General features: G+C 44.5%; 3 protein-coding genes across 3 annotated transcripts; all 3 read right to left on the bottom strand.

Moving 5' to 3' along the window:
* Window positions 1-53,576: 53,576 nt before the first annotated feature.
* Window positions 53,577-55,205, bottom strand: LOC131287338 (protein odr-4 homolog). The gene is made up of 2 exons (XM_058316382.1): window positions 54,254-55,205; window positions 53,577-54,185 (listed from the first exon to the last, which is right to left on the bottom strand). The coding sequence occupies exons 1-2, from the start codon at window positions 55,016-55,018 to the stop codon at window positions 53,622-53,624; spliced, it is 1,329 nt and encodes a 442-aa protein (XP_058172365.1). The 5' UTR covers window positions 55,019-55,205; the 3' UTR covers window positions 53,577-53,621.
* A 964-nt stretch (window positions 55,206-56,169) lies between these two features.
* On the bottom strand, window positions 56,170-88,721 carry LOC131292792 (uncharacterized). The gene is made up of 5 exons (XM_058320878.1): window positions 88,632-88,721; window positions 58,509-58,957; window positions 57,431-58,429; window positions 56,892-57,357; window positions 56,170-56,826 (listed from the first exon to the last, which is right to left on the bottom strand). The coding sequence occupies exons 1-5, from the start codon at window positions 88,719-88,721 to the stop codon at window positions 56,170-56,172; spliced, it is 2,661 nt and encodes an 886-aa protein (XP_058176861.1).
* Window positions 88,722-105,459: 16,738 nt separating this feature from the next.
* LOC131294603 (uncharacterized) lies at window positions 105,460-109,092 on the bottom strand. The gene is made up of 4 exons (XM_058322649.1): window positions 108,752-109,092; window positions 108,550-108,676; window positions 108,134-108,484; window positions 105,460-106,179 (listed from the first exon to the last, which is right to left on the bottom strand). The coding sequence occupies exons 1-4, from the start codon at window positions 109,090-109,092 to the stop codon at window positions 105,460-105,462; spliced, it is 1,539 nt and encodes a 512-aa protein (XP_058178632.1).
* Between the last annotated feature and the right edge of the window lie 3,550 nt (window positions 109,093-112,642).

The raw sequence follows: 112,642 nt of genomic DNA, 5'->3' as shown, positions 1-112,642 counted from the left end.
TTCCGGGCGAATGGACGAACGAGGTGTAACGATGAAGAAGCCACCAAGCCAGTGGTAGATTGAATCCGGTGACCGACCAGTCAGTCAGACAAAACGAGCCTCGTCCCGGATGACTTGCGAAAGACCGATACAATACATACTCCAAGCGAAGACGTTGCCACCTGGCCGCAGGTGGTTTTCGATGGACTTGGTCCGGAGTTGGCTTTGTGAACTCTTTTATTTGATAAGATCATTTGTCTGGCGATGATTGCGAAGTCGTCTGACAAAGTGTTCGCCACGATATCCTGTTCCGGCTTGCATACCAGACGAAATTCGACACACTACAGGCGGCTCAGAGGATCCGGGTTCATTCGCCACAGGGTTGTAATTAGTACCGGCTGGGTGTGGTGTAGTCGAAACCCTTTTCCCAGTTTTGGTCCGGTTCAGTACGAGCCGGTTTTTCGTCCATATGTTCTGGGTTTCGCACATTTATTACACTCCCGATGCTTACGTTGCCGTGGGAGCCGCTAACGAATCGAACCCGCCCGGGTCAATGTGCCTCTCCTTTGGCTGACACTCGGGTGGTTTTTGCATCGAAACAGGAATCTTTGAGATCTTAATTCCTTAATTACGTAATATAATACACTTTTTTTGCGTGCTATGGATTTCTGCTTATGTCCGTCCTTATATTGATTGAACTTCTTCCGCGGTGTCTTTCTTTTTAAATCAAACTCTTGTGGTCTCCGACAACGGATTCATTATCCAATGTTTAAAAGCCCCAGCCCCTTTGTTGGTTATCTGGCAAATCTCCGGAAAGGGTGTTTTAACATAGTTTTAAATATTTCGTCGATCCATCTTGACGACTCCTTTTAGCCCAACCAAAGACGGACAGGTGATCAAAATAAGTGAAGAGAGTGGAATAACGAAAAGAACGTCGTTACGCTCGATAAAGCTCGCTTCCGTGTTGTGTTAACAACAAAGTCACTTGTGGGAGTTGCGACTGGGCAGTACCGTCCAGTTGGCCCACTGTTGGTTGGAGTATCATCGCTGATGACCTCGCCCACGGCCTCAGACCGGAGAGTCGGTTTCGCCGGCGTGGTTTTGACCATCGGAGCAAGAAACTGGGCGGTGCCGGCCACGTCAAGGACTTGGTGCGATGGTAATAAATTAAAGATGAACGTTTGCTGCTTGTTTTGTGCGCCTCGTTCATTGGCTTCATCCTGTGTGCGGACAAGTAGCGCAGGTCGAGTCCTCGAAGATTAAATGCCTGCTTCACACACTATCGAAGATACTTTAAAGTACGGAACAGCTGATACGGTCTTGTTTGTCCCCGTCAGTTCCTCAGAATCCACGTCATTGCCGATCGAGAATGGTTTAAGAAAGCATTACTGCTTCCAACTCCTTACCCTCGGAAGCGAGATGATGTTGCGTCATGCGAATGCTTGCCGCGTGTGGGTTTCCGGTGTCATTAGTACCGTTACTTTTCCTGAGGAAAATAATAAGGCGACAATACGCAGAAACTACTGACTTTGGAGAAGTGTAAAATAACGTCTACCTTATTTATTTTCATTTAAACGCAGCCTCAATAACTTATTTACTCTAACAGAACATGCTGAATGTAATAAATAAAAGTCAACATATAATAAAAGGTGAAGTGTTTTCAAATAAAAATAATAAAACGTTAGTTTCTCACAAAACTATAATTTGGAAACATCGATTGGAATGCTAGTAAAAGTTTTATACTCTTTTACACTCACTTAACACTTTGGTTAGGTTAAAAAAACTTTATGCCTTTGAACTCAATTAAATTTGAACTTATCTCGTGAAGCTTCCTGGTACAAAGCAGAGGCTATCAAACTCATCGGAAATGCATAGAATATTTAGCCGTTTAAATTCAGATTCAGTAGAATAGTATTCTTTTTTTAAGTTGCAATACGGCCAGGACGGAGGATAGATAATAACCCGCCTGCTTGAAACATTCCTCGGGCTGGCGGTTTCCATCACCCGAACCAAGTGGCGTTAAGAGGTTTGTTAACAACGAACTGAAGTCCACTATCGGCAAATGACCAATGGTTCGTTCGGTTCCATTTAGTGGTTGTTTTATTTTAATTTATGCTTTTTTCTTCAAAGTTCGACGGGAAAAGGAACGCACACGTATGTACAACGGTTTCATCTTCTTTCTCGATGTGGAATCTTGTTGCGTTGGCATTTTTTTCTCCCTCCAGCGTCAATAATGGACCGCATACGCATACATACAAACATCCCCGCGACCTTGCCAATATGGTGTCATTAAACGGGTGAATCTTCCGCCGTTGTTGACGTATTTATCCGTTCCAACGCAAGCGAAAGGGAAGAGGACCGAACTGAGGCGGATACCAGGAAGATTTCCTACAGCTGGTTTTGCAGAAACGGGCCTCACAAAACCCGTCACTCGACGATGGGGATCCAGGAAAAGGACCTTTTTAAAACATCATATAAAACCATAAAAAAATAGCAACAAAAACCCGGAAATAGATTCCGTTAAAGAGGTAACCGGAAAAATGCGAATTCCGCCTCTCTCACGATCTGCCCTTTCCTACGTCACGGTGCTCAGGTTATGCATTCTTAAAATGATTGCTTAAAAAACCAAAACAGGTGTAACCTTTTCCATCCGCAACCGTGTGAGTCGCCCGGGGCGTTCATAATTAACATCTTGCGGTTTATTTAAATGGCCAATCTTTCGGCATCGTCAATATTTTGGGGACCCTCTTTCAGGTTGTTAAGAATTCTGGATGCTCTTCTTCTTTCTTCTCCATCTTCTTCTTCAGATTGGATCAGTGACTTGAAAGTGTTTTTACTAATCACATGCAAATGTTTTCCTCATTTTTGGAAACCTGTTAAACCGGAGTGTGCTAGTGATAGTGGCGCCACGGAATGCCACTACCGGAGCTGAACGATATTTTTAGAAACTTTAAATATGTGTTTTTGGTTGTTTCTTTTGTTGTTTTTTTTTTCAAAGAAGACATCAATTAGAAAACTTTAAACAAATTACGGTGCGCCTCAACAAACGTTTCGAATCGATGTCGCGTAATAAAGTGTCGAGTGCCGGCGAGTTGGCGTTTTATTCTGGACGATTTGTTTACCACCCGGGCAAGGGGTTTTAATATGGATTTCGTGTTTGTTTTAGTCGTACCTTCTTCAAACGGACGAACCGATTTTTAATCCACCCACCGAGCTTGGAAGCTGCCAGACAAACGTGATGATGATTCCCAAAACGGTTTCGGGATTGGGCGGGACTGGCTGGAAAACACTCACACTCCGACTTCTGCCGAGGAGATTAGAGTTGGTCACTGAACTGCGTGCACTGTGCAACGACGACTGATCGTGCGGGCGTTCCGGTGGACTAGTTTTGTCCATTCTGGTGATTCATCGGTAGTGCCCATTCCGCATGGACACAGTTTTTCGTTCGTTGGGAGAACCCTGGATGCTCCGCACGTTAAGACACTCTTGAAAGATTTCGTCAGCAGTAGCGACCCATCGAGGATTGGATTTTCCTCGGTGTATTAAAATATTTGCCGGCATGAGTCACCGACAGGCGCGATCAATTGAAATGCGCAACCGAAGAGTTCAAGAGACGCGGTCAATGTTTCTCGGATTCGTTTACCGCCAGTTGCTTGATATTCATGCTGCATCCTTTGCTGTGCTGAGGTGTCCAGTAGGTGTTTTGAAATACTCGACCGTTGCTATGCTACCGATCGCTGACTCAATGATGTTATTTATTAAATCCATACATTCGTTTTTGCTCACTGCCACGCTATTTCCAGCTACCAAACCTAGCAGGACTTCCCTTAGACTGCTTGTTTGGAACTGTTGGAATGATTGTCATTAAGAAATATTCTTCCTGATTAGCATAGAGATTATTTCTCCGTTAATATCATGCATTGAAAATATACAGACGCACCATCATAAAACCATCAATGTCCGACCAGCGTCCAAGCGGATTTCCTTGGCTGGTGCATCGTACCGCTGGCATGCCGCGCATCGTACGAGGATCATCGTTAACCTTGATCGCAGCCCTCCCGACGACCGTTGGTTCGGTGTTGGAGGCCACCAGTGTGCGTTCGATTGCGGAATGTTGTTGGTCGATGAACTCGGCGGCCCCACGTGGGCTCCCCGAAAACCGGCAGTCCACAACCCATCCATCTCCACTATCGAAGGTTTAATTTCTTGTTTTATTATGTGAATCATAAGCGGCTTGTTGGACGGGGTGACCGAAAACGAACACTTCCAATTAAAAGCTGCGATCCGATCGAAGATGATGTGCGATTGCAGTGAAGGAGGAGGCAAGGTGACGTGGATTGCATAACGGAAAAAGCTCATTAAAGTCCAGCCTTCCCCTTCGAGGCAGGCGTTTTTTTCTCCTGCCGCCTTACGTTCCTTCGTCTCCGTTGTTCGCGTCAGTGGAAAGTAAAAGTGTTACTTTCGACATGGACCTCTAAAAACGAGAAACACACTTTCAATGTCATTTCTTTCGGCCAACGCCAATGCCTTCGTTTGATGAAGACGGCAAATGTTGCTGCTTCGCTTCGCTGTTGGGGTTCGCAAGCCCGGAATGGATACAATGAACTCGATGAAGATGAATAGTCGGTAGATGAAATGTTTCGCGCAGATTCATAACTATCACCGGGCTAGTTTTGTCTGTGAGGATGAAGGAGAGGTATGTGGAAGTGTTATGCAAGCTGAACACGGTGCTAGTTTCTTTATTTTCATTCGAACGGAATCAACGTGACGCGAAATATTTCAGTGCATATGAATATTTTTCCTTATGCTGGTTCCACTCTTCCACTGCGATCGGGAATATTTTGAGCGCAGATTTAATGTGTTCCCGGGCGGGAAAGGATCGTGGTATCGATAAAAAAATATCCTCTCAACCATGTGTCCCACAATCCACAACCGAAGTGTCCTCCTTTCCCATGGAAATTTCCTCGAAAGTGGGCGTGGAGGTATACTTTTTTATCTTTGTCTTATTGCTGAAATAATGTCCGCAGTGGATGTTTGTGTTCGAAAAAAGGTGTTATGTGAATATTGGCACACGGGGAGACCGTGAAAGTTGATAGCATTTCGAACAAATGACGCTCGCGTAATAGGGGGTGCATTGCAATGCTGTATGTCAAATGGCTTTTGGGACAATAATTAAATTCGATTGGTTTTAATTAATTTTCTCGTATTTCACAGATTGTAGTGTGCGAACCTTTACACAAAAATATTTCACCAAACTAAGAGTGGAAACTTTACACCGGCATACGGTTAGCACAAATTCGTCCAATTTAGCTATTTTTTTATAGTTTAATATTTATATATTTTTTTTCTAATATACCTTTCTATCTTTAATCTACATTTAGATATTTTTTCTATCAATTGAGAATCTTATTTGAACTTCTTACAAAATTTAATTTAAGTTATTCAGATTTTCTCCCAACGAACATAAATACTCTAATCTGTTAAAGCTTCAATAATTTGTAATGGTTAAATTTTGAAATAAATATAACAACTGCCACCCACACGTCAATGGGCAAACAAACCAACTTTCTTCTTGCAGCTGTAGAAGCTACAACTGTAGAAGAATGTAGACATTTTCATTTGTATGATCATGTTTTACATTTTTCTATTATCTTGCATACATTATCATTTTTTATTTTTTGTATTTTTTTTTAAACAAAAACCCGTTTTCGTTTTCTCGGTTTCGATGCCTCCTTGTGGATGCATGTAACCATTGGAAAATGGTTGAGCACAACATCAGTTTAACATTAATGCATAATTTAAATTCTCTGACTATCTTGCATGTCAATCGTAAATTACGGAAGACTGTGCTCACTACGAAAAAGCACACTTAACACCAATTAGCGAATGGTTCATCGGCAAAAAGGGAATGTATCTATTCCCGGGCGCACAACCGCCGCGCACCGGCGACAATGTTTCGATCCGGTTAGATACAAATCTTTCAGCTCGGATTCACTCACCAACAACAAAAACAAAATCCTTCTTGATCTGCTGGGACACCTAGAAGAAGCCTCGAAGAATCACGGATAGTGTAGGCAGTTTTGTATTTGTGCGCGATCCATTGGTTTTACAGTCGATCGGTGAAGCGTAACACCTCCCGCCAGGTCGGTCGGGTGGAGGATCGTTAATTTCCCGCCACAACCTCCAAAGCTGTGTGCTGCAAGCGCGCGAAATCAAACGGTAGTGATCGCGAACACGCGCTCCGGCGTCGAATGTGAAGGTCGGACTCGCGCCTCAAGACTTTGTGCACCGCACTTGAGACATGTGAGTGTGGTGTGGTGGTGGCAAAACGGTGAGTCGCTGTTTGCTCCAAAGTACTCCCATCTTCTTCCCCTGAACTTGACAAAAAAAGGGAAAAATATTTTTTGCAACGAAGGGGGTGGAAGCTTTCCATCCGGGTGAATGCCACGCGTTCGATCGAACCACTTCGATGTGGCTAATCTCACATAACGTTCGAAAAGTGCTTTGAAATCGAATGATCCTGTGTACCTGTTTACCATAAATTAACCTCACTGAATGCAGTGAACATACATTGCAAAGCAAACAGAATTTTTTTCGATTCATGTTTATTTTGTTTTTCATTCTATTTTTTAGCTTTGGCGTGAAGCGAAGCAGAGGCTTACTGAGGAGCTTCTCGGTGCAAATAATGGGATGAAGGAAAGATTTATTGGACGAATACCTAATGGATGTCAATGGTAGGGAATGCGTATATTAAGCGAACCCGGATCAAGCGAAGTACTTTCTTGTACCAGCGAATGCTGAAGGAAGGCAAGCGTGTTGGTATTTGCTCGCTAATGTATGCGACTGAAAACTTCTTAAGGTGGATCGAATGAACATTCTATTTTAATCACACTTATTCACACAATGGCCTATGGTTCTTGGTCAATTGATCGATAAATTTTTATTAGATTAGACGTTTTTTGTTTCTAAGTTCATCCAACCAGTGGTTAAATCGTTTTACTGAATTGCTTTAACGGAAATGAGAAGGTTGTTAAACTACCTTCCTATTCTAACTGTAAATATTTGTATTTGAGTGTGTTCAAACGCAAAAATTATCTCCCCCTTTGGCCAATATCACAAAACAACCGGTAACAGTTGTTGTCGTTCGATTTCAGTGGCAAGCTTCGCAAATAGTTTACCTTAGCAGGGCGCCCCAGTGGTGGTTACGTTTGGTAAACAGTTTCTACTAGGCACAACATTGTCGTTTGAGAGAGTTAGCGATACTTTTTGGTCCTATTTGATTTGCTTTAATATACATTAAGCGATGAGTAAAGATTGTTCTCTCTGAATAATGTAAATAACTATTTGTACTGGGAATAGACTCAAAGTTCGATCTTGCAATGATCTTCCAAAGCCGATCGACAATGTACTGACAAACAGGAAAATCCCCCTAATATTTATCGATCAGCTAACGAAAACAAGTGAGTGACAGTTGAACTTTAAAAACAGCTTCCGCGTTCTCGACGCATGTTTGTACGGGGGATTTTTCTTCGCCCCAGGTCATTAACACGCTCCAGCGATAACGATCAGCTGCGCATGTGTAATGTTTGACTTTCCAGTGGAGTACCCTTGCGCCACTTGGAGTGGATGGTTGTTGACGCTCAGAATTACCCAGAATCCTACAATCGGACCTGTCATCAGCCGCCCGTGTTTGTTTGTAGTGCTGGCTTCGTTGGCTGACTCACATCGAGATGCTCCAAGCCCCAGCTGCCGACATTCCAGAACTCCTTCCTCCAAATGCAAATGTACCGAACGAATGGTTCGGCCTGCTCGGACTCGGACAGGGTTGACAACTTCTAGGCACGAGATGCCAACCTCACTTTGCCGTCAAAAAGATGAACACGATGGAAGTTCTCAATAGCCGCGGCAGGGAAGGCTCGAGGTACGGTTTGCCAATTTATTCGGACCTTGTACTGATTTCTATTCCAATTAAACGTCCCCTCCGATCTACCGCCGGGCGCCCTCGGTAGGTTGATCTCTTTCTTTCGCCGCCCCGCGTACCGATTTATCTTCTCGCGGCCCAAGGGTGGCTTTGTTGTTTTGCGCGAAATATCGCTCGATTCACCTCACTGAAGAACCATTTTGGGGGGATCGCAAAACAAAAAGTGGATGGAAAATGGACGTCTCCCCTTTTGAAGCGGCAAGGGAGAGGTGTTAGTTGCATTGGTGGCGTGCTTGAGAAGGTCATCACGGTGCAATATTTCTGTGTTTTTTTTGTGTTTGAAAAATCTTTTCGGGTCTCACCAACACTGTAAAGTGTTTGTGTGTAATGATAAACTCAATCTTGCGCGATGTTTGGTAGATTCAGTTATGGTGTGATTTGGAGATGGGAAAATTCCGTGTTTTACTACGCTTGGGAATATTTTCAATAATGGTTCAGGGTGTTTGATGGGTGGCATATAAAATCAGCAAACAATATAAGCGTTCTGTGTTTTAGCTGCTGCCTCGGATTCTTCAGTAAAGACCAGGGAAATCCAACTGAGTTTATGAAATATGAAAACCATGCTGCGTGACGGCTTGACGACCTCTGGAACTGGATGGAAACATGCAAAGTGTGGCCGGGTTCAGATGCACTTCAGCAGGTGAAACGATGAAGACAGAGACCCTTCCTCGTGCATCGTATGCTAATGCAAATGCATCCATCACACCGTGCTGGGCCGATCACGGCAAGTGTGTGTGTTTTCAGTCGTGTGATCGTGAAGGTGAGAGTCAATGACGCGTGCATCGAGCCCCACTGCGGACATATGAATACCCGGCATGGAGCAGCTAGAGCCAGTCGTAGATCGAGCGCGCAGGTTCGATTCGGACCGTGACCGCGAAAAACAATGACGGCGACATCGAACACCACCACCGGTCACAATCGTACCGGTGGTGTGTGATGCCTTTTGGATATCCACCGACTACCGGATTAAGTGGGTGGTGGGCTTTATGATGTGGCACGATTTATGTGTCATCCGGTCTGCGACTCGTGCAACCGCCACGTTCTTCGTTCAATTCGTGATAATACTAACCTACTGAACGGAACAAACACGTCGACGATCCCTTCTCTCAGTTCGCATTCGAGCCGACAATGACCGAAACCAGTGACTATGACTTCGCACGTGGTGATCCCTCCCTGAAGGACGACTCTCCGGACTTCGTCACAGATTCACTTGTTCGCTCCACGGCTTCCGATCGGCAGGACCGGTCTGGACCCCGGACCCTTCCAGCGGTCTAACCTTCGCTTCTAATAATAGTTATAATTATTCCATGCTGCCGGCCTCCCCAGTTATTACCAAGGGTTTGGAATTTTTCGCCTCACGTGCGCACAAACGTTAGAATTCCCTTTTTTCTCACTCCCAGACTCCAATCGATCCATCACCTGCCCAGTCAAGGCACCCGGTGGTATCCAAGAGTGGCCTCCGTTTGAAGTGTGGTATTTCGGTGGCGCTCGGAGAGCACGTAGCTAATTGAATTAAACCGAATGTAATGAACGTATCCGCTGGGCGGGGAAAATCGCCCGAATCAATCAGTTCAACTTCAAGCAGTTGGAAGTAGGCCCAGTCCAGTGGTCAAGTGTTATTCGGAGTGCTTTCAGGGTTGCCTATCGCAAAGTGGAACTGCTGTGGGATGCAATGCGCCAGACAAAACCAAAACCGTTTCTTGTTACCGATACTAACCTGCAATGAAACGGAAAAGAATGGAAATCAGGGGAGTGTTTTATAGTTTTCTTGTGCAAATTTACTATATGAACAACAAAAATCACCAAACAGATCGCTTCTCAACTATATAATTATTGAACTCAATGTAGGTATGCTTTGTAAATAGCTATTTGTAATTGCAAACAACGAGATCATTTTATCCGTTTTTCGATTTTGTCGTGGCTTGGAAACTCATGCCTTTTGGCCTTTAATCAAGTGTTTCGGTGAGCTAAAGATATATTCTCGACATCAACACTTGTTAATATTTTTCCATAAACTGTTTAATAGCAGTTTTGCAATAAACTCAACTTTTTTGAGTTAAACTCAGTGATCGATTTTAACTCAGTTGAAAATAAAAGTAGAAAGATGATCTAAAACTAGCCAACCTGAAGCAGCTAAAGTAAAAATACAAATGATAGTTTCTATTTCAGCTCTCCATGTTTGATTTAAAAAAACACGTTGCAAAGGTCTCAAGCGCTGTTAAATTAAACCCCTCTTTAAAGTTTCGACTTGCCAGTATCACATCATAAAATCGCACTTATGCATGTTCAGGTACCAGCACCATCATCGCCCCCGTCCCGGTAGCTCATTGCCAAGCGGGTTAGATAAGAAAATAACCCGCTATGCAGCGAAAACATGATAATTCGTACGGTCAAGAAGAGGCTTCACGGAACGCGATCAGGACGCCGCCGGCGACAGGTGATGGAAGCGGCGTGAGAAGGTGGCCGTACTTTCCGTAACGCACGGTACAAACGATAGTTGTTTACCCCGCAGCGAATGGGCGTCATCACCTCCGTCATGAAGGAGGAGGAGGTGAATCTCGTGCACAGCTGATTGCATAATTATGCCAAGGTCAGAGAGTAAGAGAGGAGCTCCCTTGAAACAGCGTTCAGCCAACCGAACTCCACGACAGATAGAGGAGCCGTTAGGGTTGTCGCGTTATTTATCCGCTGTGCCGTAATGCCATAATAGAAATAGTAGCGCTTGGGGTGAGATCTCGCAGTCATTGCTCCGTTTAAAAGGCATGAGTACCGAACTCGGCCTGTTGCCTGCTGGTCGGGGAATGAAGGCCATGGTGTTTGCCCGATGGTGGTGTCAAATTACGATCCCCCCGCCGCTCTTTCCCTCTCGAGTGTAATTTCAGATAAGCACCTCCTGTAGGTCACTGGCACAACTTGGAGCGTTTGGCGTTGTAGCTTTTGATAAAGGTGAATTAAGCATTCCTATATTTTTCGCAGCATTTGGGAATAGAAAATGAGTAACCAACACGTTGCTTTACACTCAACAGACGTCTAAAGGGAAACCCCTACATTCCGGTTCTGAATAGAAGTCTACCATACCCAACTGGTAGCCTCTCGATGATGATTAACCTCCAGCCGTGACGAATCACCCTCAACGCGATGACTGTCGATTGTCAGAAGGAATAATCTTTAGATCAATCTCGTCGATTGCGTCGGTGTCGCCGGTTGCCGGCAGCAGCCACGCATTCACAAGGGTAAGCTGGCCCCATTGGAATGTACGATCGAGATCTATACGCAGGTGTGCGGGAAGCAAGAAGCTGTCGAACGAGAGGAATACGGTTCGCCGGAACTTTGCCGGAATCATCAAGGGTCAAACGCTGTTCCACGCGAGGGTGTGATAGGTCTTTTCAGAGGCAGAGAATAACCTCAGATCTTCAGAGCGAGGTGGTCTGGATGTGGGGATTGCGTCGAGTCATTTGAATATCAAACTCAAACAGTTGGGAAAATTTCACTTGATGATCTCTTGAGGGAAGAAACTTCTATATATCCTAAAAATTGTTTACAATCTGGTTACGTGACAAGTTGTTATCCACAAAATATCTTTCCTTCAGGAGTAACCACATTGCCTTCGGCGCGCAGATGCAAGACTTTTCGAAATAGTTTCAAATGATCTAACACTGATGCAACGTAGGAGGAGCGTGTACGTGTCCCCGGTCTGCACACTTCCCTCGCCGTGCCAAAGATGTCACCCGCACGATTGTGGCCGATTCCGTGTGGTGTGTGCTGTTCTGTTTTACGATTATCGCTCGTTGTGCCCGCTTGGCTTGGTTGGCTCGTTTGTTTGAGGTTAGCACATTTCTTGCGCAGGTCGTAACGGTGGCTCCTGACGTGACTGACAGACAATGTTGTGCGCAGGATGTGCCGTGTCACACCACGGGAATTAGGTCACCGAGCAAAAGGAGCATCTTTTGGAGGGTTCACCTGTGTCGTGTTTACCCCGGCGTGACTGAAACGAGAAATTCTTTCAGTACAACACCAACCGGGGTCAACCGCAGTGTCAACTTGATGGCTTGAAGGAATTGTTGCCAACCGTCTCCCGGGTTTGTGGGAAACCCGCCGGAAAGCCGTGATTTGCCAGTTTGGAAGCCCGACCGAAGGCAATTAAACATCTTCCAAAGGATTTAAAAGTAAAAAAGTCGTGATCAAAAACAAAATAGGAGCTAAACGCTTTCGAAACGTCCATGTTCTACAGCATTACATCTGGAGTTAATTGTATGTACAAAGACATCGAAATGAGGTAAAACCATTTCTCTTTTGATTTGAAATGAATAATTGTTTGATAAACTTCTCCTGAATAACACTAATGCCTGCGGCAGTAAAATAATCATTTGTTTTCAATTACACCAATCATCATTCTCTCGCGCACTTTGCGCCTCATTTCTTCACCCCTTGAAGGTCATTCCATCCCAGAAGCAATGGCGCCTGGTTCGGTGAGTTTTTGACAAAGCGATACCGAAACCTCCCTGGCCATTAGCATACAATAAGCTACAATCGCTTAACACGTGAACGCCGAACAAGCATCCCACGGGCTTTGACGAACAAAATTCACGTGCCGAGCGGGAGAAGTCTGCAAGAAGGAAAAATTCCGAATTCGACCCCACCCACCCGAACCCTCCCGAGCGCCATACCTTCCTAGCTGAAAGATGGAACTATGTAACGCGCGCGGCCCCCATCACCCACTGACACAGAAACGAACGAAACGAAAGACTTCAACGCTCGCAAAGGCGAGAAGCGTTCGAGGTTTGGGATGCGCCAGTCGCAGTTTTTACTACCATCGACAAAGTTTGAAGCCGTAGACCCGAAGAACTGCTTCGTTTTACGTTGAAGCCCTTAAACACGGGTGACGTACCTACAGGGTGTGTGTGTGCGGTTATTGTGGCGCGTAAAGTGTTGAAAATTGAATTTATGAATTCCCCTGCGAACTTGCGGGGCACGCAGCTCGGTGCAGATAAATCATAATGATGGATGATTGCTTACGATATCGGCTGGCAAATAGCGCCACAATGGAAAAGGAGGTGACTGGGTTGCGTTTCGTTGAGCATTCCAATTCAACTGGAAGGTTTATTTGTAAACACAAATAACGAAAATAGGTGGTTTTAATCACACTTTTAGTTGATTTGAAACACATTGTTCTAACACCGAACCTCCAGCGAAGCCCCGGTTCCTTGTGCCATATGGGCCGTGTCGATGTCGAGAAGTCGTTCCACCCGTCGGTTCTGACCTTATTCTAGCATTTGATTTACGGGCTGTGGTGCGTAATGTTCTGTTCCGTATCAGACTATTTTTCAGAACGCAAGCTGTTCCTTTGGCCAGATAACGATAAAACAGCTGACTTACAACCTTGAGCTAAAATAGACAAAAAATAATTTTTGCGGTGAAGGATTCAAAACTATTCTCGAAGATATCAAGTGCTTTTCATTACCACTTCAAAGGTTTATATGTGTAAGGGACAAACATCTAAAAACAGTCCATTCAGTTGTTATTGTAAAATACAAAAAAAGAACGAACTAATAACTTTTCAATGTCGATAAATGGCAATAGGATTGACAGTTGTTTTTGTTCTACACTGCGTCTATTTTATTTAAACATTTTTATACTCATATGATTGAGCAGTAAGTGACCTAACATTACTTCTAGTTAAAGCTCTTGCAAGGAAGAAGAGTTGACAAAAACAGGCAACTCTTATTACTGTGACTTTCAGTACCAACCCATTCGATTGTGCTCAACAATGTTCAACGACCGAAGAAACACGATTTCAAATGCTGGACTGGACATAGGACAAATGCACCTCACTTGTATACACCTGCATCTTACAGGTGGTATGTTGTAATTTACGTTTTTTCAGTAGTTTTACGCTTGTAATGTTGTCTTTTAACCTATGGTTTTTTATTTGTTTTAGCCATCATCTCAATAGGTTAGAGACTCCTGGCAAGTCGGAACATGCGACTCGACTTGGGCTAACATTCGAAAGGAGAAAATAATGTTCAACCATCCTCCATTGTGTCACACTTGATTGAGCGCTCAACCAGCGTACCAATGTATGTTTTATCGATAGCTCACGGACGGTAAGGCGCACAAATTAGTGGCCTTTTTCCCTCACATTTGGCCCTCGCATGACGGGGGAAAACTTTGTCAAAGATAAACTTCTGTGTCGCGCAATCGGCTCAGCTTGGACGCTTTTTCGCATCGTTACGATTAAATCAGATTTGTCTTGCCGATAACTTTTCACTAAGCCCCCTGGTTCCATTGTGGTTGACTGAAGTTTGGCAATAGTAATTAAAGTTGCACCGCAATTATCTTTTTGTTGTCGTGTGCATTTGGCGTACGGCATTACAGAGTGTGTGACATTAAAGTTACACAAAGCACAAGCCATGGGTTTCTTTACCTCACCGAACCCGGATGGGAAAACCGAACACACATCGACAACAACGTTGACAAACGTGCCATAACACGAATCAGTTAGTATGATGTGAGTTCTTTCAAGAAATTTGAGCGTTCCTTTTCGTGGCGAACATACTCTTCGTGAAACGGATTTTATGTCTGTAACTAATATCAGATTGAAGATAAGGTAACATTCTTATTTTAAATCCGTCCTATTTTAAAACACATTCCTAGACTCTAAACGCCTCAAGGTGTTAGCATCAGCCAGCATTCCGTTACGTGACTTTACGATCAGTTAGAAACACGAAAGCCGTTTGCATCGTTTCAGGTTCTGACAAACAACGAGCTTCTGTTTCGAGATTTCGAGAGAGAAAAAGTGCTGGAAAGAATAGGAGAAAAACAATCCGCGTTAGGATCCGCACAAATTTATTCACTCCCAGACGGTTATTGGGGGCTATTTTTAGTCGAGGCGGATTTTTATGTTTCGCCACCATATACACCCTTCCACGTAGGAGGAGTCCCGTTCGTTACCGGGGGTGGCTTGTGTGACGAATCCATAGGTTGATGGCTTTGCCGAACGGCTGGTGGTTTGTCGGTTTGTTTTTATTTTCCGATGATGACGTCGCTCCTCGCTCTGCCTATTTTCAGAACATTGCGCGTTTTTGCACGAACAGCAGCGTCGTTCGTCCGGCCCGGTACCGGATCTTGTGGTGTCCCTACTTGCTCGATCCGGCTGAGTCAGGCACTTTGAACGCATGCTTCGAATGCCGGAGAGCCTTATCCCCGGGTGTATAGTAGGTGAAGAGGTCACGTGAACTGCACACGCGCATGACACGCGGATTCTGGCCGGATAAATCTTCGGAGTTGTGTGTAGTAACTTTTTTTTTTGTTTATCACACTGATTGATATGCATCAAGATGTATGTGTGTGAAAACATGTAGAAAGCATTATTAATTTACGTGCAGCTACGGTCTACCGTTACAATAGTTGTTTGTTGATGCTAGCGAGTGGCATTTTCTCATCTTAAAGAAGATATTTTAATAAATTGAAGGAATATTTTAAGACAATAAACACTGACCGGGGAAAGTTTTGACTAGGAATAGCACACTAATAAACAGTAGGAATTCAAAATCTTTTTATAACCTCTAATGTTTTTGCATAAACCTTTTATGTTTTGGATATTAACACTTCTTATCTATTTCGATAACCAGCTCTGTGTCGACGTCGAAATAAATCTCGTTCCTATACTCCTTGTTGTGGGGCTTATTTTTTGTATGATTGACAGAAAATCAGGACATATTGCCTTAGTAGTCGGTCCTTAACTCAATAGGGGTCTATGTCTCAAAGTTAGCTTGCGAAGGCCCAGGAAGCTGGATTCAATAGCCGTAAACTGGAGTAAGTCCCCGCCAAAGGAAGAAGAAGAAGAAAAGGTATAATCTAATCACTAATCAGATATTGTCTATGTAAGGCTTCTTGCCAATTGAGGTATTTATTTTTAGCACTTCCCGGTTCTACCAAACATAGTGAAATTCTTTTAAGATTTAAACTTCGACTATGACGTATCTCCGGGGTCCCAATCAATGATTTGCCTTAAAAGGCTAAACGGCCACCAAACACAACTTTAAACATGGCGATTCAAAAAAAGCGAAATAAGCGGATGCCATACTCGTTTTTCACACTGATATTCAATTTACCAAGGCCCGAAACCAAACACAATAATGCTGACTGACAACAAAGTCTTTTAAAGCAAAGCGACGACTACCAAATTGAAACACACTAGGCGTTGAAAGTAATAATACCAAGCGTGAAATTTCAATTGTCGGAAAATGTCACGAACTTATACTGCAAAGAAAAAATAAAAGGTGATTTTTGCAGGGGTCGTTTTATGTTCAAGTTTTCTATTTTTAGTTCACCATGGAACATTCCAAATATAATTTTATAACTCTTTTTTTTAAGGTTCCATTTCATATGTTCAACAAATATTTTTATTATTCCATTAAAGTGCTCAACATTTATATAAAATGTATTATTCACCCAATATGTTGAAGAAATGGTAATGGAAACGAGTTGGCGATGTTGCGACAGGCATTTCCTGTCTCGAAGCTGTTCATACGAAGCTTTGAACTCGATGAACGTAGATCGGCTTCGGGTCTCCAGCGTTTGATTGATTGATTGTGTGTAAATAGATAAGACATGAGAGAGGGCGACTATAACTAGAGCTCGCACATGATCGCATGCAGAAACATAATGCACCGGGAAAGCGAAACTGTCAACCGACTGTGTATGTGTGTGTATGATTAAATGTGCCACGTTGCATAACAGGGTCTCGTAGATAAACCCCAGGTTAGAGCCAACAGTCACTTACGTCTGGTGCAGTTCGAGGGTGAAAAAGTCCTTTCCTTACCCGGCTCTTACAAGGAGGCGGAATGGATTGTCGTTCATTTTCTATCAATCACCGCACATCTAACAGTGGACCGCTTGGCTTCAAACCGCAACAACAGCTAAGATCTAAATCACGTTCAAACCCGATCAAAACCAAGTCAGCTGGTTGTGGTGGCACTGTTGTTGTTCGGGCGATCCAGGAAATTCACCCATGCAAAAGCCAACAACTGGCGGCGAGCGGGTCGCTCACGTCATAAGTGGATTAGAAATCAGAAAAGGCGGAGAAATTTCACTATTATCGCGCCGTCGAGTGGGCGACTCGGCATGACTGGCATTGTTGACCCACTAACCGATCGGGTTGTTTGATGTTGCACTCAGGTTGAACTCGAGCAGAAGCAGAAAAGCTTCTTCTCACGCACGTGTGTTGTATTTCCTCACGACTTCAACTGGGTGCAGCTTGGAAAGGCGCAGGCAGAATAACAAGGCGTGTGGAACTACAACGATTGACTTGCAAACTGGTGATCCTGCAACGGCTTTGAACGGCACCCTCTCCAAAGCAGACCCTACCCTACCAGAGGCTTCTTGGAGGAATTTTCTAAAGGGCAGCTCGGCCTGCCATGCCAAATGGCGTGCGTTCGCGTGTGGTATCGCGCGTGTCCCGTCCATCGCCGAAGAAAGGGGACGAAACGGGGACGAATTTCCCTCACGGCACACCGAAAGTGCGATCGTTATCGGTCGGTGGGGTGCCGCAAGAAAGCGCGGGCCCAGTGGCAGAGTAAGGAAAGATATCGTCACCTCCCTGGGGCCGCGTGGAGGGAGGTTTTGCAATCCGCCTATCTAATGGCCAGGGCGCTGCCAAGGCGCGGACAGGTTAATTAAACCGTTTTAAGGGCAACTGAAACAGCCCGGTGAGAGAATCCATTGGTGGCCACCACCAATTGCGTGGCATGTGTGCCAATGTGGGCAGCGAACTACGGTTGACAAACTGTCCGAGGTAGTCGCTGACATCGGAGCTTGGAAAAGAACGATGCCGACCAGTGGACGACGTTTTTCGTTCGGGTTCGTCGCTTAAGTCTTTTGTTCCCCGACCCGATGAAAACAATTTACTTGCGATGGGTTCGTGTTCTTAATCAGTTTAAGATATTTTTAAATTGTAAGTAGCCTTTGCTTTTGAAGGTCCTTTGCATCATAAATATTACTTAAGTTTGACTTCTCTAATTAAACCCCAATAATGATTTTATTACACGATGGCATCGGCCGACGTTAGATTCAAATCAATTTTAATTGGATTTTATGTATCGTACACTCCGGCTGTCGGGAATGGAACACGAGGAGGATGTCTCGGTTTTGAAATTAATCGATAACGATCGCTGCTGCCGCAACTGGCCTGCCCGCGATCGCGTGATGGGCAATCGTTCATTTATTTTCTGCAAATGAAAACAAACCTTTAGCAACCTGCGCACCGCACTGGCGGTGGTTTGATTTCAATCTTAAATAGCACCCGCCAGTGGGGAGGTGTAAGCGGGCATGGAGCTCACAATGTGTGTCACGCTAACTGCGAGGTTGCAGGATGGGGGGGCAAAAACATCCTCTAGAACATGTCGCTTTTAGCGAGCGGATATGTAAAACTGATTAATGATTGATTTTTTTTTATTGTAGGATATCTTAAAAGACACAAAGAGTTCTAGTTCGGTTAAAGTTCTTAGGGAGTGCTTGCTGTATAGAGCCTACGAGGAGATGGAAGGGAAGCATCTCCGAGATCTCCGTAGAAGCGACCAACATTGAACCATCCGTACGAAGCGGAAGATGCAAATTGCGCTCATGCATCGGTAATGATCGATCATCAACAGCTTCGCACGGAATGAAGGCAAAACCGATGATCGGCCGACCATCAACCAGCGTGTCATCGTCAGCATCGCAATCACTCGCTCGGGTTCTCGGCGAGTATACGTGTTCGTGGCCACGTTCCTTCGACCAGCTGATTTAAATGTTAAGCGACCCCGATGTTTTCTCGTTTTGTTTTTTGCGCTCGGATAGCTCGTCCCCCGGGTGGTAAGCGCAAAATTGGAGCGTTTACTGGAAAAACGTGGATGACCTCCGCGGGGCCCGACTGTAAGAAGGTCGGTTATTTTTGCACCTCCACCACAGCACCACACCGCACTCGACCCAGCGGAGATGGATTTACATTTTTCCATTGCCATAACGGAGGCGAACGCGATCGCGAGAGCGGAGAAAAGTGTGCACAACTGAGTGTGAAATCGGAAACAGGCTGTGCAAAGATGACTGAGGAAATTATTTAACATCGCCCCTGGATGGCAAGAACTTCCGGATTTTTTATATGCAAAACACACACGAGCAACAAAAACCAACAACAAAATCGGCATACTTCCTCCGTAAACACGCCCGACATATGACGCCTTCCTTTCGGTCGTGACTCATTCGTGCCTGATTTTACCTTTTGTCGATGACATATTCCGCAGGAAATGCGAATTCGTCTCGACAATTTCCAAAGGTCAGTTATGCAACACCCGTTAACGGGTGTGTGTGTTACGGCATCAATCAGCGATCGTCTTAGTTCATGTTTGTTGAAGCTTTGTTTAACACCCGACGATTGATGGCCAATCATCCGATTTGAGTTTAACATGAAGTGTTTTGAAAAATTTATAACAACACTAAAACACCCCTTTGAACCTACTCACAGGGTAATAATCCGTTAAAAAAACTACCATGACTAACGTGCAAAATTACGATCTTGTGCATATGATCACTTCTTTCATTGGTTTTATGTAATTATATTGTACAGCATACCTGCAACTCGCCAACCCACTTTATTCCACGCGTAAAAACAGCGTCCCTCTGTTTTGCGCCGAACCTTACAATTTCCCAATTCCAAGGGAGCTCAATGCACAAGCTTTTCCTACTATTTCCAGCTGCTCCAACAACTCCATCTCGTGAGCTGTTTGGCAACACAGCGACATCACATCTCTCACAGCGCAGTTATTGGCAACATTACATCAAAAAGTATCCATTCAACCTTTTTTTTCTCCCCTCTCTGGTGATGATGTTTTGGTTTCTGCCAGCGTCTCGATAAGACTCGAAAGGAACCTGGGTGAACCGGGGTGGAGGCACGCAGAAAAGCGCGTACGTGTGACGATGATGATGCCGCTCCGTGTGTGTTCGCGTATGCAAATTTGCACAATGTTTTCTCCTTCCCTCCTGTTGCTGTTGGGCAGAGTTTGCAAAAGGTAGAAACAACACTAGATAAAACAAAAAAAACATACAAACGGCAAAACCTCCACCAAAAACCGATGCGGCGCCGGCTTTGGGGTCGCTATCAGCTACACGAAGCGCCAAGGCACATATGAAGATAGGTTATTGCTTTGCGAGAGCAACTAAATGGTGGTGGTGGTGGACCGACCAAGTGGTTTGAATAGATTTTCACACACTCTTCTTTTTGTTTTTGGGTTAAAAACGCATCGAGATGCACATCTACTTGCAACGTTGTGTTAGTGAAGTTGCTTGTGATGATGATAGCGTATGATGTTGCCGTTGTGCTAGATTTCATGCTTTCAACTATTGTGTTTGCATCGCGAGGAGACCCATTCACAAACCATGCTTTGAATTCCCATATAAGCCGCGCGCGCTGATAACACCTATTCGCTATCCGTTTGTTAAACAATCTGTCTAATGATAATTGTAAAATAAATCCTCGTTCATTCAACAAATATTTATTTTCCCCACCGTTTTCCACTCAGTTACGTTTGGATGGAAACAGACACTTTTCGCGATTAACCACGCATCATTCGCGGATTCGTCACGAGTAATGGATGGTTATATCGGGCGTGTGTTAACGGAACTGTTTATTCGTCAAACTTCTCTCGGTCAAAGGAAAACATGAAAAGGTCAGCGCCACGAGGGAAGGCGCCGCCACAACACAAGGAAGGCTTTTTCCCTCCGGGGGGGTCGTGACGGAACGGTAATGTGTCCTAATTGAACCCTTCTTACATCACACCGATGTACCCGATATTTACCTGCATAAAGGTGTTAAAGCTCATGTTTGACGGGTCGTTTTTCTTCGGTCTCGTCGTTTACTGGCGGCAAGGCAGGCCAAGAAGGAAGAATAACTCAAACCCGGTCCTCTTGTCGATATTTGAGATCCTTTGGGGGACGCTTTGACGACGAAGAAATTTCCTCCGGCGAAAATCACTCACGCTTTCGAACGATTTCACTTTGAACACACTAGAACGGCACGAATGGGCTTCGAGCGAAAGCTGCTGGGCAAAAGGCAGTTCTTCATATGCGCCCCCTTGTTTTATTTTTTTTTTGTACACACTTTTGCACACCGCTGCGTGATGAAAAATAAAGCTATAAAAATCAACCCGCTTTCCTGATGAAACCGGCAATCAATCGGCGGCGCACTCCGAATGCTTTAAGGCTTTCTTCGCCGAGCCGGCATATGCTGCATACCCCTCTATTGTTCGTCTGGTTTGTGCCTTTGCCTTTGCCGCGCAGAGAGGGTTTTAAAACATTTGCCAATCTTGTTTCTGTCCGCAGCGATCCCGAGAGCACGATCTTCGCACGGGAAACAGTTACTTAACGCACGCACGCACGACAACGACGACTACGACGACGACGATGCCGATACTTTTCGCAAAGGCTCAGTGAAATGGGTTGCACATATGGAATTGATTGACATTTATCGTGCCATACCGTTTCTCCCGTCGTTGCCCGAGACTGTCCGACGACCGGCTCGATCTTTTTCCACCACCGCTCTATCGTTCACCCTTTTTCCGTTTCCCTTTCCGTTTTTCAGTCACAGAACTGCAATGAATCATTCGCGTGGTGATGCGGTTTGATGGCTTGCGCGGACCGGCACGCGTACTCCACCCACCGGAGGAGGAAAGGTTGAAGAAAGTCCCTTTGTTCTCGTCCCTTGACTCACCCACTCGTTCCTAAAGGTGGAGCTGGCGGACACTTACATCACTTTCGCAACTTTATACGCGGGTCCTTGAAAGCGGAGAGCTTGGGAGTTGCGCAACAACCGATTGCGGGCAGAAGGAAGGGAATCGCACTTGCAGATGATAATGATATTGCTCGCTGCCGACGATCAAATGCACCCGGAATGCACTTGGTGCAGCCGAACTGGAAATGAACCGAATGGCGGCGCTTCTTGCGTAGTGCACTTCTCGCCGCGACTCGTTTGGAATGTCTCGCCGTTCGTCCTAGACGAATCTTCCCTTCAGTTCATCGGTTGAAAGTGAACTTCAAAACGGTACTACGTGCACCGGAGTTTTTCGAGCTTGCGCAACCGAAACCGGTGTGTCTGTGTGTTTGTCGATGCCGATGCCGTTTGCTGCCGGGGAAAAACGCGCCCACCACGACCAACTGACGACCGATCGGGTCGAGACGGTGGCCCAAACAAGGCGCAGACTCCCGCGGACACACGGCACAATCGCTGCTCGCTTTGCGTGTTTGGCCGCTGCGACTCACCCCACTGCAGGGTTTCACTGTCACGTTGATGCTGCTGCTTTAGCTGCTGCTGACCTGCCTGGTTCCGTGTCGCACACTCCGCAAAGGCTGTGCTTAAACTGACGGTCCGAGCGATGCTGGCGGCAGAGTTATATGGGAATTACATAAATTTGCACACACACTCTCCGCGGCGCGAGATCGCGGGAGAGTGTCTCGCGGTTTTGAGGCTCGTTTTCTGTGGCCCAAATCCATTCCGCTCACTAGGGCACGTTCTTCGCGCCACGCCAAGTGCTAACCAGTAGTGTGCTGGATGCTGCGAGAATGATGATCACGTTGATCGAGAGAGGCGATCGCGAGCAAAGCGGGAGCAAATCTTGTCTGGAGATCGCGTTTTTTTCTCCGCTCAAGCAGCAGCACATAGTCAGCTGTTCGCCTTATGTTCAGCGTGAGAAGTGGTTCTTCTCATACTTTAATGCAAATCTCATCACGCTGCTCACTTCCATCTCATTTGATGCTTTTTTTCCGCTTGATTTGAATTTATGTGGGAATAATGTGACCGAGAAGGGGGATCCTTTTTGTGGGGATGCGTACTGTTTGATCCTTTATTGGACATATTATGCGCGTTAGTGATTGTAAAATCTATCCTTAACCCTTCTCTTAGAGTCCTCGTTTCTTATTTTGAAATTTTTGATTGAAATATCTAAAGATTTTTTAGGCCCTTAGGATGATCGACGTACGAAAATTAAACTTATGAAACTATTTTTACAAAATTTTAAAACGTGAGAAAATCATTTCTCATGATGGGAAAATAATGTTAAGGAAATGATGACGAATTGGTAAAATTCTATCCTTACTGTATTAGGTAACTGTCTTATGACACCCTTAATTATAATATTGGAAAATTGCACATCTTGCTAGAAAATTATGCATCATCAGTTCAGTTCAGACAGAATGATAACATTATTCGTATGAACAGTACACATTTAACTATTTTGTAAAATTTCAATTATTGAAAAGTTTAAATAGTTTCTTTTTCGAAGAAGTGTTCCGGAAAGTTACCTTAGTTATTCATCACAAATTAGCCAATGTAAATAATATGTCTTATTAATAAATGAGTCATTTGAATGCACATTTATGAAATGATTAGCAATCTGAACAAACAGCATTGTCAAAATACTGTTTTTTATCTATGAATTAAACTTAAGTAGAATGACCATGAAGCGAATATAATAGTAAAAAAACAGAAAAAAATGCTATCCAGGAGATATTATTTTGCCATTATAACTAACATTTCGGATGAGTTGTGTTAGCTGATGGCCGAACGCTAACCATGCCCACCAAACGCTATCCAAGCATACAGACACACACACACACACACACACAAATAATAAAATTTCTAGATTCTTTAATTATAGTTCCGTAAATGCTTTATCTACAGCACCCCGGAATTATTTGCCGTGCCGATAATCAAGATGGACAAATCACGAATCCTGGACCTACACGCAGCGTCACGTGACGGGGCGAATTCTCTTTACATCTTTCCCTCCGTGGGTCCATTCGTTGCCGGAATCAATCCCGTACAACGCTTCGGTGGGTTGTGGCACCGGGCAAAGGTTCACCGACCACCGAGCGCACGCTTCACACCGCCGGATTTGATTCGAATTTTTCGCTAAATTTAGAACCATTCTTGATGATTACTTCTGTTGACCTTTACCGTCCACGTTCGGTCGGTTACAGATTCACATTCCTCCAAAACAGAGTAAGAAAATTGCTCATCTGCCTCTAATGGATTAATGTGAACGTTGTGGGTCTAATCTCGTTGAACAGTAAAAAAGATCGGATGGTTATGTAATCATTATAGATGTTTCATTCGCCTGGATAATAAAATAAAGTCACCCCTGGCTGCAGTAAAAAGTAGCAAATAAAAAGGACTGAAAAAAAATTCCATAGAAAATTACACATCATGTTTCTTTTGCTCTCCGTTTCGGCAAAACGATCTTTAAATTGTTTTCGAACATTTGTGTTACATGCCTAGAGGCATTTGCTTTATTTTCATGATATTTTTTTTTATCGGAAATGTGTTGCAGTTTGCCAAAAATTATAAATCAATTAACACTTTTATTTGTCCTTTTACTTTTAGGTATGTTTTACACCTGTTTCGCGACGATTCCTGTTCGATTTGTGTACTTGGCGTAAAACTCTTAAAAATTTTAAGACAATTCCAACTCCCAAACATTTCCGGCGGTGGATTAGACACCATGTACTGTGCAACATCTCGGCCGGACCTCAGCGGGTAGTCCTTCGTCACGAGACACAGTTTCGTTGAACCTGGCAAGAGGTCGTTTCGCATCCGGGAGTTGTGAAGTGCTCGTTATCGAGTCGTCCACGTAGCGATGAAATCCTCGGAGCCCGGTGTATGACCTACCGGCGTGACTCGTACGTGCGTGTGTGTGTGGCTTCGAAGAACGATGTGAGAGCCCTCCGGCGCGGAATGAGATCATTTATTTAATTTTGATTTCCTCGCGCCAGTTGCTGATTGTTTCAGTGTTTCTTTTGATGGACCTTTGGTCTCGTTAGTTTTGACAACTAGATGAAAACTGAAAAGCCCTTTACAATGGGGGCCGAGACGAGTCTTTCCGCATTCGTCGGATGTTCACGGCGACACGAAAATAGGTTCAAACGCCGTCTGCTCTGAAGAGCGTTCCCGCTCCACCCTGCTTTGAGACGAGAACCCCCTTCTGACGAAGGGCTTACCTATCGTACCTAAGATGCAAAGTTCTTTGTTTGTTTATTTGTTCCGGTTCGAACAGGCTGGTTTCGAACAGCACTCTATTACTAAACCAGAAGCCAAGACGCACCACCGGGCCTCCTAGCGTTGCGCCACCACCGCATCGGGGGGAAGGAAACCACAGCCACCAACCGTTGATTGACACCGACATCAGCGCGGGTCGGTATCGAGAATCGGCTGAAGTGGCAGTCGGTTTCATCTCGATCTATTCTAGCACCTGACAACAATAACCTTGAGGATGCGCTTGAAGTGATGTTGTGCGAGGGCTTCTTTAGGCCTCATTTAAGGTGGCCTGCCTGATGGCGGAGGCGTGTGCGGGTTGGGTGGAATATTGGCCCGGCTGTGGTGTGGTGATGGTGTGGAATACAACACCGAACAAGATCCGTAGAGTTACCTCAAGCATCATTAGCCATTGTTGCTCAAGTGTGCGGTGAGATAACGGATCTTGGGTGTTGATGCTAGGACGCCCCGACAAAAACACCAATTTTTTCGTCACATTCGAAAAAGGGGAGCCATTTTTCTACCCACATAAAAACACCTGTTGACGAGGGGAGAGTTAGGGTTGGTAGGAGATGGTTTGTGTGGAATTCTTTTTTGTCTTGAGAAAGGTTAGGCAAAGTTGCCTGAATATTCATGCTTCCTTCAGGCAGCTTATCATCAAGGAATCAAAATTGTTTAAAATATATTGTACAGTTAGAATTAACGGCTTATTCAATTTAGATTCCTGATTGGAGCTTTGATGGAGGCGAAAAATATTAACTTTAAACTGTTTTATCCTTTGCTGTTTCTTTTGTACGAACGCGAATGCAATATGAGGAATAATACCGTATAGTCACGTGTATAAAAACATCCCGCATGTATAAGCCAATATTTCTTTTTAGAAGAAGCTTTTATGTTATATGCTAATCAATTTAAACTATATTGAAATAATTTCAATTCGTTATTACCGATGTCTTAATAAGCGTGATAAAAGTTATCGTCACTAGCCAAGCAACTACTTTATCTGTCTACTGTCTGCATAAATAATGTCTTAAGTACCAGTATGGTTGATAATTTTAAATCATTTGACAAGTTCTAAGCGACTTTTAGCCCTAAATTAAGTATCCGCGTTTAACCAGCTCCTCAACAACAAGGTCATTTGTTTTAAATGTCATATTTTTACTAATTAATAATTTTTAAACAGTTTGTCCAAGAGCTTTATGTATTTTCATAAATTTTCATAAAATGGTCTTGGCAGTTGAAAAGTATTATACTTTAACGGAATTCTAATCGAATTAAAAAGGAGCAAATTTTGGTAAATGTAATGTAATTAAACAGAATAAAGTTAAGGTAACGTCCTCCAGTGCCGCTCATCTTCTAATAATTGTAACGGTGTGAATGCGTCATGCTCTCATCAACGCTGCGCCATCCATTAACCATCGTTAATCTGCCCCACTGATTGCAGGAAACATGCTACAAAAGCAATAGTTGTCGCATTACTAATTACTACACCCCCGCCGCCGCTGCACACGCGTCAGCGGATCGGTCCGGGCCAACTACCAGCATCCTTCACCGTCGAGTTGATTGAATTCACTCATTTCGGTCCCGTTCGAATGCCCACGATGTGTGGCATCGATTATTAGAAACACGTGCACCACGAGCTGCATGCGCATGCGCCACGCACGTAAAAACCCTTCGGCCCGGTTGATACATTGTGGAAGCATTTCCTGGGCGCTGATTGAAATGCATTCGCGCATGATGCATCTCCACGTGGATCGGGAGTCGACGATGGGTTTTACTGCATGGGACAGTGATGCCACTTCCGGATCAGGGGAAGGGGGTTCAAGCGAAACCAAACCGCAACCCAGGTGTCATAATATTGATAAAAGTCGTTTGCTTATCCGGGCGGACAACGAAACAAAGCTCATCGGAGAAAACTTGTTTGCTTAAAAATAGGAACGCGAAGCCGTTAGCTAAACGCCCCGTCCGTCACCCTTTTGTCAACGGCAGCGAAAAGGCCAACCCCTCCTCACCGAGTTTTTTAATTTAATACTCACACCGCGCTACCGTGTCAAGTTCAAGGGTGGACCCGCTGACATAACCGCGCCGTGCAGTAACTGGAGCATAAAAGTGGTCCACTTTATCGTTCCAACGCGAGATGAACGCATTAGCACCACTATCACTATAGTTTTTGAATACATTTCCCCACACAACGATCACGAACACGACGACGGGGCGGTCACACACGTCCTTACATAACTGCAGCCGGTCGTTTAGGTTTGCAAATAGGTTCGAATTCGTTTTATGCAACAGAAAAACCCACCTTTGCATCGAAGAAGATGAGGATGAGTGATGAGTGTGTTTAAAGGTTTCTCACCAAACTCTTTGAATGTGACATTGGAAATGGCAAGTGGAATAAACATTGCAGTTGATTAGTGCACGTTTTGACATTTGCATCTGAATTTAAGTGTTTTCATTTTCTAATTCAGGAGATTATTTATGAACGATTCATAATCTTCATTTTAACCGTTTTGTTTGACTTACAGTTTTTTTGTCATTGCTACTTCTAAACGAATACATTAAATCGAACACAACGAAACAGCAATTTATCATCATCCATTCCGACATCTCCGTGTCGTTCTGTGTGCTTCCGCGCCAACAAATAGTACCGTTGAACGATTAACTGATATTTATCGGAGGCAAACGGCGGAAAAATGACGGAAAAGAATTTACATCGCACACTGCCCGTAAATATTGGTCCCGCGCAAACAAATCCGAAGAAGTGCTAGTTTCTGTGAAATGCGTTTGTCAAGTATTTTTCTTCCTGTGTTGCTGGTTTTGTCTTTCTCCTTCTATAGCGCTGTAAGCTATTATGTTTTGTCGTCGATTCATCCTGTGTTTTTAGGCGAAAACTATTTGCTTCTTACGTTCAGCGCCGGAATGCGAAGGTCGCAGGTTAACGGCGAGGAGACAAGTGAATAAAAAAACTTTTTAAAAATGTTAAACGGATGAGATTGTTGAAGCTGCGGGTCGAACTGGACTCTTGTTGAACCATTACCGATTTTATTTTGGTTTTTTTAACGCCTCCTTCAGAAGCCACAGCCTCTAATGGTGAACTCAACTGTTGGTGCGTTAAACAAACTGGACCGCACAGACAGATAAAAAAGGGTGTTTCGTGTTGTTCCCGTGTCGAGTTTTTACTCTTCCGTTAAGGTATTAGCGTGAGTGAACTATTACGCAAAGTAAACTTCCTGAACGCGCTCGGTGCGATTACTCGAGATTTTGTGGCCAAAAACGTTTTTTTAAAAGCTTGGGAAAACGTGCGCACGACCACAAACGGGTGGGGAAGGCTCATTAGGCGAGGCTGCTGCTGCGGCTCCGGTTGGTTAGGCACGCCGTTGTTAGGATTGTCGTCGGATTTTATCACATTTAATCGTACAATTTGCATCAACGCTAAATGTTTCCTTGTCTGATTAGTTTCGCTGTTTTTTTCTGATCGACAAACATGAAAGGGAATTGGCGTAAATCATGCTTAAGCGTACTGAGGTGGTTTTAAATCTTCGAGAGTATTAAAGTGGAAGCAGACAAGATTTAGAAGACTCGAAATAAAGGAAGGAGACGTTCTCTCAAGTCGAATCTGAAGCCCGCCAAGCACACTTTGTTCTGCGAACCGTTTATATGAGCTGATCGTAAAATAAAGTACTCAAAAAAGAATTTGAAGGATTCCAAACGGGTTGCGAGGATCGGTTTTCAAAAACGAAACAAGAGTAATTAGGAATCAAAGAGAATCACAGCTTTCATGTATCTTCTTATTGTTCGTTCCCGACGTCTTATTGTGAGCTGATCTCATCACCAGGTAGTCTTTAAAAGCCCTAAATTGTTCTTTGAAATAAATTTTAGTTTGCTCTTATTTGTTTCACACTAGCGGAATGATGGAGAGGTGCATCAAAAAACCAAAACCGCTAGAAGATAGTCAACAAATATACTAAAAAGCAGCTGTTTACAGAAATTATAAATCTTCAACAATAGACAAATTATAGCGTCCTGAAAAGAGGGATCAAAATGACCATTAAAAAGCAAAATAAGGGTGGTCAGCTTGGTTCTCGAAAACCAACTTCTGGTTGATACAAAAAATTGGAAATTATTGTTTTAGAAATAGATTTGTATTATAACAAAGACTTTTTGAAAAATATTGAAAAATATTTAAAATATTTTGAAAAATATTTCAAATATTTAAAAAAATATTCAGCCGTTTTTGAGATACTAAATTCGAAAATTACGTCAACATAACCGTTATTTGGATTTGAGTATTTAGGTACGAAAGTGTCTTAAAAATGTCAACAACGTTTTTGTACCTGAAATGCTCTTTGCTTTACAAAATGAAACTTTTAAATTTACGGTGTGTATCATTAAAGTTTTATATAATGTTATCTTATGTTGGACTTCCATAAAGTACAAATAGGTATCGAACACCAGCTTGGAATGGTTCCGTTTCAAGTCATGTAGCAAAAAAGAGTTTGTAATTTAAAACACCGTTTGTCTTCATATTTCACACTTCATAAACCCTAGGGGGGTCCGCGACAGCCGAGCGGTAGCGCCGGTTAGAAAATCGGCCCATGAGCGCCGGGGCTCACCACCTCGACGGCGTGGGTTCGAATCCCAACCGAGACCGGACCCTCCCCTGTACGAGAGGACTGACTATCCACGTACAACAGGGAAACAAGTCTCGTAAGCCCTTAACGGGCAGGCATGACCAAGAGGTCGTTACGCCAAGAAGAAGAAACCCTCGCCTCAATGGCTTCTGTTTAAAACAGATCCGCTTGTTGTAGTGATACTGGGGAGCCGGGGATCAAAAGATGATGCACTATTGTTTGCTCGTCGCGTTTCATCCACCTCAACATGGATTAGCTTCTTTTTCCAAGACGTCGATTATATCGTTCTCAATTTATCCCTATCTTTTTTTTTTTTTTGACGAATAGCTTTAGAAATGCTACCGGAACTAGCCCCGTCGATGGTTAATTTTACGCCAGGTTAGTGCCTAATTTACTCGCCACCTTATGGGTGCCCATTGTGTCCTGGGTGTTTTGTGTGTGTGTGCCTCCCAGGCAATCACTCCTCTGCCGCACCAACAATGCGTCACAGATTGATGTGATATTTACATAACGTTTGTCGATGCTGCGCACCCAGAGCTGACGCTATGTCTACCCAACCTCTGAAGCCCGTGCTTGCCTGTTGTTGTCACATGCTAGTGTGCGACTGGCGCACCTTCCTCCGCACGCATCTTTTTGGGGGTTTGTATCTTTTTTTCTATATCTTCATAACGCCTAGACCAATCCGCCAAACAGAAGCGTCCTTCGAGGGCAATTGCGTATTGAGGAAGAGCCAGGTGTGAAGATCTGGTAGGTTTGCGTGGCCAAAAAAGAACAAACCATCGTGAATGTTTTTCCGTGAAACTGGCCACTCTACAAACAGTGGCATAGACATCTTCGCTACGGTTGGAACAATGTGAGACTAATCCATTTCTTGCCAGATTTCACGCACAGTAACCTATCGGAAGCGATCGTCATGCCGGATCGACGGATCGATTTCAGCTCGTGCGCGTGTCATTAGTTGCGATCTGCCTACAGCAGCGGGCTTGTCCAACATGCAAGATCCGAGTTGGCGATACTGCCCCCCTAAATTGGTAGAGCCATTAGGATTTAGGACATCGGTCCTCGATACCGTTGGGTGAAATTCGTATCTCACTCGAATCCGGGCTGGTGTTCCGTTTATCCATTCTCAGGTGTCGGAACCTCTCTCCCTCTTTATGGTGGGCGCGATCCAGAGCCTGTTGTTAAGTGGATATCAGATGTCGGTTCCTTGGCTCAAGCAGTTCAAACTTCGCTGGTGGTCAAACTAGGGCTATCTGATCTGTTCCCGACCGGCCCTTGCCACGTTGATGGGAATAAGCTCTTTTTAGGACGCTGTATTAATTGATTTCTGACTCTTTTGACCGAATCGTACAGCGGCGACTCGAGTAATGAAGCGTTTCGCGACCTGACAGCACCCAGTCTGATTTCGGGATGGAGGGAAGGGGGGTAGGTAAGATAATTGATGAACTCCAAGCACTTATTCACGCCCTTCGATCCGAGGTCGTTCCGTTGGAGGTCGCGTTTTTGGCAACTCGCCAGATTAGAAGTTGTCTGCGGTTTCGGCTCGCTCTTTTCCTTCTTATGCCCTTACTTCGGTAAACCTGGCCTTGTGATTAAAAGTTAAATTCAAGCTTAATACCGGTGGGGGTTTAGTCTGCTGAGAAAGTTCAGCGTTGACGTCAGACGAGAAGAGAAGAAAAAGGAAAACACAACCCGCCAACAGCATTCCCAGCCATTGTTGAGTCTGCCAAGAGGGTGGACTATTGTTATGGAGGGCATTACAAAACCACATCAAACGAGCTTCCTCGCCGGGGGACGTCAATCTTTTAAGGAATCATTCTTGTAACTTGTCATGCAGCGTTTTAATCTACTTCAGCGAAGTACGTCCAACGGCATCTGATCGCTCTGACGTCATGCCGTAATATTCCTCCCAAAAACCCATTATGTCTAAAGGAATGCATCGGTTATGTTAAAATTCGGATAAGGTGGATGACCTTCATACTGCTGCTAACGCTCAATAGTTGGAAGAATACTAACCATATTCGTTATTTAGGCTGCAATACATAAATTTGAAATATTTACAATTATGATTTATTTAGGTAAGTTTTTGTTCTTTTGGTTAAAAAATAATAGCGTTCTTTAAGTAATTAGTTTGAGAGCAGTTTCACAACGTTAATTATGTTACTGTTTGAATATCGAATCCCCGAAACTTTTTCGCTTCACTAGTGATGTGCGTGCTGAGTAAAGATGAATGATTGTGTTGAATCTTACTAATCAATGTTTGATTTAAATCCTAAAGGATGGTTTTTGTTACTCCTTTTTGATTTGAATCCTTAACATAGATTCTAATCCCAAGAGTGTGAATGAGTAAGTAAAAGAATAGCTAGTCGTCATAGAGATTCAAATCCCAAGTAAAGATTCGAATCCCAAATAGAGATTCCAATCCCAAATAAATCCCAAAGATTCGAATCCCAAGAGTGAATAAAAGAGTTGCTAGTCGCCATAGACAGTCGAATCTCAAACTGGGACTTAATATACGAACTATATAAGAATACACATGCAATTTGGGATTCGAATCTCAAAAAGGGATTCGACTCTCTATAGCGACTAGCAACTCTTTTACTCATTCTTGGGATTCAAATCCTTATTTGGGATTCGAATCTCTATGACGACTAGCTATCCTTTTACTGACTCATTGACTCTTGTGGGACACTCTCCTCGACGACTTATAAATCATTTTAGACGTTTTAAATCAAAAAAGAATGACTTAAAGAATCTGCGTGATGATTGTTTACTCTGATTCAACTCTTTAAAAACAATTGTTATTCTCATCACTATTCATATGCATAAACGAATTCTTCTCCCTTATTTCTACATAGTTTCGGATGGCATTAATAAATTTAAATGCTTTATTGTTTGCAAACAAAGAAAAGTTTTTGCTAAATGAAAACCCAAAACAAAGAGCATAATTTACCACCTTTTTAGCGGGCCATTTTGACAGCTCCCGGGTGTGATTTTAGCGTTGCAAATTGTAGCGCACCATAAAACGATTAGCGGTCATAAAGTGGCATGGGCTTTGAAAGGATCGCGATCTGCATGGCTGAGCGTGAGGCCCATTTTTCTTTTATACTTTCAAATTAACAATACTATCCGGTCTTTTGGCAGGGAGTCATAATTTTTTTTTGCTATTTTTTTATCGAAGCTCCAAGCAATGCATCTCGTGAATGTTGTACTTCATCTTCTGACATCATTCCGCCACGATGCGGAAAAAAGCGCATGCAACTTCGCATCGCTGACATCCGTCGAGTGCAGTGCATGCAACCATTTAAGAATTTTTCTGTTGATTATCACGTAGGTGTTGGAATTGGCAGGTGGTTCAGTTTGCCAAAGCTGATCAGATTTGGAGTGTGTAAAGTGGCATTTACTTTGTTTTCTTTAAAACCTTCTTAATGCTGACTCATAGATTACAGCGGCACACTAGCCAAACACATCGGTGAAGTTTCAAGGTCAAGGAAGTCACAGAACTTCATCAATCTTCACCTTCCAACACCGCAGGCCACACTCGGACCCACCGGTTGCTCGTCGTCATTGAGTTTTTCGTTCGGCCAATTGATACCGTATCTTCACACGATGCTCGCTCGCCGGAGAGGCTAAATATAGCATAATTATTTAATTACAAAAAAGGCTATCTAACGATTTGAAACACCGTTCCTGGGGCCTGTTGCCAACGGCCGCCGGTTCGGCTTCGCGGTTCCGAACACGCCAAACATCCGGTAAAAGTGAAAGGAATCTGCAGAGTGATGTGATGCCTCGGTTGGTTTTTTTTTTCGACTAACCGGGGATTGTGCGGTCGAAGCTCTAGTTAGCTAGATTCTAACCAGAACGCCAGTTACTGAGAGCAATTTTTTTGGTAATTTTCTGGGTGATCGGAGTTGGATTAAAACAAAAAAGGATTGTCCGACCACATCGCATGATGTTCCATTTAGAAGGGGACCAGGGGATTGGAAACAAAATCGAGCCCACGAAGAGGCAGTAAAGAAAACTCTTAACGGGCTATCAACCGAAGGAATGCCGCCACGCTCGAATAGGCCGATTCTTCTGACGCGTGTGTGTGTGTGTGGGGTGGTAAAGAGACTGCCCAAAAAGTTCTTGGCCGGACTGTAACCATCCTCCTGCATGCTCTTAACCATCCAATACCGAATCAGATAAAAACGGATTGTTGTAACCCCACACGTTCTGCACAGGCACATGTAGCACTATAAAACCCAATCCTTTTCCACGTATCATAAAAGAACACACTGACAGATTTAACACCGAAATGGTTGGTGTGGCGTGTTTCATTGTTTTTTTTTTTTAATTTCTGCTCGATTTCATAACAGCCAAAGTGCAAAAAGCTTAGACGTATGTGCAACCGTCTGTCAGTTAATGGCCGTTTGAGAGCCTTCTTGCCGGTTTTATCGCCTTTTGGACCGGTTAATATTTTTAAACGAGGCTGCCGAAATCCTTATTATGAGTAGTTCAAGGCTAAACAGCATAATTTCGTGGCATCACGTTGATCGAAGCGAAATAGTATGCGGCATTGAATTTTACCTCCATCGAATGAAGATCATTTCAAATAGAATTTTTTTAACAAACATCTGGATACAGAATTTGAGTAAGCGAAAGACGGAAATTATGTTTAAATTATTACCAAAAACTTTCCATTTTATTTTATCTTTTTAATGTTTTTTTTCTAAGAGATGATGTTTGATTAAAATATTCGTACATTTTAAATTCTACTCTTTGTTATGATCAAGTCGTGTGTATATAATTCTATCCCTTGTTCTAATTCTAATAGTCTTAAGAAAAAGGACGGTAAGAAATAGGAACCAAATTCAATCATCAAATTTTTGTATTTTTAATTATTAAATGCACACCTTTTACGATCATTTTACCGTACCAAATCGATTCTAGCAAACTTACAGTATACTACCACCTGTTCACTTCGTCGGAACCGGAAAGCATGCATCAGCTGATGATCGATCGGTCAACTCTTCAACACCGCGCAAACCGCTTGGCATAAAACACAAACGATTAAAAAACGATCACTTTGCTCATGACTATGCATTGGTCGTTAGTTGGCGGATACGGACCGTTGATGGTGCTCGATCACGATCTAGATCTGCCAGGTGACATGACTGGACTGCGGCAAACGGCAGAGCAGGTTCTCAAGAGGCTGGTGGTAGTCGGTCGAGCACAGATTCTTTTTTCCCGCTACCACTGCAGCAGAGAATCACACGTGCCAGGATCGTTAAAGTTCCGGGAGGGTTTATAGGAGGAATTCCTAAAACCTCTCAAACGATCTTTTTTTCGACGCGAGCGTACAAAAAGGGAACGGCAAACGGGCACGTGATAAAGTTCCTTCATTTCCAGTGGGGGAATAAGCATACCACTGGTGGCTTTTTCTCTTGTTTCAAAGCGGTGTTTAATAATTCCAATTAATTTGATCGCTCTACTCTGCTGCCCTCTGCGCCAAATGTTTGGGTGGAGCACGTGCCATAGCTGCAAGTAGAACGCTGCCGTTCGCCTATCGCTCCCTTTGAAGCCCAAGCCCAGATGTTTACTCCAACCGACTCAATTTGCTGCAACTATCGCTAATGAGACACATGGATAGAGGGCTTAGGCTTTCTTTAATCTCCGCACACTGGTTTGTTGTGCTCTCGAAAGAACGGCATTTAAACTGCTCTCCGTAATGATGCACCGCTGCACCAGGCTTCGAAACGTTGAAAAGCGGTTACCGAAAGCCTGCGCACCCGCACGCAGCACTAGAATAGCAGACATTTCTCAAATGACCACTAATATCCCTCCCGGTCGGCAGTCGATGATTGCGTATAAATGCTTTCTCGACGCTGATTGCAACGATATTGGACGGTGGTTTGGTGGCGGTACGAGTTGCGTGTCATTTAGCGATTATATAATGTACACCCGTTTCGTTGTTTGCTCGCGTTCTGTCCACCTCGCGGCTTAGGTACGTTTATACTTCAAGTGAAGTAGTGCAACCTAAAGAGACCTAAACGCTTCATTAGAAAAGTGCTAACTGGTGCACAATCACCCCACGTAATGCATTCCGAACGAATTCTTTAGGTGACGGTTACAATGTTAAGAACGGCGGAAACGTTCGTTTCGAGTATTTATTTTAAAACGTGGATTTTAAAAAGCAAAATGCACAAAGTTCACAAAAAAAAATTATTGGAATGGAACAATAATGCATGCAGATAGAAACAATTTAATGCATGTAGTTCTCCATGACATCGTAGAAATTTTATACATCTGACGAGTTGCGAGAATGTCACAAAACTATTCGCGATGATCCAACATTGACTAGCACACGTCCTTCACCTCACAGACAGTCGCACTAACTTTAACTAGTTACCCCATTAACTTCTATTTTACATGGTGCATAAGGACTTATTTACTATCTTGTTGGAATCGGTCGCAATAAAAATCAAATGCAATGAATAAATTGAACAAACCTACAGTGGTTAAGCATTGCGGAATAAAGTTTCTTAGGATTTATTTTTTAATTTTATATTCATTGAATAGCATCAAATTAAATATACATGACAAAGTAGTATCCTACATTTAAAAAAAAAAAATAAAAAAGAAATAAAAATAATAAATGTTTACAGAAACATTCTCTGCTAAACATTTTATTTTAAATATGACTTTATCTTACAAATTATATTATCTAGCATTAATTTTGTAATTTTGTGATTTTCTCATCTTCATCATGTTTTTATAATGATGTTTCAAAAGAAATGCAAGTATTGTAACATAATGATAAATAAGGAACATTGATTTGAGATACGATTTAAGGCTAGTGGATTTTGTTCCTTCAATATGGTTGTTCACAATACCGTTCTTCTGTAATATGGTAGCTCCAAGAGTCCTTCAGTATCAAAAGAAGCTGCAAATGAATACCGAAGTCCAAAGACTGGACATTGCTAGAGGGTATGCAATATTTCGCAACATAAAACCATCGGAACCAACACGAAAAAACCCAACCATTTACTTCATACCTCTTCCCCGGGGCCGAATGCTGCAAAACGTTATAAAATGGCACCTTCAAGTGGTAGGTTCGCCGTTGGCGTGGAATAGACGTGACCTTTCTTCCGGTGGTGTTGGCAGCCGAAAGCTGTTCAACGGCGGCATAATAATTTTTATCGCTTCTAGTGCGCTGCTTGTCCAGCACAAGGCAGTACTCGAAGGCAAGGATTCAAAGCGAACTAAATCAAAACTCGCAAAACGGACGAGCGAACAATATCGATCAACTAAACAACTCCCCTGCTTCTCCTTCGCGATGGTTTCGTGAGACGCGTTGCAATAATCAATTTGGTGGTCAGTTGGTGGACGGTTTAAACACCTCCCTCTAAGCGGCAGGATGCGAGGCATTTCCACGGCATGGCCACCATCCGCCCCGGAGCCGTTCATTGCCAACGCGTGCACCTCACCTCGTACGTGAGACACCACCATTCGGAACTGAACGCCAGGCGACCTTTCGGCCAAAGTTGTGGCGATGGAAGCGCGTTGAACTCCCGTTTGCGAAGCTTCTGTGGTGGTCGAGTTTCCTAGAGTGGACATGGCGAGCCCCCAGATGCGATTTCGGGAGGCACTTGATGACATTTCGGTGTGCAAGTGATCGCTTGCGTTCTCGCGTTGACGTCAAGCAACGTTCTAATAACGTCGAGCGCATGTCCTTGGCAAGTGCTGTCATTTGCATTAAAAGTGACATTTTATGTATTTCTTGGCGGGGAATGACTGGTGAAGTGTCCGTTTCATTTTTAATTGAAGGGATAGATAACAGAAAAAACCCAGATCAGGAAAACTCTGTCATAAAGAACGACGCATCTGCGAACTAAATACAAAACAGCCCGTTTGGCTCTATTTATTTTTTAAATTTTTGAATTAAACACCGAACTCGTTGCATTTATGGAAAATGGAGTGCGCGTCCGGTCGAGATTGGGAGGCGCTTGACCTCACCAATATAAATATATCGCCCCTTACTGCATCTATTCGCTATGGCTCAGTGGCATCCTTCACTTACCTTTTCTTCCGCATTCTCATCGCCAGGTGGCTCCGCCTCTGTCGTCGGCTCTTCCGGTATCGTTTCGTTGCTGATGTTGGTCGACATTCTATAGATGGTGAGGGGTGGTGGGTGATTTTTCCTTTTTCCTCGTATGTGGCACAGCTACCTTTCAGTCACTTTTTAATTTCCACTATTGCAAGATTGCACACTACGATTTGTCACTCGAAAACTATGCACTTTTTGTTTGATATTTTACATTTTTTTGTTTTTTGGGCAAAAAGAATCCTCCGTAACGTCAGATGAAAAAAAACGCAACCTTTGATTGCCTTCGATGTGCACGCAAATCGTTAAAATAAAATCACTTCTGTATCCGTTACACTTTTTTTCCCCTGGATGAAACGGAAAATGATAGGGTTGGATAAGCAATCAGTTTATTCTGCGCACCACCATTAGACTGCTTCAAAACACTCGTTTAGCCCGTTCTCGGTGGGCGTCGAACGAGCCTCCGGCCACCGACCATCGATCCGGAAAATCGAAACCCCGATATATCTCTCGGAACACTCGTCGCACCGCAACCTGCGTCACTGCGGTTTCGGGTTCGCGAGCATCACACGATCGATTTAGTCATTTTAATTAATTAACTAAACACCCTTCCGGAACGATTCGCTAGAGTTGAGGCTCTGCCGCGGTAGAAAGCTCGCCCTTTCCCGTTAGCGATTGACGTGAGCACTTTTCAGATCACCACTCGAAGGAAGAGGGACGAGAAGGACGAAACGGATAAATGCGCTGCACGATAATCACGATCGGAGGGGATCACTCACGGCGCGCACCGTTTGACGCACGAAACCGATCGGTTTGGGTTTGTTCAGTTGGAAATTGAGCTACACTGAGTTGTAAACACACCTAGAGACGACAAAAAAATAAAGATGGAATCAAACTGAATCTCCACCGGATAATAATAGCAATCGAGGTGCAACTATTTGCTTGGGCCGAAAGATCAGTTGAACTAATGATGGGTTTCATTGGACACTGGAACAATCGCACAACACAGGCACACGAAACGAACGCAAAAAGTGTAAAGTGCTCCGGAACATCGTTCGAGTTTCATACAACTGTTACGCAGAGTCGCCAACTGTAAAGCGCGTCACCAACCGTCGGGAAAATAGTGAACCACCACAGGAAGCGTGCAGCTGAATCCGAAAAGTTGTGAGGGGGAATAATTTTGAAGCAATGAAAAAAAAAACAACACTCCCGCAGCTCGATCGATGCGGAACGAGAGACACCCAGCGGTCTGGTGGCTTGCGAACGATCGAATGATCCCGTCCCATCGCCATCATCGGCCCCGACCGGTGGCGATTATTATTTTCCAACCGCACACACAGCCAGCCGTTGTTTGGTTTTTGAAAATTTTCCAATCGTTCGGCCAACCACCAACACCACATTGCGTGCCATCCTTTTCTTTACGTTTTCCACCACCACGTTGCTTCTTCGTGCCAGCGTGTGCTGCTCTCGGGGGTTCGTCGCCGACCGACGCATCGAAATCATCGACCATAAACGCGATCAACGCGCACGGCACATTGGCCAACGGCGTCCATTGTCGACGGTGACGTTCTTATTCACCCCTTCTTCATCCCACCCGTGCTGTGGGTGTAAGTAGTACGTGTCTGTGTGGGTGTGTAACAGCGCGATCGTCCTCGTCTCTTGTGCTGCTTGGGGGTGGATTCGCCCTGTTTTGTGCAGATTTGCGATAACAGGGCCGAACGCAGGTTTGCAGCCAGACGTCAATTTGTTTTGCTCGCAAGAGTGCACTTGTGATGCATTGGAGGGAGGAGAAGATCCTCGAAAACGATGCAATAAAGGAAGGGATAGTGGACAAAGGTACCAAGTCTTAAGCTTATTTCATAAAATAGCCCTTTTCATTGAGGAGTAACAGACATGTTTGGTGAAGTGCTTTGAACAACTAGCTTTAAAACAAGATAATTTGACAAGATTACAACAATCATCTTACATTTCATTTTATCCATTCAGATTGTTGATAAACTCTCTTCGGAGAGAGGCCTTGTCCCACTTGGGGATGTCGTTCCACATAAATAAAAAATTGTTGATAAACAACTGAAGTATAAAAATAGCTGTCAAGCAAATAAAGAACGAATTTTTAATCACAAAATCCACACAATAACGTAGGAACGCATTGAGTATACTTAAATAGTGCATTTCTAGCTAGTCTAAATCACTTCAATTCTGTGCAAATATTTATTTTGCTTTATTTTGCTATAAATTACAATTCTACTTTAAGGTTAGTAAGTAAAGAGGTATTTTGATACGAATTAATTATTTTTTGCGAGTGTAGTATACCAATTTTGCTACATAAAGAAGTTTCTTTAGATATGAAATTTATTTAGTGGGGATTTCAATTTTTTAGAACTTAATTCATAACAAAAAATCCTCAAAAAACTGTTACGAGGCATAGTGCTATTTTTCTCAAAAAATCCTGCGTCCCTTTGAAGAAAGTTTTGATGATCGTGACTTGTTCTCAATACATGATCATTCAGATTTTTCCATAAATCCTTTGTAAGATTCAGATAACTTTACTTACCACTGAACTTTCATGAACTCGACGATTTAGTTAAAATAAGTTTGCCTAAAGCTAACCTAAACTAGGCCAACCTCATTTAAATAATTAATTAAACAAATAGAACGAACCTGATCGTGAGAATACGTCCTATTTCTGCATAATGTCCGGCGAGACGTGCAGCATACCTTCTTAATTCCTTCACCAACGATTAACGCAGCACAAAGAATCTCCCATCCATTCCCTTCTCAAGCTCAGCGTTTGACATTGGCCTTGCTTTGGCCTCTGGTCCATCGCTCGTATGGCGCTCCACTGGGAATCCCTTCGGCCCTTTAGCGCCCCCGCCCCTTCTCCCCTCCCGGACCACACAGGGCAAATGATTGATAGATGTAAATATGCTGACGCGTTGAAATGTTTATCGCAAATGAGTTGACGATCAAACACACAACGTCTTCGTCGGTGCACGAAAAGGGACACCCCTGGTGGGAGTTACGGTTTCAAAGTCTCGCTCACCCCCTTCCGAAAAGGGCATCATTTATGCTGCACGGTCGCATGTTGTTCTCCCTAAAGGCCACCCACGCTGAGGTCGTTTGAGGGCCGCCGGTTCGGAGCACGATCGAACGCACGTCACATTTAAATCAGGCCAACACATACCGGCTTCGACTGTCAGCTCGATTTATTTTCCCAGTTTTTTCAAGATCGATCAGCTAGTTGTCTCGTTATCCATCTTTGTTTGGTTTGTTTTTTAATGATAGTGTTTTTTTTTACTTGTTTCTTATAATAGATGTTTTCAATTTGCTTTTCCTTGGCATCAACGAGCTGCTGCACGCTTGTTATTGATTTTAACGCCTTTAATCTGCGTTTCCATATTCGATTTACGCCCACATTAATAAGCCCCGCTCCACGGTCGTTAATTGAAGTGTACCTGGCTGCGGCCTATCGTTATTAAAGATTTTTTATTTCTGCTATTCGAGAGCGGCATGAAATAAGGTTTTAATCACTCCCACAGTGGACTAATAACAATAAAAAAAAACACAAAACCCCACTACGACCGGACCCTGGCGCACCGAACGATCGTAATGAATCCTAACCTAATCTAAGCCAATCGACCCACTGGCTGGCCCGTGGTCCGGTGCGTCCGGCGACTCGCGCCACTAATAATGTTCCGCTGGCGCTAAATCCACGTCCGTCCAATAATGCACAACGCCAATCGGACGCGTGCGCTACCCCAAAACCCCACAGACCCCTTATGTGGACCGAAGGTAAGGGGGAGGAGGAGACGGGCAGAGGGCACTAATACGCTCGGAGCATGCATAATTACCAATCGCGCACCGCGAAGAGTGCACACCGCGCCGGAGTTCAATGTCAACGTGACAGAGTGCGCCTCATTGAGCACTTGGTGAAGAGGGGTCAGTAGTTAGGGGGACGGAGAGTGTGGGCCACACATCCGCCAACGGCCCGAGGTGAGGAGGTTTCCTTTTGGCCGGAGTGGCTTCCGGAGCCATTGCCGCCGCGGCGTGCCACGGTCACCAACACTTTTGCGCCGTGAACCTGCGCGCTTCCTCGTTCGGGGCCTCGTCTTCGTCTCGAAACGTCTTGCCGCGAACGCACGCTTTGATCGCGGGCGGGCTGAAACCGGAGAGGGCGCGGGAATGAACGAATGTTAATTGAAAGGACAATTTTAATTGATACCTTGCCAGAGATTGCGCAGGGTTTTGCACTCGACAATCAAAGTCCTGCCAGTGGACGACGCTGGCGAACGAAAATGGGTCGATTCGATGGGAGGGGGAAGAAGGTGTTGGGCGGAGTGGGGATGGCTGGAGCAAGATTTATGACGTCTTCAATCGAGCACGGCTCAAGTGTGTCATCATCGTTCGCTCGTTTTTCGCGTCCTTAACACTGGGAAAGGAGGTGCATAGTATGGGGAATTGATAAGTTGCCGAAACGTCAACACGAGGCACTTTGATTTTTCCGAATAATGTCTCTTGTGCTTTACATGAGAATAATTTAAAATGATTCCTTTTTGTAAAACCTTGATCTCTTTTCATAAGTTTTATTAACACTAAACATGTTCCTACTTACCTGAAATTGCCTTGCCTTGAAATCGCCTCTTAAAAAATAAACTTGAGTGCAATATAATGCACAATACGGCATAGTTGAAAGCTACGAACAAATAGGCATGGTATTTTCTTGTAGTGAAAGTGATGTCGTCAATCAAACGTCGTTTGTACTTTTCATAACAAGATTTTGTTTTTAAAAAGAGAATTTGTAATTGAATTTATTTTATTAAGTGTTCACTCGTATACATATCATTTCTACATAATATTAGATTTGAGATATAATTCAAAACATTTTTTAAAGAGAATTTTCAAATTGAATTTATTTTATCAAGGCTAGACTTTACTTTATCCAATGTTGTTTTACATTCACTTACAAGACGCTGTTGTGATTTGTGTTTGAGGGCAAATTAAGTATGTTTGTTATTTATTGGAATGTAAATACTGTGCTGTCATCGAGACTTATCAACTTCCATCTAAAGCAACTCCCTATTCTGCAGTGACCTTTGCTGGTATTTGCTTGTTCGAGAATCCAATGTTTATCTAGCGAACATATGCCCACGGGGGTGTTCTAACTGCTCCCGGGCATGGAACGCCCCTCCAAAGCAAAGAACCAACTCGATGTCCGTTCCAAGTCCGCCAGCGTTCTCGGTGCACTCCTCCAATCGTGCGACGTACGATGGACACGCTGGATGCACGCACCATTATTTACTCTTTCAAAAATGGACTCCAGGAAAAGGTCAGCATCGCCGGACGTACCGGATATCTGGTGGTTTAAATCTGGACCGATCCGAAGTGTGTCATCCGACATACATTGGAAGAGGCCAAACGAGCCGATACACTCGAGGGAATCGTACGTCAAGGGAATTGAATTGGCGGCGTTTTTGTATGCGTTCGGATTGCACCGAATTTATGTTCCAATGATGAGTACTTTGCCGACAGTCTACTAATTAACTGCCGACATTTTCCTCCGCCGTTATCCTTGAGCATTTTTCTCAATGTTTAATGGTTCTATTTATTTCTATTTCTCGGTATTGCATGTAATATTTTTCATCACTCGCTTGAACATCCTTTTCGTAACAACACCTTATTTAATAAATATCACTTTGTTGTAAAATGAGCAAAGAAACGAAGTGAATTACGATCATAAAAGTTGCAAAACATTAAATTAGCGCAACTGATTGACCCGACGCCATTTAACCCGATCTTAATCAGATTCTCTCCCGGTAGAACCCGTTCGCCATCAAGGATATAGTGTCCCGTCCGTATCGATTAAGCAAGATCGTGTGAAAATCTTGCCCAACCATTATCCCACCGAATTATCTTGCCTTCGCATCCGGACGGGCGCGCGGTAGGCCGAACGGCCACGCGGAGACTGTTAACGAACGACTTTTGGCATCCGCAATCGAAACAACATTTGACGGCATAAACTTCATCGTTCACAGGAGCGCAATTTCGCCCCGCGAAATGAACCGATCAACAATCAACGGGCGGCGTTGGGCGTTAAAATGGCGATACTTTACACCAGAGGATGTTTTTTTTTTCGCTTACTTTGCCTCAGAAATTGATGCAATCGGTGGAGTGATTTATGAATCACCTTTGAACTGAACGTTCATAAAAAAGATTGCTGCAACCAAGGGCTGCAAAGTGTCAGGAAGTTGATCGTTTCATAATCAGCACCAGATCAGCGAATGCACCGTCTTGCAATGCGCACACCAGCCGAAGCATTAAGAATAAATTGGTGCAATTTTAATTTCAATTAACCGTTCAGAAATCTTTCCCACCTACTAGATCGTCTTTTTTGTGTTTCAGAAGCAAGAGGAACATCGATACTTAAAAAAAAATGTGCTGTTCTAGCATCAAGAGATAGTTTAGGAAAACTAAAGTGAAGGAAACAAACCCATTTAAAAACCTATAGTAATTTCCTATATTGATATCTTTCCTGGTAGATTCTAAATGCGTGGAAATGTACTTTTATTTTATTTTCATCTAAGCCAATGGAAGCAGTTTCAAATATAAAGAGATCTTAAACACCGCACACACATTAATATTCGATCTCGTTTGATTGATGAGATCGATAAAGTGAAATAACGCTTTTCAAAAGCCTCATTTACTTTTCCCAATTATATCTTTATTTTCACCAGCTAAAGATCTGCGGCAGCTTGTCGATTCATTGATCGAACGATAAACGATTGGATACGGCCTGGAACAAATGGGAAAAAATGGGATGAAACACGATAGCGTTAGCTGTCTGCTACTTGGCAAAACTTGCTGGTCTCTGTTGTGATCAAACACGACGTTGTTTGTTGCATCGTCTTCCATTGAAAGCGTAGCGACAGCTGATGTGTCAAGGAAAACGTAAATGCTTCGAGTGGTGAGCTTTTGAAAACGGCACCCCGCGACGACCAACGAACAACGGACGCAACCCACCGGCCCCACAAGATAAATCATCTTCATCGTGCCAAATGGTGGGGCGGGGGGGATGGAGGGGTGAGAAAAATAGTGTCACTTTGTGTACACTTTTCACCTTCGCTTCGCAGTTCCAGTGGGGAAGCACAGAAGCAGGTTGAACCGATGGCAGCAGCAACAGCGGCGGTTGGCGGGTTGAAATGACTTAATTAGCGCCCTCGAGCACCCAGGATGGTACCACTGGTCGCGGGTATGCAAAGCCCGTGTGTGAATTCGTGAGGAAGTCAGGCCGGCGCCTCGCTGCGAGTTTGTCGTGAAGTACGAGCTGACGGTGCACTTGACTCGCCGTCATTGTTCGACGCCGCTCTGACGCAGTGTCACTCGGTACCTTGGCTGAGAATGGCGTACAATTTCGCGACGTGAAGTTCTAGGTCATGCGATACCTAATCACTCACCGCCCGCCAAAGGACGGCCAAAGGGCTACGGATCGGCGAACAATTGCCGGACAGCGCGACGATGGCACTGGCAGGCGGGATCCGGTTTCAAGGGCAAGTGCCTCCGAAAGGGAAACACGCTTCCGACGATGCGCTCCCTGGCACATGGCCACCCGGTTCGATGACTCACGAGCCAGGAGTTGTGGAATGATAGGATAGCAGTTGGTCGTGATTCATTACCTCAGCTGTAATCAAAATTGAAGCATGGATCGAGAAGGTCTAACAGATAGCAATGAGCTGCAGTTCAAATTCAAGGTTCAACGAATGGACTTTGAGCTTCAAGTTGGAAAATTCCTTGCTGGGTTGCTTTTGCTAATTTTTATCTCATAAAACGCCTATTATATCCTATTTTCACTACGCACATGCACGGCTTTGATCAACTTAGACAGACAATTTGGCAAAAGGAAATTTTAACACTCTGATGTCCGGATACACTGATAGATGTAATGAACCCTTGCTGCTGAAAGAATTGCTTATTTTCGATTTTTTCATTGTTTACGGGAGTGTTGGATAAGCTGATCAAGTTTAAAAAATTATCCAAATAATAGGAACGATTCCCATATTTTTAAAATTACCGTATTTTGGCGTGTATAACAAAGCCTATGTTTAACTACGTTTAATATTGTTGATCAGTCGTGCTAAAAAACACTTTTCAATAATTATTCTTTTTAAATGTTGTTTATAGTTCTATATTCAAAATTTATTTGATTTCACGTAAGATACTAAGTTTACTTATCAGAGAAATTATCGTAGTTAAAAGCCAATAGTATTTATTGAATTAAGAATTTCTTTTTACTTAACATTTATCATTACCTGAATCTGTTTTGCTGCTTTGGCAATTCCTTCGTTTCAACTATTTCGTGCTTTGTTTGTACCGAATAATATTCAATTAAAAATGTGCAAAACATGACGGACTCAAACAAATAAAATTGGTACAGTATAAAGGAATAACAGTAGAACGAATTTCCGTGAAGACACCTTTCTGATGAGCAGGATTAAAAAGGCGGTTTTAAACACGCAAAAATACGGTAGTTCTTCGTATGAAAATTGAGTGTGGGGATTAAGAAAAATGACATCATTAAACATTAACGATTAGCAAAATTCATCTAAAACTGCCTTAAATAGCGCTAGAACTATGAAAGGGTTTTAAAAGATTGAAGATTGAAAAGAATTTAAAAGAATAAAGATGATCAGAAAGCAAGCAAACGTTACGTATGAAGTAAAAAGTAATCAAAATAGTTAACAGATCAAGTCAATAAGACGAAATATGTACATTTACTAGTGAAACTCATCGTCACTAGTGAAACTAGTGAAAAAAGAAGCTTTAGGTTTCCTTTGGATGTTAGAATTGGAAAATTCAATTTATTGTAGAAAAATACTTTTCCCTTCCGGTAACAACAAACGTAGTTGGAAAAACATGGATGTTGTTGTAATTTTCACACCTTCTCCTTTATTCGGCTCAAGTAAAATTCGTCTAATTTGAACCGTTTCGGATTATCTTATTAAGCGCCCTGTTAATTCCACGAGTTAGGAGGAAATAGACCGAGAAAACGAGAGACGTGGAAAACGGACGACCCTGGCGGACGATGCCGTGGATGCCGCCGCTGATCGGCGATGATCATCGGCATCATTATTAGATCGGTTATAAATTGAGAAGATTAAAAGAGCGGAAGAGGGGAAGGAAAAAGCTGCAAAGCGAAGATTAAATTGCGCAAATGCAAAATAACGCACATTAATCATAATCGCTACCCTATTTTCCCACTTCATTGCCTCTTTGGCCCGAGTTTTTCTCGTCCTCTGGTCTTGGCTTTTTGCTTTGCAAGCTACAGTTTAATCTCAAGATGTTGTGGGTTCTCCGGCAAGCTTGGAGGCAGCTTCAACGTTGCCGAAGGAATCAGAGGCCCGTCGGGTGGATTGGGATTAGATTTACTTAGGCTAGAATGCCGCTTCCGAGGGTTGACGATATTGCTTCCCGAGTTCTAGGCCGCACGTAACGTCGAGCCTAGGTAATCGTTCCGGTCGGAACCAGTCCTCCATCAGCGCCTGCCTTCCAGCGCATCGATACCGGTTTACGATGTCGACGACGAGTACATTCCAGTAGCTCCGGTGGCTCACTCGCGCGGTTTGTCGTGGGTTGTAAGCTCGAATGTTAGTCGTGCCCATTTACCCCCTAAGCGCCCCCGGTGCAGTTCAATGGCTCCCGGTTTCTGCAGCTAATGGTCTTCTCTTTGTCCGCTCGCTTTTCGTCACCTTCACCTACCGGCGACAAACTGTCGTGGTTAACTTCTGCCGTGGCATGCGCACGGATGCATACTCGGGCTCGGATAATTGTTATTTTATCGTGAGCCTTACGTACTTGCCACTGAACGAAGGATGAAGGCTGGAAGGGTGTGTGCGCATGTGCTTCGATTCGCTGTTGATGATCGTAAAGTTGATTATTATGTGTTTTGTTTTTTGTTGTTCTTCGGTGTTCTGTGTGATTTCATGGCATGGCTAAATCCTTGCCCTCTAAGGTGTCGGAATGTACATAATGCCATCGTCGGTGGGTATATTTTTATGACGAAGTAAAACTAATTTTTATGTTTGTGATGGCGCAATTGCAACAGTTATTGCTTTTCGCAAAGTAAACATCGAGTCTTTATGTTATGTCACAAGTATGAAGTTCAGCTTAAGTTAAGAGTTGGAGATTCTAAAGAGTGGGATTAGTTTCAAAATTTAGATTAGACACCAATACATAACGAAAACCAATCATGATAGACCGTAACTGAATTTTATCAACTTTTTCCCGAATTGGGGATCTTTTTCCCTTTTTGTTGCCTGTGAATTTCTATGTTATAACTTTTTAATAAAGATTTTCATTTACATCAACCATTAGTACTTACGCATTTAATTTTTTTTTTATAATTTGAGGAAGGATTACTTTTTTTTATTTAAATTTCGGGAAAAGTTTTCTTTAGTTTTCGCTTTGAATATAACATTTTGTTATTTAAAACAGCATGTTTTAAAAATGCACTTTATTTTTTTTGTATATCTGTAAAAAATATTTGACGTAATTAGAATCATTCAAACTGAAAGCATTTTTCTTGTGTCAATTTTGAAGGCATTAACCTCATTAACCTCATTAGCTAAATTCAGTGATTTTCACTTATTGTCAGATGAAAGCTAGTGTTAGTAAAAGGTTTTTAAAGAATCGACGATAAAAGGGATATACCATTATAGTATGTGCAACAAAGTAAAAAACCGTTACAATTACGAACCTAAGAAGTAATGAATTATTTCTACCATTACCTATGTAAGTTCAACAAATAAAAAAAAACACACAAGACCAACGTGTGCCCATCATCAAGCGTACGGTCAAAAGCCCTGCCCTTGCCTTGCCACCTGCACCCAAGTTCAGTCGATCGTTTTCTCCCGTCCTTGCCACTGACTTTCCGACCACCTCGGAGCACACGAACCTTGGGCCGGAAGGAGAGAAGAGGTCTTCCGAATCGATTTTCGACCAAAACGGGTCACACCCGTTTTCCACCACAGTGCCGAGGGGGGTCCTTCGTTTGTGGGCTTTCCGGCATCGAACCGAACGGCGGTGTCACTTTTGCGAACTTTTCGGTCGGTTGGGAGGGCTTAGTACTTCCACCGTAATGATGATTTGTAACGGTGTGCGATCGACAGACATTCCGTCAGCCAGCCGGACTGTGGGAAATTTAACTTTACTTTTTCGATTAGTTCTACCGCCCGCCAATTGGATTCGATTAATTGCAGCGAGGGGAAAACAAGAGAGGTACAGCGAAGGAGGGATGCTGAAGTGTGTCCATGTCGCGTGGTTCATTTAGGTTTCGCTTTGACCGTTAGTTAGCCTTAGCCTGAATGCACCGGTTCGTTGAGTTCCCATTGGGCAGTGGAAACGACATGCCATTAGTCATAAAGCTTGGTGACTTTAAGGGACGGACTTGAAGACGTGTTGTCTGAAGCATACATATTTAATTTATGTCCTTACGTTTGTTTATAAGCACAGCATAAGTGTGTTGGAATGAAGTTATTCCACATAAAATCATGTGTTTGGAATTTTTAACCTAAAGTTAGTTGCTTGTTTTTGTATTGTTTTTTTTTTTAATAAGCATTCTAATGACAAAAACCAACATTCTAATGATATCTCAGTTTGTGTCATTGGATAATTAACGTTTCGACTTCCATCGATTTATTATACTTACCCGTACTTGGTGAAAATGTGCTCAAATATTCGCTTTTAATTGAACCTTGTCGTGTGTGGCCATCCAACTCACAACCCAGGCCTATCGAAAGGAATTCACAATTCTAACAGATCGTTAGTTCTTTGGCGGATTAATCGGCGTTCTTTGGCGGATTAGTTCTTTGGCGACTCGGAAACTGTACGAGTTCGGCACGATTTCTACCATGTTCACCTCCCAAACTTACGGTTCGATTGTTTCGTCGGTGTAATAATTTGCAATCATTCAAAACCTGAACTGACAAACATTAGACCAAGCTCTTGGGAACATTTTTCTGTGACAATCTGGCACTGAAATCTAGATCACTTAAAGAACTGCAATCCATTTCCCACCTGGCAGGTTAGCTTTGAACCTGTCGGTCATTCATTGAACTTACGTTCCTTTTACTTGTGGCTGTTATAAAATGAAAAAAGCCTTTGAGCCTCGGGAGCAATGATCGACAGTGTGCCGCAGCTGGACGATATTACGTTTCCGTATTTGACCAGGCTGGCTGTTGTAAAAACCTAATAGATTTTGGTGGTGCTAAAAATTGACGTTTTAAAGTGTATATATTTTCTTACCCTTATCTTCCGGTCACGATCGCTCGCCCGTTCCCTTTCACCGAGCCCTGGATGGAAGATCGTTATGGTTCCATTCCGCCGTCGTCCTAACGCTCGTTAATCATTGTCCTCCCACCACAGTAAAACCAACTGCGAAGGGTGGTTTCCGTTTCTGGGCGTGCGGCCCGATGTGTAACCGATCTACTTTGCCCGGGAACGGTATCGCAAATTTCACCCAACTGTGATAAATGAATGATTTGTGCCATTTTTTCCGATCGAATGAGTTGTTTTTACCGCTAGGGAAACACAACGGTTACCTCAGAACATGACGTCGGTGGTGAAAGATATATCTTTTTGGTCAATGTACCATGTTTTTTCTGCAGCTACAACTTATCTAATACTTACTATCGGCCAACGCAGAATCAGCTGTTTTGACTTATATATGTTGTATAATATGCTTGAATTTTTCAATTATTACACATTAGTTTATTTTGACTACTTTACTAAATTTTTTCATATTTTTACTCGTCAAAAAACATTTACACGATTCGTTTCTTGAGGAAAACATCAACAAAACAATTGGTAATTTATAACATCGAAGACAACCTGAGGTGGTCACATCTCATTTAGTCTGTCAGTATAAATATGTTGAAAGAAGCACAATTTACATGACAATCTGAACTACCGGAAGCTGGTTTGTAAATAAACCTGGTGTGGAGTACAATCTATAAATTAAACATCATTGTACTACAATAAAAAAAATCAATAAAATCCTCTCGTTGTTGGAGTAACAACTGTCAATTAAAAGTAGTGAAACCCATTTGCACAACTCATAATCGTTGCTTCCCACAGCAAACACGGCAACCTTCGCTGTGGCCGCGTTCTTCTGCAGAAGAAAAACCGTCCTCCACCAAGCGTCCCTGTCCCTCACTAACGAGAAGAAATGCTGTCGGAAACACCGGAAGTACCTTCGCGAACAATGGTTTCGCAAGATTGCCTCAAACACTCCCTCGGCGTCGGCGATGATGAAAATGGAAAAGCGAGAAAAATGAAATCCACAAAAACAAAACTGATCCAATCATGCCGTTTTCAGTCCAACTGGTCCACACTACCAAACCTTATAAAGTTATGAGACGGTTTAACACCATTAAACTGAAGCCAATTCCGGTTGTGGACGGTCGGCGGGGTGGGCGAAAAACGATGCAGGAGGCGTCGCGATCGGAAATGGCCGCCAGCGGCATGTGAAGGCATGTGAAGAGCCCTCATAAATGTGGTGGCACATTAAAGGCATTAAATCGTTTGCCGGCGTGCGTTTTTCTTTCTTCCTTTTTTCCACCTTCCAATGCCATCAGCAGCACACACCTTACGACGCCACCCTCCCTTTGTAACCACGTTACCCACTGACCCACAAGTGCTTGGAGGGCAGAAGACCCGCGAGGGTTCGAGGGAAAGATTGCATCTGTCCAACGGCGACGAACGCCTTGATCAATCCACCTCCGCAGTTTTGAGCGGAGCGTACGGCATTTGCATCGCCCGCCGGTCGATTAAGTGCGACGATTTCAATTAATGTTGTCTACCCGACCTCCGCACTTCCCCTACCACCGACCCGCTCTCTGGTGCCGCCGGTTCCGGTTGAAGGGAAATAAAGTAATTAATCCCCACGACGTGCATCCTCATCCGACCACTCGGATCCAATTTGCATGGGTTTCGGGAGACGGCTTAAGCAGGCGATAATAAGCATGCGGTACCGGTACAATTAATAGTCACCCAATTCTTCATCGTTTGAGTAAAAAGGCAGAGCACAAAACATTGGATTGTTTTGCCGGCAATGACAGCATGGAACGAAAACTTTGGGTCGTTTCCTTCCATCCGTTGCAGAGACGAAAGCAAAAGAGGAAAAAACACACTAAGCAAACAAACAGACAAACAATCAAATCCATTTTTCCGCCTACTTTGCCTTTGCCGACGCGTTTCCCAGACAGATTCGGTAGAGGTGGACTTCCGTTTCCTACGGAGATGCTTCACGGTTAACTGTTGGCCAGTGGCAACACTGGGCGGTAATTAACTCATCAACAGATTTTAAAGACCGGAAAATCATAGGAGGACAACAGATCGCCTCCACGGCGCATCGTTATGCACTGCACAATGTAAATTCAGTCTAGTTTAATGAAGTGCTTGTACATTTTGGGTGCATAGTTTAATACTTTATAATAACAGTGAGCCATTTTCAATTTCAATATTATAAGTTACATCTTTCTTTGATATGACTTAAGTGTGATTCCATCTTGAAATGACCTTCGCTTTCTTCGGATAGGTTAGTACCCCAAAAAGTGTAGCAAAACATACAAAACTACTGCACAACCAGTGGCACCAACCGATGCAATCGTGCTTCAGTGTTACGCGAGCTCAGTTTACACCGTCGTAACAACTCCTCTGCTGCGACCCTGAAATCTACGCTAACATGTTGATCACCTACTTTCTCATAGCATGATAGACGAGGGGGGTTTTGGGATGGCCGTAGAAAACTCTGGACGTATGAAGAGCACGATGGGATCAGACTAGGAAGGACCACACTCTACAATGTGGCGAAAGTTCACTTGAACACAGGCTGCAAACACGCTGATGAAACACTTGGCGAGGTGATGGCAGACGCCGTTGAACCATTGGCCAAGAAGCCGGCAATACGTAACCGACATTGACACTTGCGGGAAACGCGCGACATTCGGTTAACGTCCTCTCGGGTATCGATTGTGAAACGAGGAAGCGGGAAACAAACGGTGGCCAAAAGTACGTCTTTTAACAACTGCTCCATCAGTACGTGATTTGAATCACGTCCCACGCTTACTAGCGATTGGTTTTGGAGGATCCATTGGAAATGTGTTTTCAATGCATTTCAATTACGTCCCAATCATCCCTGATATCACGTGCGGAATGTAGCAATCAAAATCAGGGCCACCCCGAAGGCCACCGACTCCAAGTCGTCCCAGTTGGGTTAATGAAACGTTTGCTCGAATATTCGCTCGAATAATTGCCGGGCTCTGTAATCTGTATCTAATCGATCTTCATCAAACCCACCTGCTGTGGGGTCGAAATGAATGTCTTTTCTAATGATTTCCTTTGGCATATGCAAACAGAAAAGTGTACCACTGTGAAGGTTTTTTCCGCTTAAATTACAATCAGTCGCCGGAAAGGCACAAGCAAAGGCACCATCAGTACGTATGACGGGGATTCTACACTCTAACAGTTGAAGATCCTCGGTAGATGTAACCCAAAAATGTTTTCAATTCTTTTCTGTTTTTTCTTAAAGATTCTTAAAGATTTAACTAAGAATATATACGATATATTCTCAGATGTGGGATAATGATAATGCTGTTAAAAATGGTTTAAAATCGCTTAAATTTTCATCGACTTTCCTAACTGCATCGATGAAGCAACTACTGCCCTCTAGCTGTCAAACTACGAACTATTGATATTCGGATACGAACAATGTGTCATGGCTAACGGGAATTAAATATTTAAATTTTCTCGTAAATGTTCTCACAGTATCATCATACAACACAGTTTTTATCAGCCAAAAATACAGTCCTCTCTCGAGTAAATTTACTGCCCGTTTTACATCAACAAATAGTACACCAATAAAGCGACCAACAACACAACGACCGCGACGATCCCACCGACCACCGGGACGTTCAGCTTGCCATCCAACTCGTCGTCAGCCGTTCCTGCGCCACATTCATCCGCGCTGTGCCTTTCGTCCTCCTTTACGGCGGGCACGAGTTCCACCGTGGCGTCAATGTCCCTCGCAGTCAACGATATATCAAGCACATTGCCAATCTGCGACGGTGCGGAGTCTTTGCCCTCCTCGGGAAACAGGTAGTCACTAAACTGCACAGGGAAAGAACCCGTTGTCTTGGTGCGGAGTGGGAAATAAATGCGACGTGGTAATTCGTTCAGTGTCAGCTTATCCAACGGGGTGTTGTCCGCTTGGACCAGCGCATCGCAATGGATTTGAACGCGTGACATTAGCGAACGCACGATGTCCGTTTTGATAAAACGCTCCACTTCGCCAAACGTACACCGGGACTGGACATACACTTCTGAGCTGATGATGCCATCAAACTTCAGTGCTCCATTGTAACGTTCAATATTGGTCTTTTCGTCCAAAAACTCGGTAGGCTGAAACAAATAAGATTACATTTATATTACAACTTGGGAAAACTCGACGTACTCAAGCTGCGTCTTACCGATGGTTGGTAAATGTGTACTAGGAATGATTTTTCGTTCTTCATCGTCAGTGTCCCTTCAACCGTGTCTTCCGAGAGCTTTGGAGCACCATCGAACAGAATTTTGGCATCAACAAGCTGGTCGTTCAACTGCTTGGCGCACTCCGTCAGATTCGCTTCCGTATCGTACTGCTCTGTGTCATTCTTTCGGTTCAATTTCCAGACGTCCTCTATTTCAAAGTGTGTACGTAACGCATGCCAATTCGTGAAACTATCGGCAAACTTCCAATCGCAAGGCCGTACGGTCGGGTTGCTGGATGCCAAGGAAACCGTTTTGCAGCTGTGTTGTTTTCCAGTTGACGAATAATAAAACACCAACTTCTCGCCTTTCTCTAGCTCATCACAGCTACCCATGAGCAGAGGGTTCGCATCGAACGTAGCCTTCATATTTAGCAATATTAGCTTGATCCGGTTCAGCAGGACTTGGTCCTCGAAAACGTTTTTCGTGTGGATGACGAAGATCCCGAGCACGTACATTCCGCCGGGCAGCATCCTGGTCTCCACAAGGGCATGCTGCGAAATCTGCTCTAGTTCCACATCTAGCAAATCCACGACCTCGTCCACCTGACCGTCGCTATGTTTAACGCGGTTCGCATGCACAATGTAATCCTTGCCGCCCGATGACGGTTGCCCAACGAGCAATCCGATGCATATTCCAGCCTTGCGGCTGAGGTTGCGAAGGTACTCCTCCACGAAAGATTCACACAAAACCGAACGGCCCATCATGGGATAAAGAGGCTTAGCAGGCACAGAGGAAAAGCGTTGGAAACACTCCACAACACGCTGACTACAGATAACAAGATATGAAACGATCAAGGCATCAAAAAAGCCCTGATTTCTACACTACATTTCTCCTTTCACTAACGTAAAACGTGTCAATTTTCCACAGACTTTCGATGGTCGCCTATCTACTTCTTGTTTGTTTTGACAGCAAAACATTCAACCTTTGACGGTTTACACTAGTGATGGGCGGGTTGACCCGAACCTACCGGATCGGAGCCAACTGTAAGCGATCCGGAGCTGGGCGGATCGTATTCCCAATTCCAATGAGTTCGAGTCGACATGTGGTTGCAGCAAAGCAATATGCAAGCTCAACTCGTTAGTTCCGGTCAACCCGAATTCGATACACCTAGGGGTTGAAAACAATTTCCCTTAAATACGAACTCGATTCCGGGTCGATCCGTTAGAAGAATCGTATGACTCATTACTAGTTCACACTCTCCTATTGTTATTCGTTTATACAGCAGCATTTGAAATCAATTTTCAAACTAGTTTGAGGTGAAATATCGGAGAAATGTCAGTCTATCTCTTTCTGCTGATACGTCTTGACTCCTTTCTCTAGTTGCGGGAATAGCAACAGGTTTCACAGTGCTTACATTACACAAACCAAAAATTATAAAAGATCGAAAATGTTTTTTTTTATGCAAAATCTTCGTTGATCAATCAGTACAATAATGAAAACTACATAATAGATCATCTTAAATCAGCACAGATCGTTTGGAATATTTTTTAAACATTTTTATGTGTGTTGAGGTTTGAACCTCTCTCACGGTTGTAGTTTCTGCTACCATGTTTCACAGCTTCGCTTCGGACAAATGGCATTTAAAGTTTTTAACAATTTTGTAAATTTATAATTATCACTTTATTTGTTTAGACAGTAAATAAACTATACACAGTAATCTGGCTTATTCGCAAATAAATAATTATCAAAGACCAATTGTTTTGCGTTTGCTAGCGCGTGGAGCTACGCCTGAGACACGCAGACATCATTGATCCCCCGTTCTTTTCTGTTGTGCAAATAAGTTAATTTTTCCAAGAGAAAAAACTTCACAAGAAGTTGTAGTAAATTTTCATTTGTATCCTTTTCCCTTACGTCCTTACGTTCGACAGTTTCCATCGCAGTTAATCACGGACCAAACCCAGTCGACATAGTTCGGCACCTTGGTGTAGATACCGAACTTATTCTGCTTCCCACAACCATCGCCGAAGCTCGTGATGCCGTAGATGGTCCACGGATTGTTCAGTTTAGAAGCATCTCGACACAGCAATGGTCCACCGGAATCTCCGGCGCACGTGTCTATCCTGCCACGCTTGTGTCCTGCGCAGAACATGTTTTTCGTTATAGTGTAATCGTGATATACGGCTCGACACCGTTCGTTCGGTACGATCGGCACTTCAGCCTCGTGGAGTATGTCCGTGCCTGCCTCATCGTTGTGTCGCTTCTTGCCCCAACCAATGATCGTACATGTGTGCCCCGTCGGAAGGGCTTGATATCGCATCGGCAGACAGGCGTATCCTATGAAGTTCGATGGTTCCACCTCCCGTGGCAACTTTAGCAGCGCTACATCATTGTCGACGGTCTTCTTATCGTACCGGGGGTGTTTGATGCTCAATTCCACCCGGAACTCGATCTCGGTACCATCCGCCTGCTGAAGATTATGCTCGCCTAACCTCACAAACAGACGCTTCCGCACGCAATGCGCAGCGGTGAGTATCCAACGGGATGAAACTAACGTTCCGCCACAGAAAGCTTCCTAAAAAGGTAATACCAAATATTAATTCATGACATACTTGTCTCGATTGGTAATTTCCCCCATACCTTGAAGCGATTTAAAATAGCCACTTGCCATGGCCACTGTCCCCGGCGGCTAGTTTTACCGCCGATAATGCGTAGCATATTGTAGAGATAGTTCTTTTTGGGCTTATCCCGCACCGCCGGTATACCGCAGGCAATCTGCTGCGGCATGTACTCCGATTGAACGGTCCCCCTTCTGTTCGAGAATATCTGTGCGGAAATGGAGTTCGGCATTGCCACCGTGTCACTCCTGTTCCATCCGTTCGAGGGATTTCTTCGTGGTTTATTTGGCCTCGGTGTCGTGGTCGTAGTGGTGGTGGTTGTGGTCTTCATGGTCGTCGTTGGTGGCATCGCCGGGGGTAGTACTATGTTCCGGCTATTCTGGTAGAGCTGATTGCCGATCCATTCTTCGCAAAAGCTACCCTCGGTGTAGCAGTACGCGATCTCCCGGATAACGTCGTTGCCGCAAAACGCAGGTATTCGACACCGTCTAGAAGAAGAATTTGGTGAATTCGGTATTAATTTTCATCCAAGCGAGCATCCTCACAAACATAGGGACCTACTTCAATCTCCGCGTGGTACACTTGGCCGTGCATTTGGTCCACTTACTCCACTTGGTGTACGGATTCTCCACCTTTCGAGGCATCTCAAAGACGGCTTTCTCGCGCGCTCTCCGCTGGGTCACTGCCGGTGTTCCACCCGACTTAAGCTGCCCGTTGATTGGCCTTTCCTCATCCTCCTCGGACAAGCTTTCAAAGTCACTCGAACTCCCGTCTACCTCACGCTTGGCATGTCGTCCCTCGAGGCCAGTGGACGCAGTGGAAAACGAATCCAGCAGCTTCTGATACTGGCCACTGGTAACGTTTATCGGCTTCGGGACATTCGCTTCGGTGGTGTGACGAAAGATATTGCCATAGTTCTTGTCCAACATCGCTGACCGATGCTGACTACTGCCATTCACTGGTCCCGGAATGGGTCGCCAATCTTCCTGTTCCCCAGTGTCCGGATAGTCTTCTCCTTTTCGGTTGGAAAAGCCTGTTCCATCTCGGTACAGATGATCGTAGTAGTCCTCGAAGTAATCGCTCAACTTCGACGGATAGCGTCGCGGTGGTACTTGGTGTTGCTGTTGCTGCCGTTGCCGTGGATACTTGACGAACTTGTGGGCAGCCGTCTCGTAGCCATTATCAAAGTGTGGTGCGAGTGCGTAGTTGGGCGTCAGAATGCGCTTGTCATCAAAATCGTCCAGATTGATCAGCAACGGTTTACCCTTGACCATCTTGCCCAACGGTTCCTCCTTCCGGTGGAACGACGGATACTTGGACGATGGGCTTTTCAGTATCACATAGTCCGTGTCGCCGTCCGAATCATCCCAGTCGTCGTCTTCCTGTATAATGATCTTTTTCTTCTTCTTTCCGTGCTGTACGTGCTGCTCCTGCTTCTGAACGTGCCCATCGAAGTTGACTATGGTGAACTGATTCCACGGAAGCGCGGACGAATGGTGCTCCTCCTTGACCTCTTCGATGTGGACGGTCGGAATCGGTGGAATGTGTAGGGGAACGCAGCTAAAAACAAAAGAAAATGAAACACCGAATTAGTATTCCTTCGGAATCATTCGTTGGCAAAGAATTTCCCAACACCTACATGCTCTTGGGACATATCCGTTCCTCCGTCTGGACGTGGTTGCCACACTTGCGCTTGGCGATGCAGTACCGCTCCCGCTTCTGATGGCAATGGTAATCGCACGGGCCCCATTTCGTAAACGGTGTGTACAGATGCGGATTGAACCGACGCTTCCGGTGCCCCGGGCCGGGTTTGATCCTCCGTGGTACCGCCGGATGTCGGCGATGTTTAACGATTTTCTTCACCTTCCGATAGCTGCGGTCAATTTCGTCGTAATCGGTGAACTCGATAGACTTCGTCTCACCGGACGCGGGACGCTCCTCGGGAATAAACAGCTGCCGCTGAGGGGCCAACTTTCGCTGACTGAGATTCTTGCCACCATCATTGCCACCGGGAGCCACCACTACGGGCCTTATCAGGAAGCTGCTACCGATGGCCGGTGTCGACTGATGCTGTGGAATACTGTAAGACTAAACGGAAAAGGAGAAGAAGGATAAACATTGTGGAATTAGAAGACACATTACTTGTCAATTTCACTTAACGAATATTCTTTGATTTTCAACTAAAACATAACCACAACTCTGAACCCAAACAACCCAAATACCAAACGAATCTCTGGTCAACAAAACAATTGCCGATGCTCGACCCACTTCGTCCCCGGCCACCACCCAGCAATAATCCTCTACCGTCTGGAGTCGCTTTCATTTGTACCGTCCCTCCAATGCCTGACCCCTCCTCCACAGTTTAGTCTCCAAAAGTCAACCTCAAACAAACCTCCATCTTGAACGATCGTTCGTCCAGATAGCCGTTGTTTAAATGCTCTACTCGTTCGAACACCAACGCCGACCCGTCGGCCACATCCCCAATGGTGGACACGCTCGGCCGAGGTCACTTTTGGTATTCTTTTAATATTTCTTACTTGTCGCGCTGAAATGCAATCGTTTGTCTTTCGTTTCTTTCCCTTTTGAATGGGGTTTTAAATTTTGTTTCTTCGCCCTATTCACTGGTAAGACAGATTCATGAATGAAGATAGTACCCATTCCTGGATCGTCTTGCACCTACTCCAACCGCAGTTTCATTCACCATTGAGATAGTCTTCCACCAGCTGCCACTCCTCCGCGTTGTCATGAATGAATCCAGACGATCGCGTCGAAGAAGATCGTGACGAAGCAGCAGACAAGAAGGACAAATCCTGCACACAAAGCATTCATATGTGTACATATTTTCAATGTTTATCGAACATTAAATGGTTGCGGTTCCCCCCGCGTGTCGGTCGGTAGTCGGGCGGCATACGGGAACTGAAGTCCTGCTATCTTCCACCACGGGGTTCTACCATGCATCCAACCACTATCATGCCGACCATTTTAGCATGGACAAGTTCGTGCGTGCCACGTTTGGCTTAAGATGACAAAAACGAAAGATGTACCTTCGTGTATTCAGCAGAGAAAAGTATTGAATTCGTTAGCTTTGCACTCTGGCCGGAAAAAGCTCCTTATCGCGTTGCATGTTGCATCTCTCCTACAGAGATCCAAGAGTTCAAGCAACCGGAATCCGCCCGAGCTCATTTTTAGTCGTCCCCAGAGTTCGAACGGTAGGGCACAAACGAGGTGATGAAGCCAATTTCCGTGCCATAAAACTACAATTAAGTCACAATCGGGTGACGATAAAGTGGATGCGGCCGCGGTCAAATTGCTCAATAAGAGTCCGGTCCTATTTCCGCCAGCCGATCGTCGAGTCGGCGTCCGGTTTTCGAGTCGGCGTCTCGCGGCCGGACACAAGGGAGCCGCTTTCGAGCTTTCGAACCTTAAGATGCTAGGACTGTTCGGGCGGAATATGCGTGGGCAGTCGTGGTAATTGTGCTGTTTTTTTCTCTTCTTCCATTTGATTGTGGGCAGGTGTGTGTGTGTGTGCGTATATGGGCTAAGCAGGTATGCTTAGCCTGACCTGCCGACCGAGTGGGTGTGCTTGGACTCGAACCATTCGGGGTGCGTGCTCGCCGAGAAGAGTTGGTCATAGTTCCCCCGTGGCCAACGACAAACTAACCTCGAATTGACACACATTGGTGGGTATCGGAACTAATGGTGAGTCAATAAAGTCATCTTAGGTGACGGAACGAATGTAGGACTGAATGGCCGAACCAGTGGACGTTGATGATCGGTTAGGCAATAATCTTCTTGGATTAGATTTCAACAATCGACTGGTCTCGGCTTCTTGTTAGTTCGCTGTCAACAGGCTTAGCTACAAAAGTCTGAAATGGGAGTTTGTTACCTCCTAAGATTATATCTCAATTAAGCACCGGGGTGATTGCTTTCCGATTCATAAATCGCATGGTTTACTACCAGAGTTAAATAATACTACAAGAGAAAGCGTTGTTCAGTCTACGACATCTGAAAGAGTTGGCTGAGGTTCTAGAGTTTAAATATTTTATGAACAATATCACTGAACCTTACATTTAATAACTACCTAATATATTTGTAGTGCAGTATTGACCTCTTAAGCCAAATAAACGTAACGAGCCCTTCAACTGTCCGATATAATGTAATAAATTTATTCTTCAACAAAAATCGACATACTACTCTAACATAGTCGCCACGAGGTATCACGATCCTCAAGATACAGGATTCCAATCAAGCCGCGCCTGCTTCGATTAGTGGCGATTTGCAAGGCAACCAGAATCAATCACTATGACCGAGTTGAAGGAGTTAATCGCGGAGCCACCGTCGAAGGAGCCGTATACCGATAATAAATTAACCATTTTCATTGATTCAGCCGCACAACGGTGGGATACCGTAAACGGCGCTACACCATACGACCAGTACAAACACACACACACGCAGCCGGTCTAATGATCTTGAACAGTTGCGGCACGTTTTGCATTTAGCGTCTCCTTGGTCACTATGGTGACAGGTAATCGTTGCTTAACAGTTTTGATGCAATAAATGTACTCAAAACATGGTATGCCGCTCAGTAAACATCGAACTTTAGAACTGCGAGTAGAAGTCGAGCTTAAGAACCAATTTACGTGATAATTTACGTCAGTGTAGTTTCTACTCCTTGAGGTCATCTTAAATTACCGAATGAATCGTGTCCTTTTTCTCGAGAACTAGAACCCCCCTAATGGAGAATCATTTGCAAGCTAATAATGACCACAATACCAATACGAGGTGATAATTACTGTAAGTATCAATAAATGGTTCCGCGGAAGTCCAGCTTGCGGGCGATAAGGGATCTTATTTTCCTCTCTAAGTTATAGTCTATGTTAGTCATATGATGAGTGCTTTCCACCGTAATTAAGAAGTAACCGTGACATATACCACCTTTGAGGCGTATAAGGAGTCAACTTGCATTCCTGAAGCAGTTGCAAGTCGTAATTGTATAATGTCATTGGAAATGTTCAGGGTGTGTTTAGTCTCCAGGGTACAATGTGTCATTATGGGCAATCAGAATTCAAATCAGTTCGAGTTGTAAAGATTTAGTAGCAACCAATCGGGAGTAAAAAAAATACAACGACTTCTGAAGAAGTCAATTCTAAGGCGTCACGTTTTTAAACAGAAGTAACATTATTATTGGCTTGCGGGAAAAATATATCGACATAACCTCATCAATCGTTAAACCATATTTAGCGTCTGTCTTCGCACGAATTCTTAATAAGGACTCTTATCGGTAATGGCCGCTGAATTTCCATTTAAGATTACCTGCCGATACTAGAACATTGCTTAAGCCGCCCGGGGTGTGATACTACAACGGCATAAATGAGTCTTATTTGGGATAATCTCAAATTTACGACTTTATTCTGGGAGTTTACCTCAGCAAATTGGGCAGAATTTGGAACATCCCATTTGTTCTGGGCCTTTGTCCGATGTCTTCGCAACACCCCCACGTCGCTGTTGTGGGTTCCGATTTCTCACCTTTCCGTTAATGGGCAATTGTGTTTTTGTTCGCAGTCACTGGCGGGGAAATCCCAAATATTCGCATTCGAGTCGCAAACCGTAGCGTTGCCCACCGAAAATGGTATCTGCAACCTACACGCAACCCAAGAAGACGCTGTGACCAACACACACTCACCTCTGGGTCTGGGTTTGCTTGTTCGTTGTGCCCAGTGTCCAGCAGTCCCCCAAAAGAGACACCCCGGGGCTTCCTGTAGTGCTTTTGATTAATTTGATCCCCCCCACACCCGAATGGTGTGGACCTCCCTCCAGTGTATTCGGGTTTTGAGTCAAAGGTTTCACCGGAAGCGACCGATGCTTCCAGCTGCCTGTAGTGGTCCGTTCCGGTAGTTAATTGGATCCGATGCTCCGGGTTTTGCAAATGGCAAAGTCACTCCGCAGCCAGCTCGGAATGGCCAGCCTACCGCATTGAAAGTCCATGAAAGTGGTTTGGAGGATATCTTACCCCGTTGCGGTACGGTCGATAAATAATCGGCATCCATTACGCAGATCGACCGGCATCATCAACCGGTATGGGGGCTTGTAAAACCGTTCCGAAATTAACACCATAAATTATAGTCCCTTTTCTGTAGTACCCTGTCTTACATTACAGTTATAGAGCATCTGAGAGAAAAAAAATACAAACAAACATTCACAGTAAGCGAGGTGGAAAATGAATGAATTGAGTACCGCGGCCCACTGACAACTTAACAAACACATTGACACTCGATCTCCGGAGAACGCGATAACGCAAACGATCGGTCGACCAAAAGCAGAAGTGTGGCGTACGCGATTCATTCATAAAACCGAACCAGACTCCTACTCGCGGACCTTTCTCGCGCTGCTCGATCGTGCGTGCGTGAGTACGTAAGAGGTTCCCGCCGAATATCCACCCCCCGCACCACATCCCCTCAGGCATCCCCTCGTTATTTATTCATTTCGCCGCATGTCGAAGAGGTCGCAAGTTTTGTTTGTTTTCCGCATGACCATACGTGGGTGCGTGTGTATGTGTGTACGTGTGTGTGTGTGCATATCTTTGGCCACAACTTCGATGTCCAAAACGGTCCCCGCTGGAGTTGCGATTATGTGCGCGAGAAGGAAGCGTGTCATGAATGTATAGGGAAGACGCATTCCTAGTAAGAGGTTGTGTCGCGAGGTTGTCGCCCACAATTTTTTTGAGGATTTCGGAACATCATCGGACCGTTTGGCTCGTTCACCTCTCGTTTTTTTTTTTTTGGTGATCTGATTATTTTCGAACCCCTCTTCCGTTGCCACACAGTTGTATTAGTTGTATTTAGTGATTATAAATCTTCGTTTGACAATCATTAGACTGCCTTACGGTTCCGAATCATTTCGCCCCAACCGATGGCGGTGGGCGATAGAGTATGTGTGTGTATGGGGTGTGCAGTTTGAGCGCGCCCAACAACGACGATCACCAAACCGCCAGATGGCTCCAACATGGCGACGGGCGTGCGGTACAGTTCTTGCGAAGGTTAGGATCACGCTCCGCTCCGCCACCCTGAGTTTCGCCGGTTCCGTTTGGCATGTGAGGTTAGGTTAGGTTTTGAGTCCCCGGGGGCGAATGTTGACGCGTGAATCCATTACGCCTGTTGGCGGAATAGTTTAGCTGCTCGTGTGCGTATTGTTAACCAATAGCTGGAGCGACACAAGCGGCGATGGAGGGGAGCCTACGCACACCGGGTGTGCCTAAAGCCAACCGCACGGTTTTTGTGGATTTTCGCAGCCCTAGAGTTCCTTTGGCCTAACCACCCCCCGTGTGCTGTATCCGAGTTCCTGTTGAATCGTTGAACTTTGTGCAAAGAACCACCGTCGTTGGTCGTACTGTACACATGCTTTACACCTTAATGCCTAACATATGCAAATATGTAAATCAAACATTTCGTCCAAATTATTGAATGTTGTAGGATACCCTATAGGGCATCACCCAAGGCGGAACTTGGTGGATTGTGTACTTTAAGGTATTCGAAAGCGAAACCACGAACTCTATTAGCACACTGGTGGACATCCCTGTGGGGCCCTTTACACGGGCAACGACGGTTTCGACAAGCTCAACACGGTACGTCATGCCGCCTATTTTACGGCCCAATAGTCACAGGTCCCGGACGCCATCCACGCACTGACAGCGTCGGTAATGATTTATGAACTCCAGTGGAATAAATCATGGCTCCAGCTGGTCTGGCCAGCGAATGCACACGCCGTATTGGAGAGAGAAACACCCGACCGACCCGTTTTGTGTTGAGTGCATTTTTGGTCTTTAGGTCCGTCGCGTAGTGTTACAGTAACACAAATAGACGATATTTCAACCCCACCAAACCGGGAACTGTATTGAAAGGCAGAGCTCTAACCTTTGACTATGGGAACTATTGTGGAGCGTCGGAACCCGTTCAGCCGGTCTTGGACGCAACATGTAGCAGTCGCTGTAAGACTGGTAGTTTAGTTGATGCGGGAAAAAAATCCACACCGGTAGCGGTTGTTACTGGTTTCAGACTGTATGTTGGTCGCAATAAATCCACCCTGAACGACTCTATGGAGCTCATGAAGCTCCCATTTGTCTAGGGAGTGTCCCGTTGGCAAGTAGTAAGGTTACCATTGATTCAAGTGAGATCGACACAAAATAGTTTTGTACGATACTGTATCGATAATCTATTGTAGTTGCAAAATATCTGGCCTTATCTTTAGGCAATTTAATTTAAGGAACATGTTGGTTAAAAATACAGTCTGCTGCAAGTAAAATCGGACACTCGAAAAATGAGAAGGTCTGCTGTCTTTCCGCAAGCCTACAGCATTCCAGGAACCGAATATTGACCTTCAACGTATACAATTCTTTTCGTTAATTCTTTCACTACGTAAGAAAAATGAAAACGAAATCAAAATCGATTGTTTTACTGAGATTCGGCACAAAATGTGCGCGAAGACCCGAAAAGCGGACACGCAAGTAAAATCGGACAGCTAGGCTTCTTTGCCGTTTGGCACACTGCAAGTGACTTTAGGTCGTTCTAGTAACACAAATATGAGTTGGCCACTATTGTTCTTTGTAGTTGCAAGGTAGACAACAAAATGAAGAAACAAAAATACTCAAATTTTACACAGAAGCAACAAACTTAAACTTGTTAGTATCAGATGGGCTTATGCCCAGATTATGATCAATAAGATGATCCAAACATGAAGGGAAACTACTTACGAGGAAACCAGAATAGGATTGGATAATCTTGTGAAATGAAAGTTTGTTAATTTCATTACTTAAGCCCTGAGTTTAACTAGATCAATGAAGCATAACCCAGTAACCCACTTGGAAACGTGGGAAGAAGAGTTCTTAAAGTAAGAAAACAATGATTATATGAAGAAAATTCATCATATATATTAACACAGTCAAAGGTATTAACCATTAGCTTTCATATCAGTTAAAAAAATCTTGAAGTTTGGACATGATTGATCAATCATATGGTATCGTAATTCCGTCGAAGTTCCTGGGAAGCTGCATGTCATACACGGCATCATGAACAAGGTGTATTACATCAATATTTTCAAAATTAAGTCATAACCTAGCACCTAATAACTAACATTTGATGTAATATTTTGTATTCTATCAAGATTATAATCCAAAACACACATTGCTGGATACTAGATTATGGATATTATTCAACTACCTAAACTGCTCAATACCGCTATCTAATAACAATACACTTGTCGGTTAGAAAGCAGTTGCAGGAACTTGTGCTGGTGGTTGCATGACTACAAACCAATTTAAAACTTCTTGTGATAATTGAAAGACGTAAACTAAAGAGTTTATGTAAAGAAAATTACAAAAAATAAGTTGGAAGCACGCCAAAACGGCTACAAGTTATTTTAGCTACAAGTGAAAACTTGAGAAAATACTGAATTTCAAACACTTGTTTTGATTGTTTGCATTGCATAAAGTGAATTGTGTTAGAAACTTATGATAAAAAATCATTTTCAGCTAAATTTTAACCAAAACATTACAAATAATCCTCAGTGAAATAGTAACAATCTTTGTTTGCATTCTCGTCAGCTTATCGTTATTTTTTAGGGTTTTTGGTATGATAATTTGGGTACCTATATATCCAGTACAAAGAACAATAGTGGCCAACTAATAAATGTGAAGGTACAATGACATGCGGCCACTTGAAGTGCGCCAAACGGCAAAGAAACCTACCTGTCCGATTTTACTTGCGTGTCCGCTTTTCGGGTCTTCGCGCACATTTTGAGCCGTATCTCAGTAAAACAATCGATTTTGATTTCGTTTTCAATTTACTTACATAGTGAAAGAGTTAATAATTAGAAATGTATAAGTTGAAGGTCAATATTCGGTTCCGGGAATGCTGTAGGCTTGCGGAAAGACAGCAGACCTTCTCATTTTTCGAGCGTCCGATTTTACTTGCAGCAGACTGTAACTTACGTTGAGATCTTTGAAAATGTTTGTTAGATTGTACGAGATCAAAGAAATGTTTGATGATTGCTTTTTAAACATTCATAAATTAAACACATTTGCGAACCAGAGAAATTTATTTATCCAAAATTTATGCAAGCTGCAATTGAGTGTAAAGTAAAATTTATCGATTTTTTATTGGAACCCTTTCCTACTTTTTTTATTTTTGAAATCTAGAGAGCACATACTTAAGCAACAGGTTTAGTTTTCCAACCAAACATCAATCTGATCATTCAACGAACACTACTTTCAATTTATCTGATATCTTAAAAACATTCAAGTCATCACTTTCATCTGCTTGGTTTCGAACAATTCCGAACGATTTTGCGCCTCAAGGAATACTGTTTTAATTATGTTGAACATACTTTTATGTTTTAACCCAACCCTCACTGATCTTCCACCGTTTTTGGGATACTTCGATTCGCAATCATCTACCGAAATCTACCGAAAGAAATGGATCTTTCGTTTTCTCCCGGCACCTTAAAGCGCGGATCGTTTACTTTCCATTTCATGCTGGCGTCACTAGTTTCGTGCCCTTCGGTTTCGCTGAACACGCAGTGAAAACGCTCGTGAAAGGGGGCGCGGAAAGAGAAGGGTGTAAGGCGGAGAAAACCGGACGGTGTGAGAGCGGTCTGGAGTGTTACCGAATGGCATTAAGGCTAAGCCGATGATGTGACAAATACGCAGTTCCGTTCAAAGTAGTTCATAAATCTCCGGGCGGTCCGTGGGGATGATGGGGTAGCGCCGTGAAACCATCCACTGCTCAGTCAGCTGTTGTTTGATGTCGGGAACATTTTCGGGGGGGAGGAGGATCCTCTCTTTCACTCCGCTCCATTGTAAACATTCCCTCGCAAGGTGGGAATAAAACTACAACTTTGTGCATTTTTTTTCGTTTTCTTTTCTTTTCGTACCTAAATGACGAAAAACGTTTCACTGGTTTTCTCACCCCAAAGATATCGTCGAAGGTCGGTAGGCACATAAACAATCGCAGGCCCCAAACATTTCGATCGCGCTCGGGCGTCGAAGAGACCACGCTCGAGCTAAAGCGAGTAGTTCGAGATCGTAAATTAGTGAATTAGGGAACCCGTTACTAACGATGACGTCGGTAGGTCAACGAGTGGCACGGGAAAGGGTTGCGAGTGCGGGAGGGGGATGTAAAAAATGAAATTTATGAGATCTTTTAGAATGAACCCCATCGGTGGTGTGGTGGTGGTGGTGGGAAAGGGTGCGCTAGCGCCAGTCACCATTTTTTCGACAAATTAAATCAACTACTTAGTCGAACGTGTGTGTGTGTGGACATCGTGACAACGAGTGAGGCAGGTCCGGAAAAGGCACTTTGAGGGCGGTCGGGTGTTCGCTTTTAATTACCCTTGAACATGACGGCGACATGACAGGACGATAAGCCAGAACAAGCGAGATTCATTAACATTGGGGCGAATTCTTTTCGGCGCCCGCCAAACTGTGGGCCTGCATTTTGATCTCCTGGCAATTAAAGTTTTGCTGTAACCCTTCAAGGTGGGTTTGTGTTTTTAAATCAGTAGAAATATGTTGCTAAGAAGAACTGAGTATCGCAGAGTAAAATATTCACTTATTCAATTTCCACCCATGTATATTTACAATTGAATTTATTCCTAGCTGATCTCTACTTTCAAGCCATGATTTCTCTTCCACATTGAGCCATTAAGAGTTAGGGAGAAGACAACATGAACAAGTTTTGATGAAGAAAAATAGCCATACATGATTCGAAAATTTTAGAATCGTCCCAAAGCCAAAACACTTTTAAGATATTCAAATGTCGGACCCACAAAAGCTACCGAAGTCGTAAATAAATTTTAGGTTAAAGGAAATATTCATAATCGAAGCATAAATTATGCAAATATGTGTCTACTACTGTGCCGTCTGCTGCTGCTGCTGCTGCTGCCCCTATTGGTTGGCATGAAATATTGCCCTTCACCTGGGTGTAGAATAACATTTTTACAAAATCCCACGTTTGACTTATGCGCTCTAAAAGATATTAATTTTGGTTTCGCTTATAGTCCTTTTAATTTTAATGTTTTTTCCTCTATTTTTCTACCGTTTTCTTTAACATTTTTTTTGTAACTTAGAGGGGTGAACGGTAATTTGTTGTCACTCTGGTCGCATCCTGTTGTGCTTTGCTAGTGCGATTTTTCTTCGTTCCAATTTGCTTCCCCCAGGCCACTCTCTAAAATCGCAACTCATCGGACCATGCCCCCTACCCCCAACTGCTGTACTCCTCCCCGCGCAAACGTCCAGTTTGGGGGCAAAAGCGGGACCTTCGTATTATGGGTCGCATTTAGATCAAAGCCGCGAGAAAGATCGCGAGCGCGTGCTAACACACACACACACATACGCCCGAGATGGCTTCGCCGTTCGCAATAACTTTTAATGGGAAAACGGTGTTAATTTGGATGCTCTGTTTTAATGGCCAGTGCTAACCCCCACTAAGACCCTCGGGTGAAGGAGAAGGAGGGTGGAGGAGAGGTGTGGAAAGTGCTTACTTGATTTACTCTCCTACAGGAACAGTTACAACAGGCCACAATAGTTTGGGGCGCCTTTTTTACTGGCATGGAAAAGAAATTAGAAACAGAAATTATTTCTACATGCTCTAGAGCACATCAGATTAAGATGGAAAATATTTCTTCCATAGCTGTAATGTAAAATGAATTATTCAGCTGACTTGCACCATTTTATAGCTACTTTAGCTAAGGCTCACCACTGACTCAGTTCTTCTCAACCGTCAGCGTAGAGCTAAAATCACTTTTTTGTTTAATTGCCAAAAGTCGCCGATCGTTGAACGCGAGTGTCGATTTGGATAAAAATTATTGTTGAATAACGCCATCAATTACGGGCGACACTATTCTAATTCGGTGTCGCCAGCAATCAATCAATTATCCCAATAGCGTCGGCGACTGACTCCTGGAACTACTCCGGCGTTGATCCGCAAATTCCCAAGAATCAGCAGCAATCTAATCAATGCACAGCGTGTCGCACAGTAAATCCCGTTCAGCAGGTGGCCAATATGGACTGGCGGGTTTGTTTTTTTTTTATTTTCTCCCATCTTCCTCTCTTCTACTTGCTTGAAGCAAGCTATACAAGCCCGATCATCCATCATCGAAACCCTCGACCGTGTGCTGCTTTGGTATGCTGGCCGCGTCGAACATAAATCAGCACAAAGCTAATCAGTAGCGAAAAAAAAAAAAAACGCCCAAAATTCAATCAATTGCGTGCGAGTACCCATCGTCTGGTTGAAGTAGTGATTTATGCAAATACGGAAAAAGAACTAGACGCCACCCATTGTATCTCGAACCCGACTAACAATGTGTTTAGAAGTGTGCGTACTGTTAGGTTGGATTATATCAATGGTTCTTACCGCAATGAATACACTTTACACTATGGAGTATATAATTTGCAAGTTATTTTCAAACAAATATACTTCTTAACTAAAGAATGTCTTAACGAAACGAAACTTAACGAAAGACAAAATCGACAGCTCTAAATTTGTATAATGTCTAGAATGTTGCAAGAAAAACAAATATTTGGAAAAATTTGACAGAAAAGCAGTGGTAGGATTGCCACTCTCTAAAATTTGAATGCATAAGGATATTTACATTGAAGCCTTATCATCTCAAATATGTGTTGCCTCTACGAAAATGCATATTCATCAACATAATACGTATGGCTGTTATTATTATATAGATAGTCTTTTAATATTTCTAATAGAAATTTCACCTGTAAAATTAGTATTTAGACTCTTTTAACTCAGCAGTCAACTTAAATAGTTGATAAAAAAACACCAGTAGTCCAAGCAGCGGTTTGTGTTTTCCACTTTCAATATTTTCGGGACGCAACCGACCAGGGAAAAAAAACGAAAAGAACAAATCTACGGTTTGGCAAATTTTGAGTGCGACGTGCGAATTAACGGTGTCACAAATAAAGTAATTTGACAGCTGGCTGCATTTATAACCAACAAAACGCCACGGTTCTTCTGGCCACTCGCCCCAGAAAAAGGGACAAAGCACCGGGACGGTAACAAAAACTGAATCTCGACCTGTTGGTGAGATGATGCACGAATTTATGACTGTATGAATAATTTGTTGGAAAAATGTTCCCCAAACCAAGCGGATGTGACGGTTCCATTTGTCTTAGAGTACGGTTTCGAGACTCACGGTAGGGAAAGAAAGAATGCGAAACCGAGAAAAATGTCTTCTTGAATGAGCGGCGATGTTAGTTTTGCAACATTACCCCTCCTGTTCGTGCCGCCTACCCTACCCGCGCTCTTGTCGCCGGGTTTTGCGTGATCGCATTTTTATCTGCCGCTAAACAGCTCAACGATCGTCTCAAGTCGGCAGGGGAAGAAAAACGCATCATAACATATTTGCTCATCGCGAACCTCATCCCTCTCCCCCTCCCGTTTGGGTTTGTCGAACATTTCGATCTCGACACAAATGGCACAATCAAGATTTCTCCTTGATCAAGATCTCGAGAGCACAACAAGATCACGGCCCGTCTGCTGTCTGCCGCCGATCGTACGGAATGGACTTTTGAAGCTTGTGGTTTGCTCGCATAATCTTCACCCAGCCCCAGAACTTGGGCATTTGATCGCGTATAGCAATTCGCCGGACCCACGATCGAACCCGGAGGTGCGCGCGCGCGCGCAGGATGTGCACAAATGCTGAAGCAGAACATCGAAATTTGCCTTTAGGAGAAATTCGATACGGGCAAGATATTGCGGGGGACGGCAACAGGTGGAGAATCCGTGGGGAAAGGGGAAGGAAAAAGGGGGGGGGGGGGGGTGAGCAGTCGATCCGGTCAAGGCAAGACGGCTACACGTTTCCGGTTATTCTCGAAATCGAACCACAACCGAATGGGGCAACCAAGAAGGATGGAATTGCATATTAGAGAACTGGTTTCGGATCCGGGGCTCGATCTTCTGTAGTGAGAGTTTTATAGCACGACGACTTCCAGGCGGCAGGTTTGAACGTAAGCCCCGGATTAAGAGCAAATTATTAGCATGCTGCAGTTTTTTGCCTTTTAATTGTAACATTGATTTCATTTTATTGCGACGACAACAATCAGGTGATCATTAGGAATCCTAATTTTGGAATTTATTATCCCTCCACGTGACCAAAGCGAGGTCGATGTCGGAATAATTAGTCCGTCTCGATTAACAAGACGACTTGTTATAGTTTCTTGGTGGTCATGAGAAGTTTTGAAATGTTTCTAAACTCCTTGAATGTTTTCTGAACACAATATTGAACGAAAAATCAATCCAACTGGAGGAATTAGAACTTAAATTCTTTTTAAGAGTATGTCCTAAGAGTCATTTAGGTTAACTGTGAAATAACACCACATTTATCCTACAAAGAACTGTTCTAATTTTGCTTTTCCAAAAGAAAGTAAAATATGTAGGATCAATGACTTTCCCAAAAGAATCCAATTAACGTAGGAAAAATGAGCCACATATGTTAGGTGCTACTAGACGATCATCGTTTTCGTATCGATAATCCCCGGACAAATCTGGCGATCTCCATCCGATGACTTCCCGTCCTCCAATTGCTTCCTCCAGAATGGGTAGAATAAAGAATAGAACGAAACTGGAAAAACAGAAACGATTTGTTTCCAACTCCTCCAAAATGCTACCAACATCGAAACTACTATCTTTACCTTCATCTGCCACAAAAATGGTGAGAGAGAAGCGTGGTTTAGGAAAAAAAGACCTGCCAGTTGTAGTCAAACCGTTAAGAAACGTTCACTGTTTTAATCCAACAGAGGGGCGCACGCGTGGATAGAATCTCTAACAGAAGAGTCGAAATTTTTTGTTGAAAACCCCAGCGGTGCCCCCTTAGCCAACTCTCGCCAACGGGGAAACAAGCCGATTTATTGATATCTTAATGTTGCTGGTCTAAACAGTTCTCCGGGCGGACTCTACAACGGGTACGTCCCCGCGTCCCCACCCACTGACAACATAATTCATAGCAAGCATGAGCACGCCCCTCCCCGCTAGCGGTAGATTAATTGTTTCGCTGCAGATGCTGGTGGAACCTTCATCTACTCCAAAAACTCGTTGGCAGTACGGCGACAGGGAGGGAGGGAAAACCTGAAATCAAATCAAATGATACTCTAATAGGTTTATATTCGTTTCTATCGACAACTCTAGCGATCGTTTCACTCCGATCCTCCTCCTCCTCCTCCTCCTCCAATGTCGAACCGGACCGCTGTTACGGAGATTTACGAGAGTCTTTTACAGCGATGATTTAGAGGTCGCTGATGATGATAGAATGTTTATCTGCAGCCCAGAGCTGATGGGGAAGGTCTCCGGTCTATCCAGAATGCAGTGTCGATTCTTCTCAGCGGCTTTCTTCTCTTCCAGCCGAGACGGATGGCGACGACAGCATCCACCACTATTCACTTGCATCGTAAAACTGCGTGGGGAGAAGGTAATGAAATAAAAAAAAGATCCCGCATGTCTTTTCCGAACGCTCCACCAGACGTGTTTTAAATTCCAGACTCTCCGAGTTAGTACCGGGTGCTATCATCAGCAACCTCCTTGGAAGCCCTTTCTGTCTTCTCTCAAGTGAGCAAGCTCCCGGTCCAGTGTCGGTAGGTCCTCGGTGCTTCGGTCAGATACGTGCGCATGCCACTCACTCAACAGTTGTTTTTTGATATATGATCGTGTTTTGAAGAACGAACTCGACGCGCTTTGATCGATCGGCGGTCGACTACTCGCGCTGTGTGGTCCGGACGTCGTTCCGCACTTCTTGAGATCATCGCTTGCAGCATGGGTGATATTGTAGTTCCTGGAACGTCGGCTTTCGATGATAGGAGGGCTAAGGCACCTAGAGCGCACCGAGGGCTGTTATTTATAGGACTGCTGCTGCTCAACACTGCGCCCTCCAAAGGGGGCGACTCGTAAGGCGGCTACAATCAAACTGATATCCATCGCAACGCGATCGTGGACTCCGACTCTCTGGGGCTGATCGGTCGCTGAAGACAGGCAGACAACCACACATCCAACGACGGGCGGTGGAAGTCCTTAATCGATTCTGCAGCCACCTTTTTCCTCGAAAGTATTTGCCTCACTCGCCCACCTCGTCAGCCCTCCGGTCTCGGTTTCGGATCGTTTTCTCCTCGCGGAGGCGCCACCGGGCGCAAAAAAAACGCGCGGGTCCATAATCAATTCAACAAGCGTATCGTGCAGAAAGTGTCAAAGGAAACCGCATTCGCCATGGCCCCCGGGGCGGCGCAGTTTCGCAAATGCATTTTCCCTTCCACGCGCGTTCCGCCACGTTCGGTCTGGCGGTTTTTCGACAGATCAATCATGATGCGGGTGTGGCGGTTACGCTCACTGGCGTGGGACTCGCGTCTGCCTGCATGCGCCGCCGGTCTCGGCCGGAAGTGAGCGACATCTACGACAGTATTTACAATGTTTCGGCGCACGGTTCATCGGGCGGAACAAGCCATCACCACCACAACAACGCACCGACCAATGGCACCATTCGCGCACATTCCTTAATGCGAAAACCGATCCGGCCGAGTGTTTGTTATTTTTGTTTTGTGGAAAAGTTATGATTTCGCCTGCCATAGTTATGCCAGCTGCTTTGTCACTGTTCATCCGGTCGGTTTTGCCATGGACGATGCTGGTCGATCATCAGCACTTCCGGGCAATTAGAGACAATGGTAGAATGTTTTAAAGATGGATCTTAAGCACCCGTTTAATGATTTTAATAGATGTAGCTAAAGCTTTTTGTTTCAAATTGTGCAAGAATACCATGAAGACTTCTTTATTACTTCGTTTTTTCTTTCAGTTCGCTCTAATTTAAAGCTTAAGAGAGAAGGAAAGAGCGCCCAATACAACAATGAAATATTTGTCTAGTTTTTATGTTTTCTCATGTGTAATTTTCATATTCTCAAATCAACTTTTCAATAGTCTGATTTCCATGTTGGTAATGACATAATACTCGTTACTGTTTCGTTGTTTATACACTGTGCAGATCATTTCCTAACCCCAACATTTGTAAAAATTCAATTTAATAGGCTAGTAATTGAACAGGTTGTAGTCAATCTACTATTACTACTACGTCAATCTACTATCTACGAATACTACTTTAAATTAAAATAACATAAATTTCATTAAAATAATGTGTTTGTTTCAAATAATCGCACAATTTCAATTAGCACACATGATTTTAAATATCTAAGCGCAATTATAATTCAATCATTCAATTCACGCAACACGCTAACATGTTGAGTATTAGTATACCGGTCACAGTTTCATTGTACATTTTTCACGTAATCAACCAAACACGAGGGTGGTCCTCTGCCTGGCGGTTATCAAACACATAGATCAGCCCATCCAGCTGTCCCCGAAAAGGGACAAGATGTACCCAATCCCAAGCAAGCTTCTTTTGCGTGCGTTGCACACCGAAGCAATTGCAGGCGGACGACGTAAATGAGCACGGCGCACTTATCGGACCCGAGGAATCTCACCGAAAAATTCCGGCACGTCGCCCCGTGCCTACCGTGTGCGGGCGAAAATCGATTAGTATGCGGGCACTTTCCCTGCCACCCGTGAAAAGACGCCCGGAGGGAAGCGCATCTCTCGTGAAAATTCCCTCTCGTGCCCCGAGAAGTATTATGCAGACGGCGATTGCGGCCATCCCGCCATGTTCCGTGGTAGTGACAGAGCGAGTCACTCGCGATCGTGACTTCAACCCTAGAGCCAAGCTGGAATGTGGGTTTTCGCCCCCGAAGCTCGTGGCGTACACCAGACGGACGGATAGTTGCGGCGAATATAATAATGAACTTCCCGGGCACTCCGTCGGCGCGTCGGTCGTGCGGATCCTACCGATTTTGCGATTATTGTAATAGAGAAACCAATGCGCGAACACCACCTCCCAGCGCACAACGATCGGCCAGAAGGGCAGGAACGGGAAAAAATGGTAACGATACCGCTTCACCTGCATGCATGCACTCCACACGACGCCGTCTCCAGTGCAACCTGGACGGCATAATGCACTTTTAGGGTGTAGCTCGTAGCTGAGGTCTTCTCGCCACCCCCCAATCCGCTCCACATGACGAGCGCGTCCGTCCAGCTCCGCCTCGCTTATTGTTTGCGATCAACAGCAACAGGAAGAAAAATGGATTCAAAAACAACCCCGTTCAATCGGCCAAGTCGCGCAAAATTCAAATGCATTCCGGCGACAGCGCCGTCTGATGGGCTTGCTCTATGCAAATCCCCGTTGCGCCCGCTAGACACGCCGGACTCGTCGGAGGCAGTGGCTGTTAATCAAGTCGAGCTGAAATGGTTTCGACTGCGGGGCATCTCCATCTCGCGCTGTCACGTTGACGAACACGAAAGCGATTCTTTTTCCGTGTCCAGGAGGAATATTTGTTGGGTGCGCGAATATTTATTTTGTATTCCGATAAATCTTTCTACGAAAACTCAGCGCAGAAATGCGGTTTGAATTGATTGTCTCGTCAAATTCACTTCCAAACTGAATTTGGTTCATATTTACTGTTAATAATTCCCTTCTATATTTCACTTTAATATTAAATAGTCCATTCTTATATATCTTCTCTATGTTCCCAAAAACCACTAAAAACTTACCCACTGTTTGTCATTCTATTGAAACGGTCTATTTAAGAAGATCATACTTCTCAATCTTTTCTGTAGGGATTAATGTTTCTTTAAGCTGCTGCAACTTCGAAACGAAGATATTTTAATTAATGCCCCGGATACCTAAGCGACAAATATGTTAAAGTGTGAGGTGTTAAAGATGTCAGGGTTGGCGCTCTTTTCTCTGCCACCTGTTGACGGCTATTATTACAATTAAATTTTCTTCTGTCATCAAACAGACTATTTCGTAGTAGTATTTATTCTTCATCGTATAAATTGAGACATGAATTTTAGTTCCCTCCTACATTAAACATTTCATTTTCACACCTTATCACACCAAGCGAAACGACGTTAAAATGGAACTCCACCGCGTCAAACCGTTAAAGTTTCGCTTGAACTGAATATTTTAAAATAATATATTGCCTCAAGTCCACCACTTTTGATTAAGTAGGTTATGTAACGGGACATGTTTACTGGTTAGGCTATTTTTGCAACAAAAAGAAATGAGTAATTGCCTGCTTTACTTTTAAAAGCCTGCCAACTAATAAATCGAACCACCCTTCCAACCCATAATTTAGCACTCAATTGCCCTGCTTGTGCTGCCATAAACGTATCGCGCGTACGGCAATGGGGTTCCGTTGCCAGAAGGAAAGGAGACAAATTGGTCCCTTCCTTCCGACCATTCCGATCGCGCACGAAAACATTGTGCAGAATTTGGGAAAAACATCCCCATAAAATAACAGTTCCTGTTCCGGCAATATTTATTTATCATTATTTATTAACACATTTCATTAACCCACCCATCCCGGTTTTTGCCGGTGGTCTTTACTCTGGTTCGATTTGCGAAAATATCATTCGCCCTCTTCTCTGTGCGCTTTTCCACTTGCAATAAATTTATTTCCACTCCGTCCGGTTCCGAAGCAAATCGAAATCCCGGCCATCGGAAGAGCTGGCTATGCCTCCAAACTATCATTTATCATTTTCGGAACGAACTTACTGGAGGAAGTGTCAAAAGGGACATGTCAGCAGATATGTTACTCCTTTTGCTTGGAATGAAAAACCTCTCGAAAATGGAAACAGGTTTGCACAGTGCCAATAAGTCATGACCTACGACAATTGTACGTGGCCTGGAATGATGGTATCTTTAGAGATACCTTCAGTGCAATGTGCATTTTATCGTGTTCGTTAAAATTTATCTTCGACCTTCGATTTTTGCCTGAAGGCAGTGTGGTACTAAAAGGGGATCTTTTTTTTTTTGTAAAATATAAACTATTTATTTTATAAATAGATAAGGTGTACAAACAAAACTTTCTTATACTCTATAATCACAAATACAGTGCACACTTAAGGACATTTACATCGATCGCAGCATCATTGTTTCCAATGATGTGGATGATGTAGTTTGCAAACAAACGCAGGACAACCTTCCGCTGCGCAATGCTTATATTCCCAAGCACTGGGAATCGGAGACACTCGAAGGACGACTGACACCCTGGAGCTTCATTCCTGATGCACTGCTGCAGCAGGTCCCAGGCGGCAATAACGCGAGTGCAGGAGGTGAACATGTGTTCCAGGGTGTCACACTCAACACAGAACATGCAGGAAGCCGAAGGCGTGCGTCCCATACGCATAAGCAGCTCTCCGTGCGGGATCTTGCCATTCGCAAGCAAATATAAGGTGGATCTTTGCTCCGCTGTTAGTTTGCTTCGGTGGATGTTGTTCCACACCTTTTTCCAGGTTGCCTTCGGATGGGACTGAATCTTGGCTGGGGGTAGTCTGTTCACTTGCAACCTGCGGAGGGCCTTGGTGGATAGCTGTGTTTTTACCGTACATGGAGTGTACGCCAGTTGCTGGACAACACTGCGAAGGCACGGATACGTAGACGGTATCAATGTAATATCTGGGGGGTTTCCCGCACACAAGATGTGTTGGGCTCCAAATGAGAGGCTCTGATGTTCTGCAACATAGCGGTTTGTGAGTAGGGCTGCTGTCATCACGGCTGGGATGTGTAGGTTTAAGCCACCACGGTCTCGTGGCAGGGCCAGCTGCTGGAGCGAGACACGTATACCCCCAGATCCGTTCCAGAGGAGAGACCCGATCAAACTTGTCACCTTAGCTATGTCCATTGCGCGAGGGCCACAGACTGACGCAACAAACCATAGCTTAGGGAGCAAGAATGAGTTGAGCAGCGTTACCTTTTGCAGCAGGTTTAGATCTCTCACCCTGTGCAGCCATACCAACTGACGAAAGTGATTGATAACAGTATCCCAATTGTGGCCCGCTGTTTCCCGGATACTGTTAGAGAACAGAATTCCAAGTAAACGGAGCCGTTCTACGGTGTGCAGCCATGGCAGGTTGATTCTGTTCTCGGTTGTCACCATTCCGATGTCCAGAGCCGTGGTTTTAAGGACGTTTAACCTCGCTCCAGAAGTGACTCCAAAGGCCTCAATTGCTGCTCTCACCCGCTCGATTGTGGAAGGGGAAGTACTCACCACGGAGACGTCGTCAGCATACGCGTTGATCAGGTCGTCCTGATCGCAGCATATATCTTCGAGTCTCTTGATGAGGGGGTGAAGGTAGAGGATGAATAGGTGCATTGACAAGGGATCTCCTTGTCGCACGGAACGTTGGATGGGAAAGGCAGGTGATAGGGATCCATTTACAATGACACGGGACGAAGATTGCTCACCAATTTTCCTCAAAAGCCGCACTAGTGCGGGATTAAACCCTAACGAATCCATCGTTCCAAACAGGAAGCCCCTGTCAACACGGTCAAACGCCTGCGAGAGATCGAAAGAGACGAGTTTTGCACACTTCTTCTTCCGTTTGAGTTCGAATATTCTCTCCTTAACAGAGAGCACAGCTTGGAAGATATTGCAGGGTTTATTGCTACACTTCTGCGACGGTGAAATGATTTGCCACCTAGCAATAATCTTCTCGAGCCGCTGCTTCAGAATTCTGGAAAGCAGCTTGTAGTCAGTGTTAAGCAGAGAGATCGGACGGTACGAAGATAGTGTGCACCCATCTCCCCTTTTCCTCGCAAGCACTATGACCCCATCGACAAAGGCCGCCGGGAAACGACCGTTGAGAGCATCGTTGAGAATCAATATGATTTCTCTCCAAATTATCCCAAACGTTCGCTGATAAAATTCAATCGGAATTCCATCCGGCCCAGGAGACTTTCGAGGTTTCGATTTTTCAATTGCATGAAGGACATCACCGTAGGTGATCTCATCCATGCAATCGTTGTTGATTTCGCAATCTTCGGGGATTACACGATGACAGGCAAAAGTATCGTCAACGTTTGTTGTCTCGTCGGTGTATAACTCCCTGTAGTACGTATGTATATAGTCTGCCAGTTGTTTTGGAGAGTCCAAAACAACGTTGTTGTCACACGTAAGTCTGGTGATCACGGTGCGCTCCCGCCTTCGTTTCTCAAGCTGAAAGGTGGAGAGGTTTTCCCCACACACCCTTGTTTCGTTAATCCTTGTAAAGTCCTCGGAGAAACGCCTCTGAAGGAGTAGCATTTCTCCTTTTATACGGTTGATATTGACCAACTCGATCGGATTGGAAAGATAACGACCGTATGAGGACTCTAACTTCGCATAGAGAATGTTATGCTGCAAGCGGAACATGGAGTATTTTTCATTCGTTTTCCATCGGAAGAACGATTTTATTTTTGGTTTGGCGAAATGAATCCACCATTCCATCCAGGAGCCAAAGCTCCTTCGCTGTTTTGTCCAATAGTTCCACTTACATCTAAACTCCTCCATGTTTTCGGCTGTCAAGATATGTGGCCGAAGTTGCCAGTATCCATTTTGCCGCATGCGAGGTATGTTTGGAAGGCAGATGCGCACCGTGAGCGCCTTATGGTCCGAGAAAGACAATACGTGCATGTCTGTTGCACGCAGTTGATCCTTCATGTCCTTAGAGACGTAGCAGCGATCGATGCGAGAGCCCGAACCACGTGTGATGTGAGAGAACTCTACAAAGTTTCCTTTGAGAGCCTCCCAGCTGTCACACAACTGCATACTGTCAACAAAGTTTTGCAAAGTGAGACTCGTATTCCCCATACCCGTGGCGTCCTTGGACTTCAGCACGCAGTTGAAATCCCCTGCAAGGATGACCGGTCCCGGTGCATTCCGCAGGTAGTACGCCAACGAGCGGTTGAAAAAGAGTTCCCGCTCAGCTCTGTTTTGACTTCCCGAAGGAGCGTAAATGTTGCATAGCGTGGAAGAATTCTCAAGCCGGACGCAGATTAGTCGTGAGTCCAAGCTACGCTCGACGTGAGAAAATTTTAGGTTCACCCGCAAGGCGATCGCTGTACCTCTCCTTGTGTGGTCAATGTTTGTTACAACATTGTACCCAGGGAGCACTAAGTCTTTGACAGAAACTTCTTGTAGGAAGATTATGTCTGTGTCAAGAGTGCGTATGAAAGTTCGTAGTGCATCTAGTTTGGTGGAATTGGATATCGCATTGATGTTTATCGATGCGATCGTCACTGATGTCATCAACTCATCCATTTCCACCAAACTACTGTGCGTCCACTTCCATTACCCCTGTCGGTTTCGCTGCCGTGGCATTGGTCTTTTTGGGAGGACGACCTGGCTTACGCTTGATCGGTTCCTCCCCAGACTTGCACGACACGTCGCTGTCCGTCTGTTCGTCCGTCTTTCTCTTACCTGCCACTGTTTGCCAGGAAAGGGATGAAGGTGTAGCGGAAGGTGAAGGGACACGAGGGGCTTTGAACGTCGATGAGGCATCGGCGTCCACCTGAAGTCCGGCGTTGTCCATCTTGGTGCTGGTCGATGCTGCCGGTACGGTCAACGCACTTGCCCGGATGAAGGATGCTACTGCCGGGACGGTCCGTGTACTAGCCGCAACGCTAGTGGCCTGCATCGGGATGATCGTTGCTGGTGCGCCTATTGTCAGGCTCGAAGCACCGGCCGGTGCGCTCGCCGCGACGGTCGATGTGCTCGCCGCGACGGTCGATGTGCTCGTCGGGACTGTCGGTGCGCGGACGGCCGGTGCGCTCTCCGGGACGGTCGATGCGGGCGCCGGGATGATCGGTGTGCTCGATGGGATGAGCATTGTGCTTGCCGGATCGGTCGGTGTGCTCACCGGGTCGGTCGGTGCACGGACGGTTTGTGTGCTCGCCCGGGGGACTGTTGCTGGAGCAGGGTTTTCGGTGCCATTCTGCACCGCTGAGGCATACGACAGCCTCTCGTTGACGCTCGTCTTCTGAGCCACCAGTTTCCTGCCTTGGGTGCAGGTCATCCCATGGTGTGCAGCAAGACGGCATGTTCGACACGTTTGCTGCTGTCCCCGGTATGTTACCAGCGTCTCTTCCCCTCCAATCGAGACGTATGACGGCACCGGCTTAGACAAGACCGCTGTGACGTAGCGGTATCCGTCAGGGATTCCGGCACACGGGTATGGCTTCGCCCATACTCCGGCTCGGATTGACCGGACTTCTCCGTAGCGAGCAAAGAAATCCGTAATGCATCTGTCCGTGATGTCCTCGGACAGGTCGTGGATTTTGATGACCACGGAATTGTCGACCATTACGATCGGGATCGGGAATTTCTTCCCGTCGCATTCGAGAGAATGCTTGCCGTCGTTCTCCTCGACGGTTCTTAGAGCAAGGCTCTGGTCCTTCACTCGGATGTGAAGGAAGTGGGATGCCGGCTTCGTCCGGATTGAAACGATTGAAGAGCTGCTTAGACCCAACTTGGTCATGGCGAGGGTTGTGGCCTCCATCAAGGACGGCCTTTTGGGGAAATCCACCCGCAGGGTGCTTCTCGAAGCAGCCATGATGTGGCTTGCTTTTGCACTTTTTTTTTTTAACACTCTGTTTTGGTAAAAGTGCGTCCGATCGCAACGAGTCTCGGAGAGGAACTAACCTCTTCTCTGTGCGCTTTTCCACTTGCAATAAATTTATTTCCACTCCGTCCGGTTCCGAAGCAAATCGAAATCCCGGCCATCGGAAGAGCTGGCTATGCCTCCAAACTATCATTTATCATTTTCGGAACGAACTTACTGGAGGAAGTGTCAAAAGGGACATGTCAGCAGATATGTTACTCCTTTTGCTTGGAATGAAAAACCTCTCGAAAATGGAAACAGGTTTGCACAGTGCCAATAAGTCATGACCTACGACAATTGTACGTGGCCTGGAATGATGGTATCTTTAGAGATACCTTCAGTGCAATGTGCATTTTATCGTGTTCGTTAAAATTTATCTTCGACCTTCGATTTTTGCCTGAAGGCAGTGTGGTACTAAAAGGGGATCTTGTGGTGAAAAAGATATGTTTTATCGAAAGCTGTCGCAAAGGTGTAATTAAAAGAAAAGAGGTAAGCAATCGTTTAAAACCCCATTTATTATTTATGTCGCTAGTTGCTGATGGCGATAGTTAAGAATTGAACAGCATCAAGAAGATGAAATTTTATGACTGTTAATTAATAGTAATTAAAATGGAATGTATCGTTTTCTTTAATACATTCCCTCTATATTATTTTTAACGAAACATAAATAAATCGTGCATAATAATATTTCTTCATGGAAATATTGCATGCAGTATCTATCTGATACTGTAAACAATTCATTACTGACAGCGTTGATGTTCTCCCGCTAACCATAATAATTGGAGCTAGTTTCCAGAGTTCATCCAATCATGTTGAAACGATAAACAGTCCCGAAATACCCCACACGTGTACGTCGTTGGTCTGCTTCCTTGTCAACCAACCTCGTGCAGCTCGAGTTGTAAACCAGAGATAAACATTTCCCTACACCCTAATGCTGTGTAATTAAACACCCGAATCAAACCTAACATTGTGTTCGCTGCAGTTGCAACCAACTAAACAAATTTCTTGCCCAAAAAGCAACATTGTAAGCAGGGTATGCTGAAGCACTCGCGTTAGAACCTAGACTCCTGGGTGTAGAAGATCAACAGACTTTTCTCCGAGTCTTTCCCATAATTCACCTCCGCGATGTGAGAAGAAATAAATCTCACAACGGGAACGCGAACGTGCTGGAAACGAAAGAAAACATGCTTCTAATTGGTGTCGCTCCAGTGATTGTTTTCGAATTTACATAGACGAGTGTCATTTGGAGTTCTTAGGTCGAAACAGCGGGGGGCACTGTTATCTGAATCTTTGGGGACGATTGGATACAACACACCTGCAGCGATGGCGCTTACGCACTATGGGACAGTGTGCTTGGTAGTCAAGGCAATATTTTTAATTTGTATTTTCAATTCTTAAAAGGAAAATATTGGAAAACACATTTTTCTTGTCATTATACCAATCACTGAATCAGTGACTATTTGAGGGTTTCGTTTTTAATTCGCGATGAAAATGAGTAAATTACAAACACATTATATCACACTATCCAAACCCCTCGGGAGAAAATCCTGATGTGCCATTTTGAACACTGCAACCTGCTGCACACAAAGCAGCACACATTCCCGGTGTCGAACCATTTCCCAGCATAGGCTCATGGAACGAAATTAATCTTCCTCTGATGCCGGGCGTGTTTTTACTTTTCCATTTTATCTCTCTTTATTTATGATGATTGGCTGAAGTTGTTTTGACGTGTTTCGTCTAGCCACAATTATTTCCATCCGCAGCAACGCAGCGTTAATCATGCTCAATTGAGTTTGCACCAGGCCAGAAAAGCGACTCACCACGCCTCCCCGGGCGTTCTCACTCCTAAACTGTGATCATCCACCAGTGTGGGGCAGGCAAGTCCCTGCCAGGGGACAATTAGCCAAATCATCTTCCTGGCGGATGATGTTTTCCCAGCGCACATTGGGGGTACGTTGCCCCACCGTGGGCCATTTTCATTTTCCTGTTTTTGAGCCGGGATTGTTTCACTTCCCTCTACTTTTCATCGTGCCATTTGATGCAGCAATTATTTCAGCTCATCTTCGAACAACCACCCAGCGTTTCCTTGGGTGGTAATTTTCGAATCACATTTGCGGTGATGAGCTACCGGAACCGGAAGTATTCGCAACAAAACTGCATCCATTCTCGACCGGAACGAAGCATCAAATGGCGGTGTGGAAGATCGTGTTACTTTTAAAAGAGATATTCATTAGCTTTCGTCACACCTTAATTCGTTAATTATGACCGAACCGATTCAAATTTAATGGCTCATTTTGAGATTCATAATTGTGATTATGATTTTGTTATTTTCTCTCAAACCATTTTTCTTTGCAGAGCCTTTTTTATAAGTCATCGTTGGCAAGTTCTCATCGTTCAAGTATTAAACACAATCTTCGTTCGTACAGTTTCCCATCCTTAAAAGATAAAATATTTATGTATTTTATAAACATAAAAATGTAAAAGAAAAATCAACACGGTTGATGCGATGAAAGCGGTTCTTTCTTCAAATTTACTTTCTTGTAATTTACGGTAAAAGCAGCATGACATTAACCCACCATATTGGGTCACAGTAGAAAGTTTCCATTATCCACCGCGTACTTTACTCCAAACGATCGCTGCAAATGATAAACAACTCTTAAATAAATTGAACATTCTGTGCCCTCGTCTCCAATGCAGGACCATTCATTCTTGTCGCTTGCGGGAATAAGGGCCCCGATGGTTCCAGCCTTCTCGATAACTCTACACAAACTCAACACATCAATCCGTCATAATCCCGCGGCTAGTTGTGGCCCGAGCTCAAGTTGTTGCGAATGCAACAACCACTCAACTAATATCTTCACTGGATTCAACAAGTATCCTCTACGTCCAAGCGCCTTGTTTGGCCTTAGCGTAAGAAGGTGAAGGTAAATCTCAAGAGAGAAAGAATCAAGTCTGGAGTTAAGGTGTTAATCGGATTGAACCATAAAGGTACACCCAGGGTTCCGAGCAAATAACGAAGCATAAGGCTCTGGATTGCACACTTCACTCCTCCATTCGAAGGCTTTTCGACACATTTTACAGTGTCTGGAGTGCCCGTAGGGTCGAAGGGCATATCATCTCGTAGACACTGGTAAGAGTGCTCTCTTGGCTTTCATATTGTTTGCAATTTTATCTTCAGTAAACATACCGAAGGCAACGCGTTTGATATTAATCATATCTACTATGGTAACATCATGCGCATGGCGTGTTTTATGGCCCGAGAAGAATTACGACGAACACCGTGTTTCGTTCGAAGAACATCGGTTGTAAATCTAACCTCGTGATGCGTGTCGGGCCTGAAGTAGCTTTCATCGATCAACAGTTGTTACTAAAGGCCACTAAACTGTACTAATAAACCTGCTCGCCCCCTCCTGGCGTTAATGTGCGCTGTAAACATCAATAAAAACGTGTCACCACTACCGAACACGTTCGCGTATAGTTGATCGTTTTTCTTCGACCCTCAATTATCTTCGGGTTCGGCTGAGGGCCTGCTACGCCCTCCCCAAACGGAACATCGTGTTAAATGGAGGATTATTGTCAGACCAGGATCCCCTGCGTTTCGCTGGAAGATATTTGGGGCGGATTGTGTCTGGATCGCCAGACGCGATCGTTAACCTCCATCTTTTTTTTTTTTTTTGACTCGAGGGTGAGGAAAGATAAGGTCCACATTCCTCACACTTATTCCAGTTGCAGCTTGTTTTGACGGCCAACTGACAGGGAGACATTTTGTCCCCCTCCGGCCATTGCGTTGACAAACGTCAAACCACTTTTTCGGTTGACATTTGCGGTGACAATGGGGAGATTGAAGATCAACCCAAGACCCGGAAGGGCGGAGTGAGTGTTCGGAAATGAAAATAAACGGTAAATTAAAGCAAAAAAAATGTGACATTCATTTGGGTGACGCGCCCTAACCCCCGGCCGGTCATGCTCAGCTGGTATCGGAAAAAGCGCAAGAAACACAAACATGTGCGCCGCGGTTCCAACAGTTGAGGAAGCCTGGAACAATCGTTGCAGAGGGGGAGGGCGATACGACCCCAAGGGAAGCAGGGTGACGCAGAAAAGGTAAAACAAAAAGACCGCCAAGGCCCGGCCCTGGACAGGTTAAATGTGGCATATCGTGTTTCCCCCGACGGTAGCGCGCTTCCGCGAAGCTCTCCCGCCGTCGTGATGGATGACCGGAGAGTTCCCCAGGTCCCGGTGTACGGTAAAGGCGGTACAGGGTGTGCTATACGCACCACATGCCTGCACAGGACAAAGATGCATCCATTAAATGTTGGTTTTCTTTTTAGGAGGCTGGAAAATGGTAATTATGAACCAGAGTGAAAGTTGGGTCGCTACGTTTATTCTTTTTTGCACTGCTCAATAGGTCAATATGGGGTAATATGCACCAGTGGGGTAAATTGCACCAGTTTTTGTAGCTAAATTATGCAATTAAAATATTTATTGAGTAATGGAATATGGTCGTTAACTTGTATAATAAATGCTATGTAAATTTCACATTTAATGGAGGTAGTAGATTACAATTAACACCTTGCCGTTCGGATACACGCATAGGTGTAATGAATCCGTAGCGGTTTTCATACGCTCTCATCATTTTGGTGTGCTGTCAACGCAATCTTTAAATTATATTACGATTTTTAATGATGTACTCATAGTTTTTGGCAGTGGAAGAGATGTTGGAAAATTAAATTGTAAAAATGAGGGCTATGCTTCTTATATTTTGTGTAAAGAAATAATATTTTTTTGCTTAAAGGGTACATATAGCCTCGCCTTACCTTACACACCATTGTGGTAAGCAAAGGTGGAGCTTGATAGTTTTTATTTTTTGGCAAAATCCGTTCGAAGGCTCGTGATGAGGCAATTACAACTTTAATTTAACGTCATGCAACCCAACCCGTAATGGGTTGACATCAACGTAATTGATGGTCGTAATACTCTTTAACCTTCGCTGTCGACATGGGTCCAAATCACACGAGACATTCCATGGGGAAGTTGAACGAACCTACTCTCTCTCTCTCTCCCGCTGGACGATCCTTCTTTATTTCGCTTCAGTTCGCATCGATTAGCTGCAGCATAATTCTCATGAACCAAATGATTTGACTCTGACCAACGAGCATAAAAGTTTCCACTCCGCTTACTCTGTTCGTGCATTGAATGATCCACTTTATTCAACTCTACCGATGCATTCCCAATTTTCCCCCCACACCAGCATTCACATTGATTTCCACCCAACGCCACCATTCGCCCGCTTCCGTTTTCTGCATGAATAATTAAAAAGTGCATCTGGGAACGATCAGCGTCATGCCGCAAGAAGATGCCGCACAACCGATGACCCCAACCGCGCGCTAATTCCTTCTGGCTCGTAGCACAAAATCCCAATTGCAGTTGGAATCGTTCGTGCGCACGGTTCTTTGCTAAATCAATTCCACCACGAAGTCCTTTTCGAAGCCGACCCCGAGGTGCTGAACGAGTGGCAGAACTTGTGACAATTAATTTCTTCTTGTCACGAAACATTTACAACGTTTCGGGAATTCGCGGAGTGGGTGAGATAATCTGGTGAAAAGATTCGTGTTTCAACAACACGCCGGGCACGACGATCCAGAAGTGAAGGAAGTGCGAAACGTGAGAACTTAAGTCAGTCGCGGTCGGAGGCTGATTTTAGTATGCGCTGGAAATGGACACAATCTGGCGCATAAATTTCCCGCAATAGTTTGCGAAATGTTATGCACGGGTTTGGATAGCTCTCTTTCTAAATTCATCTTTGGTTTTCCTTCGGGGACTCCCAGAAGACAGGCGTAAATTGCAAATAAGTCGAAGATAAATAGAGATTGTTGCAGCAACATAAGGCCAGAGTAAAGCTACACGCTTGCTACTATTTGGACTTGGCAAACATTGAAAGAAGCGCACCGGATTTTGTGTTGCTTCAGCAAGATGTCAGAGGTGCGAGCCAAAAACTCCGAGAGTAAAGCCCAGATGCAGCTGATCCACAATTCAATATAGCTAACGCAAGCCCGTTTGCGTGTAACGTTACGGGTTTTCGGGTTTCGGGGTTTTTGTTATCTTCCTGTTTACCGCCTGCTTTCGCTTTCTTCCGACCGCACACCGGTGCGGGTAGGGTATAAACAAACAAGTGTACAAGCGCGTAGAACTAGGCCAACATAATCTCATCCGAACGATACAACATTGGAGAGCAAGATGGAGCGCCGACTTACCTCTAGTGCTGGAAGCCATAGCGAGATCACAAGAACAACTGGCAGGCAGACGGCGACTACAACGGAGTACTGATGGCGCACATAATTCATCTTCACTGCCTCGGGTGTGTACTGCGTGTACTGGGTGTATGTGCCACCGACTCCACGCTCCAACAGGATTGCATAAATCTTCCACGGACGGGGTACACCCCAAATACAACGCCTCCCGAAGCACCGATGAGGCAACAAAAGGTGCGTGCGACAGGATTCCTTAGGTTTATCGGGGTCGCGGAAGCACGGAGTACACGGCGAAACTAAACTGGCCAACTTTTTATCGCCTTCCACCGGCCGACAGTTACTTGGAGTGATTTACTAGGACTGTAATTTCATGCACACACTACGGTATCACGCACTTCCACGAATACGCCGTACACACATTCCGGATGTTCCTTGTTGTACACCTGCAATAGGGGAAAAGAGAGAGAGAAAGAGAGGGTAAAACATTGGAATTAGGCTCGCTCCATTTGGAATCACGTTTGTGTACGCGTGTTGACTTATTACCCAATTGAAAGTCTGCCGATAAAGATTCTGTCCCAACCGTAATCCACTCGGATGATCGAACTTATCGTAATCCACACGGCTGAATGATTTATGACACAGTCTCAGTCTGTTCCAGCTATGTCATCACATGCAGCCAACAACGTGACCTGATAAGCACTGACCAGATCCAGCTGGAAACGTTCGATACTTATTTCTAAGTGCACCGGTAAAAAAAAAGCTACGTGTGTTCCCTCTCGTGGCGGAAGTAATGGGCTCTCCGCGGATTAGAAGCCTTAGGCTATCTCACCAGCCTTGGCATTGCCATAAGTGGCTACATTTCCATTTGCTAACCTTTTGCACAGTACCGTATTGTGTGATTGGAAGCTGACTAACATAACATATCCCGGTTCTCGTCAATGCGACGATGAAGTAAGGCACGGAAGAATTTCATCCATTTCTACCCCGAGTATCAATACCGATTCCGTTTGGCTAGGCGCTAGCATGCGGAAACTGACAGTTCACGCCGATCTACTTATCCGATGACACCCGATTGACGTGAGGCCGTAAACAACGTTCTCCGTCATATTGAAATTACTCGATCGTACTGTACTTTAGCCTTGCGATGTAGAAATGGATGGCAGGATCAAGTTTTTTGAATACATGCCAGGTTTTATAAGCTTCAGTAACACGTACTTTCCTCAGACTTATTATTAGGAAGTGTATTGTTGTCTTTAAAAATAAATTAAACACACCGAGTTCTATATCTTCTGTCAACATTAGAGTTATGCTCAATGGAGTTCCATTCATACGAATGTTATATCTCAGATACACGTGAATTGATTCAACAATCTTTAGAAACTCGGGTGTCCAAAATACATGGTAAATTTTCATCAATCTGGATTTGAATAGACAAACGCTTACAATAAAGTTATATATAGAAATCCCCGTGTTTTAACACCTCATTGTTGATCATTGTCATAAAAGAAGTTCTTTCCCTCAACTTAGCTTCCTTACATATGTTATACTTTTTGAGGAAAGACTCTGAAGAACGACGAGACACTTTTAAATTGAATCCAGGATGTTTCATCTTCTGCAGTTTTATATTTTATTGGAGCCAACCAACCTGTTGTAATAGAGATTAAACTTTACTTTAATGCCAAAGAAATAAAGCTCCTACAGTTAGAGCACCTCATCGCCAACAAAAGCCCAATCGTAAAACCAGTTTTGGAGTGTAATGGTATCTACGGAGTTTTCCAGGATCAGCAAACTTCTAATGAACCTCGCGCCGCAATATAATTAACCTCACGCTGTGTGCGTGCACGCAGCTATAAGCTTTAGAACAAGTCTGTCAGCTCGACGTTCAGGTGTGAATTTTCTTCACCCTGGGCCGGGTGGCGGTGCATCCGATGCATCCTGTGCTGTTTACGAGCGCTAAAAATACGCCATAACGAGCCGTAAAACTGCAATCGAAATGGCACACCCGCGCATCCGCACGACTGGACCGTGTCGGGGAAGGAAAAACAAACCCGAGGAACACCGCGTGTCGCCGTGTGATGTGATTCTGGCATTGGGAAAGCTGGAAAACCAGTTCACGGCTTAGTGCCGGCGTGGCCACATGTGCAGAACTCAATGAAATGCGGGATGATATTTTTAGCGACACATCTTCTGGCGTGCCAGAACCAATAAAGCGGGAAAAGCAGGCGACGCAGTTTACACTAATTATAAATCCTTTGTCGCACGTTTGCTTCGCGCATCGACGACTTCCTCTCGCGCCTGTGGAGAGGGGGAACCCTCGACCCGACATTTTTATATTTGTTTCCTTCGCTACGTAGCGAAATTAAAATGATAAATCGTCCCTCCACTCCCGCCCTGAATAACTAACCTCTAACTGTGGGGCGAAAAAATGCGATGATGCGACTCGGAAATGCGTCGACAGCATGGTTCATAATTTCGGGGACGACGCACATGGCGCCCTCGATTGCGCGTGTTTAAGTAGCTTAAAGGATGATCGTACCCTTCATAAAGATCGTTCACTGCCAGAGCCAGATGGAGATCGAGAACGAGCATCGCGCATGCACTTCTGTAGTGCCACTTCGAACTGTCTGGAGTTTATGGGAATCCATTTCATTCAATGGAGTGTTAGCGAAGAAATTACTTTCCTCTGATGATTGTGTGAATTATTATTCAATAGTACGGTAATGTGAGAAAGTCGATGAAGTACTTCTTGCAATTCGAAGCAAAACTAACTGTTTGGAAAATATTCATCAAGTTCTCGCCGAGTACTCACGGCTGGGAGCTGTTTTATCTCCCATTTACGAAGAACATTTTTGAATAACCCACACATCAGGCGGACACGTGCGGTCGCACCACTAACGGTAAATCCGCGCTATCAAAGTGCTCCGATCGCTCGCGGGCACTAATTACCGTTCCACATCCCCCCGGGCTCCACTAATTCATTTTAATTCGGTACTTTACCGTAACCGCCGGGGGAGGGACAGCCATTTTAATAAATTGTATTTATTTTCCGCCCTGGCTAGCGGCCAACCGGCCGAGAGTCCATTAGGGTGTGGGCCGGAGATGGAAGGAGCCGAGGGAGCGTGCAGGAAAATTGCTAAATTATGCATCGTCCCGCACGCAGCGGCTTCGACAGCAGCATCCGATGCACTTTAGTTAGCCGCTACTGGTCGCCGTGTCTGGCGTCTTTCTTATATCTAAATCTCGACCAAACGCGCTTCCGCGGTGGTGCGCGTTGTTTCGAAGGCCTGTCTCTGACGTCTTTCCGACCAGCAAGGGAGTTTTCATCGACGAAGAAGTGCAGCTGGATGGAAATGGGCGGCAAATTAGCCGGATTTGTTCTACGAGCATCGGTGGAAGAATTTCAAGTTGTAGGCGGTTTGTAAATTAATTTTTACTACCGCTTTCGGGGACCCGTTTTAGGTGATCGCCACGCACGATCGACTACAAATTGATAAGCGGATGGAATAAATTGTGGCTCGCTGATCATTCATTCGCGATTCTATCAAATTTCAGAAATAAAAAAAAACCCCGTGTATCTTAAAATCTAAACCCAAACCGTCTTCTACCGGATAATTCTTCTCAATTCTTCACCTTTCAATATATTCAGTTATTTCAAAATGATGTTAAGTTTCCTTCAGCAAATAAGCAAGCATCTCCAAAATTGGATAACCTCAAGGTGGCATCGTTCCACCCACAGCCCACGGTCTCCAATTGCTATCTGTCCAGCCTAATCGATCGACCACCTGACCGTATACCTCTCTATCGCTATCTCCTTTTCAACTGCCTTCCTCTGTTTTGTCCAGCTTCTGGTGCATGTTGGCGAACCACCCGAAAGACGCAACGCAAACGTGGGTGGCGCAATTTTGAAGGGAATCAAAACATAAACCTTCGCACGATTGGGAGCTCCTCAAGAAGCGTACAGTTTTTTTTTCTCGTTCACACAAGGCAGCCGACGGGTTTTCCGACCGATCGGTTTTACAGAGGACCACCTCCCGGCGTGCGAGCGTTTGCCAAACGTGAACGTTAATTTCATGCTCATTGGCATCGCAGACACGCGGAATCGCTGGCTCATATTTCACTGCCACACACAAATGGTGGCTGAGTGATAATTTAAATTAATAAGAAAATCTTCTTCTTCTTCTTCTTCTTCTTCTTCGTAGTGTAAGGAGAGTGTAGTTTATCGTTCGGTTGGTTTGCCACACAACCGGAGAGAAGGAAAGATAATCCTGTTCGGTACGCCAAGGAGCGGGAAACTGTTGCTCACTTACGTGTACGCTTTGCCCAACGTGAACTGACCATCCAAACCCCCTCCCCGTTTCGCCCTTTTCGCTTTTCCCTTCCCTTTTCCAGTTTCGTTTCATACCGTGAACTTTTGCGTAGTTATGCGGCTCTGAAGCGCGCGATTAATTGAAATGACAAATAAAGCGCGATAAAGTGAAATTACATACCACGGCATAAAACTCTGCCAACCCAGAGTCCCGGAGGCATTTCTGTCTGCATCTCTCGCGTGTCGCCCGCCCACATGCCTTCTGGTGCGTATTTTGCAACAGATAGGTTTCTGTAATGAGCCTGCAAGAAACGGTACGAGCGCGGTACACCACACCGTCTTTCGGCCTTTAATCTTCAGCCGAAAGGAGGGGAAGGAGGGTATACCTGCTGGCGTCTTTACACTCACTCGTTGAGGGTGACCAATCCGATCAACAACACGCATGTGAACACCCCCGGGGGGAATGATGTAAGTGGTGGGTAGGACGGATGCTTTCGACGGTGCGAAACACAGTAGTTTGACAAGTTGTGGTTTAATCAGGAGCAAACCTGTCAAATGATCACATTACATTACATTACCCGCCCGATACCGATACCCCATGCGGAGGCCGTTTATTTGACAGTTGGTGGGCAACCTCGGCAGGGGTTCGGATGTTGATATGGCTCCAACCGGCCGCGAAATGCCACTTGGAGAAAGCGACAGTGTTTCACCATGGACTGATAAATATTTGCACATTTTTGAAGGAAGACGTCACGCTCATCTGTTAAAGTAACTTAAAGTAATAAATGGGTTTGATTATCAACTGACGGTGTCCGAATTTAACAACAATATTAGTTTTTATAATAATAAAAATTGGGGTCCGCGACAGCCGAGCGGTAGCGCCGGTTAGAAAATCGACCCATGAGCGCCGGGGCTCACCACCTCGACGGCGTGGGTTCGAATCCCAACCGAGACCGGACCCTCCCCTGTACGAGAGGTCTGACTATCCACGTACACATAGGGTAAAAAGTCTCGTAAGCCCTTTACAGGGCAGGCATGACCAACAAGGTCGTTACGCCAAGAAGAAGAAGAATAATAAAAATTGATAACACTGCTTGGAGGGTGAATTATAAAACTTTATTTCACATTTAATACTTAAAAAAAAAAAACGACGTGTAAAACGAAGCTAGTGTTTCTCTACTGTTCTTGGAGTTGTTGATTATGATGAATAAATAGAATCATATTGCATTAGTTACGCAAGCCATCGACTTTTAGATAGTTGAATTCAATACTACCATTCGTTTTAACTTGATCATATTGTTTTAAACGTACTTTACTATGGTGCATTTTTACAGTTTTTTTATTTGTTTTTACCTGACAGTGGGTCTAGTTACAAGTTTTGATTTATTTGTTTCATTTATTTATTTGTTTTATTTATTTCTTTTGAGTAAAACTGTACTTTTTATTTTAAACTTTTACTTTTCCTTTTTCAACCTTCAACCACCAGCGGAAACATGTATTTATCATGCTTTTCCCTATCGGTGCTGGCAAGGACAAACGCGGATCGCCAATCAACACTCGGTGAGTACACAAATAGACCGACTGGATGTAGACCTCATCCATCTCCCGACTGTTCCACCCGGTATAAGTACTTCTATAAACAGCGTTCCACAGAGCGGACCAAAATGTGCCAATCTATGCTCCAATGTGCGGTATATAATTAGTCGCGACTGGGAGGTGAAGGTATCGTGGTGAGCCCTACATCGACTTCGATCGAGAATGTCATCCACTTCTCTTTCGCAGCCGAGCAGAAACGGCCAGTGTCACTTATCGTTCGGAGTAACTTGAACTTCCTCGGAAAATCCTCCGATCTCGAAATTCTTTCCCATCGAGTGTCGGCTCCCTTGCCGCCCGTCCCTCGGTGGGTGTTTGTATTAATAATTCATATAATTACACGCTAATGACGCAATGCGCTCGGGCAAAGGAGAGATCACAACGGCGCAGTACTGACAGATCATGTTGAGACGCTCGATGCGTCCTCTCGTGTTGCTTTGCGCGGACAGGGTCGAGTTGGCGTTTTGTTTTGCCTTTTCTTCCACCCCGATGCACGATTAGAACACTGCGCACTGAATAGGACAACGCAGCCACCACTCCCAGCTCAAGGGAGTAAACATTCCTCGCCAAATCTGGACGGAGCGCCCGTTCGAAGCCATTATCGCGGAAGAAACCGCACTCAGAAGTGACTTTCAATATTATCATCCCGAACCTCTCCTCCACAACAGTCGAAATCGGGGAGCCTGTGCGTAAAGTGTGTCTGCAAGACAGTCCCAAATCAATTATGTGCCCCATTTTTGGGGCGGTACTAATTTTCTACCGGCATGACAGGCGCCGATCGGAGCTCGTTGTGAGCCGCGCGCTCCGCTACGATCGGAGCGACCTTTGGCAGGCGATTCCACGGTCCCGGTCCCGGTTCGGAGCCCAAGAAAAGTGTTCCATTCTCCGCCGCAACCCAAGTCCCATTAAATCATTAAGAGAGAGATTAATTGGCTGCCCTCGGTTGCGATCGATCGAGTTTTCAATCGAAGATCAAAATTATGATCGCAACCTGGGAGCTCAATCGTACGCTCGCCGCCTGATTTAGCTCCCCGCCAATGCGTTCGATAAGTGATTCCTGCTTCGGAAAAGGTTCCTTCGAGTGCTGTAAAATGTGTGTGTGTGTGTGTGTGTTCCCTTCCATTCGCCCGATACGGTCTCGATCGACATTTATCGGTGCTGGAATCGGCTCGGGAACTTGAGACACGTGCCCTTAGGCGTTGCATACTGCTCCGATCCGATCTAATGCACCACAGGGAAGGGAGCATTTGCAGAACGGTACACGACCGCATTTCTTGGCACAACCGGAAGGCGAAATCAATAAATCTTCCCCGAGCCAGAGTCGATCGAGGCGGACAGGGCTTCGCAGCAGGCTTTCGTTTTCAGATTATTGATTTATGTTTCTAGACTTACACAGCGATGATGCGATTATGTGCTCATTAAATACAGATCTTAAATGTTAATTTCAATCAGCGACAGTCTGTGGGAATCAACCTTTGTAATTAAGCCTTACATTTCTGATCCAATCTGTTACAATATGTTCTAAGCTTCTTCCAATATAACCATACATTCCGAGCCTATCATTCTCGATGGAGAAATTAATATTGTTCATTAAAAAAATCTTGAAACAGCAGCTTGAAAACAGCTTGCCTTATCGTCCTTCTAAAACGCGCTAACCATAAACGAAACATTCCTACGCACATAAACCGGGCGCGAGAAGTGAGCGTAAAATAACCGAACGTTCTCCAAAAAAGGGATCCTCCGCTCGTCGTGCAGTTTTGTTTCCAATTTGTTGCGAACAATCTGCCGATACGGTTGACGAGCGGTTTATGGCAGTGCGGCTGAAGGATGCGAAATAAATCATTGCCCGCTCATCGGCGTGTTTGGCTGATTTATTTCTAAACAAGCTAAAAACGGCGCCTCCCAAAGGCCGCAGCAGAATTTGTGATTTGTCCGCGTGTGTGTTTGTGTGTGTTAAAAAGAGCGCCACTTTGTCGGCGCAATATTTTGATCTTATCATCTGGTTCGACACATGTCATGATCTCGCAGCACGAAATCAATTCACTATCTCTTGACGAATTAGATTCCCCAGTGGCATACTCAGGCGGGGAATGTTAACATCTATAAGTGCCTCATCGATTCGATTCAGTTTGCCTTTTTGCTTCAATTTTGATGTTTTTTTTTTCCTCAAACAAAAATGAAATATGGAAGGAAAGCATCATGTTTCGCATTCAACAACGCACTATTGCCATTTGCAACCGATTTAAGATTACACGGTGGTTCAAAATATTATTATTTAATTATCAGCCCCGTTTTCTAGGCATCGACCAGAGAGAAACATCAAACATCAGCTGCTACGCTAACCAGAACCGGGAAGGTTATCAAGATGGACTACCGACGGCATGTTTTTCCCCTGGGCCCTCCGAGGCAAGGCAATAGCATTTCTAACGTACTGCTGACGTATTGACCTTAACATCCTTACTTCCATACGCCGCGCCATTTTTGCAGGCTACCAATTGCACCTTTCGCTGGAATTGCAAGAAACCTCACTTATTCACACTCGGAGAAAAGATGCGGTTATGCAAGAGGCTGCTAAATTCGTTGAGCTGTGATAGCAATCTTCCCAAAGCCTGCGTGCGTGCCGGATTAATATCGCCATTTCGTCCATCGTCGGACAGTAGTGTGGACGGGACGTAGTTTCAATTTGCTAATTTATGCTCCATCGTGGACCACTGGATGCTGCTGCAAACCCGCGTGCCTGCACGATTCGCACAGCTCCTGTCAAACGGCCTGTCAAACAAGTGATCTGTCAAAATGGGTTGTTACCATAGTGAGAGCAACACCCACACCCTCGCCGCGTGACGGTGAAATAATTGCATTTGACTAAAATAATGAGCATTTGGATGCAGGCTGTTTTACGGCACCGTGCTGCAGCAAGCACCGCAACTTTCAACTACTCTAATCTCGGGAGTCGTGAAAAGGAGCGGCCATTGTACAACGAGCAGCAAGGCATTGGGATTTACGATCGATTGACGAACGATTCGCAAGCAAAATTCACCCGGGACATTCCTTAGCGCAGGCTTCGAGACGTAATTCGAGCTATTTGTCTTCGGTAAAACCCGTCGTCCGCAGAGACACGCTCGGTCGACCAATTGCTTCGATCATCCGTTCGAAGTGGTTCCGACATGCAACAGCGGGGACTGGTTGCAACATTGCATCTTCACTGAAGAAATCGCCGATGCTGCATCCTAATTGACTGATCAAACAAACTGCAAACGGAACGGAAACGTAGGATCAGTCCACTCGGGTCGTGGTCTTTTACGACGTTTAATTACTAATCCGCTGATCACGGAAAAACTAGGTTAAGTAAGCGAGGTACTAGTGTAGTACAGTAGATCTAGCGATTGCTCGAAGAATGTGGGTTTGTTTAGATACTGAGCAATTTAGGTCAATCAATAATTAGTGCTTTCAATTATTGATCGGTAATATCTTATGTCAACTTTTTGTATATGAGATGCATACAATTCCACGGTTCAATCTATCGAATAATATTTTGTATATCGTTTACTTCTCTAATGAACTCTGATTTTCTTTATTAAGTAGGTAAGTACTACTAGATACTCATATCTAAACTTTGACCAAAAGGCTGTTAAAAGCATCATTTAACTTGTATTTGCAGATTTCTGCAGACATTCTATGAATTATAAATTCTGCAACAATTTTCCTGTTCAGTTGCAACAGTTGAGGCTGCTTTAAGGTCTGCTTCTTCAATATCGTTCATAATTCCATGTTTGCTTTCGCTCCCTAGGGCTCACCTGTCGATGCCCAATCGCAAACAGAACCCCCTTTTCATCCCGACCCAATCTCGCAGCTCTTGTGCCGATGCTGCGAAGCACGTGAAAAAGGAAAACCCCATTGATGTCGTCTCGCATGAGCATCTGACGGGAATCATGTCACTTAAAGACACCGTCATCGGTCCCCATCGTCGTCGTCTGTCGGTCGACTGGCCATGGTTCGACAAAACGGCTTGTCACCTTTCCGGTTTTGCCAGCCCCGAGACCCTTTCCCCTCGTGCTCCCCCTTTCTTCTGAGCCGTTCGAAGACAAAAAAGGAAACCAATCGGAGAAATGGTGGTTGATTCATTCATTCATCAACAGAAGCGGTCGACGGCTTCCATTCACAGATGCACTCGCAGATGCACAAACCTTGTCTGAGCCGGTTTTTTTATGCCCTCCTCTGTTGTGTTTACCTGAAATGCCAGGAGAGAGGTTTCGAACGAAACTGCACGCCGATGCAGTTGGGAATAAGAAGGGAACACGGGGACCTCTTCCAGCGTCGAACGTCGATGATGTATTTCTACAAATACCTTTCTTCCCGTTTTACTTAGTAAGACGCTGGTTTTCGCCGTTCATAGTTTCGTTTGCACCCCGCTATGTCCCAACACTTCCACCTCCTCTCGGGAAAGTGTCCATTCCATAAACGGGGCATGTTTGTCTCCCCCCGGCAGACTGAAGACGCTGGAAGAATCGCTTTTCACCATTAAGCACGGGGGTACCTCTCAATTTTCGATTATTGCCGGGGCCCTACGTGAAACTCCGCCAACTCCGAGGGCTGATTGGGGCTGTTCAGGGCCACTTTAACGTGCACTTCCTTGACCCACCCCCTCCGCCTGCGGCCCGAATGCCTCTGGGATGCTAAGAGCGAATGCAATCAAACCCCCTTCGCTTCTAACCTGCCGATAGCGCTTCGGTTAAAATCGGTTAAAAGCTTTACTATATGCTTTGTGTTCCTGGCGCATTTTCCAACGTCCCCTCCCCGCCTTCCCTCTGTGCCTATATGCTGGTCAGTTCAAGTGTCGCGGCAGTAACCCTGGCGTATCCGATTATCGTACGTCAAGGAAGCGGAGGGAGTGGGATGGAGGCCGATTGTATCAAAGTGCGTGCAAATAAAGTGGCAGTTTGAAATCGAATGGCGAAAATCCTCGAGCAAACAATGATAATACTTTGATTTGACTGCAATTTCTTTAAGATAACAACCATAGATAAGATAGCAGAATATTGTCAGCCACTCAGAACGGGTCTTGGAAAAATTATCGAATATAATGTCAAACGACAACATACTTAGAAAAGTGATATGATATCATTTTTAACGCGAAATTATGTCATAAGAAAATAAATTTCCTATCACCCTCGCCGATTTTTTTCCCAAAAATAAATCCATTAATCGAGCATTTCGATCGGTAAAACTCGGTCGGTAGCTTTTATTGCTGTATTATTTTGCAATCAAAATTATCGTTTCCGTGTACCATAAGTCGTAATTTATTTGGTTTGCGTGGCTCAGTGAGAGTCAGAAAATAAGAATCGAATGAGTATGGCTGAAGTATTTGTGATTTCTCATGCTATACTTTAGTAAGGAATAATGATAAGCCCGTCATCAAACTGAGCTACATTAATTATATCCAACAACTGAAGACTATTTTCCTAACTCACATTGTATGTTTTGTAAAGTTGTGTAATTCAGATTCAAATGCATGAATCTCAATGATTCATTGCGTATTAGAGATTCATGAATCTTTTGATGAGAGATTCATGAATCCCAAAGATGATACATCATCTGATGATAAGTGAGGAGCAAAAAATGAATGAAATGTGGAGATTTATCAAAGATCCATGAAAGATTTCAAGATTGGTATCCCAAAAGATTCATGAATCCATCTTAAAGATTCATATGAATTAATCTCGCCAAAAGATTCATACAGCACAACACTAATATTTTTATTTTTTCAAATAATATATAAATTTAGAAGAGCACATTTTATCCCAAATTCATGGAGGGATTACATCCGCGTCGTTTTTCATCGCGACTGTCAGCTGCAGACATTGACCTCAATGTTCCAAAACCAGCCGCAAAGGTCAGATCGGTCGATCCAGTGTGCAATCGACAACATCCGCACCTAATAACATAATCCTGACAAAACGGGTTATAAACACGACCATACCAACATGCAGCAGACGTTCTTCCGTTCTAACGATCCGCCGACGGACGGCGTTCGATGGCGGAAAATCAGAAGATTGAGCTGATGCGGTTTCGGTTTCGGTGGATTCACAATAGAACCCCATGGCGCAGACAGGGCGGGCTTGACACAATTTGCCTACCGTAACATGACCTCAGCGAGTGATCGCGGTTCATTGATCGAGTTAATGCGGCCTTTTTTTGGATTCTGTCTGCAATGTTTGCTTTTTGTTGTTATTTATTGCATTCCTATGTTTTCCGAGGGAAGCTAAGGTTGCTTTGGTTTTACTTTTTGCTTTTTAATTCTCTACACCAAACATTGGCATGCTGATTTGATTTGGTTGTTTTTTCGTTTTGTCACCACTCAGTAGGCCTCTTTTTTTACTCTACCTCGTGTCAATCGTACAACAGCAAACCAGATTTGTTGGGATGAATCTTTTCCTATCTTTTTTTCGGTTTAGCTCCGTTCCGAATCAAACCACAGAACTCCCGAACAAATGCCGCTTAGCATGTGCACGAGGGGTTTTGTTTGGCCAACAAATAGTCCCCGACAGATCACGATCGCGTCACACCGTCGTCAACCGCGCCGAGAAACCAGAGCCGGCCGACCGGCCAGAGAAGTGCGCCCTAGAGTGCGATGATCAAGTGGAAAACCATCGAAAAACACTCAACACCCCTCGATCCACCGTGCGCATCACCTCCACCGTCGTTCACATGGTGTGTTTTCACATGTGTTTCCAATATGTTTCCCGGCTCGGGTGAATAAATAACTCGGGCACGCTTCAATGGGACGCCGCACCGAATGCCATCCGGTTGCATAAATGCGAAACGGGAAACGGTCCGCGATCATATGTTGCCGCCTGCGTCTCATGGAACGTCGTTTGCGAGGTTAGTCTGCCAAAATGTTACTAATAGCATTTCCGATGTAATCGAAAATTTGATTGCCTGCTTTAATTTGCAATTAATTCGCCAAACGTATCTGCCAAAGTTCCATTAAAATATTTCCAAAAATAACTTTCTCTGCTTTGGAATTTCATGATGTCATAGTGATTGGCGCTTTTCTGTAAACTTTTCACTCCCCAAACTTCTTTTGAACTTTGCTACCAGTTTGAGGGTGCATCATGCAGCCCAGAATGGGGTGTCCGAACGGAGCCGGGTGCAGTGGCGGATTTAACGGTGCGCGGACTAAGCGGCCGCGGGGGGCCCCGAGCTCGCAAGGGGCCCCGAATCTTTTGAGGCCAAGTTCGTAATATTTATATTTAATCATATATTCTATAGACTTTATCAATTTTCCTGTATCCGTTGACAATTTTACTTCTTCTTCTTCTTCTTCTTCTTGGCGTAACGACCTCTTGGTCATGCCTGCCCGTTAAGGGCTTACGAGACTTGTTTCCCTGTTGTACGTGGATAGTCAGTCCTCTCGTACAGGGGAGGGTCCGGTCTCGGTTGGGATTCGAACCCACGCCGTCGAGGTGGTGAGCCCCGGCGCTCATGGGCCGATTTTCTAACCGGCGCTACCGCTCGGCTGTCGCGGACCCCCTGACAATTTTACTGTATCCTATTAAAATTAATACAAAGAATAATGAAAGAATGATCTGGTATATAATTAGAGTAACAGAATAAAAATGTTTTATAGTTAATAAATTGGTAACAAGCATGTATTTCCATCAAAACAACAAGATTTTGGAGTATATCAGGCATAGGACTAAAATAACGCGTTGAAAACGTTAAAAAGTTTCATCCAACTGATATTTAGAAATGTGTTTGACGTAATCTGTTAGATGGTGCCATACATTTGACAAAGCTGCATACAATTTTAGATGAAAATCGTTATTCATTCTTACACGAGGAAGTAGTTAAAACTAATATTTTCAACGGATCTTAATGAGGGAAGTAAAATTATATAACAATGCTACCCTAATTATTGAATAAGAATTGTTAGAAAAAATTGATAAAATCACATTTTGAAGAGTCCACCAGAAAACTTATTGATTGTAGGACAAAAGTAATATCTAACATTGATTTTGTGGAAAAGCGTATAAACAAGACGAAAATTTATCATATTTTTGCGATGGGGCCCCGTTTATTTTACCGCTTAGGGCCCCCATGAGTGTAAATCCGCCACTGGCCGGGTGTTAATATTCTGCAACTCCACCGGGAGACTGGTTCGGTTACACATTGTACATTTGCTTGTTGCAGTTAATGGTTGCCGCTTGTCGCCTTCTTTCCTGCGGTATGGAGAGAAGAACCATGCTCAGCTACCATCCCCCGGGTGCACACAGAGAGTAAAGCATACAACCAGGAACCGAAAGTAACCAGAAGCGTGAATTTTCTGCGCACGCAAGCCAACCATAACCCCGCGAAGGGAAGCCCCACGACCGCGACGATCAGTTAACTCTGGTTGCCGCTGCTCCCTGACCGAAACGAACCAGCCGCCAGCAGCTCCATTGGCGACCGAAAGGACGGTCACGTCTTGGAAAGGGGCCGAAACCGCGGCACGACAGTTGACCGAAATTAATTTCGGCCTCTAATTGGCACTGGTAATTTCTGCTGTCAACAGTGAATGCATCTAAGTTTTTGAAGGAGGAAAGCCACGCAAGTGAAGATGGTGATGGGGAAGAAGGAGGTGGGGAAAACCACCCAAGCCACAGTGTACAGTAGTTTCTGCCTCTTTTAGTTGTGCGGGATTACACCGTGGACTTCACACCTCACGTTTGTACAGCGTCATCCAACGGCAGACGTCAGCGCCGAAGTCCACGACACTTGAGCGCTTGAGAGGATCGTTTTCGTGGGCGAGACGAATTTTGCACTCTGCACCCTCGCAGTTGTAGCATTTTATATAAAGCCCCAACATCACGGAGCACATGAGTCAAGTCGATGTTTTTCCCCTACTTACCCTTGAAAAGCTCTGATGACGTTTGGTTCCGGATCTAAAGATATCTTATTGCCCTAGTGCACGTTCGACAGGTCGGAGTGATATTAAAATCTATGACCCAAGCCGCACACTTATCGTGCTTGGCGCTGCGGCTCGCCTATCAGTACCTGCGCTACACACGAGGTATATAAATATGAGGTCATAAAACTTGAAGAACCATACTCGAAGGCACGCAGCGTCGCTGGGGAATTTCAACCCACACCACCTGGGAGCACTTTTCGGGGCACTTTTTGCGTTTTGGTGCAATTGTTGTTTTCTGCCACTCTTCACGTAGGACGAGAACTCCAGCACTCTTTACATCGGTAAACAGGCAACAGGCACCATGCAATTTTAAAAATTGCACACACTTTTCCTAGCCGAAGCCTAGCACAACCGTTATCAAATCCGGAAGCTGAACCAGTGGTTACCTGAAATACCTTCCGCGAGATTATACTCTTCGCGAAAGTGTTTCGTAATACCCGTCGTGGACCGGCTTAAAGTGTTGTAGACGGTGCACTTGACAACACTTGGTTTTTTTTTCAACATACGCCCGCGTTCTCTGCACCTTCCGTGCGCCGCCAACAGCCGGCCTACACTAACCAGACACTTTACACACCTCCACAAAACCTTCTGGCCAGTCGGGCCTTTTTTTTATACTCGCAAACCGTTCGTCGAAGTGGACATACCCGAAAGTCGACAAAGTGTACCGTGCGCGAGCTTTAACGAGCTGTTTCGTTGTGTCTCCCCTTAACGGACGAACCGAACTGCTGAACCGATCCGTTCGAGTGGAGCCAACCGACTGAGGCGGAAGCACCGTCTGAACCCTTTAGTACAACCTGCAGTCGCCCGGTACGCAGGCGCGATCTCTGAGATAGTCGTTCGCTCAAAGCGTTCTCACCGACACGCTCCCGTTGGGGGCTCCAAAAGGGGAGCTTGCTCTTTCCGTGAGATGCTGATGATGCTGGGGAAAGGTGATCTCGCTCTCTGTCTCTATAGCCCCAAGTTTGATCATTAGACCAAAGCGTTATCGGAATGAACGCGGGTCCTGGAGAACACCCCCATTCAGAAGAGGATCAAATTTCACCTATTTTAAAACTCTTCAGACGAACATCCCCTTCATTGAGATTATAAAAAAAAAATATGTGGAATATTGACAACCGGCTTCTTCGATCGCAGACACAAAAAATAAATAAGAAGAGTTATCTCGATAAAAACTAATTCCAACAGCCATGTCTTTTAACGTTAGTAGGTTCAAGAGATAATACCATAAGCCTTGTTACGAAAAATATTATGGAAAGCACATTTCTGCGAATGGCTTACGCTTTGTCTACCGATAATCCCTCCGTTAAGTCAAATTCGGTCGATTTAATAAATGGATACATTTATTATTTTAGCTTATAGGATAGAACCAAGATTAAAGTTCAGTTATAGTTTCTGGTCAAACGTTGGTTTTGTTTTTCGTTTTTGGATAAGATAACTGACCCAAACCAATTCCTGATAAAGTTGAAGTGGTCTGCGGTAAATTAAATGAGTTATCTTTAGATATCTTGGCGCCAGCATAATTCCACGGAAGGGAAATTGATTTATGAGCCGAAGAAGCGATATGTGGAACAACCGTGTGCAGCAGGTTGAGATTAATAACAAGTACGAAAAATGTAAAATAATATGTTATCATTTTTCATGCGAAAAATGATATCCCTGGTAGGATAAAAAAAATGAGCCGAAGAAGCGATATGAGGAACAACCGTGTGAAACATTAATAACGATTGTAAACAATCTAAATTGATTTGTTATAATTTTTAACGCGAAATGATACAACAGGTACATCCACCCACGCCAATTTTTCCCAAAAATCGTCAAAATAGTATTCCAATAGATTGAGTAATTGATACAAGTAGAACCTTGTGAACCTATCAATTGATAACGATTAGTTTTATATACTCATTAAAAGCACGTATAAAATATATTTCGCGGATTTTTACTCAATATTTACAATACATCAACGACTGCAGCGTGTGCACTCTAACCTAGGCGTCCTCCTCAAACCGATGCCAAACGGAGATCGGTGAGCCCTTGTACTCGATCATCTTCCTCCACTGGTCGTCCATGGTCGGATTGGACTGGCGTGCCATCGGGCCTAGAAACACCGTACCGAGCCGTATCTTCTTGCCCACCTTGCTCTTGGCCGCCAGACCTATCTTGATCGAAAGGTTGTCCAGCGTTGTCTCGCCGCACAGTGGAACCACAAGCGTACAGTCATCCGCATTCCAGCGGCTCGAGAGGGCCGGTCGGAACGGTTCCGATTTCCAGCTGGCCGTCAGGATCTGGTGCTCGAGCACCGTCGTCTTTAGGTAGACCTTCTCCGCAATCTCCTCGAAACCCTCTTTCACCCGAATGCTGCAGCGCACCTTCGCGGTCGAGATCTTTAGGCACAGGCCGCGCTGGTTTTTGTCCTTGTTCTTGACGCTCCGCACGATCTTCCGGACGTCGAAGCTGAAACGATTTTTGTGCGAGGTCGTCGTTGGGACCGGTGATCCGTTGCAGTACGCCCGTTGGCTCTCGAAAGGGGTCGCCTTCGGTCCGTCCGAGCTGGTGGAGCATAGCGACAAGGGTGACGTTGGTGGTGACGAGTAAGGACCATCGATGTTGAAGCTGCAATCCTCGCGCGACGTATGCTTCGTGTCGATGTGTACCTCGGTGTAGTCGCACAGCTGTAGTGTCACTTCGACCTCCCCACGGGTTGCGACCTGAAAAACGGAAAAAACACGATTACATCAAACCGGGGTTCATTTAGCTTCCGGGACGTTTCCCACTGGGAGAAAGTGGAGAAGGAAAGCAAGAAGAAACTTAAGGTGCTCGATAGTTGTTAGCTACATTTTTGCATATCCCCATTAAGACTCATCATACGCGATGCAATTATCTTCTCTCGCAACGAAAAAGCGCATTTGAAGACCGATCGTTTGGTCTTAATTATTTCGGGGGATTGTTTTTTTTCTCCAAACGCAATTAATCGCCCCCAAAAAAGGCAATGTTCAGTGAAGCAAGATGTTTTTTTATTCACTCGGTTTTACGCACGTGAACCATTCCATGATTTAATTAAGTACGCCACATTGCACCATTCCGGATGGAAACGTTTGATGTTTTGAATACAACGTTACGGGACGTTAGTTCCGTCGGAGCTTTCTACTACAATTTCTTCCCTTGTGCTCAGGTCGGACAATGGAGGATTTAAAGAATACCACTGCTGAAGAAAGACGAATTAAGCAAAGGCGAGTGTTATTGAAGAGGAAATTAACAGATTTTCCATCATCATTGAATATCTGGCAAAAGACAAACTCACTGTTGGCTAACAGTCCATGTTGAAGGGGAGAAACAACAATGAAACAAAAAAACTACGGAAACAAGTAAATTAAGTACTGAAGGCTTAGCTAGATTTGCGCGAGCCGCTTCTGTTTACACTGGGAACAAAAGACATAAACCAAATAAAACGGTAAAGAGATCCGTTTGCGTGACATTTTAATTTCACCCAACATTTATGAGGTGGCCGAACAGTATGTACCCAACTTAAAGGAAATTAAGTAACTGAGCTCATGATTCACCGTGCAGGTTTAGTGACGTAAAGCAAAGAATTGCAAAGTAGAAATCGAAATCAATAACGGTTTTTTTCCATTTTAAAATGTTATTTTTAGTAACACAATCTTCGTTATAACGCTGTAAAAACTGTATTAGCTTGAAAGCCCTTTTGCAATTTTTGATTCAGTTGATCCAAAGATATGTTTTAATAGCTGAAAATTATATCCTTTTCAAAGAACTGTTGGCACAAAGAAATATTCAACAATGGAAAACTCCTTCAAGCTACCTAGCACTAGAAAAAACAACGTCAAATACATCCTAACAATTACGGGCACTTTCACAAAGAGTTCGATTTTGGTCGATCTTTCCCATGGCCTTAAGCGGACCCTTTTTGCGCATTAGCCCCGACCGTAATTATGATCCTGCATAACAACAGTTTCTTCACACCTCGTTAAAACCACCACGACGAGGGATAAATCGTAACAGGTTATTACTTAAAACGGGTGGTTCTCTCTCCCGCCCCGTGTTTGCTGCCTAAAGAAAACTTTTATGGCGTTTCGACAACCGCACAAAAAGTGCGCCTTCCGGAAGTGTAGATGATTTCTCGCGTAAAATCGAAAGTGATCCAATTGCGCCAGTTTATGGCCCCTGGCAGGTGTAAGCTGCAAATGTCTCTATGCAGTTTCACGACTAACAAATCGCCGCAATCCGCTTACAGTAGCTGTGAAAGCCGCCATCATAGATACTAGTCAGGTATCGGAGGAGGGCGCAACACATTTTCACTGATTGCAGATATGAAGAAAACCTTAGTGTATCACATATCGTGCGAATGATTTTCCATCGACTGGCCTATGCTCACCGAAGGCAGACACAGAACCATCACGTTGGACACACTTTCCATTTCCGGAAGCAACATCTCTTTCACCGCGCCCGGTTACGCTTCATTCGAGATTATCGAAACTAATTGTTCGTTGGTACGCTCGCGGATTGAGAAAAGTGAGCTAAATGCGTGTTTTTTTTAGTGAGCTACATTTTTAATCAACCATAAAATATTACCCAACAAATCGTTCAAACCGAACCAGAGGGAAATGATAAAAAAGCTCCACCAAAAATTCCCCACAGCAGTACACTTACGGTGATTCGCGATTCTGCCGACGGCTGTGTGACGGTGATGTCTTTCACCGGGAGCCACAGCTCTTCCGTAGCGTACGTGCCTCCCGATCCGTTCCGGCTGCCGGAGCCACCCTTCTGCACGCTCGCAAACGAACGCGAGTCGAGAAAGTACGTCACCGAGCCCAGATTACGCTGGCTTTCGCTCGTGGTCAGCAGCTTGAGGTTTTGCTTCTGGTCGAAATTGGTGTGCCGGTCCGTGGCCGGCTCGATATCCTTGACCAGCTTCCCGATCACCGGTTTATCCTTCAACCGCTGGCTGCCCTGCCGGATGAAGGTCATCGTTTTGCTCTTCAGCGTCGAGGTGTACTAAGGGCAAGAGGATAATGATATCGGTGATGATTGATTTGGTAATGGCGGTGTTTCCGGCTTACCCCAGGTGGCAGTTCCAGAAGGGCGAATACGGTGAAGACTACAAACTTCCCGTTGAAGAACTTCTCCGGAAGTGACTGCGTCGGGACGTCCTTTGGCTTTTCGTTCTTTTTCACCCGAAAGGAGGACCTTAGAAAATGTAAAAAAGAATAATGCTGTTGATCAAAAATGTTCAGTTCAATTGAAAACCCCCACACCACATACTTATGGCTATCGACCAGCGGAAAGCGAAACGTTTCGTCAAACGTTGGCCACGACGTCGTCTGGATGCCGGAGTCGAACTTCATGGCGCCGGGGAAAAGCTTCACCTTCACCATGTATCCCTCGACGCTTTTGAGCCCGAAGCTGCTCGGTAAATGGCGAGCGCCGATCAGTTGCACGTGAAGCTCCGGATCGTTGCCGTTCGTGCCATCGCCAGCCGAGCCGCCGGCATGTAGGCAAAGCTTGAAGCCGACCTGCGGCTCCATCGGTGGGTTTGTGTCATTGTTGTTCACCCGGTTCGCCACCCCGGTGTTGAGCGGTAGAAATGTTTTCAGCTTTTTCATTGTCACTTCGCCCTGCTCAACACGTGCGTGCAAGGTTCACGATCTTATGATCTCATACTACTTCTACCTGTTGGCAGGGAGAAATAAAGAAAACATAATCTATGACTCACGCGAAGGACGGGTTGATGAGGTAAACCGGTTCAGAGCCTTATTGAAATTCACAAACAATAACAGTACAGGGTCATTCCAGTGGGATTAGCTTACTCATCGCAAAAACGAAAGAACCTCTCAGTTGATATAATCGACGGGAAAACGCATCACTTCAAATCAAATTATGAGCAATATTCCACTACCTACAGGTAGCCAACCAGCTTCGTCAATAACAGCCTTATAGGGAGGTTTTGAATATGTAATAATTTAACAGTTGACTATCTCAACCCACATTGTTTTACGTCACGGGCTATACACTTGTTTGCGTGCTGTAAACATCCACACAGCATCCGGAAACACTTTTCCGTCGCTTTCGAACACGGATCAAACAAACGTTTCACAACGTGGTAGGCCATTATCACACGATCAATCTCAGTGCAAAGTTTCTTCAACTTCAGCTCATTAACACCATCGGAATCAATGCAACAGCGAGGAGAAACAGCCGTAAACACAACAACCAAGTCAGTAGCGATAGCAACCGGTTGAGGTGATGTGTAGTTATGCACTCAACTTCCAATCCAAACACACTCGCAAAACGATCCTTCAAATAACTTTGTACACTCGATACGATATGTTACACAACGCACCGGGATTTCAAGGACGCACACAGCAGTAGTAGGCAACATATTCCATCTGATGCTAGGTGTGTTTTCTTATCCTCGTTACTCCGCAATGTTATCTAACGTAATGCGGCCATTACTGCAGGGCACAGGGTCACCTTTTCCGGTGCGAGACCGTGTCGTTGTCAAGTTGAAAGTGTAGAATTCACTGCTTCTGAATAACACCTCATTATACAATGTACGGTTTTACTTATGTTCACTTGATCCTTTTAAAAATAAGCGTAATAGTATTTGCATCCGTTTACTAACTTACTTGTCCAAATACTAACACACTTGCTTAAATAAAACATCATCGATTTTAAAATTAAAAAGAAAACCTAAAGTATGTTTTTTTAATCTTAGGTTTGTCATTTGTAGAAGATTGTCCTACTAGTCAAATTTAAAATATTTATTTTTAGTAGCGATATTGTAAAAATTCAATTTTAGTATTTTTCTATACATTTTTTTAAATTTTAGAAGAAACCAACTTCGTGAAACTGTATTTATCTACCGAAAGGTTTTGAACACATTTATCACACACATTAGGATGTATGTTTCTTTAGCGTTGATCCAAACACTGGTGTGAGGCTCGAAAGTTGTATTCACTTTATCACATTTATAAACGTGGAATCTGTTCTACATGTTGAGTAATAACCGTTTTTCACGCACGTGTTCTATTTTATTATCTACGTGTTAATAACAGTACACCGTTCTACCAAGCTACTGCAAATTGAGCAACCATCAACTGGCGTCTTTTCAGTCCCAGCGCACTCGAGAGATACATTCGCACACCGAACGACGCCGAAGCCATTGATTCATTGAAGAAGCACTGATAGCAACCAATAAGCGTCCAAAACCCCGCGTGCCCATCAGCCACGATTCCAAAGAAACCGCGAGATAAAATTAAGCGGATGTTGCCAAGATGCGGTTCAATTGAACCGAGTGCACTCGGAGTCACCGCACAAAACAATTGAACCTCACGTCGTGGAGGACGCCCTCCGTGCATGTGTGTAGTCGCGGGCCTTGTATTCGTTGGCCTTTTTCTATCCACGTTTCTCACCCAGCAAACGTTGTACTATTTGCGTATCTCGTGAGAATGATCACACGAGCTGGGTTGCAAATATATATATCCAGTATCAAGGATCGAAGAATCTGTTTTGTTGGTGAAAAAGCACAGTCTAGCCTCACGACGGAATGTTCGATATCTGATTTATGCGCCACGTGTACGGTACAACGGTTAAATACAATTCTGATCACGTTCAAAATTCCCAGAATTCAAAAACTCTCTTGACTAAGGAAGTCTAATTTACTTAATTTTTTGTTCACTATTCTTTTACTTGGTTTGATTTCTACAAACGAAAATAAAATAAATAATTTAAAACTCTACAATATGGGTTCTAAATTCCCGTCACGTTCTTTTTCCAACTTCCAAGATGAGTTCATCCATTCTCGATCACTCGGTACGGACTGTTTGAATAATTAATTGACTCCATTTAGAAGCGGTAGGTTCTTCTCCGGCAGCCGTCGTGTCGAGCAGCAAATGATGCGAGTAAACGTTTTGCGCATACACACATTCGCACAACAGCATGTAGATTTCGTGACAACGTTTGCTACTACCTCCAGTATCCCTCCGACGCCTCGTTCTACTTCTTGGGTTACACTTCACGCTGCGGTTCCGTGACGCAAATGCATCGAAAATGGCTCTCGACCCACGACGCGGTATACGTACAAAAGGGTGCCTATTGCACACGCAAGGAGGTCAGTAACGAATTGGGCATCGCCAAGAAGACACCACCACCCACCTCCACGGCCATTGACGTTGATTGTTATTGAGTACACTTTTCTATTACACACATTTTTCAAACCGAGCCAAGGCCTTGAAGTGATTGTCACCGAGAGGGCACATAGTACGCCGCGACCGCGCTTATCATATTGCAAATACACTTCACGGTTCACGCACAGACACCTCCAACAACGCCCGAGACCGCGCACGTCTCGTCGCCACTGTGGCCGGTAAATTAATATTTAAATTTAGTGCATTCTTATATCTGAATGAACTGTTGTGGTCTGCCATCGCCCTTAGCATCGTTGATTTTCTTCTTTTTTTGCCGAACCGAACGCACACACTTCATGCTTCATGGCAGTTTATCTTGTGGAAAAAAACGAGGAAAGGTAGGTCATTCCCGTGACCAGCGAGTTAAGTTGGCTTATCTGCCAAATTCGGTGCTGGACATTGGAATGGCGATTATCCAATTGACGACAATGCGGGCTCCATTCAGCTCCTCCAAACCGGCTCCTTAGCAAATGCATCTACCCCCTTAGTGCCGTACAAGCAGAAGATACTCACGACTAGCAATGATTACAGCGTGGTGGACACCGTCCGGTAGAAATCCGCGGGACACGTACTACATTCGCCGGGGACTAAAACATACTGGGCCAGTAAGTAGACTAAACGTTACTACTGGAGGTGCCACTGGAGAACCGACACCTCACGAAGAGCGAACAGCAAAGGCGCAAGAGCGCAAATTCACAATGAGAGAGATGTTTTCGCGTCACCACGTTCTCAGTAAGGTAATGTGGGGCAACATGCCCCCCTTAAGCGGAAAGTATTAATTTCTTTCACTACATTCATTCCAAAAACATTACAAATGTTTATAGTTGGATTCCTAAACATATTTTTTATGTACAAAAAACATAAAAAACCACATGAAACTTATCCATTTTTTTCTTTTGTTAAAAAAGGTTTTCGAAGGGCCTTTTGGTTTTTATTCCGTTGACAGTTGTGGGACAAGATGACCCGA

Source organism: Anopheles ziemanni, chromosome 2 (genome assembly GCF_943734765.1).
Source record: "Anopheles ziemanni chromosome 2, idAnoZiCoDA_A2_x.2, whole genome shotgun sequence".
Lineage (NCBI taxonomy): Eukaryota > Metazoa > Arthropoda > Insecta > Diptera > Culicidae > Anopheles > Anopheles ziemanni.
The sequence above is the reverse complement of the archived record's forward strand: the minus strand, read 5'-3'. Positions and strand labels throughout refer to the sequence as shown.

Coding starts and splice junctions, on each gene's coding strand:
- LOC131292792 (XM_058320878.1), bottom strand. CDS start 88,721: ATGAATTATGTGCGCCATCAGTACTCCGTTGTAGTCGCCGTCTGCCTG. Junction 58,958..88,631: donor TATGGCTTCCAGCACTAGAG/GTAAGTCGGCGC, acceptor TTTTCCGTTTAG/TCTTACAGTATTCCACAGCA. Junction 56,827..56,891: donor CTATTTTAAATCGCTTCAAG/GTATGGGGGAAA, acceptor TTACCTTTTTAG/GAAGCTTTCTGTGGCGGAAC.
- LOC131294603 (XM_058322649.1), bottom strand. CDS start 109,092: ATGAAAAAGCTGAAAACATTTCTACCGCTCAACACCGGGGTGGCGAAC. Junction 108,677..108,751: donor CCGCTGGTCGATAGCCATAA/GTATGTGGTGTG, acceptor ACATTTTCTAAG/GTCCTCCTTTCGGGTGAAAA. Junction 106,180..108,133: donor AATCGCGAATCACCGTAAGT/GTACTGCTGTGG, acceptor TCCGTTTTTCAG/GTCGCAACCCGTGGGGAGGT.
- LOC131287338 (XM_058316382.1), bottom strand. CDS start 55,018: ATGATGGGCCGTTCGGTTTTGTGTGAATCTTTCGTGGAGGAGTACCTT. Junction 54,186..54,253: donor TACACATTTACCAACCATCG/GTAAGACGCAGC, acceptor TATTTGTTTCAG/CCTACCGAGTTTTTGGACGA.